The following is a 144,179-nucleotide window of genomic DNA, read 5'->3' on the forward strand; positions in this document are numbered from 1 at the left end:
TTATTTTTTTTACAGATAAGAAAGCTGAGGCTAGGGTCATACGGTAAAGGGAGTCAACTCTGGAAATGTGGGCCAGAGCCCTGACTCTGAACCACTGCACTGCTCTGCACTACTTCTAACATTGGCTACTCAGTACAAGGTAAATAAATGTACAGCTGCACACCTAGATCATGATATAAGGCAGCATGTGATAAGTACTTTGCAGCCCCCAAAGGTAAAGGTTATTTCTGGTTTGTAGGAGTTTAGCGGAATTTGAGAAAGATTTTAACAATGAGATGATATTTGAGCTAGGCGCTGAGAATTGGGAGGAATAATTATATAATATTTTATAGTTCTTTTTAAATATGTTAGAATCCCTATTCTAATTTGTTTTTTTAAAAATGTTTATTTATTTATTTATTTATTTATTTTTGAGAGAGAGAGAGCTTGTGAGCAGGGGAGGGGTAAGAGAGAGAGAGGGACAGGAGACAGAGAATCCCAAGCAGTCTCTGGCTGTCAGTGCAGAGCCTGGTGCGAGCTGGAAATCACGAGCCATGAGATCATGACCTGAACCGAAATCAAGAGTCAGATGTTTAACCTACTAAGCCATCCAGGTGCCCCTTAGTTCATTTTTGCAGCATTTCCAGGGATAGATGAATGGATTTCTCCTGGAGCGAATGGCTTGAAGATGAGAAGTTTTAGGTCATGGTTTGATAAACTTTCAATATCTAAACAAAGTCATGTTACAGAATTTCACTTCTAAAAGGATAAAATTTAAAAAAATATGTTTTTTAACCTATGAATACTTAGTCTTAGAATTAGTTTGATCACATTCCCAAAATCCCAACCAATTGAAGATGAAGATGAGGTCAATTTTGTTTGATTAATGCATTGTTGATTCTTTTACACCATTCTGGCACTAGAAAGTATTGAATAAATATTTGTTGAATGAGTGAATGAACCTGATTCAATTCAGAGAGATGTTGGAAGATTTCTTGGTAATAACAGTTGGCAGGTGGAGGCTACTCACAGTTTCCCTTCTCAGATGAAAACACTGTTAGAGAATCCCAGCATCTTTTATGACTTGTACATATTCAGATTCTGTGGAGTCTCTAAAAAGGAGTAACAGAGAAGTTCTAGAGAGTCTTTACCCTTTTGCTCTTCCCACAGCTTTCCCAACTAGAAGCCTAACTCTCTGAATTTGTAAAAATTCATTCTCAGGATGTTCTAGCAATATGTTCTATTAATAACTTTTCTAAAAGGTAAGAGGTAGGTCTTAGAATATAAAGGTTATTTATTTGAAATGAACTCTACTAATTATTTTAAATGATAACTAGTAGCCTTACTTTGTATAAATTAACTGTGTTCACAATGTGATTCACAAGTGATTCATGATTGGTTTATAAAGTACACTTTTAAAGAAAGTGCATTCTGGTTCAGAGGAGAATGTGATAGGAATGTCATATACTTGATCTTTAGAGGTTTTGGGAAAATAAACAAAATTTCCAAATTTGGAAATGGTAATTTGATCAATGACAGGTAGGATTGAAAATATGCCCTTTGGAATTATGACCCCTCCCCTCTGCCATCCCTTCCCCAACTAAAGGGATATGTTTAAAAAAGAACAACTAGCCAACTGAAAGTAGTCTTGGCTGATTAAATCTAATGGGGCACGAACCGGAAAACTGCCCTCTAGTGGAGTTTATTGAAATTTAGGCCTAGAGGTTCTAATAGAGATTTGTCTTACAGTCAAGGGTTCGATAAAATTCCGTATCTTTTCTCAGATTTCTCTAAAGCAGTGATGGAAATGGCAGAAAGAATAGGGGTGCCTAGGTGGCTCACTTTGTTGAGTGTCCAACTTCAGCTCAGATCATGACCTAGAGCTGTGAGTTTGAGCTGTGAGTTCAAGCGCCCATCAGGCTTGTAGCTGTCAGTGCAGAGCCTGCTTCAGATCATCTGTCCCCCTCTCCACTCTGTCCCTCCTCTGCTCTCTCTCTCTCTCAAAAATAAATAAACTTAAAGAAAAAGTGGAAAGAGTAAAGGTCAAATGTGACCCATAGAATATGCATTTAACATTTTATTATCCTTTCTTTTTTGTTATCAGCTCATGTTGGTTAAGACCTATGTTATACAAGTGGTTATAAATGTGTAAAAAAGATGTTATAACTCAAAATAAAATTAATAAAATAGAAAAAGATGTAGGTAATTAATCTTATGAAGAATAGAGGTATGGTCATTTACTATGTGGTGACTGGTTTTGATGTTTGATTTTGTCTGTAGTTGTCTAGACTACTTTGGACAGAATCTCAGGGTGGGGAGATGAATAAACCATAGTGATTCTTTTACCCAGTGAAGTTCTAGAATCTCTGAAATGATACAATGAGAGCCCTCTGAGAACAAAACCCTTTAGAATACAGGATAGGCACCTGAGGAGGACAAAAGAATATTCCGTGATGAAGGAGAGCAGAGATTGGGTAAATGGGAGATATCAAGCTGAACTTCAGGCTTTTCATGATTCTCCCCAAGGTCAGTCCCTAGAAGAGTTAGTGTTATTATGGTTAATGACTCTATGACTAGTTTCCCTCATCAAGAAAATGAGAGACATGAAAACCTTTTGGAAACGGCAGTACTAGCCCATTAGAATGCATTGAAAAACAAAGAATTCTCAGAGATAAACTCTCTTAACTGAGCCCATAGGGGTTTCATTTGTGCTCGCTCTAGTGACATGTGGTGTAGATCCAGATATGTCCTGTGCCTTGTGATTGCAGTCTTTCTTTTGAAAACAGTTGCTGACAATCTGTCACTCCTTTGTTAGGGCTCAGTCCGTTTGAAAATGCTGGGTATCAGCTGCTGTTGCTGTAGGTCCATTTCTGTTTTCCAGCAGGTGGGTGTGTCTGTTTCTTTCCTTTCATCTCCATCCAGGCTTTCTTCTTTCAGACACTTTCCGGTTTGTCAAGCCAAGTATGCCTGTCATGTTGGAACCCAGCCCTGGGACACTCACCAACTTCTCTTTGTGTTAGTATCTCTCTTGACTATGTTTCCACTCTTCCTTATCTTCCTAAAGCCTACCAGTCCATTCATGTGGTCACCTACATGTCCTATTCTCCTTAATGTGGGTGCTCAAAAACTGCCAGTTACCCTTGTAACCTCACCTCCTCTGTGTTTTCACTTCATTTAGACTTGCCTTGTGCTTTTCCACTGGGTCACTTTGGCCATTCCCTTTCTTTTCTTCTTCCTATTGTTTTCTGCATCAAGTCATACCAAGCCCTTCAACAGCTTCTCTGAACTGAAACTTTAGAGTTCAGTAGAAGACAGTAGGTTTCAGGCAGGCTGGGATTGGAATCTTACTTATTAGTAGCCCTGAAAATACTCATTCTGTCATAGAGTTGTAAAAAAATGGATTAGATAATATGGAAATATGCCAAGCACAACCCCCATAACCATAGATGTTCAATACAGAGTAGCTATTATTATTTATATTATTTTTGCATGAAAATGTTCCATGATACTATAGCCCACAATGCTTTTCTGCCTTTGTATTTGTGTGGATTTTCTTGGATTTAGGGTTCCAAGAGAGGTGGGAGATTAAGATACAGCCCTTACTCATGTGACCCTAGAATAAGGGGACCATGAGCAAGAAGAGGAGCTGTGATCTATAAATATGCTATCCACTGCCTACTCAGGAGGGGGTTTCTCTCAGGATCAGGCCCCTAGTGATCTTTACCTGAGTGTTGAAGTGGTTCCCTCTTTGAGCCCAAACCATCCCCAGAGACATTTTCTTGCTGGAAGGCACATGGTTCCTTCAGTTCCACTTTGTTGGTTTAAAGCTTTGAAGTCTCAATTGGACCAGCTCAGAATGTCCTACCTGGTGGGACCATGGAGCTTCTACCATATTATGGGTTTTTGCTATGTCTTGGACCTGATGCCAACATAATTCTCCAGCTTTCTGATATGCTATTCCATTGCTGCTAATTTCTGCTGTTCTGCACAAGAATTCTCTAGATTGAGGAGTCTGTTGATAATTATGCTCCTGGTTTGTTAATTTCTTTTTTTTTCTTTTTCTTTTCTTTTTTTTTTTTTTTAACATTTATTTATTTTTGAGACAGAGAGCATGAACAGGGGAGGGTCTGAGAAAGAGGGAGACACAGAATCTGAAACAGGCTCCAGGCTCTGAGCTGTCAGCACAGAGCCCGATGCGGGGCTCGAACCCGCGGACCACGAGATCATGACCTGAGCCGAAGTCAGACGCTTAACCGACTGAGCCACCCAGGCGCCCCTGTTAATTTCTGAGATCCCCCAGGAATGAACTTCTGGTATAGTCTACTCTTCCCTTTTCAACTTTCAAACTATAACATGAGCATAAATACTTACACCTAGGAATCTCTGATTGGTGTCACTCTACAAGCCACAGCCTCTCACATATGTTGTAATCCAGGGGTTCTCAAAGTGTTACCATACAGGGGAGCTTTTTCCATGAAATTCTTCTATATCCTACCTTTCACACTCTCTCTGTTAAAGGTTACTATTGGGAACCCCAATAGACTTTAAGAATGTTGAGAAGGAACACAGATTGATTAGAACTCTTTGATAGAGTGAGAAAAAAGTTTCTTATTTTTCCAGTTTTGTTGAAATATAATTGACATATAATGTTGTATAAACTTAAGGTGTACAAAATGATGATTTGATACTTGTAAATATTATGAAATGATTGTCAGAGTAAGGTTAGTTAACACCTACATCACCTCACATAAATACCTTTGTGTGTGTGTGTATGTTGTGAGAACATTTAAAATTTAGTCTCTTAGCAACTTTTAGATATATAATACAGTATTATTATTATAGTTATATATTAACTGTAGTCACCATGCTATACATTAGATCCACAGAACTTATTAATCTTATACCTGGAAGTTTTTACCCTTTGATGAACATCTCCCTATCTCCCCAACTCCCATCTCCTGATAACCACCATTCTAGTCTCTGTTTCTATGACTTTGGCTTTTTAAATATTTCACATATAAGTGATATATGCCATTTGACATTCTCTGTCTGACTTATTTCACTTAGCATAATGCCCTCAAGTTTTATCCATGTTGTTAGAAATGGCAAAATATCCTTTTTTCTCCTCATGGCTCAATAATATTCTATTGTATGTATATATTCCACATTTTCTATATCCATTCATCTGTAGATAGACACTTAAATTGTTTCTATGTCTTGGTTTGTTCTAAATAATGCTGCAGTGAACATGAGAGTGCAGATACCTCTTCAAGATCCTGATTTCATTTCCTTTGGTTATGTACTCAGAGGTGTTATTACTGGATCATATGGTCATTCTATTTTCAATTTTTTGAGGAACCTTCATACTGTTTTCCATAGTGGCTGCACCAATTTACATTCCCACAAACAGTGCACAAAAGTCCCTTTGCCTTCACATCTCTTCGGTATTGTTATCTATCGTTTTAGTAATAGCCATTCTAACCGTTGTGAAGTGACATATCCTTATGGTTTTGATTTGCACTTCTCTCATGATTAATGGTGTTGAGCATCTTTTCATGTATTTTTTGGCCATTTGTATGTTTTCATTGGAAAAATGTCTATTCAGATCCTCTGCTCATTTTTTAATTGGACTGTTTGTTTTTTTGCTGTTGAGTTGTATGAGTTCCTTATGTATTTTGGATATTAACTCCTTGTTAGATAGAATGGTTTGCAACTATTTTCTCTCATTTCATAGATTACCTTTTCATTTTGTTGATTGTTTCTTTTCCTATTCAGAAGCTTTTTAGTTTGATGTAGTCCCATTTGTTGAAATAAATCCATGCATACCCTGGACATATTGCAGGTTTGGTTACAGACTATCCCAATAAAGTGAATATTGCAGTAAAGTGAGTCAAATGAATTTTTTGGCTTCTCAGTGCCTATAAAAGTTATGTTTACACTATGCTATAGTCTATTAAATGTGATAGCATTATGTTTAAAGAATGTATACTTCTTAGTTAAAAATACTTTATTGCTAAAGAATGCTAACCATCATCTGAGCTTTCAGGGAGTCTTAATCTTTTTGTTGGTAGAGGGTGTTGTCTCAGTGTGGATGGCTGCTAACTGATCAGGGTGCTGGCTGCTGAAGGTTGGGGGTGGCCATGGCAATTGCTTAAAATAAGACAACAATGGAGTTTAACTCATTGACTCTTCCTTTCATGAATGATTTCTTTGTAGCATGTGATGCTGTTTGATAGCATTTCACTCATAGAACTTCTTTCAAAATTGGAGTCAATCCTCTCAAACTCTGCCATTGATTTATCAACTAAGTTTATGTTCTAAATCCTTTGTTGTCATTTCAACAATCTTTATAGCATCTTCCAGGAGTAGATTCCATCTCAAGAAACGACTTTTTTTGCTCATCCATGAGAAGCAATTCCTCATCTCTAAAAGTTTTATTATGAGATGGCAGTCACATCCTCAGGCTCCATTTCTAATTCTAATTCTCTTGCTATTTCCACCACACCTGCACTTACTTTCTTCTCTGAAGTCTTGAATTTCTCAAAATCATCCACGAGGGTTGGGATCAACTTCTTTTAAACTCCTGTTATTTTGATCTCTTTCTATGAATCACGACTGTTCTGAGTGGCATCTAGAATGGTGGTCAATCCTTTCTAGAAGGTTTTCACTTTACTCTGCCCAGATTTATTAGAGGAATCACTATCTATGGCAACTATAGCCTTACAAAGCGTATTTATTTATTTTTTTAATTTTTTAAATGTTTATTTATTTTTAATGTTTATTTTTGAGAGAGAGAGAGAGAGAGAGAGCACAAGTTGGGGAGGGGCAGAGAGAGAGGGAGACACAGAATCTGAAGCAGGCTCCAGGCTCTGAGCCATCAGCACAGAGCGTGATGTGGGGCTCAAACCGACAAACCCTGAGATCATGACCTGAGCTGAAGTCAGTCACTCAACCGACTGGGCCACCCAGGCACCCCTCTTTTTTTTCATGTTTATTTATTTGAGAGAGAGAGAGAGAGAGAGAGAGAGAGAGAGAACAAGCAGGGGAGGGGCAGAGACAGAGGGAGTCACAGAATCCAAAGCAACCTCCAGGTTCTGAACTGTCAGCACAGAGACCACTGTGGGGCTTGAACTCTTGAACCATGAGATCATGACCTGAGTTGGAGTCGGACACTTAACCAACTGAGCCACCCAGGCACCCCCAAAGTGTATTTTTTAACTAAGAAGACTTGAGAGACAAAATTACTCCTTCATCCATGGGCTGTAAAATGGATGTTGTGTTAGCAGGTATGAAAGCAACATTAATCTTACTGTACGTCTCCATCAGAGCTCTTGGATGACTAGGTGCATTGTCAGTGAATAGTAATATTTTGAAAGGAATCATTTTATTTGAGCAGTACGTCTCAACAGGGGACTTAAAACATTCAGTAAACTTTGCTGTAAACAGATGTGCTGTCATCCAGGCTTTGTTGTTCTGTTTATAGAGCACAGGCAGTAAATTTACCATAATTCTTAAGGGCTCTAGGAGTTTTGGAATGGTAAATGAACATTGGCTTCAATGTAAACTCATCAGTTGCATTAGCCCCTAACAAGAGAGTCAGCCTGTCATTTGAAGCTGTGAAGCCAGGCATTGACTTCTCCCCTCTCGTTAGATGAGTCCTAGATGGCATCTTCTTCCATTAAAGTCTGTTTTGTCTGTGTTGGAAATCTGTTGTTCATTGTATTCACCTTCATTAATGATCTTAGCTAGATTCTCTGGATAACTTGCTACAGCTCATACATCAGCACTTGCTGCTTTACCTTGCACTTCTATGTGATGGAGGTGGCTTTTCCCTTTAACCCTCATGAAACAACCTCTGCTAGCTTCAGACTTTTCTTCTGCAGGTTTTTCCCTCTGTCAACCTTCATAGAATTGAAGAGAGTTAGGGCTTTGTTCTGTATTAGGCTTTGGTTTAAGGAAGTGTGTGGCTGGTTTGATCTTCTATCCAGACCGCTAAAACTTTCTCCATATCAGCAATAAGGCTGTTTTACTTTCTTATTTGTGTGTTCACTGGCATAGCACTTTTATCTTTTATTACTATTTTAAAAGTTTATTTATTCATTTTGAGGGAGAGAGTGTGTGAGCAGGGGAGGGGCACAGAGAAGGGAGAGAGCGAATTCCCTGCAGGCTCTGTGCTGTCAGCGCCTGGAGCCTGATGTGGGGTTCCATCTCATGAACCGACCTGTGAGATCATGACCTGAGCCAAGATCAAGAGTCAGATGCTTAGCTGATTGAGCCACCCAGGGGCCCCATGGAGTAGCACTTTTAATTCTGTTTAAGAACTTTTGCTTTGCAGATCAACTGTTATAAGAGCCTATGTTTTGGCCTATATGAGCTTTCAACATGCTTTCTTCACTAAGCTTAATCATTTCTAGCTTTTGATTTAAACTAAGAGCCACCTAGGTGGTTCAGTTGGTTGAACATCCAAATCTTGATTTTGGCTCAGGTCATGATCTCACAGTTCGTGGGACCAAGCCTTGTGTTGGGCTCTGTGCTGACAGCGTAAAGCTTGCTTGGGAATCTGTCTCCTCCTCTCTCAGCCCCTTCCCCTGTCTTTCTCTTTCTCTCAAAAAAAAAAAAAAAAAAAAAAAAGAAAAGAAAGTAAGAGGCATGTGGCATGTGACTGTTTTACTTGAACATGTAGAGGCCATTGTAGGGTTATTAACTGACCTAATTTCAATATTGTTATGTCTTAGGAAATAGGAGTGCCTGAAGAGAGAGAGAGAGAGAGAGAGAGAGAGAGAGAGAGAGAGAGAGGAATGGGGAGCAGCTGGTTGGTGGCGCAATCAGAACACACACGTTTATTGATTAAGTCTGCTGTCTTTTCTGGGCATGATTTGTGGCGTCCCCAAATAATTACAATATTTACATCAAAGCTTACTGCAAGAATCACCAAAACATGACATGGAGACAAGAAATGAGAAAATGCTGTTGGAAAAATGGTGCCAATAGGTGCTTGACACAGAGTTGCCACAGACCTTCAATTTGTAAAAAAACACAGTATCTGTGAAGTGCAGTAAAGTGGAACACAATAAAATGAGGCGCCTGTACAGTTGACCAATATATGACTAGGGAGCCAGCAATACTCAGGGGGTAGGGATAGTCTCTTCAATAAATGGTGTTGGGAAAACTAGATAATTACATGCAGAAGAATGATATTGGATTCCTATCTTCTACCACTCACAAAAATTAACTTGAAATGGATTAAAGACTTAAAGCATAAGATCTGAAACCATAAAAGTCCTAAAAAAATAGGGGGAAAAGCTCCTTGACATTGGTCTTGGCAATGATAATTTGGATGTGACACCAAAAGCACAGGCAAAAAGAGCAAAAATAAGAAAAATATTTCTTTTTTTAATGGTTATTTATTTCTTTTGAGAGAGACAGTGAGTGAGCAGGAGAGTTGCAGAGAGAGGGGGAGAGAGAGAGAATTCTAAGCAGGCTCTACACTGTCAGTGCAGAGCCCAATGTGGGGCTTGAACCCATGAACTGTGAGATCATGACCTGAACTGAAATCAAGAGGAGGATGCTCAAACGACTGAGCCACCCAGGTGCCCTGAGAAAAAAAATTTCTTAAACACTAAGTTATCTGTCAGAGTAGACAATATAGGCCTTTTCTTTCTGCTTCTTACTCCTCTCCCAACATTACAGTTATATAGATAAAATATATCTGAAAAACGATCAACCAACCAACTAACCAAAAAAAAAAAAAAAAAAAAAAAACCAAAAAAAACCCTCTCCCCCAAATCTCTGAATCTTTCCAAAAGCCAGTTTCCCCCCACCCCTTTCCTGTCCTTCCAGATTCTGTTCACCGATTTTGGACTATGTTTACCTTCAACTTCCTTTTTATGTCACCTTTCCCATCACTGACAGCTCTGTCCCTGTTTCTGGCCACTTCCCAAACTTCAATCTCCTCAGGATCCTCAAGCAGTTACTGTTTGTGCTTCATTTGATGCTGCTTAGTAGGTGTGTGTGTGTGTGTGTGTGTGTGTGTGTGTGTTTAATTAGTAAGACTGTTTGCTTCTTGACGGTACTATAGGTTATACCCTCTAGAGAAGCTAGAATAATGACTTCCAAAGAGCATCTGCTCAATAAAAACATATTGTCTGGTTATTGATTTTTGCCTTAGTTATGCTTCACAATTTTCCTGCTTCCCCAGTCCTGCTTCTGGCCAATGTGGGATTATGTATGGCACCTGGAGACAAAGATGGCTTGGAGAACTAAAACCTAGAGATAATCCTATAAGCTCATTTAGAACAAAGGTTTAATTATCCCCCTATCAACTGAGCCTTTTATGTGAGCTGAGTTGCAATAAGCAACAAATTGGTGAGTTTCATTTGCTCTGCTTACTTTGGCTACTGTGAATAGCGCAAGGAACACAAGTCAGAGTGAAGGAGAAGCAAAGAACCTGCACAGGACAGGTAGCTTTTGTTTAGTCATGTTGGCCAAAGAGCAACACATGTGAGGTGTATCATTGAATACGTATTTGACCTTTCTGTGTGGGGAAACAAGCATCGAACAATTTGTTTCAGGATAGGCTAGAACTAGCCTGGGAACGTTACTTTCTTTCTTTCTTCTTCTTCTTTTAAATGTTTATTACTTTTGAGAGAGAGAGAGAGAGAGAGAGAGAGAGAGAGAGAGAGAGAGAGAACGTAGGGGAGGGGCAGAAAGAAAGGGAGACAGAGGAGTTGAAGCAGGCTCTGCACTGACAGCAGTGAGCCTGATGTGGGGCTTCAACTCAGGAACCATGAGATCATGACCTGAGCCGAAGTCAGATGCTTAACCAACCAACCGAGCCACCCAGGTGCCCTGGGGAAATGTTACTTTCTAACACCTAATTTTCCTCATGTATAAACCAAAGGCTAAGTGTTGCTATCCCTGGCAATGGAGATGGCCAAGTGCCAGTGTGGGGAATAGAAATAAGAAAGAGTGTGACTGTTTACTGCTGCCATATGGGTGTGCTCTTTCTTCTTTCTCCTGTGTCCTTACTACTTTCCAACCCCTGATGGTCAATAGCCAGAGGAAGCTGGTGACCAGTGGTAAAACCTGTTGGCATGCTGAATGGGTATCAGCTCTACTAGGAACTTCTTCAATCCATCTACCTCTTTTCATCTTTACCACTACCTCCTTAGCAGTGGATTTATATTCAAAATATTTAATAGGTGGCACAAGGCACTGACCTATCAGAATGGAAGCTGGTTTTAAGCAATCAAAATAGTTATACTGTCAGTTCTTTAATTTGGAATCTAAGGTCCAATTGCCTCTGGCCTGGACCCTGTAAGGGCCTCCTAACACTGCAGTGCACCCTAATTCATTGCACAATAGCCAGAGTAGTCTTTTCAAGTGCAAATCTTATCTGGGCATCTCTCTCCTCTCACTTCCTAAAACTCTTCCATGGCCCTCCATAGCTCTTAGGATAAAGATAACCTCCTTAATATGGTCTTTAAAGCCTCACATGATTTGTCACCTGTCTGCCTGTAATATAATTGATAGCTTATTTTCCACACAAAACTGTAAACTCTATGAGAGTAGGAACCATATTTGCTTTTTCCTCACAAGTGTTGCCCCAGCTACTACATAGTACAGTACCTTGCACAAAGCAGGAGCTCATTAAATATTCCTTGAATGAATAAATAAATCATGAAACAATCCAACTTTTCCAACATGTATCTTCATATCTAGTCCAGGATTTTTTGTACGTATGTGTGAATGTGTGTGTGTGTGTGTGTGTATGTGTGTGTGTGTGTGTGTGTGTTTAAATGTCTATTTATTTTTGAGGGGGCGGGGAGAGAGTGCAAGGGGGGAGGGAGACAGGATCCAAAGCAGGCTTTGTGGCTCAACCTCACAAACTGGGAAATCATGACCTGAACTGAGTCAGATGCTTAACTCACAGAGCCACCCAGGTGCCCCTGAATATGTTTTTAATAAATAGTATTATAGAGGATTCTTGTCCATATTTCTTATATTGTTGAACTGCAATAGTATTTTCCTAGTGATGGATGTTGGACATGTGAGAGCTATTCTAGTCTGCCTTCTTCTGCCACACCCCCAACTAAATAGTCCTGTGGCACTATAGTTCTATTTCCCAAAGATTCTCCCAATATTCCCCTTCTCTTCAGCCCTTTGCTATTCTCTGGTCCAGGTCTCATCATTTCTTACAGTTACTTTCAACCTGATCTCCCTACTTTCTTTCTTATTCCCCTTTAGTGACTAGATGTCTAAAATCCAAATCTAGTCATGTAATTCTCTTGCCTTAAAATTCTTCAAGGTACCCTACAGAGGATCAAGTTATAGCACAACATATAAAATCCTTTGTAATTTGGGACTTCTCTATGCTTTGAGATATTGTTCATTTAATAAATAGTTATTGAACACCTACTATATGACGGGATCTTTTGGAAACATAGTGAATAAGGTTGTACTTTCTTTGCCCTTATTGATAATACTCTCTACTGGTAGGTTCACCCTTTGAAACAACCATATATAGCTAATATTTGTAGTTTCTCAGTTTGTGGTTTCTGCTACATCCTCATATTTCTTTTTTTTAATATCATTTATTGTCAAATTGGTTTCCATATAACACCCAGTCCTCATCCCAACAGGTGCCTTCCTCAATGCCCATTACCCACTTTCCCCTCTCCCCCACCACCCATCAACCCTCAGTTTGTTCTCAGTGTTTAAGAGTCTCTTATGATTTGCCTCCTTCCCCCTCTGTAACTCCCCCCCCCCACTTCCTCTCTCCCCTGATCCTCTGTTAAGTTTCTCAGGATCCACATAAGAGTGAAAACATATGGCATCTGTCTTTCTCTGCCTGACTTATTTCACTTAGCATAATACTCACTAGTTCCATCCATGTTGCTACAAATGGCCAGATTTCATTCATTCTCATTGCCAAGTGGTATTCCATTGTATATATAAACCACATCTTCTTTATCCATTTGTCAGTTGATGGACAGTTAGGCTCTTTCCATAATTTGGCTATTGTTGAAAGTGCTGCTATAATCATTGGGGTACAAGTGTCCCTATGCATCAGTACTCCTGTATCCCTTGGGTAAATTCCTAGCAGTGCTATTGCTGGGTCATAGGGTAGATCTATTTTTAATTTTTTGAGGAATCTCCACACTGTTTTCCAGAGCGGCTGCACCAGTTTGGATTCCCACCAACAGTGCAAGAGAGTTCCCTTTTCTCCACATCCTCGCCAGCATCTATAGTCTCCTGATTTGTTCATTTTAGTCATTCTGACTGGCATGAGGTGGTATCTCAGTGTGGTTTTGATTTGTATCTCCCTTTTGAGGAGTGATGTTGAGCATCTTTTCATGTGCCTTTTGGCCATCTGGAACATCCTCATATTTCTTTATCATGGCTTGGGTGCCCCTTCTGTTCCTCACCTTTACTCACATCTACCTGAAAAATTCCTATTTATTTTTCAGGGCTTAATTTAAGAACGATTTTTCTTGTGACACTTTGTCTGATTTCTTTTTGTCCCCCAGGTTTTACTGTTCTTTCCATACTCTATCAGAGTATTGGTTACATTGTATTTCTTTAGCTTTCTCCACACTAGTCTATAAATGCCACATCACATGATATTTTGTTTTAGTCATCATCATCTCTCCAGAGAATAGAAGGGTACCTGTTAAGTGGAAGTTAATAGTTTGTTGACTGAGAAAATGTCTCCTTGGAATGTGGGACCCAAGAAGATATGGTATATATTATGGGTCCTTCTGTGCCAAACAGATTCAAGTTACTAAGAAATCATAATTTATTGGTATATTTTAAAACTTAGTGTATTTTAAAATATAAGGCTCCATTTTATTCAGTATTCTTTGTTTAAATGGAATCCAATTATAAACTGACCTCTTATAAAGCTTATTATAAACTATGATAATTAACTTGCATAACTTGGATGATACACACAAAACTCTGACAAATCTCATTAGTAAAAATTTTTGTTTGACCCTTTCCTACTTTGGTTTATGATTGATTTACTGGTAAATGTTGATATTACCCCTTATTCAATTTGTCAGATTTTATTCCTACTGATGGGGATAGAAATTTTAGTAAGTCATTTTTAAGCTAGTTCTGTCAGTCATCTCTTTTTCCCTGGACACATATTTTTATTTCCGTCTCTTGGTTATCCTTCAGCATAAAGTCAACGTTAACTACTTTCTGTGACAACAGACCCTGGTTAGAGCTCTCTGGGGTCCGGGGATTCTAGTGGAAGGTTTTCTGAGATGGGACTACTAGGGATTAATCTTGTCAATGAACAATTATTTATTAAGCATGTGCTCTGTGCCCATCTCTCTAGTAAGGTACAATTATTTCTGTTCTATTCTCCACCGTATTTCCAATATCTAGTAAATGCTTGATGAATATTTTTTTAATGAATAACATTTGGAAAATACGGATTCTGTTTATGGAGGGGTTGGGAAGAAGGGAGGGAGAGGATTATCCATTATGCTCCTGTGAGATGCCAGGCCCTGTGTTCACACTTGCCACACATTATGAGTTTTACAAGAACTCTTCGACATGGATGTGCTTATTTTATTTTTCATTTATCCCTTGTTTTCCCAGTTACAGAGCTAAGGGGTAAAATATGAATCATATAAACAGTATCATTGTATTCTTAGTTCTGTACTTAAACTGCCTCTCTTGACAGACTTTAGTTCTTCCAACCCCCCCGCCCCGCCCCGGTTTTATGGAAAATGGGGGTATCCCCTAGTACTCATGAAAATCATCTTGCATTTGCCACTGCCCTTCCATTTGCCACATTGTGTCTACCATTTTCTCCTCCCTCCCCCGCAACCAGCCTACTGCTGTGGATGTTTACACCTCCCCATGTCTCTAGGGGTTGGGCTTGCAATACTCCATGGCACTGAGGCTATTCCATTGTCACATCATGACCTGGTTTGTCCACAGATGCAACAGTGCCATTGATCTTTGAGAAAAACAACTGGGTGTCTAGATTATCTCTCTCCAGCAGAGGATAAAGCATCTGGAGGGAAGGGCTGATTTAGAGCACGGCACTCATCTGATGTGCTCTTACATGTGGTTTGGAAATCAGAGGCATGGAAATTACTGCTGTGCTGCTAGTAGAGGGAGTGTAGCTGGAGCTTCGGGAGAGAGTTCACTGTCTGGCTCAGTGTTTTCTGTTAAGATAAGTCTTCCAACTCTTCAGGAGTAGGAGAGAGGTAAGAGAGATTTGGGATCTGATGGAAAATGCCCCTGGGGGAACATGCAGTATGTTCTTATTTGTAAATAACCACCGAGGTAGAAAGTATGGCAGGAACAAAAAAATTTACCTGCTAGATACTGTTAGCCTTTTCCTCTTTTCTCTGCCTTTGAAGGGAAAAGAGTTTTTGTTTGTTTCTTTGTTTGTTTGTTTTTGCTTCAATTGTCCCAGGAACTGGGGTTTTGTTCTGATTAATGTCTGGGGTGTACTATTTGAAGGAGCCCCAAAGTCTAAATTGATATCCAAGACACAGGGCAGAGAGCTATTCAGGAAGAAGAAGGGACCCTGAGAGAAATAAAGCAGGAGTACAGGCTAGAGTTGTAAGGGTAGAGACGATAAGTGAGAGGAAGAGAGAAGAGTGATTACTGAGCAGCTGTGATGAAGACAAGAGACAATGATGTGAAAAAAGGATCTTAAGGATATTTGCTGTCTCTTTGAAAAATCTCAGTAAAAATTTAAGATATTTTAGAGTATATCTTTGAGTTTTGGACTTCTGTTTCGGTTGGATACAGTACTAAGACTGGTCATGAGAACGGTTCAGCTTTCTTTCACCATCTTACTGGGGAGCCACAATGAAGCCATTAAACCACTGGCAAACAGAACGATGGACTGTGAGGTGCAGACAATATGTATTTCCAGAGACCAGACAAAGCAGGAATTAATATGGACTGTGGTTGTTGGTGAAGGTTTCAAAGAGTTTAATGGAACATAGCTGGGAGTCAGATCTCAAGAAATGGACAGGATTTGCACAGATAGAAGGAAGGCCATTTTTAGCTAGTGGCAGTACACCTAAGTAAAGGCAGAAAGTATGAATGAGCATTGTATCTAAGAGGGGCTGGTCAAAAGTTCAGCCTAAGAGGAAGAGAAACAAGAGCAATGAGTAGTAATTGGGAATTTGAATGTGTCAGTAAAGTGGGGTCAGGTTATGGAGGGTTTTAGAGATTATACCAAGGAGGCTGTATGAAATTTATAAACGATAACATGTATTCTGTAGAGTGATGAAAACAAGTTTTAAAAAGACTCATCTGGAGAAAGTGATTGAAATGGAGGGAGCCTAGAGACTTTTTGTTTTAAATCCATGTGTGTGTTAGGCATTCAGGGTTTAGATTTAGTGGATAGGAAATGTAAAAAGGACAAATCATAGGACTTGCAACTAATTAGATGTTCAGGACAGATGAGAGATCAGATTCAAATATAATTCTAATTTTTTTGGTCTAGAGGTTTTGAATAATTATGGCTTCATTCTTTCATTTATCCACTTATTTTTTTCACTTATTGAACAAATATTTATTGAGTACCTACCATGTTTTTCATACTGGGATACAGTGAACAAAAACATTGAAAACATCTTGACTTTATGGAGCTTACATTCAAGAGAGGGAGACCCATAATAAAAATGTAAAAAGTAAAACTTATAGCATATGAGCTGGTGGTAAGTTCTTTAAAGAAAAATGAAGCAGAGAAGGAGAATGGGTTGCGATTAGGTAAAGAGGTTACAATAATAAGTAATTGAAGTGGGGGGTGTTGGAAAAAGAACTAGTTGTCAGGGAAATATGGGATTTGGACACTACAGTGGCATTATTTTCTGAGAAATGTAGGCAAATAATTCTTATGAGAAATTAGGATTGGGAATGTATATTGGGGAGTCACCAGCATAACTCTAGTAATTGAAGCTTTTATTTAACCCTTAAAGACGTAGGAATTGATGAAAGCCTGAGGTCTTAACCTTGGAGCTGGGTTAAGGAGGAGTTGTCAACACAGAGCATGATGCGGGGCTCAAACTCACAGATTGCGAGATCATGACCTGAGCCAAAGTTGGAAGCTTAACTGACTGAGCCACCCAGGCACCCCTTCTCTGGCAATATCTTAAGACAGTTTCTACAAGTATCTGGAAGCTTGCTGATTGAAAGAGCAAAGAACCAACTTTGTTGCCCAGAAATGAATAACCAAAGTAAAATTTATTTTTCTCACCACACCAAATGAGCCATTAAAATTACAGTGCCCCAAATAATGAGTACCTTATGAGTACCAAAGACTTTGTAGAAGTGTTTATTTCACAACGAATGCATCTACTCACCCTGTGTAAAGCTGTTGTGTCCCTCTATTGCCACAGCCCCTGATCTTGAGGTTTTATACTCTAGCACGAACAAGACCAGTGTGGCAGGACATGAAGGCCCTTTAGACAGGGAAAAACCAGTAAGCAAATATAATACATGAAACGAAAAGTAAACAAATAGATGACTAATACTGTGATCTGGAGGGAATGGCTTATTAATTAGGCAATGGCTCCTCATCATTTTACAAGGCAACGTTACTAATCCCTTCTCATAAAGTCAGGGTTGCTGATGTACCTGATATTTGTTTTTTCCACATTAGAATCCTTTTCTTCTTCATTTAAAAGGGTTACTAAGCTAGACAAATGAAGCAAAGAATGCTCTGAGACTCTGTGGGATTGAACCATGAGTCTTGGTCTATGAATCGTAAAGGCATCCTCTGCTGACACTCTTGTGTGAACTTGCAGGCTGGTATGATAAACAATGGTGAAGCAACAAGAACATAACTCAGGAGACTTGAAGTGATTATGACCCACATCTCACATTACAGAAACTTAAATATCAACGATCTCTTGTAACTCAGTATGTATTCGTCTGCAATGGAAATTTAATAAGAAAGACATGAATACCATTCAATATTGGCCAAAAGCCTCTAAGACACTAGCTTAAAAAGTTAATTTCTTACCTCTTTGTTCTATTTATTAACCTGTAGGGAAATGATGGCAATGACTGCAACAAAAATGTCTCCTCTTATAATAATGCCCTGTGAAATCCTTAGAGGCTAAACATATTTGTTTCTATTCTTAAGTTACACAGACCATCTTTCAGTAATGGAAAGAAATAAATGATCATCTTTAGTTTTGATGTTTGTGAATTATGAGTCATCCCCATTTTGGGAACCTATAATTGTTAAATAGTGTTATCCTTGACTTATAAGCTCAGGTTTTGCTATCAGAAGCAAGTGCTTCCATTCCCACATTCCTCTCTGCTCTTTTCTTTATACAGTTCAGGACTAAAAGGAGTAAACATTTTAAACTTGAACATTTTTAATTTTTGCTTTTCTGTGGATAGTAAGCATAATATTACCATTCTTGATGTAATAATGACAGATGTTTGAAGACAACATGACGTCGTTGATTTTAGTTGCCTGGTTTTTTTTTTTTTTTTTTTGGTCAGACTAGATATTTCTGTTTAACTAAAGTTGATTCGCTTTTGTATTTTTTTGTCGTTTCCTTGGTTGTGAAAAAGGAATACTTACTTTTATAAAGCATTTAAAAATATTAAAAAATTAACATATATCAACTCAATACCAGTCTTAGTATAAGATTTAAAATAGCTTAAATATTGTTTTAGATACAGAGTTCTGTAAAGTCAAGGAAACAGTAGTTAAATTGATTTTCATAATCCTTCTTCCATCAGATCATCTGGAATATATTAAACACATCTTCCCTTTACCTTACCGTAAAATCTAAGGGGAAATAAATATTTTTACAGAAGCGAATCATTCATATTTGAAGTTAGTGAAATTGAGGGCACATTCAGATTTCTTTCTTTGTTAAAGTAACTCCAAAGATACTTTAAAGCATGGTTTAGTCTGGCCAAATAAAAAGAGAAATTGGGACCAAGATTCAAGAAAAGTATGTGTAGTGTACAATATCTGTGTTGGGATATGCTTTGAAAGACTGAAAAAAACTTTACATACATTTTAACATATCACATATCTTTACATATTATTAACATCTTAAAAAGCTGGACATAAAATGAAATGTGTAAAAGCCAACATTATGTCATGAAGAGCAGAAAAGAGAAGAAGCAGACATTACAAACTTTCTTGTATGCTTTATACCAAAATTCTTAAAAAAAAAAAAACACAACTAGATGTGGCTTGCAGCCATAGGTGTAAAATAGATTATAAATTAATTTGGAAGCAGGTGTTTCCATGGTTGTGAGAAAAACAATGCCAACTGAACATTTCCATAGCATTAAAAGAGCAGACTGTGGCTATGCTTACAACAGGCAAGAAAGAGAAATAAGATCATAATGCTGGAACATATTCCTCACTTTCTGAAACAAAACCTGGAGCCATAAATGCTGCAGCTGGAAGAGTTTTGTAGGAGTTTTGATCTTGGTGGGCGAATTCGGCATTAACATCTTTAACTCAGATGCATAGCGTGCAGTAAAATCCATATCCATAAGGTATTTTCTATTCCCAACTGTGAAGTTTCTGTTCTTTCTTTTTCTTTTAAAAGGAAATAAACAAAGACCAAAAATTATTGTATTTGTTAAACTTCAACTTATCATTTCTTGGAGCAAGTAAAGTTGCAAAACAGAAATTCTCAAGCTAGCCATATACATAGTTATGGTATTATTATACTTTATACTCACTGGCACAGAATCCTCTTCCATTAGTGGGCTGCGTTGAAGAATAGCGATGTCTGTGCTTCCATGGGCAATATTTTCCTCTGATAAGAGTTGTGTTTCTATTTGGATATAGATTCAATATACTAGTTTTCCTACACCCAATTCTAGCAATTCCCCTCCCCCATCTTATTTTCATTTTAGAGCAAGGAAAAAATCCAACATAGGACTCATCTGTCATTTTATTCCCTGGCCTTTGCTGAATGACAACTGTGACGTCTTTTCTACTCTACTCTCCATAGAACTTGGACATGTTATTATATACAAATTAAAATGAAAAAACTACCTGGTCCTCCAAGTGGCTACTTGCTTGACTGTTAATGAGATTGTAATATAGTACACTTGGCTTCATAATTTAAAATTTAATATAAATTATATAATATAAACTTATAGTACATTTAATACATAATATATGTAATATAAAATATAATTTAATATATACTTTATATAATTTACATATAATTATAAATATAATTTAATATATATTTGATAAATACTAAGGATGTAAACAAATAAATACAAACGGTTGGTCTTGTTATGGTTTAGTGGTAACTTCAATCTCTGCTTGTATTTTTATTAACTTAAAACTGCTAGGCAAAAAAATAAATGAATCACATATCAAACAATTATTTCCCACCATCCTCCTCAAATTGAGTAATCATCTACTGAATTGCCTGGTTATTTAGGTTGGGTTGAATCATATGGCATTGTTATTTCCACAGGACAAAAACAATTGAATGTTAGCAATGTCATATGGTTCAGCTTAATAGATTCAGTTTCAGTCACCAATCACTATTCAGTATTTCCTTTTGCTGGTTCTAAAAATATTTATATCAGAAATCTTTCCCCTTTGCACTTCCATTGGAGGGATTTAGCTTTGTCCCACTAATTTACTATGTGCCCTTGTTTTCTCTTCAAGGGGCACATTTTCTCTGCCTTCATATTCTTTTCCTTCTATTGTTTCTGGGGAGAGAGTAGGAGAGAGAGCAAGAGAGGGAGGGAGAATAGAGAAGGAGAACAGTGGCACATGATCCTGCCCCACGAAACTGTTCCCAAATTCTCACAAAGGTGTTAGGAGTAGGTTTTGGTAGAAACCAGTAAATAGACTGGGCTTCCTGCCTAGTCTAGTGTGGGAGTATAGAAGCAGAAGCCCAAGGAAACCAGTCTGAAGCACTCACAAGAATCACAAGGAGGACTCTGCTTTTCACAGTCCTATAGAATTTGGCTTTCTCCAAGTTTAAATACATCTCTAAGTTCCCTATTTGACATCTGTTTCATTTTGGAGTCCTGTCCAGTATCATTGAATTAGGGGCAGACCTGAACCAAGAGTACAGCCTTAAATTGACGTCTAAACTGTAGGGTGCATTGTATAGGGAGATTAGGGGTTTGTTGGGTTGGCTAAAATTTTGATGATTTTGGAGATTCCATTTAAATTTAGAGCAAAGTTGTGGAAACCATTCTGAGATAAGCAATATAGCCTTCAGGGAAAGTACACTGTTTAATATTGGCTATTTCGGAAAGAAGCCAGGTATATGCTGAATTACAAACAAGATGGGTGGTAACTTCTGTCAGTATAAGAGACATAAGAACATACATAGGACTTCCTGGTATGCAGTGTGGGTTTGTTAATGGAGAAAAGAGACATTTTGTGGCAAACTTCTACCAGCAGGAAAAACCATTGCTGTTCCAGGAATCAAGTTCAGGAAATATGAAAGAAGCCAGAGAGGTCGACTACTCCAGCACCATGAACAGAGGTGCTCATATGAACACTTAACATTTTTTGTATGTTGATGAGGCCCTAGAAGGAAAAGCTGCAGAGAGTGGGGTGCCCATTTAACAATATCCCTTACAGGGTGGTCTCTGACTCTGAGGGTGAAGAAAATGTGGCATACGGTTTAGATTGGGAATTTTACCACCTTCCTGGGGCTCCCTTAAGCGTGGCGCTGTTGACTGTATTAACAATAGTGCTGCATTCATAGACTTCTTTCACCTTTGCTACCAGAAGGGGCCTTGTGTGATTGGGCTGAGTGGGAGAGACCCCTCAAGTTAATGAAGAGGTGAAGCCAGAAAAGGATTCCAACAGGATCTTAAGAGACTGGAAACTGGACTTTCTCCTCTAAGGCCAGAGGAGAAGAATGGAGGATGCTGAGGCTTGGAGCGAAGAAGGTCTGTGCTACTGAGGGAAACTGTGAGCCAGGTAATCAACATGCTTTGTCTTCTCCTCACCTTTTCCTCTGGGGGAGAACTTGGTAAAGTCATAAAGGCTGCTAATATTCCCCTTCTCACCTTCACTTAGGGGAAACTTTAATAAGATGGAGAAAAGTACATTCACTAGAATTCATTTAGATGGGTAAACGTCCCATTTAGGGAAAGTGCTTGGGGTGTATAGAAGGAGATTCCAGGGATATGGATGGAACTCTTTTGAGCTAGACAAGCAAAGAACTTGCTCACTTCTTAGAGGGGAGGAAAGGAGAGACTGGTACTGATGGACTCCCTGCCAATGACAGAGGGTCACATGTTGTATAATGCAGTTTCTTCATGACTTTAAAGTTGTAATCAAGGTAATAAATTCGAGAAATGCTTGAGCATGAACAGATTTTTGGTGGAAGCCAATGAAGAGGTTCCGTGTGGAATCAGTGGGAATATATATGGATGAAGCCAGAGAGGAGAGAAACTTGGACATTACCCAGAATTCTGCACTTTCATAGTCTGTATAATTGACAGCCAGGTTTAACCAGATCTGTGATAGATATGTGTGTGTGTGTGTGTGTGTGTGTGTGTGTGTGTGTGGTCACCTAGCTGAGTAAAAGGAGTCATGTCTTCCTGGGAATCTTTCTGCTCCAGGACTGTATGTTTCCACGGCAGAACTTTATGTACAATATTATAATTACAATCCTTTCAACTTTTTTTTCCCCAGACACAGATATCTCTAATCCACCAAGCGATCACTGTTCCCCCCATTCAAAGGCTCCCTTCTCTTTCTGTTTCCATAGGAAGTTCATGTAGATGAGGCAAAATTCTTTCAAATAATTTTAACCTTGTCCCCATCAGATGGTTCTAATAAGACCAGAAAAAAAAGGGAGCAGGGAATCCCCTTGTAAGTTCCATGTGACTGCCATACTCATTTCTGCCTTACATTTTTATCTTTGCCTGCCTAAATGCCTTTCTTCCATTCAAATCTTATCTATCCTTCAAGGCCTACCTAAAGGCACACCTCTGCCTGAACTTTTTTCTTCCAGTTCTTGCTGATCTGCTTCTCAGCATTTTTCCTGCCTCTAACTCCACTGCACTCTTCTTTGAGGATGAAGCATGTTTCATACTTCTGGAACCTCCACTGTACCTAGCACAATGTTGAGTGCAAAGTAAGCATTTCATTTAAACATGTATTGCTAGCTATGTGCAAATGTAAGCCCCTAGAGGGCGGGGCCTAGCGCTTGCAGGTGTTTTTTTGTGTTTATTTTTTTGTTTGTTGTTGTTTTTCACAGAGCTTTATATATTTTGGTCTATTTGACTATATTGAACAATGAGGACCGTGAAAGTACTGGAAACCTCATCAAAACTCTCCATGGGACGCATGCTTGCTCTGATAATTTATGATGGATATGAAATAGCAATGAACTGTTTTGTAGCTGTACTCTCAGTGGCCAAGCATGCCAGGAGAACAATTATTACAATTATTACCTACTGAGATTTTAACTGATTTTCCTTTGTGCAAATATTTTTGTAAGGCTTCTTAAAGGACCCAATATTTTGACTTTGCATTCATCTGCACTGAATAATGAATTATTATTACTAGAAAAGAGACAAGAGCAAAGCATAAGTGGAAAATTAGCAACCATTGGTCCATAGTAAGACTGGAAAATGGAATTAAGCCAGAGTCTCTTTCCTCACTTAAAGAGCTCATACCTTCCTTAAAGCCTTGTGTTATTAATAATAATAATAAAAAACGTTGTCAGCTACTTGGATCCAGAGAGCATTCCAAGACTAACAGAAATGGTTTCAGGGAGCCAAGTGTTCAGGGTTTGCATAATTGCTAAACACTATACTTCTCAACTTTCATAAGATAAACCCATCTTCAAAATTTATTTATGAGATGAATAATTGAGCCTGAAGATTTGATTCTGACATTTCCTGTCCTTATTATAGACCTCTGAAGAGTTGTCTTAATCATGTTTTCAGTGGTGTCCAAGAATGACATTCTTCTGATGATTTTTAAGCAGAAACCACATACATTTTTTCAGCATTAAGTGATAGACTCAATTTTGGTGACCATTTCCTTTGGGGCATGCAGTTGTGCCTCTTTCACTTGTGGAGTAGGTCCTACTGGAATGGAGGGGTCACACCCTTCCCCCAGTTTTCCTCCATGCCATCAATTCTGTAGAAGATTTGACTTCATGAAAAGCCTTTCTGTGTCATAGACAAAGGATATTCTTTTTCATCCCTGGAAAAGTTCTCTTTCCCAGGGAGTCACATAGAGAAAGGTTGGGTGAGGCAGGAATGAACTGACTCATTGATATATCTCCCATGAACTCTTTGGATTGCTTTAGAGGGATGAAGTTGAGCAGTGGAACCACTGTCTAAATTCCAAGGCAGGGAACTGGCTTAAGAACAACAAACACAATTTGGGCCTGCATAAAATAGAGGGCTTTCTAGGGGATCAGAAAAAACCTGTTTTGCACAGGTGCTACTCTAATTGTGATCCAGAGTTATGGAGAATTTCACAGTGAGCTGCAGTTCCTGCATTGTGACCACAGCTGTTATAATTCAAGCCCCTCCCCACCCCGTGTGGTGGTCTTGCATTGTTGCATAGGTCCATAATAGGATGCACATAGAGACATAAAACAAGATATCAAGGCTGTGTCTGGTTCCAGTGAGCGGGGGTGGCTTTGCTCCCACAGTTAGCTGTTGTTTAATAGGGCTTTGGAGAGGCAAATGTACAAATTGAAAATTTCTTCCAGTATATAGAACCACTTGTTTTAGTGGTTACCAAGTAAAGATTCCACATGCTTTTATTTTAAGTTAAAGTGGAAGGCAAAATTAAAGAAAAAGAACTCTAGTGTTCCAGAGACTAACACCCAGGTCAACAGGTTGTAAGTTTCTGTTACCAGTGTTTTTTGGTATTATTGCCCTTAAAAGGTGGTTAGGTCCTGGTTGTTAGTAAGTCTTTTGTATGCAAAATGTTATCCACTGTATTTGATTCTGGGGGTAAGAATAGAAAGTGTCCATTTGTTTTCATTAATGGGTTCACTTGATTGAGCACTGGTCATTTAGTGGTCTGCGTTTAAACTGGTGAGTATGGGTTTCCTTGGGGGTTGTTATTCTGTACAGCGTTGGCACAATATTTTGAAACATGGGGCTCAACGGACTAGGCCAGTTTTTAAGATTGTATGTTTGGTTTGCTGCACTTCTGGGGTGAGGAAATAAAGTACTTCATTTCTGTGAAATTAATCAAAAAAATAACAACAAATCCCTTTTCCTTGTTATTTGGAACTCCTTTTTGAACTATCAGTGTGATTGCTTTTTAATTTTGAAAGTTTTGTCACCTTATTCTAGGTGACATATCTCCAGTCTTAAACGATCTTGGGTGTTCCTACCTCCCCAACTTTCTACTTTTCTTGTGTCACTCGACGCAATATAAATTGCTTTGCTGTCACTTTCTCATATAGCCATATTTCAGTGCTTTTTTCTTCCTGCTCCCATAACACCGTATATATTTTGTTGGTAAAGGGATTCTAAATTATTCAAAGGTTAAGGACTGTGGCATACTTATCTTTGTATCTCTGTTAATCTGAGTGCATTTATTAACTCAAGATTATTCCCCATCTCTTACTTCTTTCACAAACCTTTGTTTCTTTTCTTAATATGCTCTTTTGTCATCCCATTGAGAGATATACTTTGTTAATAACTTTAGTGCAGTGGTCCTCAAGCTTAGGATCACATGGAGAGCTTTATAAAAGCACTGATACCTGGGTCCCTTAGGAATTTTGATTTGATTGGTCTGTAGTGTGGCCCTGGGTTTTGCGGTTTTATAAAAGCTCCCTAGGTGATTCTAATATCCAGTCAAGGTTAAGGGGCACTGCTCTAGTGCCCTATCAATTTCAGACATGAGTTTATTTGGCTTTGTACTCTCCGCAAATATGTAACTCTTTAATTTTGATGATGATGATGTTGGTGGTGGTGGTGATGACCATAACAACCACTGAAAGTTATTGAGTGCTTCTTATATGCTAGGCACTGAACACTTTACAATTTATTTTACTTTCACAAAAATAATAAGAGGGAAGAAATGGTATTACTCCCATTTTACAGAAGAAGAAATCTAGGCATAGGGAGGTTAAGTAAATCATATGAAGTTACATAGCTGGTAAATGACAGAGCTGAGATTCACACCCAGGCAGGCTAACTTCAGAGCCCACATTCCAAACCACAACATTTTGCTGTTGTCTGTCACACCTTCTTCTTGGGACAGTGACCTCTGATTAATGGGGATTTCCGATTATCAGAAAAAAAATTGCTAGTCAGTCACATAGCATTTCCCCTGGTGCCTTCATCTGTACAGCTCTGTACTGAGTGGTATGATGAGGAAGAAATGTCTTCTAAAGAGAGAAAAGATCAAAATATACAATAAAGCATGCCATAGAGCCATGGAAAAATCGAATCCGTTGTTCTTGACCATGGCACTTTTGACCAGTAGCAACCCCTTTTCCAGATGTGACAATAAAAAATATTTCCAGACATTGCCAAATGTCCCCTCATTGAGAATCACTAATCAAACAGCCTTCAAGCTAGTAATAGTAATTAAACTTAAAGTAATAAGATGTTTTGATTGATAGTGACACTTTTTTCAAAACAAACATATCATAATTTATTTATTCAAATGAATGTTTCTATCCAAGTAATCAATCGACTTGGAACTCTGATTTATTCCAACAATATATTTAGAGCCATGTCTGGTGAGCAAGGTGTGTTGATAAACTGTAGATTTTAACGACATGGTCTTTTCTTGTATGACTCCTAAACTGTCTTTAACAACCATTCAACAAGAAGGGTTCAAACTAATGTCTGATTAGTGATGTCCTTTGCAGAAGCCCTTACAGAATTTCTCTTCTGAAGTACAGTAATATATAACAATACTTTATAATGCTTATTTTTGGTCAAAAGTAAACTTCCATTTTCTAAGAACCACATATCATGGATGTACGAAGAGTTTTCATGGGTGAGCAGGCCCTACTACTAGAGAAGCCTTCTGAAGGAAGTTAGATTTTTCGTTTTAAAAGAATTTTATTTATTAGTAACTTCTGCACCCAACATGGGGCTTGAACTCACAACCCTGGGATCAGGAGTTGTGTGCTCTTCTGACTGAGCCAACTAGACATTCCCTGAGGGAGTTAGTTTTGAAAGAGGGAAAAACCAAGGACTGGCTGAGAAAAGGTGGGAAGCAGTGCAGGTGCTAATAATAATAATAACAATAATTTGTGTAAAGCTTGGAGGTGGGAGGGAGTTACTCATGAATTAGGGATGGTGAGCAGGTGCACTTAACTAGATTGGAGAGTCTGAGTCTAGGACTATAGGTCTCAATCCTCACCATTTGGCAGCCTCATCTGAGAAGTTTAAAAAAACCATAGTTGCTTCAGTCCTATGTAAGTCTCTCTGGGGGTGGTGCCTGGAGCCTCTGTTTTGTTTTGCAAATCTTCTCAAGACACCTTAATGCATAGAGATGTTTGCGAATCAATTAAATAAGACGTAAACTTGGTTGAGTAAAGGTAGCCTGCAATCCATGTTTTCCATGACTCACACAGCCAATAGTAGGCCAGGTTGGGCTTCTGAGCAGGGGAACAATAACCTCCTGCGGTTTTGTAGGTACCAAGATGATAATACTGATCTAATATTAGAGAATCCAAAAAAGGTTAAATAACTTCTTAGTTCATCTGGTCAGTAAGTGCAAAGCTAAGGAATAATTCCCAAGTCTTTGATTTCAGGTCAGTGTTTATGCACTGGGGCAGACTGGAGAAAGAAGTAAGAAATTTGTTGGACAGCTGGAGTGGGAGAGAAGTTAGAATAATATGGAAGGTGTCTGTATGTTGAGAGGGCCTTAGCAGGAGGGAAAGAAACTGAAAACTGAACACCTGCCATGCACCAGGCTGTATCTCATTTAATCTTAGCAATCTCCTGACAGGGTAGTAGTGGCACATACGGGGGGCTGAGGCCCAGAATGGTCACTAACTTGCCCTATGTCACATAGACAGAAAGTGAGATATGGACTTACACCTATATCTCCTGGCTCCAGAGCTCATGCTCTTTTTACTACCTCATTTGGTCTTTTATCTGAGAGCAGCGGTTCTTTACTGAGCACATTTTCCCCTGCAGGGACATCTGGCAATGTCTGGAGATGTTTTGGGTTGTCACAATTTCAAGATAGGTTGGGACTGCTACTGCTGTCTAGTGGGGTGAGGCCAGCAACGCTGCTCAACAATGCACAGAACAGCCATAAAGAATTATCCACCTCAAAATGGTGCTAGTGTTGAGGTTGAGAAAACTTGACCTAGAAGCATGGTAGTAGCTTAGGAATTTGGAAATGAAGGACAACTTTATGGGTGAGGTGATGAAGTAAGTGGCTCCAAACATTCATGTATTAGTCAGGTGTCCAGTTAAGTCTATGTTTCATCTCCTTCCACCTGAGAGTTATTTGAGGCTGACATGTTGCTGACTACCTTGTAATGTGGTAACTGACCTCATGCCTTAACTGTGCTTCTCTACACAAGCCTTTCTTCAATACCCCAGATGGATTTACCGTAAGGATAGCTTTTTGCCAGTTTCGAATCACCTGTTAGGATGAGTAGGCTTTTTATCCCCATTCTTTCTTTTTTCTCTTGACTATATATTATTATTATTGTTGTTGTTGTTGTTGTTGTTATTTATGGCCCATTGAATTCTTGGCAGATCTGTTAGACATTTGCTTCTAGTTTCTAATTTTGGGCCTTTTGTTTGAGGGAGGTGGATCCTTGTTTACTAGGACCTGAGTGGAGACGCCTAAGCCCAGGGGCCACAATGAGGTAGCCATTTTTAGTTACTTTCCACCTGGGCTGAATATGAGCCAGAAGATAAGAGGCAAAACATATCCCATTATCAGGCCCCTAAGCCATTGACTGCCCTGATTTCTCTCACGGATATTCTTGTTTCAATGCCAGTAAGCCCACATACTCTGTTTGTGGTGGCTTGGAGCCAAAATCCAGGTGTGATACTCCAAAGCATTCTTGTAGAGGAGTTTTCAGCTGGTATTTTGTTTGCCTGCATTTTTGGCCAGTCTCAATCCTTTGGGAGCCAAAAGCTTACAGAACTGTAACATTTCTAGCTCTTACCATACCTGTCTATAAAATATGCATGAATACAGACTTTACACAATGTGTCTGTAGCCTTCGGTGACCCCTTCCTTGCCTTTCTCTTTCTTCAGGAAATTCCAAGAGGCTGTAGAAACACCTCCTATCTAGCTAGTATTCATTGGAAATCTGGTACCCTCACAAAGTGCCCTGAGAACCCTGGCATGAAAAAAAGGCACTTTTTAAAATCAAGTGTGTTATTCCTAGTTTTTAGAGGAAGACCATTCTCAAATATTCATCCTAAGACAGCCCTGGAGGAAAATCATAATAAATATACTAGCCATAAATAAATGTTACCACTCTATTCATTGTAGGAAAAGACATAAAAATAATCTAGATTTGGATTTTGGTGGGTTTGGCTTTGGGAATCATAGTCATTCCCTAAACCTCCCCCGCTTTGGCTTCTTTGGGGCCGTTGTGTTGTTCCTCTCATTTGGGGGCTCACATGTGTGTGTTCTGGCTGGCTCTGTGATTTCCTCCTGTGCTCACCTCTGCCTCTGCTCTAGGCCTTATTATCTCTGGTGTCTGTCTTGGCCTCTGTTTGCAGGGCAGTGGGGCACGTGGAGGGAGACGAGTCAGTAGACAGAGACTTATGGTGGAGGGTCTGCAGACGAGTTAGGTTCCATTACTTTTATTGTTGACATGTAGACTCTTCCAATCTTATTTCTGTTATCTGTAAAATGGGAAAAATGCTCTGTTATTTCTTCACCCTACACATGAATTGAGAGGACTTTGCCTTGTTCACTAAATCTAGGACAATTCCTGGTGCCTAGTAGCCACACAATAAATATGTGTTGAATGAATAGATAAACATCATGTAAAAGTCTCCAATTCTAAATGAATTTAAGGTACAGCCTTTTGGGAGAGGATGTTGCACTTTAAATTAGTCTGTTTTTAGTACACAGAAGATAAAATAAAAAATTTTGACATTATTTCTGCCCTGACTTGCTTCTGGCCCTGGGCCATGCAACTATCGGAAGAGCACAAGGAATGAGATTATCATAGATCTTTTGATATCAGTACTGAGGGGCCTTTCAGAGCGTCAGTATGATTTTAGTGGAAAAATGCTTTTTACTGTTTATTGTGTACTTTTTAAAGGAGAATGATTGTGTAGAATCTTCATCTAGATTTTTTGCACCTCAGTTTTTAAGATTCACATGAAGAAGAAAACTAGATATAGGATATGGGATCTAAGTCCACTGCATTGTATATTTCCTGGAGACTTTGAAGCAGGGAGTACCCTGACCTCGCCCTGCAGCTCAGGGAGAGTGAAGGCATCTACAGTCTGTGCCTGAGTCTTGATTCATAAGCATGATATACACACCTTTGGGCTTGCGCATGTGTGTGTGTGCGTGCGCACATGCACGCACACACACATACACACACACATAATTAGGACAGGGGCAGCTCATTCAATGACTAAACTTGATGCTGACAAGTGCAACTTTAGCTAAGATTCTTTGTTGCACTACTGAACTTTAGAGAGCTAGAGCTTGCATATGTTTTTGTTTACTCAGTGGTAATTTTTCTTTTTTGAACATCCTTGTGATCAGAAATTGAAATGTTAGGATATCTTCTGCCATTGGTAATCTGCCTGATCTTTTAGCTAAAAACCTCAGGGCTACTTGAAACTTAGGATTTTTAGATTTATGTTTTAGAGATTCTAGATTTTATACTGTAGATTTTTTTTTTAAATAAAGGCAATAAGGTACATTTACTGTTATGTGACACCCTCATCAGGGTCTGGACTATTATCCACAGTCAATCAAGTTTGTGTAATAAAATGCATATTTATACGGAGAGAGACAAATGAAGACTGTGAATAGCCTCATGGAAAGTCAAGTCAGATTTGGCCAACAAATGAGTTTAGGTGAAGTCAGGTTTTGCACTTGAATTTAGGAAAAATGCCTTTTGATTTTTAGAAAATTTTAGATATTTGGACTATGAAAAAAGTATTGTAGACTATTATTAAATAGCTTTATTTTTTAGAGTTCCATTAAGAGAGAAACTTTATCTTATCCAGAGCCTTGTGGAGGAAGGTAGGTGGTTTGCCTTGAAGTCTATTCTCCTCCATAGAAAGTCTGCAGTGTTTCTGCTCACAGTCATTTGAAAATAAGCTCAATGTATTTCCTGGTGCGGGCTGTTAAAATGGCTTGGATTCCACTAGAGGGCAGTTGGTCCTTATCTCAGTGGACTTTATGGTCACCAGATTGTCATCGCCTAATTAGGTAGTTTTTGCCACTGACCACCACTCATTTTTGTTTCTGTTCTGCACCTCTCTGTCTTACTTGGCACCACCCACACATCTATATGTCCGTGATGTCCCTGCTTACATTTCCAGCCTATACTGCTTTTCTGAGCTCCTGCTTAGTATCTCTAGTTGGTTGTTTTAAAGAACGTTGATTTAATCTGGACATATCGAAGATCAACCTCAAGAACTCTATTGACTGTTCTCTACCCCCAATTCTCTTTTTCTTGTGCTCCTTGGTTCAGGGAAAACCACCACTATCTATTTGCTTATGCAAGCCTTGGAACCTAGGCTTCATCCTTGACACTCCCTTTTCTTATATAGTTCCAAATCCTTTCTGTTTTATTTTCCAAATACTTCTCATTGTCTGCCTACTTTTCTATGTCTCCTAGCTATCACATTCTTTTGCTTTGTTACTAGCCACCTAACTCTAGCATGCCTCTAGCATGCCTCTCTGCCTTATACCAAATTTCTCTCATGCCTCTGCTTCTCTTACTACCAACTCTAGACCTTTCAATCACTCTCAGCTTCTATGCTCACACCTGTAAATCTCTATCCACCATGAAGTACTGTTTTTTAAGCATGTGAATGCCCAATGAACTACGGAAGATGGTAGTAAGACCCAAGGTCTTCATAATGTGGTGGACTATCATTCATTTACCATTCTTCTATTAGTGGATATTAAGAGACATATAACGGTTTCTACATTTTATTTCAATTATAAACCATGCTTTATTGAACCGCCTACTTTGGTGCACATACTGAGTTTTTCTCTGTATGGAGTCCTGAAAGTGAAATTGCTAGATCAAAGAATTTGCACATTTTACATTTTGATAGATATTGTCAAATTGAGTCAATATATACTGTTTGAGAATGCTTGTTTCTACTTGTCAAGGCCTAGTATTTAAATAATTATTTAAATTAAATGTCACCTGATGGATGAAAATATTTCATTATTGTTTTGGTTTGTAATTTTCTGAATAAAACATGGAGGGGAATCTGTGTGTTTAGTGGAGATCTATCTATCTCTTATCTTTAGCCCTTTTTTAAAAACTTTTTTTTTTAATTTAGAAAAGCTCTTCATAGTCATTTGTTTAATCAACAAGCACTAATAACCACTGACATTGTGTAGGCATAATGCTAGGTATTGGGATTTCAGAGAACACAATACAATATACAATATATAGTACCTGCCCTGTTAAGAGTGGTCTGATTGGTGGGAATGAAGACTTGTAGAGAAAATAAATGCCATAAGATGTTACAGCTGTTAGATGAATTACCTCCTTAATACAGGGTTGTGTGGCACTTGCTTATCAGTCAGTCACCTGAGAGGGAGAAAAATTGAAAATGGCATAACATTTCATCTCTCTAGTAATTTATTGCTCTATCCTTAAATGTAACTGTTTACATATTTAAGTCAGTAATTATTGCTTATGCTACTATTTCCTAAGGTTATAGAACTAATAATGAAGACTCTTTGAGGTAATTTAGCATTTTAATATAGAATGGTTTTTTACTCTATCTTTAATTGTAGTGATGTTCTCACTCAACTAGATCAGAGACCTTTGACAGCTTCCATGACCTTCCACTGCACACATTTAAGCGGGCATATTCAGACACACACAGATAGAATTACACAGACACAGCTGAGCCAACTGGTATTATGAGAAAGGACTAGACCGAATGCTAGTGACTAGGTTGTTATTTGGGTGAAGAGGATCCTCCAGCTGTGGAGACCCACATACATGAGAACTCTATTTGCCAGTTAAAACAAAGCTGATTTAATACATCAGTGAGGCAGTTTATTAAGCACTATAGAAATCTGAGTGAGTTAGTAGGATAGTAGGTGACTTACTTATGTCTAGAAAGAGGGTTGATTATAAAATAGAAAATTTAAAAACTCATTTTATTTGTCTATACACCAATGATGAAGCAGCAGAAAGAGAAATTAAGAAAACTCATTTATAATTGCATCAAAAATAATAAAATACCTAAGCATTTTTAAAAATTTATTTCGAGAGGGAGAGAGGGGGAGTGTACATGCATGAGTAGAAGAGCAGAGAGAGAAAGGGAGAGAGAGAATTCCAAGCAGGTTCTGTGCTGTCAGCCCCTGATGTGGGGCTCAAACTCACGAACCGTGAGATCATGACCTGAGCTGAAATCAAGAGTTGGATGCTTAACCGACTGAGCCACCCAGGAGCCCCCTTAGGAATAAACTTAACCAAACAGATGAAAGATGTAAATTCTGAAAACTATAAAACTTTCTTGGTGAAAGAAATTGAAGATGACACAAACAAATGGAAAGACATTCCATACTCATGGATTGGAAGAACAAATATTGGTAAAATGCCTATACTACCCAAAGCAATTTACAGATTTAATGCAATCCCTATCAAAATCCCAACAGCATTTTTCATAGAACTAGAACAAACAATCCTAAAATTTTTGTGGAATCCCAAAAGACCCTGAATAACCAAAGCAATCTTGAAAAAGAAAAACAAAACTGGAGGTATCACAATTCCAGACTTCAAGTTATATTACAAAGCTGTAGTAGTCAAAACAGTAAAATCGTATGGTGCTCACACAAAAATAGACACATACATCAGTGGAACAGAACAGAAAGCCCAGAAATAAACCACAATTATATGGTCAAATCAATCTTTGGCAAAGGAGACAAGAATATGCAATGGGAAAAGACAGTCTCTACAACGAATGGTGTTGGGAAAACTGGACCACTTTCTTACACCATACACAAAAATGAACTCAAAATGGATTAAAGACCTACATGTAAAATCTGAAACCATACAAAACCTGGAAGAGAGCATAGGCAGTAATGTCTCTGATTGACCATAACAATATCTTTCTAGATATGTCTCCTAAGGCAATGGAAACAAAAGTAAAAATAAAATGTTGGGACACCATAAAAATAAAAAGCTTCTGTACAGCAAAAGAAACCACCAACAAAACTAAAAGATAACCTATTGAATGGGAGAAGATATTTACAAGTGACATATCTAATAAAGGGTTAATATCCAAAATATATAAAGAACTTGTATAACTCAACACCCCAAAAAAAATAATAATCTAATTAAAAATGAGCAGAGGATATGAACAGACATTTCTCCAAAGAAGACATAGAGATGACCAACAGACACATGAAAAGATGTTCAGCATCGCTTATCATCAGGGAAATGCAAATCAAAACCACAATGAGAGGGGTGCCCGGGTGGCTCAGTCGGTTAAGTGTCCGACTCTTGATCTCAGCTCAGGTCATGATCTCATAGTTTGTGAGATCAAGTCCTGCATCAGGCTCTGTGCTGACATTGTGGGGCCTGCTTGGGATTCTGTCTCTCACTTTCTCTCCCTCTCCCTCACTCGTGCTTGTGCTCTCTCTCTCTGTCTTTCTCAAAATAAATAAATAAATGAAAAACATAATGAGATATCACCTTGCACCTGTCAGAATGGTTAAAATAAAAAACTCAGGAAAAAGTGTTGGTGAAGATGTGGAGAAAAAGGAACCTCTTACATTGTTGGTAGGAATGCAAACTGGTGTAGCAACTGTGGAAGATTGTATGAAGGTTCTGCAAAAAATTAAAAGTAGAACTATGCTATGATCCAGTAATTGCATTACTGGGTTTTTACCCAAAGAATTCAAAAACACTAATTAAAAGGGATATATGCACCCCTATGTTATTGCAGCATTATTTACAATAGCTAAATTATGGAAGCAGCCAAGTGTTCATAGATAGATGAATGGATAAAGAAGGATATGGATAAATGAATGTGATATATGTACACAATGGAATATTATTCAGCCATAAAAACGAATGAAATCTTGCCATTTTCAACAACATGGGTAGAGCTAGAGACTATAATGCAAAATGAAATAAATCAGGCAGAGAAAGACAAATACCATATGATTTCACTCATGTGGAATTTAAGAAAAAAAATGAGCAAAGAAAAAAAAAAAGAGAGTCAAACCAAGAGACAGACTCTTAACTGTAGAGAACAAACAGATGGTTACCAGAGGGGGGTTGGGTGGGGCAATGGGTGAAATAGATGGAGATTAAGAATTACACTTGTCTTGATGAGCACTGAGTAATATATGAAACTGTTGAATCACTGTATTGTACACAAGAAACAAAACTAATACTGTATGTTAACTATACTGAAGTTAAAAAAAAAACAAAACTCCTCTTATTGGTACAAAAGTCGCTGACAATTATTCTCTTCTTAAAGCAGAAGGCAAAAGGGGTGGTTCAGATTTGCTGAGAATGAGCTCACTGTGAATTTAGGTTGGCAGAAGAGTAGGTAGTCTTATTTCTTTGTAAGCATAATCCCAGTGTAACAGACTAGAAAGGAGGGATGGAGTGGGCAGGATTATTGGTCAGGTCATTACAATGAAGTGCATGATGCCCTCCTCCAGGCTCTATAACTGTGGTAAGAACCCTCAAAAATGGTGAGGATAGGGAGGAGGGAGTCAGAAGGATGATAAAACTGTGAAATGTGATAGTACATGCAATAGCTTGTAAACTGTGAGGTTTATAGGTATAATTTTCTGTAAAAATATAAATCCCCGCCACCAGCATAGAATGTCACTTATAGAATGGGTTTATAAGCAGCAATCTGGTTGGAAAAGAACACAGTTCAAAGTTGTGTTTGCATAGCAAACACCTTGTTTTTGTTTAGATTGTGTGTGGGTTGGTAGGAAAGGTAGGAGTGTAGATTATGGGTCACTACAACACCACATGCATCCCCAAGAGATCCTATGGCACCACCACTGGACCTCACAAATATTTTGTCAAGATAGACACTGAAAACAGAGATAAACTCTGACCGCCATCTTGTGGAGGGATCTACCATTACCAAGTCAGATTGAGTGTGAGGTGTTAGCGGGGGATGGGCTGAGAGGGAGATGAAAGCCCCAGGCATATGTTTTTTCTCCCTTGAGGATTCTGGTAGGGACTGTAGGTGAGATAAAACCACTCAGATAACAAAATTTGCCACCTGGCAGGAGAGCTGTATTACCTGAGCCTGTAGAGGAGTCTTTCCTTAAACTGATTTAGAGTTTCTATAGCATGGAGGATGTGGAATAGCTTCAAGGGAGTATTTGTCATTCTTTATGTCCTTGTTTCCAGATCCCTAGCTTGGAAAGGTATTTTTCTCACATTCTTCAGGGTTCAAAGAGCTTACTGAACAACAGACACTCAATATTTATTCTTCAGTATTATTCTATTATATGCCACACCAGAGCACATTTGTTTTCACAACATTTAATTAGATTTCCCGGAAATGGAAAAGCCATTTGCTTTTTTATGGATTTACTATCAGTCTGAAACCTAAGAACCTTTCCAATATTTTAATACAAACCAGTCATACTGACTTAAATTAAAGGAATGTGTTCAAAGTAGGAATAACACTGATAAAAGAGGCTTTTGATATGTCCCGGATAGCACCCAGCCTGACAGGATGACATTTTGGTGAAAGTGAGTAAGACATGGTATCAAAGGGAGACTTTTCTTTCTTGAAATATTTAAAACATAGTTTGTTTTTCACTTGGCACAACAACAACAACAACAACAAAAGAAACCACGTGGCCATTTTTCACTTTGCAAAGCATTCTTTACAGATGCCTGTCTAGTTGTTCTTGGATGGCTTCAGGGCACTGACACCGCATTCATCTTTTGAAAGTTCTCTACCAGGTCCAAGTGGATGTTGTTGATCCCAGGAACGGGTGAGGCACATCATGCCTTTCAAAGGTTTAGCATTTTATTTGTCTGTAATGTAGCATGCTAACGAACATATCTGGCTGAAGATTGTGTCCTTCACTGTATCTAGAACCTCATAGGAAAAGAGCATTCTATGTTTCTAATGTAGATTTGGCAGCAGTACCTGGTGCAATGTTTACTTAGCACATAATAGGTGCTGAATGAATGCTCCAAGACAGAAGGGTCTAGCTATTATCTGCAAGCCTAGAAATCTACTAACATTCTTTTTTTTTTTTTAAATAAAAGATGTATTTATTTTGAGAAAGAAAGAGAGAGTATATATGCACATTAGCAGGGGAGGAGCAGAGAGAGAGGGAGAATGTCCCAAGCAGGCTCCATGCTCAGCACAGAGTCCAACACAGGGCTTAATCTCACCACCATGAGATCATGACCTGAGCCCAAATTGAGAGTCAGACGCTTAACTGACTGAGCCACCCCGGTGCCCCATGAAATTCTTGAATAGATGTCTACAACAAACCCCTCTCCTAAAAAATGGCCCCAACTGCTCTTTGCCATTTGGGACTGGATAATTCTTTGTTGTGGGGGGCTGTCTTGTGCATTGTAGATTTAGCAGTATCCCTGGCCTCTACCCACTAGATGCCAGTAGCATCCCTCAGTTTTGGAAACCAAAAATGCTTTCAGACATTGACAAATGTCCCTTGGGGTGCAAAAGTCACTCCCAGTTGCTAATCACTGCCCTAAACTAAGTGTGATTGTGTGGAGCAGATCTAGCTCTAGGCATGAGTTGAGTCAGCAGTAGTAAATAATGAAATATGATAGGAGCACCCTGGCAATGCCTTTTTCACCAATAATACCTTTTCTGCCCTCAGCATCCTCTAGGAAAGCTGATCATAAACATCGTAGCTGGGATAGTTACAGAATGTTAAGAGCAAATGACTGAACAATCAGCTAGGGAAATGGTTCATTTTTGATTTAAAGAAAAAGACAGTCATTCAGGAGTCATGCAGTCACTTTTAGAAAGCTGGTGTCCAAGAGGTGATGTGGTGTAATGGGAACAAAAATGGAAAGGAAGTCAGGAGGCTTGCATTTTAATCTTGGCTCAGCTACTGACCAGCTGTGTCTTGTAGGGGACTTCTCTTCAGTTTGGCTGATAACAAGGGGGATGAACTAAGTGACCCATAAGGGTCTTCCTAACATTGGTGTGTGAAGAAATTACAGATTTGTTTATCTAATGAATAGCCTTTTATTACCTATTTTTACAGAGGAGGAGCAAGGCTTTGAAGGAATGCAGTGCAGGAATCAGAAAGGTGATTAGAAGTATGGGAAGATAAGTAACCGGGTTTAGGGAATGACAAAGTCTAAGATAAGGGAAATGGAATTTGTGCTAAAGAGAAATCAGAATGTACAAGGAAAACACAAAAAGTATTCGGTTTTGCTGTTTTGTGTATAAGTGTGTGTGTGTGCAAGTGTGCACATGTGCACATGTGCATGCAGGTTGGTGGTGGGGGTGCTGAATCAGCCACAGCTAGCAAGCTAGTTAGCTTCCCTTATGGCTCCTTAGGGAAGAGGGTTTACTCAGGAGAACAGTCTCTCTTGCCAAATATGAAAACCACCATCATAGGTTACTGAAAGCAATGGGCACTATTGCATGTGTATGGAAGCTCTCACTGGAGCATTCAATGGATTCAACTGCATTACCTTATTTTGCAGATGCACATGTCAAAACAGTCCATAAATATTATGTTTAATGGAAACCAATGTCATGATTCATTGACTAAAAGAAGTAAAATTGCCTGAAAGATTCCAATATTCAATAACACAGAAACCAGGGTACGACAAACCTGGCTGGAATTTGGATGTTTGAAGAGTTTTTCAGCCATTTTGGGTTTGATAAAAGAGCAAGCTCATTTTATGAAGCAGTCTTAACCTTACTTTCTAAATATGATGTGTATTTGAAGGGAAATTCAACCCATATGTTTTTGATTAATTTTACTTAAATCATCAAAATATTATTTCTTAAGGGTTGTTTGATGTCTAAGAAGTATTTAAGCCCTTTGAATAATTTTTAAAAAAAATATATATATTTTCTCTTTAAAGCAGGAAATCACTTTTTAAAGAGTTTAGGTGGGTTTGGACACAAATGAGATTCAGACTTGAAATCCTGACCCTGTAAGATTAGGGAAAGTTTGAAACTTGCCAAAATAGACTCTCCCATTCCTCCCTAAAAATCAGTACCTTCTGATACTGTATTGTCAGCAGAAATATTTGGGTATTGTCCAACAAAGTAAAATATTTTGTTATAGCTTTCTCCCAGTCTATAGGGTTCATAACCTCAGTAAACTTTGATTCCCCTCTCTCTCCTTTACATTGGTTTTCGTATCAGGTAAGTTACTAAGTTCTGTAGCTCTTTCAATCTGTCTCTTCCTCTTGCTTTTCATTGTCTTAACCCTTTTCAGGCTTTTATCGCATCAGGCCTAGATCACAGCATTTACCATCTGGCTCGTGCCTTTCCCTTTCTAGTCTCTCTGAGCTTCAATCAAATGTGTATGTTGTTGGGGTGCCAGGGTGGCCCAGTTGGTTAAATGTCCAACTCTTGATTTGGGCTCAGGTCATGATCTCAAGGTTGTGAGATTGGGCTCTGCACTGGGCATAGAGCCTGTTTAAGGTTCTCTCTCTTCCTGTTCCTCTGCCCCTCCTTGCCCTCTCTCTCTCTCTCAAAAAAAAAAAAAAAAAGTGTATGTTGTTGCCTTTTAATCCTTACCCACATCCTCCTCACTAAACTCATCATATTTTTTCAAAATGTTTTATTTATTTTTGAGAGACAGAGAGAGAGAGAGAGAGAGAGAACAAGTAGGGGAGGGGCAGAGAGAGAGGGGGACAGAGGATCTAAAGTGGGCTCTGCACTGAATCTGATGTGGGGCTCGAACTCACAAGCTGTGAGATCATGACCTGAGCCACAGTCAGACGCTTAACCGACTGAGCCACCCAGGTACCCCAGTCATCATCACTCTTCTATTAAATAACCTTCAGTGGTTCCTAAAGCCCATGAATCCTTTAGCTTGCATTCACTGGTTCTCAGCATTCTTTGGCCCTTGCATACCTTTTTAAATGTATCAGCCTTTGCTGACCAGTGGAAAATCTCTTCTCAGAGTGGCTTGGTTGCTTTGCCAGGAACAATACGTGTTCTTAGGTCTGAGATGCCCTTCTTCCTTTTTCTCCTACTCATTCAGTGTGAGGGCTAACCTCAGTCTCACTTCCTTTCTGATGGTTAGTACCCATGCTATCACTCTCTCCTTAGAGTTCTTGCATCACTCTCTCACCTTGTCTCTCTGAGTTTGTGCCTGATCTTATGCTGCTGTAGAGAATCCCTTTACTTCACAGATGTCTATGTCTTGCCCCCATATCTGGACTGGAGACTTAGTTCTGTAGCATTGGTTCTTCAAGTGTAGTCCCTGGACCATACAATCAGCAACATCTGAGAATTTGTCAGAACTATAATTTTTTAGGTCTCGACCCAAAGTTGCTGAATCAGAAATTTCAAGTGTGGGGCCCAGCACTCTGTATGTTAACAAGCCTTCTATATGATTTGGATGCATGTTCACATTTGAGAACCACTGTTGTAAAGAAAAAGACAAATCTTATGTTTCTTTGTATCTTCCACAATGCCAGGGAAAAGCTGAAACAAAGTTATTAAAATTCTAGATAACTTGAATTTTAAGACAATCTCTCAAAGACATGCAAAGAAGAGAATGAAAACGCTTTCAAAAGTTTGTTATGAAATTTTAAGAAATAAAAAGCTACTATTTCTTACTGATTGCTATGAGGATTAGAGGGATTGCTAGTTTATTAATAATTCTCTTAAGGAGAGTTTCTTAATTTTCCCCCTTTCTTAAGGATTTGAGTGTTGTTCAGCAGTGAGTAATCAGATGATAGAATTCAGCACATTATGTTTTTCTAACATTCTTGAAACTCTAAATCTGTAGGTTATAGGTGATATTTTTCTTTGGAGGTTGTGTGCTTGGTGGTCGTTTGTGAGTCTGGAGAATAATTTCCTTCTATTTCCTATTAAAATCCTTTATGATAGCTTAGAATTCTCATGCAGTGATGAATGTTGGCTACAGAATAAAAAAAATAATGATATACAGAGAAATCAACCCTTTGAATATATCTATACGCAATAGAGAAAAGTAAATTTAACTTATTATTTTTTAAGAAATATAAATATTGCATTCTTCTCTACTCTCTCCAATCAAATTGTACACCACAGTTTACAGGCTTCAGTGCTGAGATTAGCTTTGACCCTGTCATATCTTTTCTGTACTTTCCAGGAAAGCTTATAGTCAGTGATGAACCGTGTAAAGTCCCTGGGTCTGGCAGGTTTGCTTACTGGGCAGGCTTACAGTTGCCCTAAGCCAATTGACAATACCTGTACATTTGAGCCCAGGAAGATGACAGAGGATCCATGGGTCTTCCTTAAATTCCATTGGTAACAACCTGTGAACCCGGTTTTTGATTAGAGGCAACAACAAGTTAGTCACCATAGAATTAAAGGTAAAGTTTGTGCTTTGGTATCAGACAAACCTGGATTTAAAGTTCAGCCCTATCTCTAATTAGCCATTTGCCTCTTGTTTTTTCTTTTGGAATGAGGTTTCTAATATCTATTCTGCAGGGTTGTTGAAAGAGGGTGGCTAATGCATGCAAAGTGCATGTCCAAGTTGGATGCTGATAATTACTGTTTGTAATTCTTTTATTTTTAATCTCAAAGACATAACTTGAATGAAGTCATCCCCTGTCCAGCTTTTTTAATTTCAGAGAGCTTTGCTTCTAATTGTTCTCTTTTAATGGTAACTGTGTTGCATTGATTTAAAGTGTGTTGAACAGTTTTTCTTTTGTTTTCCTTCTGCTCTTCTTTATTGAAGCTGTACCTCTTGAATTTCTGGAAAGCAGGTGGGTAACTACATCAGTGCTATCATTTTTTGAGAAATCAAGTCTGTCTGGATCTTCCTTCTTTCGTTGAATTAGTATTTATTGGATGCTTACTCTCTGCCAGACTCGGAGCATACACAAGTGTGCACAGGGATCAGAGCATTGTCTGCTTAGTTTCAGCCAAAAGTCAGAGAGCTGAAGTACAAGTTTGTGACTAGAATTATCCTATTATCCCTACAAACTTGGATTTAGGAGTTGTGGAAGCAGGTATATGCTTATGTGGTGAGATTTTCCAGGACTTAATACAAGGACATTTCCCCATCTGTTTGTAGCATACCTGATGTTTCATCCACTAGAGTTAGTGCTTAGTTAAGGCCTTGGCTCTTTTATTCTCTAATCAGAGGGAAAATGTGAGTTAGAAGTAATAAATACTTTTTTCCCTGCAGCATTCTCTGAACATATTAACAAAATTATCTTATCTGATCAGCAGAGCTACCCTTAGTAAAGAATAGGGAACTAGGAGGATAACTGTGCTAAAGATTTGCTTTGGAGGCCCATCAGGACGAGTATAGGCAGGCCATTGTGGAAGGCCTTGCACAGTTAGGGTCTGTGGTAACTTCCAAAATGGCCCCAGTGATTCTTACTTCCTGTTAGTCACACTCTTGTGTTGTCTGTACCACTTTGAATGAGGGTTTCCTTTGTAACCAATAGGACATTGTGGAAATGACTCCCAACGCTAGGTCACAAGAGACATTGAAGCTACTGCATTACTTGCTAAATCAGTCATTCTATGGAATGCCATCTATCATGTTGTGAGGTCTCTCAAGCAGCCCTGTGGAGACTTTCTTATGGTGAGGAACTGAGGCCTTCTGCCAACAATTGGCACAAATTTGCCAGGTATTTGAATGAGCCACATTGAAAGTGGATTTTCCAGCCTTACTGAAGCCTTCAGAACACTGTAACCCCAGCTGACATCTTCACTTCAACATCATGAGAGACCTGAAGGTAGAACTACTCAGCTAAACCACATCCAAATTCCTGGCCACAGAAATGATGTGAGATGATAAATACCTTTTTAAGCCACTAAGTTTTAGGGTAATTTGTTTAACAGCAATAGATAACTAATACAGGGCCCAGCATATGGTGCTAGATTCCTGGAGAAAAGAGCAAAGTTAAGGAAGCAGATATTCAAAGGGAAGATTAGAGACGTCAAAGACAGATGCTGTTCTTACACATCATGAAGGGAATATAGAGATGGGGCTGGGAATGGTGGTGGGGGAGAGGGAGAAAATTTAATATGTAATTATCAGAGTATGTGGAAGGAAGAAAAAAAGGCAAAAGGATGGATGTTAGTTTAGGAAGTACTCCTGAATGAAAAACTTGGAAATGGATCTATGTTTCAACACTATGGGAAGTTTTGAAAATTGAATTTTACTTGAGCAATCTTTGGATTTCATCAAACAGTAGGGTCGTAGTAATATAGGTAAAAGAAGTCTCCAGAGATTCACCCCCTGTACCCCCCACCCCAAGACTCTAGTTAAAGTACCAAAGACTATCTAACCTTTAAAAGTCAACATGCCAATGAAAGCAGCAGTTTCTAAGGCTTGGCAAAAGGCTTCATATTCATTTAAACAAAAGAGACTTTCTAAAATTATCTCCAGCTATATGAAACTATGAATCACTTTTGTACCTCCAGGAAAGACTTAAGTGACATATGAGCATTTAGGTAAGAAGGCATTGTATTACAGATTAACATTTTTTTTTAAACAAATTACTTTCTTTCTACATGGTTTTTGTAACATGTCAACGTTTTATATGGTTTTAGTTGGGGAGAAGGATGAGTTTCTTTGGAAAGGGGCAAGGCAGGAAATCAGTAATGATTCATACACTTTTTCACATGCTTCTCTGACGAGTTTTAATCACAAATCTGGGTCCACTTGTATAACAAAAACATTAAAAGAGGGTGTTTTAAACTGCTTCTTTTTATTAATCATGTATTTGGTCTTGTAAATAATACACGCAAGGACATCCTTGTTACGTCAGTTGGAAAAGTGATTAACTAGCTGTTTAACTAGGAGACAAGAATATCTTGCAGCTTTATATGTACTTCTTAAATAGCTATGTGTTTGCTCTTGTGCTATTTGATTTAGGAAAATGCTTTAAATTTTAGAATTTCTTTAATTGATTCCTTTAAAATTTATTTATTTTGAGAGAGGTAGTATGTATGCACTCAGAGAGGGAGAGAGGGAATCCCAAGCAGGCTCTGCACTGTTGGTGCAGAGCCAGATGTGGAACTTGATCCCACGAATATGAGATCGTAACCTGAGCTGAAATCAAGAGTCGAATGCTTAACTGACTGAGCCACCCAGATTCCCGTCTTTAATTGATTTTTAATGTTAATGACCCCTTCTATCTTACTCTACATTTCATGACAATTTTTAGGACTCTAAAGATAGTTTTCTATGCCACAATAATCTTTTTTTTTTAATTTTTTTTTTAACGTTTATTTATTTTTGAGACAGAGAGAGACAGAGCATGAACAGGGGAGGGGCAGAGAGAGAGGGAGACACAGATCGGAAACAGGCTCCAGGCTCTGAGCCATCAGCCCAGAGCCCGACGCGGGGCTTGAACTCACGGACCGCGAGATCGTGACCTCAGCCGAAGTCGGACACTCAACCGACTGAGCCACCCAGGCGCCCCCACAATAATCTTTTAAAAGAGGGGCATATTTATATGAAGGGAATGCACTGTTATTTCTTTTTTAAAAATATTTATTTACTTTTGAGAGAGATAGAAAGAATACAAGTGTGGGAGAGGCAAAGAGAGGAGGACAGAGTATCAAGACCAGCTCTGTGCTGACAGCAGCAAGCCTGATGTGGGGTTCAAACTCCTAATGGTGAGATCATGACCTGAGCCAAAGTTGGATGCTCAATCGACTGAGCCACCCAGGTGCCCCAAAACTTTGTTATTTCTAAGTCCCCTTGATATGGTTTTTACTTTAGTTTTCCCTTAAGTCTAACTCTTTTTCCCCTTTGTTTCTATTGGAATGAGGTAATCCTGGATTTGTAGAATCTTTTGTGTTGGAAATGACTATAACTACACAGACACAGCATAGCATTTACTAAGAATAAGAGAAATGGAAATATCGGTAGTGCTGCTCACCAACTATGTGAAAATACTTAAGTGCTCTATTTCCAGAGAGAAAAATGCCACTTAACATGTTTATTATTAATTTGGGTGACTGAAACATAGGTGCACATAAATTGTGAACCAAAATTGAGGAATGGAATTTAAAAATTATGATAAGTGGGAGAAATGGTTAAGGAGGCCAGATGCATTAACAATGCAGTAATATAATATAAGACATTTATGAATAAGGAAGTTACTTGGAGGTTGACAGCTCAACAGGTAAGTAGGGTAGTATGTGAATGTAGTACATACTTCAGTAGTAGCCTAGAAGTTCAAGCAGGAGTTAGAGACTCCAAACATCATTTGTTTTAAAATCACCTTAACTTTTAACAATAGCCAAATTATGGAAAGAGCCTAAATGTCCATCAACTGATGAATGGGTAAAGAAATTGTGGTTTATATACACAATGGAATACTATGTTGCAATGAGAAAGAATGAAATATGGCCTTTTGTAGCAAAGTGGATGGAACTGGAGAGTGTTATGCTAAGTGAAATAAGTCATACAGAGAAAGACAGATACCATATGTTTTCATTCCTATGTGGATCCTGAGAAACTTAACAGAAGACCATGGGGGAGGGGAAGGAGAAAAAAAGGTTAGAGATGATGTTAGATTCATTTATTAAGTCAAAATTGTAAAGAAGTTAAATATCCAACAGCAGGAGAATAGGTAAATATGTCATACTACATATGTGACAAAATTATACATATATTTTATTAAAAATGTTTAATGTTCATTTATTTTTAATGTTTATTTTTAATGCTTATTAAATATTATTTAATATTTATTTATTTAATGTTTATAATTTATTTAATGTTTATTTATTTATTTATTTTTAATGTTTATTTATTTATTTTCACACAGAGTGTGAACAGGGGAGGGGCAGAGAGAAGGGGAGACAGAGAATCTGAAGCAGGCTCCAGGCTCTGAGCTGTCAGCACAGAATTCACAAACTGTGAGATCATGACCTGAGCTGAAGTCAGCCGCTTAACTGACTGAGCCACCCAGGTGCTCTGTGACAAAATAATATATTGTCTTTTAAAACTATTTCTTTTTTTTAATGTTTATGTATTTATTTTATTAATATAATTTATTGTCAAATTGGCTCCCATACAACACCCAGTGCTCATCCCACCACGTGCCCTCCTCAATGCCCGTCACCCACTTTCCCCTCTTAAAACTATTTCTTGAAAGCAATTTTATAACAGACAAATGCTTAATATGATTTTAAGTGAATATAGGAGAATACAATATGATCCTGATTTTTGAAATTTTAATTCCAGTATAGTTAACATACAATGTTATATTAGTTTCAGGTGTACAATATAGTGATTCAACAATTCTATACATTACCCAGTGCTCATAACAAGTGCGTTCCATAATCCCTATCACCTAGTTCACCCATTTTCTTACCCACATCCCCTCTGGTAACCATCAGTTTGTTCCTATAGTTAAGAGTCTGGTTTATTTCTCTCTCGCTCTCTCTTTTTTTTTTCCTTTGCTCATTTGCTTTATTTCTTAAATGCCGCATATAAGTGTAATCATATGATTTTTGTCTTTCTCTGACTGACTTATTTCACTTAGCATTGTCTAGCTCCATCCTCGTTGAAAATGGCAAGATTTCATTCTTTTTAATGGCTGAGTAATATTCCATTGTGTATATATATACCACATCTTCTTCTGCATTCATCTATCTATTATGGACATTTGGACTGCTTCCGTAATTTGACTACTGTAACTAATGCTGCAGTAAACATAGGGGTGCATATATCCTTTTGAATTAGTGTTTTGGTATTCTTTGGGTAAATAGTAGTGTGACTACTGGATCATAGCGTGCTTCTATTTTTTTTAAGTTTATTTATTTTGAGATAGAGAAAGGGGGGGCAGAGAGAGAGGGAGAGAGAATTCCAAGTAGGTTCTGTGTTGTCAGCGCAGAGCCTGATGCGGGGCTTGATCCCACAACCCTGGGGTCATGACCTGAGCTGAAATCAAGAGTTGGATGCTTACCTGACTAAGCCACCCAGGTGCCCTGCATACTTCTATTTTCAATTTTTTATGTAACCTCCATCCTGTCTTCCAGAGTGGCTGCACTACTTTGCATTCCCACCAACAGTATAAGAGGGTTCTTTTTTCTCCATGTGCTTGCCAACACTTGTTTCTTGTATGATTCTGATTTTTGTTGAAAAAACATAGTAAAAAGTGTAGAAGAAAATATACTGAAGAGAAGAATGCTAACTATTTACCAGAATCCCTTTGTCTCTTCTTCTGGTATACGGCCATGCTACATTTCCCAGCCTCCCTTGTAGTTGTGTGTGACAATGTGAATAAGTTCTATCCAGTGAAATGTGAACATCAATGATGTATTCTACTTTTAGGCTTGACTCCTAAAACTCTCCCACACATTTCTCCTGCCCCTTTTTTTTTTTTTTTCAAACTGTTCAGTTGACTGGGATGTCAATACTTAGGACAACCTTGGAAGTCACATGTTGAAAAAGGCAAAGTAGACATCAACTTAGGTTCATGAGTGACCAAGAAGAAGTGAGTTACCCTGCTAATCTGAGTACTCATCTAGAACTGTCAGTTGAGGGAAGAAATGCATGTCTATGGTGTTCAGCTGCCATCGTGGTTCCTGCTAGAAAAACAGATGTGTTTAAGTCCATGTGAAACACCTACTAGGTATTGCCAGAAACATTTAGTTGGGAGTAGACATGGTGTGTTTTATAGGAACCCAAAGACTTTCAGGGCACGTGGGTGTCTCAGTCAGTTAAGCATCCGACTTTGGCTCAGGTCATGATCTCATGGTTTATGAGTTCGAGCCCCACATCGGGCTCTGTGCTGACAGCTCAGAGACTAGAGCCTGCTTCGGATTCTGTGTCTCCCTCTCTTTCTGCCTCTGCCCCACTTGCACTTTGTCTGTTTCTCAAAATGAATAAATGTTAAAAAAAATTAAAAAAAGACTTTGATAAATAAATAGGAATATAAACTAATGTTTATTAAATTAATATTTTAGTTATTCAAGTTTCCCCATTTGTATGCACGTGTTGAGGTCTGAGGAAGCCTGGGCTTACATATATTAAAAAAATTTTATACTTTAGCATATATTGCATTTCTTAATTGGGAGAGGTAGTGAAAAATACAAACATAACTGTGAAAAATGGGAAAATATAAGTAAATTAAAAAACAAGGGTCAAGGAAATCATAAATTAGTGTAGAAGGTAAAGACCTAGTGAATATACAATGCACATGAGCCACTCTGTCCTATGCAGTTCCTGAAAAATGAGTGTAAATTAACTCTGATTTTATTATCAACCAAGTGATTAGTTAAATGATTAATACATCAATTTTTTATATGTGTAAATGGCTCCATTGGCAATTAGTTCTGAAAGAAATTTCTCAATGGATTTTCATATAGGAAACGATGTCCTCAGCAGTATCCCTAAGAAAATATCAGAAAGTCTGAGCCAAGACTACACTGAATGTTAACTAACTTTAGAATTAAAAAAAAAGAGAGAAAATACTAGAATGGGATTCACGGTGCTGCCTCTAGATTAACCAAAAGGACAGTGAGTCAAAACAAACCTCAGGTAAAGAAAATCAAGAAGGAGAGTGGGAGGTATAGCTTGACAATAGAACATGACAGATGATGGCCCCATTGGATCAAGGACTGAAACCTGTGTCTAGAGAAATAGTTGGAATTTATATTCTTTGAATAGTATTCATTAATATCCTTGTTCTACAGAAGGCTTTTTACATGTTGGACAGTAGGTGATTTTCAGGAAACTGCTGTAAACTCTGTTTTTTCCATATCTGTCTGCAATAACCACAGCTCTGCGTTTTCAGTCGTGTGGGAGTGCCTCTCACTGACAGAGTTGAACCCAGAACTGTAGTTCACAGGGATCCTGGGAAATTCATTTCTGGACTTCTCCCTTGTGATAATAAGAAGATGGAGAAAGAAGCTATGATGTGGAATGGATAATGGACCGTCTAGAACACTGCAGAATATTAGTGACAGATCTCCAATAGCAAGTCAACATATAAAAAACAAACCAAATTGCCAACAATAGGTAGTTACAACATCATTTGTTTTTTAAAAAATTTTTTTATTAAATTTTTTAACTGTTTATTTATATTTGAGAGAGAGAGAGAGAGAGTGAGTGGGGGAGGGGCAGAGAGAGAGGGAGACACAGAATCTGAAGGAGGCTCTAGGCTCTGAGCTGGCAGCACAGAGCCTGATGCAGGGCTTGAATTCATAAACTATGAGATCATGGCCTGAACCAAAGTCAGACGCTTAACTGACTGAGTCACCCATGAGCCCCAAACATTATTTGTTTTAAAATCACCTTAGCTTTCAACAATAGCCAAATTATGGAAAGAGCCTAAATGTCCATCAACTGATGAATGGGTAAAGAAATTGTGGTTTATATACACAATGGAATACTACGTGGATATGAGAAAGAATGAAATATGGCCTTTTGTAGCAATGTGGATGGAACTGGAGAGTGTTATGCTAAGTGAAATAAGTCATACAGAGAAAGACAGATACCATATGTTTTCATTCCTATGTGGATCCTGAGAAACTTAACAGAAGACCATGGGGGAGGGGAAGGAAAAAAAAAAGGTTAGAGAGGGAGGGAGCCAAAACATAAGAGACTCTTAAACACTGAAAACAAACTGAGGGTTGATGGGGGTGGGAGGGAGGGATGGGTGGGTGAGGGGTATTGAGGAGGGCACCTGTTGGGATGAGCACTGGGTGTTGTATGGAAACCAATTTGACAATAAATTTCATATTAAAAAAATAAAATCACCTTAAAAACAAAATTATATATAGAAATACCTATATATAAATACAAAGGAAAAAAGATACACACCAATTTAAAAATAAATGTATGTCTGGGGGTGGGAGTAGGATTTTGTAGGAACAAGAGAACTTGTATATTATGTTATCTGAAATCCACACATATATGGTCAATTATTTTACAACATAGGAGCCAAGAATATACAACGAGGAAAGGACAGTCTGTTCAGTAAATGGTGTTGGAAAAATTGGACAGTCACAAGCAAAAGAATAAAACTAGACCATTGTCTTACACCAAACACAAAAATTAACTCAAAATGTATAAAGACTTGAAAGTAAGACATGAAACCATAAAACTTCCAGAAGAAAATGCAGACAGTAAGCTCCTGGAGTTAGATTTTAGTGACAATTTTTGAATCTGATATCAAAAGCAAAAGCAACAAAAGCAAGAATAAACAAGTGGGACTACATCAAAGTAAAAAGCTTCTGCACAGCGAAGGAAACCATAAACAAAATGAAAAGGCGACCTATTGAAAGGGAGAAAATATTTGCAAATCATGTATCTTGATAAGGGGCTAATGTTCAAAATATATAAAGAATTCATGCAACTCAATAGCAAAAATTCAAACAATCCTATTAAAAAAATGGGCAGAGGATCTGGATAGACTGAAGAAGACATACAGATGGCCATCAGGTACATGAAAATAAGCTCTACATCATCAATCATCAGGGAAAAGAAAATCAAAACCACAATGAGATATCACCTCACACCTGTTAGAATGGCTCATATCAAAAAAGACTAGAAATAATGTGGGTGTGGAGAAAAGGGAACCCTTGTACACTGTTTGTGAGAATGTAAACTGATGCAGCCACTATGAAAACAGTACAGAGATTCCTCAAAAAATTAAAAACAGAACTACCATATGATTCAGAAATTCCACTTCTAGGTATTTATTTAAAGAAAACAACTCAAAAAGATATATGCATTCCATGTTCATTGTAGCATTATTTACAATATCCAAGATACAGAAATGACCTGTGTCTATTGATGGATTAATGAATAAAAAATGTGGTTTATATTTTATACATATACATACATACAATGGAATAGTATTCAGCCATAAAAAATAATGAAATCTTGCCTTCTGCCACAGCATGGATGGACCTTGAGGGCATTAGGCTGAGTGTAATAATTAAGAGTAAGAAAAATACCATATAATCGCTCTTATATGTAGAATCCAACAACAACAACAACAACAAAATCGAACTCATAGAGAACAGACTGGGGATTGCCAGGGGGACTGGGAAAAATGGGAGAAGTTTTTGTTTTTTAGTTTATTTTTTGAAGTTTATCTTTATTTTTTTAGCAATTTCTATACCCAATGTGGGGCTTGAGTTCACACCCCAAGACCAAGAGTTGCATGCTCTTCTGACTGAGCCAGCCAAGCACCCCTGTTTTTTAGTTTAAATAAATTGAGTAACAATTTTTAGAAAGCAGATGAATTTCTGATTCTACATATCTCACCATACAATAAACATTGAACTCATGGCTCACAAGCTTTTAAAATGTCAGATGCTGGCACGTCATGATCTCATGGTTTGTGGGTTTGAGCCCCAGGTCGGGCTCTGTGCTGACAGCTCAGAGCCTAGAGCCTGCTTCGGATTCTGTGTCTCCCTCTCTCTCTGCCTCTCCTCTGCTCATGCTCTCTGTCGCTTAAAAATGAATAAATGTTAAAACAATATTAAACAAAACAAAATGTCAGATGCCAAACAGGACATCTATGATTAAGAATCTGAGTCTGGAGTTGTCTACTCGAAATTGGAGTTGGAACCGATAACAGTAGATATCCAAAAGAAACAAAATTGAGTGAACAACTAAAGATAATAACTAATGCCAGGGACTTTGGCCTCAGGATCTTGGGACAAGTAATAAATCTGGCTCAGAATAATTTATACAGAGGAATTTTCTAGCTATCATATGCCATTCTTATCATTTCACTTGCTGTCCCATGTCTTTGGGAGATGGGTAACATTCAGTCAATTGATTTAAATTTATTTAGTGCTCTTTATGCTGGTTGTGATTATCCTGTTATATTTATTGAATCTTGAGAGAGGGTCATACATATTTGTGCATGTTAAAATAGCTACATGTGGAACCCCAGATCCATTAGAGCAGTTAAGTAATTTATCTCTTTCAATATATTTCATTTTAAATTGTAATGTCTGGAGCATTCTTTAAAAATATTTTTTAAATATAAATTTTTGTGTATTCTATAATTAAAAAGAAAAAATAAATGGAATTATCCTGGGATAATTAGTACCTTAACATAATAATAGCTTAAACTACTAATTTCTGTAGTGGGATATTCTGTGACCACGTTGAAGGCAGTGAATGGCGGAAAACTTGAGTTCTAGTCCAATTTCTGCATTAGCATTATGTGGTATGACTTAGGATAAGTAATTTGATTTTCTTAGGCCCCTCTTTTCCCAGTTGTGAAATAAGAGTTTGGATTAGGTGATTTCTAAGATCCCTTTCAGCATGGACAGCCTATAATTCTAGGATTTGTTGGAGAGAAGTATTAGAAGTATGGAACAGTTCTAGGTGTGGTGGCGAGGAAAAGGCACTATGTTACTTTGTCTTTGGGAAGCAGGAGGAACTGACCAAAAGTACTAAGGATTCAGAAAATCAAAGTGCGGGCAATTGAAGGCAACTTTTGCATACATTAAAGTTTCACTGAAGTTCAGCTTTCTTCCTGTGAGACACTTGAAATTACATAGAGATATTTGTTTTTATGTCTATGAACAGGGATTATATTCAGTTGGTTTGTAACAAAATTGCTCTGTGGGTTATTTTTGGAGGGCATCTTTCCTAATTGTTTGGGTCTATTCTGTATGAATTGTTGAATATTAATCCTAGACATACATCATCCTCCTACATCTAAAGAGGTATAGTCCTTTCTTTTTTTTTTTTTTAATTTTTGATGTTTATTTATTTTTGAGACGATGCAAGAGACAGAGTGCAAGCGACGGAGGGGCAGACAGAGGGAGACACAGAATCTGAAGCAGGCTCCAGGCCCTGAGCTGTCAGCATAGAGCTCAACGCGGGGCTCGAACTCATGAACCGTGAGATCATGACCTGAGCCGAAGTCGGACGCTTCACCGACTGAGCCACCCAGGTGCCCCATAAAGAGTTATAGTCCTTTCTTGTTTCCATTAGGAAGAACCTAGATGTGAAGATAGATTTTCTGCTATTCAAGGATCTAATTTTGCACACAGGTTATGTCAGAGCTGAAAATCTATCCTCTCAGGGACTGAAAGACTGAAAGTGAAGGTGAATATCCTTCCAGTAAAAGTGAAACTAGACTTCTTATTTACACAATCCAAGGAGAGTAAATACATGAGGACCAAACATACCAGTTGAAGGAAGTCTATTAGTAAAAAAGCATATTAGCAAAATTAGATGTAATGATCTAAGTTTTCTATTATTTGTTGTAATAATGATGTACTTTTGTACCATTTCTTGGGCAGTATTATTAACTTTTGACATTAAATATCATATATGTCCTCAATGTTTCATGCTATATAACAGAGCCTTTTAGAGATAGTGTTCTAAAAAATTCCAAGAAACATATTTACAAAGATTGATAATCCATGCATAGGGACCAAAAAGGAAATTTGTATGTTCATGGTAGGATTAGTCAATATTATGAAGGTGTCAGTTTTTCCTGAATTGATTTAGAAAGTCAACTCAAACCTAGTCAGAATATCAGCAGGCTTTCTTTTCTCTTCTTTCCTTTCCTTTCCTTTCCTTTCCTTTCCTTTCCTTTCCTTTCCTTTCCTTTTTTCTTTTCTCTTTTCTCTTCTTTTCTCTTTTCTCTTCTCTCTCTTCCTTCTCTTCTCTTCTTTTCTCTTTGATAAACTGATTCTAAACCTTATGTGGAAATGCAAAGGATCTAGAAAAACAAAAAAAATTGAAAACAAAATTGGAAGACTTACATTATCTAATTTCATAACTTATGATAAAGCTCTAGTAACCAAGAGTGTGGCATTGGTATAAAGACAAATCAATGGAACAGAATAGAAAGCTCATAAACAAACCCATGCATATATGTTTAATTGATTTGCAGAAAAGGTATTAGAGCAATCCAATGAGAAAAGAATGATCTTTTAAACAAATGGTGCTGGAGCAATTAGATAGCAGTATATAGAGACATGAACTTTTACCTTTACTTTACATTATATATAAAAATTAACTCAAGATGCATCATAGACCTAAATATAAGAGCGAAAACTATAAAATTGCTAAACAAAAACATGTGAGGAAATCTTACAAAATAATACAGATGGTGAGCTTTTTGAGGCTCGTGACCCATTCCGTCATTCACCATTTATCTCTTTTTCCTCAGTACCTAGCACAGTGTCTGGCTCAGAGCCTGGAGCCTGGTTCAGATTCTGTATCCAAGGTATCCAAGGAATGCCGGAACTCAGACCTAGATTTGTTCTCTGTATTTCACATCCCTGGTACATGCTCTCAGGGTTGGCTTTCACGCCTTTCATGCTGCACAGGTGGAGAATGTGGAACTCCATAAGCCTCAGCCCCCTAGGGGATTTGCCCACAGTACTTCTGAACTGGAAGAATGGGGCACCCAGTCTTGGCCCATACTTTGGTATCTCCTCAGTTCCTAATTGATCCTACTCTAGATTGGATCTGGTGATGTGAGCTCCTTGGCCACCCAGGCTGAGACTCTGAGAAAATACAGTGAGAGGGAGTGCAGAGGTTTATCAGTGAGAAGGTGGTTCAGCCCAGGGTAAGAGTTGTTCCAAAGGAGTATAGAGAAGGGCACTTAAGTCACCATAAACAAGTAAAATATTTATTTTTAAAGTATTCACAGGAAGGATGTGATGCTATTTTTATAAGAAGGGCAGACTTTGTTCATTTCCTGTTCTCTGAATTAGAGATCTCCAGTTTATTTTGCTCATAACCTAGACAAGCCCTAGAAAGAAATACCATAACTGAGAACTTCTTTGTCTTTCCCCCTTTTTAGTCTCATCATTGTGCTACCTATTTCCTAAGCACTAGTGACATCTTCATTTCAAACTTTAACTGATCTAGGCCATGGTGGAGTTAGCACTAGATCTGAGTCCTGGGAAACTGTTGTCATTTAGCAACAGAAGTCCTGGTCTCAACGGGAATATATGGTTTTAGTCTGTTAGAAGCACATGATTGGAGATTGAGGAGGGTCACCTTGGTCAGAAAAGCATACAGAACACATCTTGTGTATCTATGAACTTCAGATCCATGCCCTCTTAGTAGTATCCCAAGCTTCACATCTTTTTTCTGGATAGATATTAATTCCCTTTCCTTGTGGTTTATGTATTATTTTGTCTTATGGAAGCAGATGCTTTACTTCCAGGCATATCTTTCCTTCCGTCATGGAGCACAAATGAGTACTGCTAAATAAATTTGCTAAATAGATTACCTTTAATTCAGGTGAAGGTTACTCTTAAAATGGGGCACCTGGGTGACTCATTTGGTTGAGCATTGACTTTGGCTTAGGTCATGATCTTGCGGTTCATGAGTTTGAGCCCCACATCGGACTCTCTGCTGTCAGCTCAGAGCCTGATTTAGATTCTCTGTCTATGTCTCTCTCTCTGCCCCTCCCCACTTGTGCGTCTCTATCAAAAATAAATAAACATTAAAAGAAAAACAGATTACTCTTAAAACTAGAGGACTTCATCCAGAAGAAGGCCTGCTTCAGGATCTGCAGTTACTATGAACAGTCTCTTACCATACCTTGGTATTTGGCCAATCCCACTCCATATGCCCTAATGGTTATATATGGCAATCATATGAACAAGATTTGTGATAATCATTAGATTGTTATATTTGAAGAATCCCTGGTAACCAAGTAATTTACTCCTTTCTCCAAATGACTGCGTCTATCTGCTTGGACATTGTGTAAAAACTTGTGTGTATAACTTCTTTCCAGAGACTTTGTAAAAGACCCACTCTTTTTACCTCCCCTCACTACCTGCTACTCTAGATGATTTGAGAATAGCTAGCCTATGACTGAGGGGATGGTCACTGAGACAACAGTGGAAAGAACTTCTGGTTCATACTCTGGGAGTTTATGGTTTTCTACACATTTTAGAGTAGCTGCAAGAAGAGCTAGCTTTTTATTCCAGGCACAATAATGTCAATATATTTTGTAACATCTTATTTTTACCAAGAATTTTAAACTGCTTTTAACCAAAGTAGGCTTTCTGACAGGGGAGTTGACATTTATTTCCCTTTATCCTCTGTGTGACATGTATAAAGTAGGAAAATGAACAAAAAAGTCAAGTAGAAAGGACTAGAACATCTCCAATGACCAAAAGTTGATGGATATTTCTTCTGTAGATTTCAAAGAACTAAGATTTTATACTGCCACCATGTTCTTTGCTACTCCTATAACACTGAGGCTTTCATGTATGTTACTGTTCAAAATTCACTGTTTAATTTTTTTTAATTTTTATTTATTTTTGAAAGAGAGACAGAGTGCAAGCAGGGGAGGGGCAGAGAGAGAGGGAGACACAGAATTCAAAGCAGGCTCTAGGCTCTGAGCTGTCAGTACAGAGCCCAAAGCAGGGCTCGAACCCATGAACCCTGAGATCATGACCTGAGCCGAAGTTGGACACTCAACCAACTGAGCCACCCAGGCACCCCAAAAATCACTGCTTATAGGGGTGCCTGGGTGGCTCAGTCGGTTGAGTGTCTGACCATCTCAGGTCATGATCTCATGGTTGGTGGATTCATGCCCCACATCAGGCTTTGGGTTGATAACGTGGAGCCTGATTCAGATTCTCTGTCTCCCTCTTTCTCTCTGCCTCTCCCCCGCTCATGCTTTCTCTCTCTCTCAAAAATAAACATTAATTTTTTTTTAAAAAAGGAAAAATGTCACTTCTTAGAAAGCAATGTGTGCTGATAGGGTCTACTGTGAGCTACGGAAATTGCATCTGAAGGTAGCGGTGGCTTCTCTGAGCCTGACTTGTCTTCAGTATTGGAGTTTCACCTTGACTTAGTCTGCTTAGGCTACTGTAACAAAATACCATAGACTTGGCAACTTAAACAATAGACATTTATTTCAGCACAGTTCTGGAGGCTGGAAGTTCAAGATCAAGGTGCTGGCAGATTGGTCTCTGATGAGAGTCCTCTTCCTGGTTTACAGATGTCATCTTCTAGCTGTATCTTCATATGGTAGAGAGAGAGGGCTCTGGCCTTTTCCTCTTATAAGGGTACAAATCCCATTATGGGGACTCCATTCTCATAACTTCATCTAACCCTAATTACAAAAGCAAAAACAAAAACAAAAACCACAAAACCTAATTATGTCTCCAAGGCTTCAGCTCCAAATACTATCATATTGGGGATTAGGATTTCAACATATGAATTTCGGGGTGACACAAACATTCAATCCATTGTACACCTTTTGCCCTCAGTTTTGTGTGGGGTCTTTCTATGACCTCACTGGATGTAAAGTATAAGAACCTGAGTAAGATTTCATTTGTACTTTTTATTACTGGTCCCCAGGAACAGAGAGTCTTATGAATTTCAATTCTTATGAATTTGCCCTCAAGGGAAAGTTATGCAATTATGATTAAAATGTAACATTCAGAGAGATTTGTGTTAAGCATTTCTCAGATTTATTGGGGTACCCTGAGTAGCACATTAGCAGGAGGATATTTTTTTAATTGTGTCAGGTTGGAAGGATTTTACCATTTACTTTTTGATATAAACAGATTCTATCCAGCAGTCACCAACAACTTGACCTACATTTTGTAGTACAACAAAAAATCTCAGTGAAAAATAGAAACGAGGAGTTCTGGACTTAAACCTAGAAATATTTAAGAGAGAGGTACAACAAAAAATCTCAGTGAAAAATAGAAACGAGGAGTTCTGGACTTAAACCTAGAAATATTTAAGAGAGAGGTGTTTATAGGTACTTCTTTCTGTTTACCACCTTAAAATAGATGCACTACCAATGAAAGTTCTAGGATTTTATTTCAGCCCACATTTAAAATATTCTGGATAAATGCATGTGGTTTACTTTTGCAATGTTTACAAAGCACAAACAGCATTCAATATCTAGGCTTAACCTTAGAATATTATCTGTTTTATCGAAGTAGAGTGTTGTATCCTAAGCAGGGCTGGACAGTAGGTGCGTTAATTCTATGATACTTTGTTTGAAGCCAATGCCATTAACTTTACTGAAACCCCAGTCCTTATTCAATGATAATTACTTAACGGTAAGTGGTATTTATTATTCTCTTAAGTTTCTACTTTGGGTGAGGACAGATATTGTTGAATACTTTGAAAGGCTTTCAGGAAAATAAGGAAGGAGACTTCTTTTCCTTCTAATAATGCAACATTTTCAGGAATGTAGGCTATATTCCTTAGGCCAATGATCAGGTATGCCTAGTTGTAGACAGTGATAACTTTGTTGGGCCAATTGTCTGTTGCTTATCTCAAGGCCTAGGGAAATATGCCCAGGGTGGAGGGCTGCAGGGAGTGTTTCTCCAACCTTTCCTCAGAGTAGGAAGCAATTGTGTGTTGTCTGGTACTAGCTGTAAGGCTGAGGAGACCTTGCTTTTTTAGAGAGATATGTAGCCTTTCTTCATAGGATTCAGTCTATAATAATACTCTGTAGTCAGAAATCACAGAAAACCTTGAGGCACCTGGCTGGCTCAGTGGGAAGAGCATGTGACCTTTGATCTTGGGGTTGTGAGTTTGGGCCCCATGTTGAGTGTAGAGATTACTTAAAAATAAAATCTTTAAAAAAATCATAGGAAACCTCCTCTTGTGTAAGCCCTTTCTTGTTGATTACGCACAGTTTCTCCTCTTCCTCTATTCCTTTTAACATTGAGCTTCCTTTGACATAAATAGAGACTCTGTTTTGACTTTAAACTAGAAGGAAGTGGAGATAGAGTAACAGAAGAACAAATTTCTAAATAACAGAAGAAACTTCCTTTTATAAAGCTGAATTTAAAACACTCTCCTGGGTTTTTGGCTAGGATATTTTTGGGCTGCCTAAACACATTTACCAGTACACTTGCTATGAACAAAATCACCAGTATGCATTTATGGGTGGATCCGTTTCCTTTCTAGCTGTATTATCCTCAGGCCATGAGAACTCTTTTAGCTTAGTTACTTAAAATGAATGCACAAAAACAAATTCTCATAAAATCTACTAGAAAAAACTTAGACAACCCATATGGATTAAACATCTTATTAGCCTAACCTAAAAGAATTAAATGTATGTAATTATACATGTTAATTTATATAAGGAGTAGTGTTTATGGCATTAGATAAATATTGACCCACTCACAGCCGATTAGTCTTATAACAAACTAAGTCTTTCTTGGAGATGTTTTCAGGTGTACCTCAGAATCCTCTGCCTGGATTTTTTTTTTTACTCAAAATATTACATAATTTTTACTCAAATGTATGTGTGATGGGTATTTTGTACGTCAGCCTGACTGGGCAAAAGGATGCCCAGAGAGCTGGTAAAACATTATTTTGGATGTGTCTGTGAGGGCATTTTTTAAGAAGAGATTAGCATTTCAATTGGTAGGTTGAGGAAAGAAGATTGCACCAATGTGAGTGTGCTTCCATTTAAGGTCTGAGTAGAACAAAATGACAGAGGAAGGGCGAATGTGCTCTCTGCTTAAGCTGGGTTATCCATCTTCTTCCACCTTCAGACATTGGCACTTCTGGTTATCAGGCTTTCAGACTTGCACTCAATTGCATCACTGGCTTTCCTGGTTCTTCAGTTTGTAGATGGCAGATTGTGGGTCTTCTCAGCTTACATTATTGTATGAGCCAGTTTCTATAATAAATTTCTGTCTCTATCTATCTTATTGGTTCTATTTTTTTTCAGAGAACTCTAATACAGCACATAAGATATAAATAAAATTACTGAGTCTTAAACCCTCATCTTAGTGATGTCTCCTGGTTTATTCTCATTCTTCTTTTGAAAAGGTAAAGTATGGGAACAGTGAAGTAAGATACACTCTGATTGTGGTTTTAAAAATTCTTTATACATTAATTGGAAGTATATCCAATTGAAATAACCTAGAAGTTCAACACTAAGGCATTGGTTAAATAAATTAAGATAACCAATATAATATTAAATTGTTTAATAAATATTAAAAGTAGTGTTACCAGTAAATATTTACTGATACAGAAATATTTTCATAATATGTTGTTTTTTTAGAAATTAAAAAAAATGTTTATTTTATTATTTTTGAGAGCGAGATAGTACAAATGGGTGAGGGGCAGAGAGAGAGGGGTACTGAGGATCTAAAGCAGGCTCCACTCTGACAGCAGCCAGCCTGATGTTAGACTTGAGCTCATGAACTGTGAGATCATGACCTGAGCCAAAGTCAGATGCTCAACTGACTGAGCCACCCAGGTGCCCCTATTCATAATATATTGTTAAAGAGTCCACTTAAAAAATCATATATGTTGTAGCACTCATAAAGAGCTAAATGTATATACATAAGAAAAATTCTAGAACAGCATTATTTTATATAAATATGATACAAGTCACAAACGTAAGCCACAAATGTCATTTAAAATTATCTACCGGCTACATTAAAACAGGTAGAAAGATGGGCACTTGGGTGACTCGGTCATTTAGGCATTTGACTCTTGATTTTGGCTCAGGTCATGATCTCAACAGTTTGTGAGCTTGAGCCCTACCTCAGCCTCTGCTCTGACAGCATGGAGCCTGCTTGGGATTCTTTCTCTACCTCCCCTACTCTCTCTCTCAAAATAAATAAATAAACTTAAAAAAAATAAGTAGAAATAAATAATTGAAATTAATTTTAGTAATATATATTTAAGTCATTATAGCCAAAATATTATTAAATATTAAATATTAACTAACAAAACTATTGAGATATTTTATGTATTTTTGTACATGAGATATTTTACACATTTTTGAAATCCAGTGAGTATTTTACCTTAGAGCACATTTTATTTTGGACTAGATATATTTCACCTACTCAGTAGTGTCATGTGACTAGGCTGCCATCCTGAATAATGCAAACCTAGAAGGATGTGCATCAAAATATTAATAATGGCTATCTATAGATGGTAGAATTATGAATTTATATTTTGCTTACTTGTATTTTCTAGTTTGTACAATAAGCATCTAATACTTTTATAATAAGTTAAAAAATCTATGTTTACTTTAAAGTGTTTCATGAATCATATTAAAAAAAAAAGTGTTTCATGAAGTGTGGTGAAACTCCCATTTGCTTATACCCCCAAGAAGTCTTCTAGTGGAGGAAGAGGTATTCTGTGTTTTCAAGACAGCAGAAGTTTACAAATGGAGGCTCAGATCAGTACTATTGGTAGTCAGGGGCCTGTGCATGTGTGTGCCTATATGTGTGTATGTGTGTGTGTGCATGTGTGTGAACGGAGATGGTTTGTGAAGAGCTTTTTGTGGATACTGGCAATTCCCGCGGTCATGGAAGCATGGTGGCCCTGAGGCATGAGTAATGTAGCCTTATACTGAGGATCATTAACCTGAAGTGATAGTCCTTGGTACCAGTCAATTCCATTTTTCTTCACTGGAGTATCCTTATATTTGTTAGCCCAGGATGACCTACTGTACTAAGCATGAAAGCTGGGCTAGATAGTTCTTGGGTTGAGTTGTCGAGGTTAAACATGAACATTTCAGAGCAGTTGGGGCCAGATTCCCATCAAAAGTAACCCCTTGGGAATTTGGAGTACTCAAGTATTAGCCAAGTTAGGGTCTAGTTCAATATTCTTCTGAAATGACACACTGGAATTATTCTGTCAGAGGGAGCTATGGAATGTACCCTGTCATGTGATCAGAAAGCCCTGAACTGTAAACAATGGAACTGTTAGAATGCCAGATGGAGTCATATGGAGATCACTGACACTTCACATGCTATCATCTTAGTGGCCTCATAACAAACACTGTATTCATTAAAACTGCACTTGGGGTACCTTGACCTATGTCAATGATGGTCTAAAATACTGGACTAAATCACTTCTAATTCATTTGGCTTTTATTATAGTAAAGTTAATCATGAAAAACTCATATGGTATTAATGCCAATGTCATAAGTTCTTTATCAAATTTCTACCCACAATTCATTATTAATTTTTCAGGAGATTGCCATATGTTCCTGGCATGGAGTTACAGCAAACATGAACTGGTTCCCCAAGGTTATGATTAGAGCAGTTTGAGCCAATCTGACAAAGCCTCATGTGCCTTTACGTATAAAGCACCTGCCAAACCACATGTACACCAGACCACTGGAATTCTTTGGCATTGTTTTTCTGAGCAGGAGGTTTGGGTAGTGGGGCACTCACCAAAGCACTCAATATTTCTTTCTTTTTGTTTTAAAAATAGAACATTCATACAAAATAAGCCTCATCTCTGGTTTCCAAACCATAAAATTTTGAAGGAGGGTCTTTCAGGAAACCACTGTATTTCTGAATGAAACTTCATGAAGTCCCATCATCCTTTTCAACTATTGCACTCTTTGCAGAGCACCCTGATGGTCTATTAATAAAACCATTTCACCTAGTGAAGATACTGATGTAGAATCAAGGAGAAAAGATACAACACCTTTATCTGGGTTACAGGAATGAATTGGTATTTTCCAGGAATCCTCCCCTTTTTGACTTAATGGCACAGTAGCTATGACACACAACTGCTCTGTTCCCTGTTTTAGAGAACAGACCAAGTGAGGAAAAATACACTTAATAACATTACATGGAATGGAAAAATTAGTCTCTCCTCTATACAAGTATAGTCTCACAGAAAACTTATAACCTATCGAGCTTATGACTTGCAAAAGATAATTCAGTGTTCCTTGTTTATAAAGATTCTGAAACTACTTCATATCAATTAGGGTAGGCCAGTTGCTTTAACAAATAGACGCCCGGGGCACCTGGGTGGCTCAGTCAGTTAAGCATCCAACTCTTGATTTCAGCTCAGGTCATGATCTCACGGTTTGAGATCATGGCTTTACCTCGGGCTCTGTGCTGATGGCATGGAGCCTGCTTGGGATTCTGTCTCCCTCTCTCTCTGCCCCTCCCCTCCCTACTCTCTTATCTCTTACATTGCTCTCAAAATAAATAAAAATAAATTAAAAAAATTTTTTAAAAGTTAAAAAAATAAAAACATGTTGGGATGAGCACTGGGTGTTTTATGTAAGCCAATTTGACAATAAATTATATGAAAAAAAAAATCAAATAGATCCCAAGGTATATAATGGCTTGAATACAATACAAGTTCATTTCTTGCTCATACAAGTATCGGACAGGGGAATAGGTTGGCAATATCCCTCGTCTACAAAGTCATTCAGAAATCCAGGATAACGGAGGCCTTGCCAATTTTAGCATTTGGATGCCCCGGGGTACCCCCTAAGGGAAAAGAGCGGAGAGGAAATGCATAGGAGAATTTTATGCACCAGAAGTGGACATGGAATGTAACATTTCCACTCACTTTTCATAGGTTAGGATTCATTTATATGTTCTCACCTAACTGCAAGGGAGACTGGGAAATGTGGTTCCTGGCGGGGAATCAATTTTCAAATAATCTTTACATTATGGATGGGGAGCCATGAATTTTTGGTGGACAGTTAGCTACCACTGTTATATGCTCTGTCCTTTTCTTTTTGAGAAAATTTAGTCAGATGAAAAATTAAAGCCAGTGTTAAAAATGGTAAAAAATAACAAGAGAACAGATCATTTCTCCCAGGAATAGTCTTAATGATGGTACCTTCATTTCTATGTACACTGTCTCCATGAAACTTGTATAGAGGTGATTGAAGAAGAAACGAAATGGGAGCAAAGAAGGAGAGAAACACTGAGGAGGAGAAGGAGGAGAGGAAAAGAGAAGGGGAAAAGATGGAGAAGATAGTAAAAAATATGCTGAGGTGATAAAAATAAAATTGTACTACCCTGGATATGCTTAGGTATTAAAAAAGAGTTTCCAGCTTCTTACCTCTTTCGTTTCCCTCTCATGCCATAAAACAACTTTATGCAAGCTGGGCCCCAGGTCCCCTTCACTGCAGATATGTTCTAACAGTAGTTTAGTTGTTTTTATCATTATGCTATTGAAAAGATAGTGCATATGCAAAGGCTTTGTAAACTACATAGAATTATCTCATTGTAATTATTATAGGTTTTAGCATTAGATCTAATGCACATTTTTTAAAGGTTATATTGGTGGGCTAAATAAAGTAAGAATCACAATTTACTGATTGCAATTTTGTTTTACTAAATAGTATTATATATTGATATATAAAAATACAAATAGGTAAAGACATAAATTCTCAGTGTGCAGCTGGATGGATTTTCACAAAACGAACATCGAGAAACATAACATTAGAAGCATCCAGAAAATCCTCTCGTGCCTGTTCCTAATCATTATATAATCCTTCTTCCTCAGAGATAACTTAAACTTTATATAAGTGGAATTATACAGCATGGATTTTTTTCTGTGACACTAATTTATATTGTTGCATGTGGCAGTAACTTGTTCATTTTTATTACAGTATGAGATTGAATTTATGAATATATGACCATATGTATATCTGTTTTACTCTTCAAGAGCATTTTGATTGTTTCCAGTTTTCAGATATTGTGAATAACACTGCCATGAACATTTTTGTACATGTCCTGTTGTTTGCAAATGTACACCTTTCTTTTTTTTTTTAATTTTTTAAATGTTTATTTATTTTTGAGAGAGACAGAGACAGAGCTTGAGTGGGGGAGGGGCAGAGAGAGAGGGAGACACAGAATCTGAAGCAGGCTCCAGGCTCTGAGCTGTCAGCACAGAGCCCGACGCGGGGCTCGAACCCACGGACCGTGAGATCATGACCTGAGCCAAAGTTGGACGCCCAACCGACTGAGCCACCCAGGCGCCCCTTAAATGTACACATTTCTATTCAGTATTTACCTAAGAATGAGATTTTTGTGTCAATGAGTAGGCATATTCTCTCTTCCCATAGATACAGCTAAGCAGTTTTTCAGAGTGGCTGTAACGGTTCTCCTTCCCAGGAGCAGTGTGTTCAAGTTCTAGTTTCTCCACATCCTAGCCAGCACTTATTACTGTTAGTCTCATTTTTGGTCACTCTGATGAATATAGAGTGATTTCAAATTTTCCTGATGATTAATGAACTTGAGAGCCCTATCATATGTTTATTAGTCATTTGGGTATCCTCCTTTGTGAAGTGCCTGCTCATGTCTTTTGTCAATTAAAAAAGGCTAATAGTCTTTTTCTTATTGCTTTGTAGGGCTATGTCATCTATTCTGGATATGAGACCTTGTATAGATAGTATACTTTTTTCCTAGGACTTTTATTGTGCCACCTTTCATGTGTAAATGTGAAAATATGTAAGTATATTATCCAAGTGGAATTGATATTTAATATGGTATGAGGAAGATTTGAGATTAATATATTTTCCGTCAACTGGATAGCCAATTGACCTAGGACTGTATATTGAAAAGACCCTTCTTTTAACACTTGTAGTAGGGCAGTGGTGTCTTGCTCAGATTCCCGTTTACCAAGCCAGTGCACCCATATCCTCAGTTGCTGTGCCAACTATTAACAGTTCATGGCTGCTCCTCAGGCAGTTGGGCCTCTTTTAATGGAAACCATCTACCCTTGGCAGTTACATTTCCATTGGGGATGTTCCTCAACCAGTGAATGACTAATGTAGGGGCACAAAAGGCTGGCTTTTTTCTGCCTCAGGAAGGATTAACTTGTGGTGGGTGTATGCTTCTGAGTGTCCTCCTGTGAATTAAGCCATAGCTAGCTTTCACCCAAGACTGCATCTTTGCCTGGCTTCTTCTCCTTTCCTATTCTGCCTAATTCCCTCTCTGTAGAATTTTTTCCTAAAGAGCATTCTCTCAATAAGTTACGTATATTACAAACCCTATTTCAGTCTCTGTTTCTAGGGAACTCAACCTAATACATTTGTTTCTAGAAGTGCTCCTAGGAAGTAGACTCTAAGAATGGGATCCCAAGTTGAATCACTTTCTATCAGTATAAAAGAATACCTCATCATTAGTTATGATAACCCATTATATGCAGTAGAATTACAGTTGTTGAGACTCTGATCTGTGGTGATGGGGATGTGTATAGTGGAAGAATTTGCACTGGTTTGTTTAATATCTCTGGCATTTGGAAGGTAGCAGAGAAAGAATACAAGAACTGTGAAGTTGAGTGGCTATTGTTGATTGCCACTGAAAAGAGAAAAGGCTTAGGACAATCTCTAATTTTAAGCAAACTGTGAAGGTTTGGGGACAGCTTAGATAGTCTTCAAATGACATCATTTTCTACTAGTGAAAGACAGAAATGAAGATCAGGCACAGGACCTCATTTTTAAGAGTGGCAGAGCTTTGGAAAAGGCTGAATTCTCAGCCTAGCCAAATCTATGCTAAAGATAAGTCCCTGATAAAGAAAGAGTGAGATGTAAGACTTGATATGAGGTTATCTTGGTAGATGAACTTGAACACACAGATTCTTTTGTGCTCTCTTTGTTTGCAGAAGTAGCACCAACTCTCCATTGTAGGCAAAGAGTCTCCTTTCTTGAAAATTATGAGGCAGGCATCAATATTATGTTGGTTCACCTCAAGGTCTGCCCTTAATTCACCTTCCAACTATTCAACCAATACTAGGATTAAATTTTATCATGAACTATCTGGGAAAACTATGGAGAGAGTGATTATTATATTATTCAATATTTACTGAAAGTTCTAGTTAATGCAGCAGGACAACAAATAGATGATATATACACAAACAAATGAATAAATGGTTTACAGATCAGAAAGGAAAAAGTAAAACTGCCTTTGTTCACAGATGATATGACAGCCCATGCAGGAAATCCCAAAGGATTGGTAACAAATACTCTGGGAACTAATAAGTAATTAAATCAAAGTCATAGGAAAAAAGTTTATTTATTTCTTTGTTGATTTTTACAGAGTGATTTTTACAGTTTGGAGGGGATGTCAGATGGTCCAACTTTCCTTATTTATTTATTTATTTATTTATTTATTTATGGAAGACAGAAGGCATGAATGAGTGAGAATCCCATGCAGGGGGCTCAAGCTCACCCACAGCAGGGCTAGAGTTCATAGAGTTCACAGAGTTCACTCAATGTGGGGTTCGAACTCACGAACTGTGAGATAGTGACCTGAACTGAGGTGGGATGCTTAACCGATTGAGCTATCCAGGTGTCCCAAGAAACAAGTTTAATATCCAAGAATCAATTGCTTTCCTATATATCAGCAATGAACATTTGAAATTTGAAATTAAAACACAACACTATATTATAACAAAAAATGAATATTTAGGTATCAATCTGACAAAGTATATTCAAGGTTGAGGAAATCTACAAAACTCTGATGAAGTAAACCAAAGAAGTTCTAAATAAATGTAGAGATTTTATGTTCATTGATAGGAAGACACAATATTGTTAAGAAGTCAGTTCTTCTAAATTTGATCTGTAGAGTCAATGCAATTCCAATCAAGATTCCAGCAAATTATTTGTGGATCTTGAAAAACTGGTTACAAAATTTATGTGGAAGGGCAAAAGACCCAGAATAACCAACACAATATTGAAGAAGAACAAAGTCTGAAGACTGACACTACTTGATTTACAACTTACAGTAAAGGCACAGTAATTAAGATATCCACAAAAGAATGGGCAAATAGATCAATGGAACAGAATAGAGAGCCCAGAAAAAGACTCACACAAATACAGTTAACTGGTCTTTGATGAAGGATTAAAGGCAATTCAAAGGAGAAAGGATAGTTTTTTCAATAAATGGTGTTGAAACAACTGGACATTCATATGTGAAATAAGTCTAGGCACAGACCTTACACCTTTTACAAAAATGAACTCAAAATGGATCATAGACCGAAATGTAAAATGCAAAACTATTAAACTTCTAGAGGATAACAGAGAATCTGGGTGACCTTGGATTTGTGTGATGACTTTTTAGATAAATAACCCAAAGTATGACACATAAAAAAAATTGATAAGTTGGACTACACTGAAACTAAAAACTTCTCTATGAAAGATACGGTTAAGAGAATGAGAAGACAAGCCACAGACAGAGAAAATATTTTCAGAACACATATCCGTAAAAAGACTCGAATCCAACATATACAAAGAACTCTTCAAACTCTACAAGAAGAAAACAACTCAACTTAAAAATGGACCTAATGTCTGAAAGACCCCTCACCAAAGAAAATAATACAGACAGCAGTAAGTATATGAAAAGATACTTAACATCATATCATTAGGGAATTGAAAATTAAAACTGCAATGAGATACCACCATACTACTAGATATCTAGTAAAATGGTGAGCTAAACAGTCTTGCCATATGATCCAGCTTTAGACTCTTAGATATTTACCCAAGTGAACTGAAAACTTATGTACATAGAAAAACCTGCACATGAATGTTTATAGCAATTTTATTCATAATTGCCCCAAACTGAAGCCACCAAAATGTCCTTCAGTAGGTGAATAGATGAATAAAACATAGTATAACATTTTATTCAGTGATAAAGAGGAATGAACTATTAAGCTATGAAAAGACATGGATGCCTCTTAAATGCATATGGCTAAGTGAAAGAAGCCAGTCCGAGAAGGCTGCACACTCTATGGTTTGAATTATATGACTTGTGGAAAAGGTAAAACTATATAGATGATATAGTAGTTTCCCGGAGTTTAGGGGTGAGGTCGAATAGATGAAGTATAAGGGCATTTTGTAGGGTCAATGAACTATTTTCTGTGATGCTCAGATGGTGGAAACATGACATTACATATTTGTCAAAACCCATAGAAGTTTATAGCACAAAGAGCAAAGCTTTAGCTTTGAATTTTTAATTATGAAATTAAAAAAAAAATCATTTAAAAAGTGGAAGATCTCAGATGTAATACAGAATGTAACAAACCAATCTAATTGCTTTACAAATGTATGAAACAATTTTACTACAGGTGTGTGTGTGTGTGTAGGGGGGTAACAGTGCTGACCTGAGTAACTTTGGAAATAAGTGGAGTCTGCAAGTACTGAGGCACTTTACTCTAGTTGATAAAATTGTTTCTCATAGGGGTACGGGTTAACAATTCTGGAACTACTACATATGCATACTGGAATTGAACAAATAAGCAAATAGATGGCAGATGGTGGGAGCAAGGTGTATCACTGTTGAAGGTTACAGATAAACAAGAAGAGGCTGGAATGATTTGTAGGGTAATGATCAAGAGTTGGAAACATTACTGTGACCTCATGTTTAGCCTAATATAGACACAGATGGCTACATATAGAAATATTTATAGATATGTGTATCTAAACACAGGTTAGTATACACATGTATATTTTCTTGCTTTCTCAGTTGAGAGGTCCTAGAAGCAATAATGTCTCAGTAGCAACGAGCGCATCTATCACCCAGATGTTGGTTTCTAGTATCATTCTCCAGTAAAAGGAACCAGGGTGCCTTGCAGAAATGGTTGGCTTAGGACTGGAGCAAAGAATGTACAAGATAAATCTGAAGTATCTTGTAGTGCTAGAAAGTAAGGAAGTTCTCAAATATAAGAATCCCCCACAATAATAAGGGTATGTGATGTCAAAAGGATATAAGAACAAACTGAAAGAGCTCTCAGTGACAGAAGCTGGAACAATTTGGGTAAAAAAATGAAGTAGTAATGGATTATAACAAAAAGCATAACATAAATATATATGAGTCCATACTGATATAGACAAATTATTGAATAAATAAATAAATAAATGGGAGAAGAGACAAATCTCTCATGTAGAAAAATTCAAATAATTTATGTATATACTTTACTATCAAGGAGGTAGAAGATAACTTTTCAGTCCTTATGGTGGGCTGTACGTAATGACTTCCTTCCCAAAGTAAAATATACAAAAGGGGAAAATAGAGTCTTTAGTTGAGAATACTGGCAAGCACTACCTTAGGCAAGTGATCAGGGTTAACATCAACAGTGAAAGTCATGTTGATAGTGCATACTATCAGTATGATATAATGAGAATGGCACTTTGCCTCTGTGGTTTTTTTCTCCCAAACCTATAATGCCCGTCTGATCAGAAGAGAACATCAGACAAATCTCTGTTGACAAACATTCTACAAAATACCTTACCAGTACTCCTCAAAACTGTTAAGGTAACCAAAACCAAAAGTCTCAGAAACCATTACAGCTGAGAGGAGTCTTGGGAGACCTGATGTTTAAATATAATGTGGTATCTTAGAACGGAAAAATGGTATTTCACCATTAGGTGAAAACTAAGGAAATCTGAGTGGTTTGGACTTTAGTTGATACGTTGTTTTGTGTTGGTCTCAGCTTATTGTTAAAAAGAAGACTATAGGCCTAAGGTGGACTCCCTTGCCCCCAGAACTGTAAACCAGGACTGAATTGCAGTTCCAGCTTCTCCAGAAGTGGAATTTTAAGCCAATCAATCTGGATATTTCTGGTCAACAGTAATTAAGTAATCTGGCACACTGGCCCCTCTGTTATCTCCCAAAGGAAGATGGGGTAAAATCTGCATGATAGGACACCCTGCCTTTCCTGTTGAGAGATAATGACCTGGCCTGAAACAGTCCTTTCTTTTCTTTTGCTAATAACGTCTTGCCCTACCCTCCTTCCTATAAAAATCTTCCACTTTGTACAACTCTGTTCTACTTGCTAGCTGGGATGCTGCCTGATTAATGAATTGCTTAATAAAGCCAATTAGATCTTCAAATTTACTAGGTTGAATTCTTGTTATTTAACAAAAACCAATGTTGTGGTTGGACCAGCCCTTAATGGTTCTTATTATGATTGCAAGATGCCCTTAAACAACAATCATCAGGAAACTTTGAAAAAAAAAAAAAAAAAAAGAGATTGATTACTTACAAGACCTGGAAATCACATAGCACACCTGGACCACACATTGAGGTTGTAGGTATAAAGAGAGTGCATGGGCTGGGGGTTCTGTTTTTATTGGGGTTGAGGGTGGGAGCCTAGGGTTTCCATAGCAGTCACTCTTGATTGATAAATTTAAAACATAACAGTGGGAATTTAAAGCATGGTGGGAAGAACGGCAAGTGACACAATTGTTCAGTTACTGAAATCTACCAGGGTCTCTCAAATAAAGGAGACTGGGATGGTGGGGGGAGAGGGATAGGTAGTCTGGCTCCTTCCCTAATCCTGTGGCTGGCAGTGTGTTTATTCAAGACAGACTGTTTCAAATGGATGCCTGAGCAATCAAAACTTAGGTCAGGCAATACATTACAAAAAAGAAAAACAACCATCAGGGCTTACACTATGTAATAATATATTAATATGATTCAATAATTATTACAACTGTAGCATGAAGTTGTAGGTGTTAATAATAGGAAACCCTGGGTGTGGCAAATATGAGAGCTTGCTGAACTATCTTCATAATTTTTCTTGAAATCTAAAATTCCTAAAAATAAAAGTTTTTAAAAATAAGAACCTGAAATCCCCTTGGTGAGAATTTCTTTAGTGAGATTTTAATATTGAATAAATCAAAACCTTAGTCTCCAAATGAAAATGTTAACGGACTAAACACTCCAATTAAATGGCGGATTACCAGAATGAGTTTAAAAAGCAAGCTCTATGTTCTAGAGACTCATGCACTTAAATATAAATACTAAGTAAATTGGGAAAGTAAGTGGATACAAAAAGATGTGCCATGCAAACAGTGAAAAGGTTTGAGTGACTATATTATTATCAAACAAAATAAACTGTGAAACAAGGAATATAACTAGCGTAACTGGTATAATTAGCTAATACTTTCAGTATAGTGTTAAATGGGTTTGCAGAAAGAGGACATCCTTAACTTGTTCCTGATTTTAAGAAGAAAACATCCAGTTTCTCACAAATAAGTATAAGCTTTAGTTGTTTTTTGTTTGTTTTTGGTAGGTGTTCATTATCAAATTGAGGCAGTTCCTCCTCTATTTGTGGTTTTCTGAGGGTTTTTAATTTATTTTTAATTAATTTATTTTTATTTGAGAGTGAGAGTGTGTGTGAGAGTGTGTGAGGGGGACAGGCAGAGGGAGAGAAAGAGAAAATCTTTTTTTTTTAATTTTTTTTATTATTTTTTTAAATTTTATTTTTATTTTTTAAAATTTACATCCAAATTAGTTAGCATATAGTGCAACAATGATTTCAGGAGTAGATTCCTTAGTGCCCCTTACCCATTTAGCCCATCCCCCCTCCCACAACCCCTCCAGTAACCTTCAGTTTGTTCTCCATATTTAGGAGTCTCTTGTTTTGTCCCCCTCCCTGTTTTTATATTATTTTTGTTTCCCTTCCCTTATGTTCATCTGTTTTGTCTCTTAAAGCCCTCGTATGAGTGAAGTTATATGATTTTTGTCTTTCTCTGACTAATTTCACTTAGCATAATACCCTCCAGTTCCATCCATGTAGTTGCAAATGGCAAGATTTCATTCTTTTTGATTGCCAAGTAATACTCCATTGTGTGTGTGTGTGTGTGTGTATGTATATATATATATATATATATAAACACCACATCTTCTTTATCCATTCATCCATCGATGGACATTTGGGCTCTTTCCATACTTTGGCTATTGTTGATAGTGCTGCTATAAACATGGGGGTGCATGTGTCCCTTCGAAACAGCACACCTGTATCCCATGGATAAATGCCTAGTAGTACAATTGCTGGGTGGTAGGGTAGTTCTATTTTTAGTTTTTTGAGGAACCTCCATACTGTTTTCCAGAGTGGCTGCACCAGCTTGCATTCCCAAGAAAGAGAAAATCTTAAGCAGACTCCAAGCTCAGCCTGAAGCCCGACTTGGGGCTTGATCTCATGACCCTGAGATGATGACCTGAGCTGAAATCAGGAGTCAGACACTCAACCAACTGAGGCATGCATGCACCCCTCTGAGGGTTTTTATTATGAATTTTGTCAAATCCTTTTTTTGTGGCAATTGATAGGATCATTTGTTTTTTAAATTTAGCCTATTGATGTGGCAATACATTTTTTTTTTTTGAGTGTTAAATCAGTCTTGCATACTTGAAATAAATTGCACTTGATTGTGTCATATAATTCTTTTTATGTATTGTTAGATTTAATTTGGTAATATGTTTTTAAGGATTTTTATATCTATGTTCATTAAGGATATTGATCTATAGCTTTCCTTTTTTTTAATGTGTTTATTTAGTTTTGATACTAGGATAATACTGGCATTAAAGAATGAGTTAGGGAGCATTCCCTCTGCTTCTGCTTTTTGAAAGTACTTGTGAAGGATGGGTATTTCTTTCTTAAATGTTTGATAGGATTCACCAGTAAAACAACATTAGCCTGGGGTGTTTTGTTTTGTTTTGTTTTTTGAAGTTTCTTAATTATTGATTTCAGTTTAATAGATACAGGAATATTCAAGTTATCTATTTACCCTTGTGTGAGGTTTGGTGGTTTGCATCTTTACAAAATTGGGTAATTTCATCTATGTTATCAAATTTGTGGGCATAAAGTTATTTGTGGTATTCTTTCATTACCCTTTTAATATGCATGGAATTAGTAACGTGACCCTACTGTTATCTGTGTCTTTACGTTTTTGTTAGCCTGGCTGTCGATTTGCCAATTGTATTGATCTTTTCAAAGAATCAGCTTTTGGTTTCACTAATTTTCTCTACTATTTCCTTGTTTTAAATTTCATTGACTTGGGGTGCCTGGGTGGCTCAGTTGGTTAAGCGGCTGACTTCAGCTTAGGTCATGATCTTGTCGTTCGTGAGATTGAGCCCCCAGGTCCAGCTCTGTGCTAACAGTTCGGAGCCTAGAGCCTGCTTTGGATTCTATGTCTCCATCTCACTCTTTGCCCCACCCCTGCTCGTGCTCGCGCTCGCTCTCTCTCAAAAGTAAATAAACATTAAAAAATTAAAAACAAATTTCATTGACTTATGTTCCAATTTTTATAACTTCTTTTCTTTTGCTAGAGTTACGCTTAAATAGTTCTTCTTTTCTAGTTTCTTAAGGTGATGCTTAACTTACTGATTTTAGATCTTTTTCTTTTTATAGCATTTAATGCTCTAGAGTTCCCTCTAAACACTGCTGTTATTATAGCCCACAAATTTTGAAAAGTTGTATTTTTGTTTCCATTTAGTTTGATATTTTAAATATTTCTTGAGATTTCTTCTTTAAGCCATGTGTTATTTAGGAGCATGTTGCCCAGTTTCCAAATATTTGGGCATGTTCCAGCCATCTTTCTGTTGTTGATTTTTACTGCATCCATTGTAGTCTGAGAACATACTTTGTATGATTTTTATTCTTTTTAATATGTTAAGGTGTATTTAATAGCTGAGAATATGATCTATCTTGGTAAACGTTGCATGCAAGTTTGAAAAGAATGTGTTTGGTTCTTGTTGGATGGAGTAGTCTATAAATGTCAATTAGATCCAGCTGATTGATGATGTTGTTGCATTCAACTATGTCCTTACTGATTTTCTGCATGCTTGGTTGATCAATTACTGACAGGAGTATTAAAGTCTCCAGCTATAATAGTGGATTTGTTGGCTTTTCCTTGTTGCTTTATCAGTTTTTGCTGCATATTTTTTGACACTGTTGTTAGGTGTATACATGTTTAGGATTGTTACGTCTTTGTGTGTGTGTGTGTGTGTGTAATTGCTGGGTCATATGGCAATTCTATGTTTAACTTTTTGGAGAATCACCAAACTATTGTCCACAGTAGCTGTATGTCTTCTTGGAGAATTGACCCTTGTTATGTAATACCCACCTTTATGCCTAATAATTTTCCTTGTTCTGCATTCAACTTTATTTGAAGCTCTTTTAGCTATTCCAGCTTGCTTTGATTAGTGTTAGTACATATAGTTTTCTCCATCCCTTTATTTTTCACTTATCTGAGTCTATATTTGTTATAGGTTTTGTGTGACAAAATATAGTTGGATCTTGTTTTTTTGTTAAAAAATTTTTTTATGTTTATTTTTGAGAGAGAGAGAGAGAAAGAGCATGAGCAGGGGAGGGGCAGGGAGAGAAGGAGACACAAATTTGGAAGCAGGCTCCAGGCTCTGAGTGGTCAGCATAGAGCCTGATGTGGGGCCGGAACCCACGAACTGGTGAGATCATGACCTGAGCTGAAGTCCGACGCCCAACCTACTGAGCCACCCCGGCGCCCCTAGAATTTTTTTTAAATGTTTATTTATTTTTGAGAGAGAGAGAGAGAGAGAGAGAGAGAGAGAGAGAGAGAGACAGAATCGGAAGCAGTCTCCAGGATCTGAGCTGTCAGCACAGAGCCCTTCGTGACGCTCAAACTAATGAACCATGAGATCATGACCTGAGCCGAAGTCCAACGCTTAACAGATTGAGCCACCCAGGTGTCCCTTGTTTTTTTGTTTTAAATCTACTTTGACAATTGCAATCTTTTGATTGGTGTATTAGTATCTTTTTTTATAAATTTTTAAAAAAACATTTATTCATTTTTGAGACACAGAGACAGAGTGTGAGTGGGGGAGGGACAGAAAGAAAGGGAGGCACAGAATCTGAAGCAGGCTCCAGGCTCTGAGCTTGAATTTATGAAACATGGACCACAAGATCATGACCTGAGCTGAAGTTGGAGTCTTAACCAATTGAGCCACCCAGGCACCCCGGTATATCAGTACCGTTGTGTTTAAAGTGACTATTGATATGGGTGAATTAATATCTATTATGTTGGTGACTGTTTTCTATTTCTTGCAGTTGTTCTTAAATTTAAACCAATTTCTGCTCTGATTTAAATTGGTCATCTTATATGATTTTCTTTTATCTCCTCTTTTAGCAAATCTATTATGCTTCTTTAAAAAAAATTTAGAGAAATTCCAAGGGTTTTAGGATCTCTGTGTCAGAAACAAGGATGAAGACCAACTACATATGTCTTCTTAAATATTTCAATATCAGGGAGGAGGGGCCAACATGGCAGAGAAGTAGGGGGATCGGAAGTTCCCTCGTCTCTCAAACAAAGCAGTATTGAGGCCAAAGGACTTTGAACTCTAAGCTTCCGGGCAGCAAAGAGACAGAGTTGCTTCCAGGGCTTCCAGGGGCCCACTGAGACAACCTGACAGGCCATAGGTGCATGATTGCGAACTGGGAGAGAGAAAACAATTTAGTTGTTGCCTTAGACTTTGTAATATATATATTTAACCTAAGTCTACCTTCAAAGAACTTGTGTAATGTAACTTATGACTGTGTTGCCAATTCTCTCTAGTTCCTTGTAACATTGTGATCATTCATTTTACTTATCAATATGCTATAATCACCCAATAGATTATTACTATTATTTAGACAGTTACATTTCAGATTAACTAAGAATAAAAGTAACAGATTTATTTTACTTTCACTTATTCCTTCACTGATGCTCTGCTCTTCCTTATGTAATCCAACTTTCTGACCTATAAAATTCTGCCTGAAGAACTGCTTTAACATTTCTTTTAGAGAGGTGTGTTGTCAATGGATTCCCTCAGTTTTTGTTTTTTGGAAAAAGTATTTCTCTTTTACTTTTTGTACATTAAAATTAAAATTTTTTTTTTATATTTTAAAGTTTTTATTTTAATTCCAGTTAACATACAGTGTTATATTAGTTTCAGGTATCTCCTTCACTTTTGAGGGATAACTTTGCTGGATATAGAATTCTACATTGGTGGTTATTTTTCTCAACACTTTAACGATTTTCCTCCACTCTCTTGTTAGCATAATTTATAATGAAAGAAAGAGTTCCACTCTTGTAGCTTCAGCTGCAGCTTGCTTTGAATCTGCTATGCACATATATAGTTCAGGGGTTAGCTAAAGACCTGGGCAGAGTTTATACACAAAATTTGGGGTGTCCCTTTTCTCAGTCTCTTCTTTCCAGGATTCAGCCTTCATTTTCCACTGGCTTTGTTTGTTTTGGCTTTATCTCCTAGCTTTTTAGACACGAAAGATAGAGGATTTTCTAAAAAAGTTTTAGCCACCCTGTAATATGCCATGACAATATGCTCTTAGAATAAAGCTACAAAAATAGAAGACTTACCCTGCTATGTTCTCTTCCAAATTTCCACACCCCTCCAGTATTTACCTGGTCTTATTAACTCTGTAGAGCCTTGAGGTAGTTGTTTTTTGTATTTGTCCAGAATTTATATTTGTTATTTTCAGATAGTTTTTTTCTGTTAGGAATGTATTCCACCAAAGTGGAAACAGAACACTCTCAGCTTCTGGCTTCTACTGCCAGAGTCTTTAGCTTGTACCATAGCCCAATGGCTTCTAATGAAAACAAAGCTGAGTTGCTGAAATTCCATTGCTTCACAAATAAAATGGAGGCTTAAATGAATTGAGACATGTAAAATTAGGCAGTAAATGTTGATTTTATTTTTCCTGTATCTCCTTCTGTTCTTTCACGGAGAGGTTCGATCCCTAATCCTGGATTGTCCATGTTCAAAGGCCAGCCTGAAACTGTTATTTCTGGCAGCATTTCTATAGAGTAGAGGTTTTATCTTTTTTGATTTTGCTCTATTTAAATGAGACCTACCCCAACACCCTCAGGTGGTAAGAATAGGAGAGGAGGAAGTTATCTTAATCTTAGTAAAGCCAATAGCTTAATAATGAATAATAAGCATTTTTTTCTTATAAGTGCTTTGGCTGACCCCAGTACTCTGCCAGTATCAGGCAATTTTGATAAGTTGTCCCTTCCACCAGGACTCTTCTGTGTTATGCTCCCTTTCCTTCAATTTTTCTTGAGATAATTCACTAACCTTCCAAAAGCATTATTCATTTCATATGCAGAGGAGTTTAATTATAATCTTGTCTCATTCCCAAATACTCCAAATGCTGTCTCCCTCAACCAAATAAAATGGCCATCAAGTATTGAATTAATTGAATACAGCTCTCCCCCAGTGAAGAATGTTGTGACCAACTCTTAAATGAGGATTTTTGTTGCTGCTGCTGCTGTTGTTTTTAATTTTCATCGCATTCACTTTACTAGGGAATGAAAATGATGCATATAGCTTCTCAAGATCTTTTTACAATTCTGAATCCAAAAAGCTCTGAACACTGGAAATTTTTCTGCAAGTTTGTTGCAGATTTATTTGGCTGCAAAACCTAACTGCAACTAATGTGAAGCTTTTCATAGCCTTTCGTTATCAATTTAGTGTAAGCATTCATATGTGTCACTGCAGAAATATTGATGTCCTTGATTATGGGGTGCTGCTCCAGATTCCAGCATTGGTGTTTCATAATATATGGAATTACAAACTGCATTACCTATTTAAAATGTGAAAAAATCTGAATTCTAAAACACATCTTGTCCTAAAAGTGTTATTTTTAAAAATTTTTTTGAATATGAAATTTATTGTCAAATTGATTTCCATACAACACCCAGTGCTCACCCCAACAGGTGCCCTCCTGAATACCCATCACCCACCCTCCCCTCCTTCCCACACCCCATCAACCCTCAGTTTGTTCTCAGTTTTTAAGAGTCTCTTACGTTTTGGCTCCCTCCCTCTCTAATCTTTTTTTTTTTTCTTCCCCTCCCCCATGGTCTTCTATAAAGTTTCTCAGGATCCACATAAGAGTGAAAACATGTATCTGTCTTTCTCTGCCTCACTTATTTCACTTAGCATAATACTCACCAGTTCCATCCATGTTGCTACAAATGGCCAGATTTCATTCTTTCTCATTACCAAGTAGTATTCCATTGTATATACATCTTCTTTATCCATTTGTCAGTTGATGGACATTTAGGCTCTTTCCATAATTTGGCTATTGTTGAGAGTGCTGCTATAAACATTGGGGTACAAGTGCCCCTATGCATCAGCACTCCTGTATCCCTTGGGTAAATTCCTAGCAGTGCTATTGCTGGGTCATAGGGTAGATCTATTTTTAATTTTTTGAGGAATCTCCACACTGTTTTCCAGAGCGGCTGCACCAATTTGCATTCCCACCGACAGTGCAAGAGGGTTCCCATTTCTCCACATCCTCGCCAGCATCTATAGTCTCCTGATTTGTTCATTTTAGCCACTCTGACTGGTGTGAGGTGGTATCTCAGTGTGGTTTTAATTTGTATTTCCCTGATGAGGAGTGACCTTGAGCATCTTTTCATGTGCCTATTGGCCATCTGGATGTCTTCCTTAGAGAAATGTCTATTCATGTTTTCTGCCCATTTCTTCACTGGATTATTTGTTTTTTGGGTGTGGAGTTTGGTGAGTTCTTTATAGATTTTTGATACTAGCCCTTTGTCCGAGATGTCATTTGCAAATATCTTTTCCCATCCTGTCGGTTGCCTTTTGGTTTTGTTGATTGTTTCCTTTGCTGTGCAGAAGCTTTTTATCTTCATGAGGTCCCAGTAGTTCATTTTTGCTTTTAATTCCCTTGCCTTTGGAGATGTGTCAAGTAAGAAATTGCTGTGGCTGAGGTCAGAGAGGTTTTTTCCTGCTTTCTCCTCTAGGGTTTTGATGGTTTCCTGTCTCACATTCAGGTCCTTTATCCATTTTGAGTTTATTTTTGCGAATGGTGTAAGAAAGTGGTCTAGTTTCATTCTTCTGCATGTTGCTGTCCAGCTCTCCCAGCACCATTTGTTAAAGAGAGTGTCTTTTTTCCATTGGATATTGTTTCCTGCTTTGTCAAAGGTTAGTTGGCCATACTTTTGTGGGTCCAATTCTGGAGTCTCTATTCTATTCCATTGGTCTATGTGTCTGTTTTTGTGCCAATACCATGCTGTCTTGATGATTACAGCTTTGTAGTGGAGGCTAAAGTCTGGGATTGTGATGCCTCCCGCTTTGGTCTTCTTCTTCAATATTACTTTGGTTATTTGGGGTCTTTTGTGGTTCCATACAAATTTTAGGATTGCTTGTTCTAGCTTTGAGAAGAATGCTGGTGCAATTTTTATTGGAATTGCATTGAATGTGTAGACAGCTTTGGGTAGTATTGACATTTTAACAATATTTACTCTTGCAGTCTATGAGCATGCAATGTTTTTCCATTTCTTTATATCTTCTTCAATTTCCTTCATAAGCTTTCTATAGTTTTCAGCATACAGATCTTTTACATCTTTGGTTAGGTTTATTCCTAGGTATTTTATGCTTTTTGGTGCAATTGTGAATGGGATCAGTTTCTTTGTTTGTCTTTCTGTTGCTTTATTATTAGTGTATAAGAATGCAACTGATTTCTGTACATTGATTTTGTATCCTGCAACTTTGCTGAATTCATGTATCAGTTCTAGCAGACTTTTGGTGGAGTCTATTGGGTTTTCCATGTATAATATCATGTCATTTGCAAAAAGTGAAAGCTTGACTTCATCTTTGCCAGTTATGATGCCTTTGATTTCCTTTTGTTGTCTGATTGCTGATGCTAGAACTTCCAACACTATGTTAAACAACAGTGGTGAGAGTGGACATCCCTGTCGTGTTCCTGATCTCAGGGAGAAAGCAGTCAGTTTTTCTCCATTGAGGATGATATTAGCTATGGGCTTTTCATAAATGGCTTTTATGATGTTTAAGTATGTTGCTTCTATCCTGACTTTCTCGAGGGTTTTTATTAAGAAAGGATGCTGAATTTTGTCAAATGCTTTTTCTGCATCGATTGACAGGATCATATGGTTCTTATCTTTTCTTTTATTAATGTGATGTATCACATTGATTGATTTGCGAATGTTGAACCAGCCCTGCATCCCAGGAATGAATCCCACTTGATCATGGTGAATGATCCTTTTTATATGCTGTTGAATTCGATTTGCTAGTATCTTGTTGAGAATTTTTGCATCCATATTCATCAGGGATATTGGCCTCTAGTTCTCTTTTTTTTTTTTTTTGCTGGGTCTCTGTCTGGTTTGGGAATCAAAGTAATGCTGGCTTCATAGAATGAATCTGGAAGTTTTCTTTCCCTTTCTATTTTTTGGAAAAGCTTGAGAAGGATAGGTACTGTCTCTGCTTTAAACGTCTGGTAGAATTCCCCAGGGAAGCCATCTGGTCCTGGACTCTTATTTGTTGGGAGATTTTTGATAACTGATTCAGTTTCTTCACTGGTTATGGGTCTGTTCAAGCATTCTATTTCTTTCTGTTTGAGTTTTGGAAGTGTGTGGGTGCTTAGGAATTTGTCCATTTCCTCCAGATTGTCCAGTTTGTTGGCATATAATTTTTCATAGTATTCCCTGATAATTGCTTGTATTTCTGAGGGATTGGTTGTAATAATTCCATTTTCATTCATGATTTTATCTATTTGGGTCATCTCCCTTTTCTTTTTGAGAAGCCTGGCTAGAGGTTTATCAGTTTTGTTTATTTTTTCAAAAAACCAACTCTTGGTTTCATTGATCTGCCCTACAAGTTTTTTTTTTTAGGTTCTATGTTGTTTATTTCTGCTCTGATCTTTATTATTTCTCTTCTTCTGCTGGGTTTGGGGTGTCTTTGCTGCTCTGATTCTATTTCCTTTAGGTGTGCTGTTAGATTTTGTATTTGGGATTTTTCTTGTTTCTTGAGATAGGTCTGGATTGCAATGTATTTTCCTCTCAGGACTGCCTTCGCTGCATCCCAAAGCGTTTGGATTGTTGTATTTTCATTTTCATTTGTTTCCATATGTTTTTTAATTTCTTCTCTAATTGCCTGGTTGGCCCATTCATTCTTTACTACACTGTTCTTTAACCTCCATGCTTTGGAGGTTTTCCAGACTTTTTCCTGTGGTTGATTTCAAGCTTCATAGCACTGTGGTCTGAAAGTGTGCATGGTATGATCTCAATTCTTTTATACTTATGAAAGGCTGTTTTGTGACCCAGTATGTGATCTATTTTGGAGAATGTTCCATGTGCACTCGAGAAGAAAGTATATTCTGTTGCTTTGGGATGCAGAGTTCTAAATATATCTGTCAAGTCCATCTGATCCAATGTGTCATTCAGGGCCCTTGTTTCTTTATTGATCCTGTGTCTAGATGATCTATCCATTGTTGTAAGTGGAGTGTTAAAGTTCCCTGCAATTACCACATTCTTATCAATGAGGTTGCTTATGTTTGTGATTGTTTTATATAATTGGGGGCTCCCATATTCAGTGCATAGACATTTATAATTGTTAGCTATTCCTGATGGATAGACCCTGTAATTATTATATAATGCCCTTCTTCATCTCTTGTTATAGTCTTTAATTTAAAGTCTAGTTTGTCTGATATAAGTATGGCTACTGCAGATTTATTTTGACCTACAGTAGCATGGTATATAGTTCTCCATCCCCTCACTTTCAATCTGAAGGTGTCCTACATCTAAAATGAGTCTCTTGTAGACAGCAGATAGATGGGTCTTGTTTTTTTATCCATTCTGATACCCTATGTCTTTTGGTTGGCGCATTTAGTCCATTTACATTCAGTGTTATTACTGAAAGATATGAGTTTAGAGTCATTGTGATGTCCGTAGGTTTCATGCTTGTAGTGATGTCTCTGGTACTTTGTGGTCCTTGCAACATTTCACTCACAGAATCCCCCTTAGGATCTCTTGTAGGGCTGGTTTAGTGGTGATGAATTCCTTTAGCTTTTGTTTGTTTGGGAACACTCTTATTTCTCCTTCTAGTCTGAATGACAGACTTGTTGGATAAAGGATTCTCGGGTGCATATTTTTTCTGTTCATCACATTGAAGATTTCCTTCCATTCCTTTCTGGCCTGCCGAGTTTCAGTAGATAGGTCTTCCACTAGTCTTATGGGTCTCCCTTTATATGTTAGAGTGTGTTTATCCCTAGCTGCTTTCAGAAGTTTCTCTTTATCCTTGTATTTTGCCAGTTTCACTATGATATGTCATGCAGAAGATCGTTTCAAATTACGTCTGAAGGGAGTTCTCTGTGCCTCTTGGATTTCAATGCCTTTTTCCTTCCCCAGATCAGGGAAGTTCTCAGCTATGATTTGTTCAAATACACCTTCAGCCCCTTTCTCTCTCTCTTCCTCTTCTGGAATTCCTATTATACGGACATTGTTCTGTTTGATTGCATCACTTAGTTCTCTAATTCTCCCCTCATACTCCTGGATGTTTTTATCTCTCTTTTTCTCAGCTTGCTCTTTTTCCGTAATTTTATCTTCTAGTTCACCTATTCTCTCCTCTGCCTCTCCAATCCGAGCTGTGGTCGCCTCCATTTTATTTGCACCTCATTTATAGCATTTTTTAGCTCCTCCTATTTCTTAGTCCCTTGATCTCTGTAGCAATAGATTCTCTGCTGTCCTCTATACTTTTTTCAAGCCCAGCGATTAATTTTCTGACTATTATTCTAAATTCTTGTTCCGTTATATTGCTTAAATCGTTTTTGATCAATTCGTTAGCTGTTGCTGCTTCCTGGGGTTTTTTTTGAGGATAATTCTTCCATTTTGTCATTTTGGATAGTCCCTGGGGTGGCGCAGAACTGCAGGGCACTTCCCCTGTGCTGTCTGGAGTAACATGTGTTGGTGGGCAGGGTCTCAGTCAGACCTGCTGTCTGTCCTCAGCCCACCACTGGGGTCACAGTCAGACTGGTGTGTACCTTATCTTCCCCTCTCCCAGGGGCAGGATCACTGTGGAGTGGTGTGGCCCCTGTCTGGGCTACTTGTACACTTCCAGGCTTGTGGTGCTGCTTTGATGGGATCTGGCGTATTAGCCGGGGTAGATCTGCAAGGTGCACAGGGTTGGGAGGGGCAGGCTTAGCTCGCTTTGCTGTCGGTGGTCCTCTGCAGGAGGTGCCCTGCAGCACCAGGAGGGAGGCAGGCAGACCCTCTTCTGTAGGCCTCTTGTCTATTTTTGGCTTGGGAGAGTCCATTATGCTAGATATTTTTGGCTCCTGAGAGTCCATTATGCTGGATATGCTAGATATCTTTTGGCAGTTTTCTGGGTTAGTTAGGCAGATATGGGTGGAATCTATGTGATCAGCAGGACAAGGTGAGCCCAGTATCATCCTATGCCGCCATCTTCCGAACCAAATCCCTAAAAATTTTAGATGAGGGACTGCAGACTATATTCTGAAAAAATTTCTTTAGAACACATTCATGTCTTATACTTTATATTGGAAAATTATATTCCATAAAAGCAGTTATTTAGAGACATATTTACTGTTGAGTCAACTGAACAACTCACAGCAAATTAAAGTCAACACGAGGATAGGAAACTAATGTTAATTCATATTTCAATAGAAAGAAAGGCAGCAATTGAAAAACTGCATCCTACTCATCAGTAACCTTTGCTCATTACCCGAACTGCAGGAATTCTTTTGCATATCTGCATGCACAGTACAAAACTTACAACATTTCAAAAAATTGAACAATAGACTTTGTAGAAAAAAGGTCCTCAGAAAGCCATAAGCATGAGCTAATGTTAAGTATGAACATAAAACGTTAATGCTCTTTAATTAGTCATTTTACTAGTTATAATGCAATACCCCTTTTTCTTAAGGTATGTAAAAATGGAAGGCAAAAGAATTTATCTTCTTACTTAAAAACCTCTTTTTAAAATGTTTATTTATGAGAGAGAGAGCATGCGCAAGTGAGTGGGAGAGGGGCAGAGAGAGGGAGACACAGAAATCTGATGCAGGCTCCAGGCCCCAAGCTGTTATCACAGAACCTGAGGTGGGGCTCGAATAATGAACCATGAGATCATGACCTGAGCTGAAGTCGGATGCTTAACCGACTGAGTCACCCAGGAACCCCTGTCTTCTCACTTTCAATTCAGGATTTTTATTTTTAGGGTTAATTCTTGACTCATTAGTATTATCAGATAGGCCAGGAACCATACTATAAAAGTCTTTGATCTAGAATCGTGGTTATCATGTTCAAGGGGTGTGGCATTTGGTGGTGGGATTGAGGAAGGATGGTAAAAATAAATTTTTCAACATAATGCAGTCATTATAAACATCAAAGCAAGTATAATCAATGAAATGTCTATTTCGTGGACCTTCAGGGAATTAAACTTAACAAATGTCAGGGAAATGCTTGATATGGTTCTTGATATGGTTCACAAAACTCACACAACCACCTTAGTTTCCCAGTATTTTGTCACAATTACAGATGGACATTTTATGATGGCATGAGAAGGTAAGGTACATTGTAGCAGCAGAGACAGGTTAGAACTCTTGAGTTGCTTTGGGTAAATAGATCTATGGTTAGAACTTTGTGATCTTATACTATAAAATATGCCTGATAGGCCTTTTATTTTGAGGATTAAGGAGGGGAGAATTTTACCTAAATGAAAATTTCAGTGAAATTTGACCATTACCATTTAAATCATTTGACATTGAAATTGTATTGATACATCTTTGGAGCCCTGACTTAAATCACCATTTCTCTAGGTAGATGTATATATTTTCATTTTTCTTGGTTTTCTTTCTTTCTTTCTTTTCTTTCTTTCTTTCTTTCTTCTCTTTCTGTCTTTTTGTATTATTTTTTTTCATTTTTATTTATTTATTTTGAGAGAGAGAGAGAGAGAGAGTACAAGCAGGGGAGGGCCAGACAGAGAGGGAGAGCGAGGGAAAATCCCAAGCAGGCTTTGCACTGTCAGCACAGAGCCCGATGAGAGGCTTGAACTTGAAAACTGTGAGATCATGACCTGAGCCGAAACCAAGAGTTGGATGATTAACTGACTGAGCCACTGAGACATCCCTCTTTCTTTCTTTCTTTCTTTCTTTTTTTTTTAACTTAAATTTTAGTTAACATACAGTACAATATTGGTTTCAGCTTGCTTTCTTTTTCTTTCTTTCTTTCTTTCTTTCTTTCTTTCTTTCTTTCTTTCTTTCTTTCTTTCTTTCTTAATAACTGTATAAGGCTTGGTCTTTCATTATTTTCCTGGTTACTCTGTAGAGTTTCTTTCCTCAGATATTTATGTGGCTGGTTCCTTTTTATTCAGACCTTAATTTAAATATCACCATTACTTTCCTTCTCCTGATTCTGCCCTTGTTTTATTTTCATACCAGGACATTTCTTCATAACACTTATAAATATGTTAAATGTTTATTTCCAGTCTCTCCTCATACCACCCCCCCCCCGATGTGACACCAAGTAGCAACCTTGTGTTACTCTCTACTGAACTCTACTACAGAACAGTGCCTAACACAGAACAGGTGCTTAATAAATATTTGTTGAAATGAATTAATATGTGAATGAGCAGAACAGAGTCAAAGTGCAAGAAAATTACAAGTAGTTGCAATGGGAGAAAATACCAGATCTACTGTTAGTTAATTATACCTTGGATTTTTCACATACCTAATATGCATTTATAATGGGAAGTGTTTAGGTTTTAGTTTAAAGACTTTAAAATCAGGGGTGAAATGTACTGTTCTCCAGCAATATCTCAAAAATTGCTATGAATCTTTAAAATGCTGACCTCTAAATAAGACATGCCTAAAAATGGGAGTCAGTGAATTAGCATGGCATTCAGAGACATGAAGCCTAGTTGTTCCCAAGGCTCTCAGTCTTTATTCCTTCCCTCCCTTTTCTGACTCCTTACCACAGAAGGATAAAGTTGAACTGTGTTCATGGTGAGTCCAGCCAGGGCTGGGCTGATGTCTTGTGGGTTAGGACAAGTCATGCCAAAAGCAAAAAGTAAAATATTTTTGAGTTTAAAGGATAAATTTAAACTTCAAAGAATAAAAATGGTAGTATATCGAGTAAACAATAGAACTGAGAAGGAAATAAAACCAAGTCCAGGAATAGAGTAAGGTGCTCCAAGAAGATTGTTACAAGAGTCTGTAATTTGTTGTTTTTGCCCACTAAATTATATGATGTATGGGGAGATTGACCTGGTATGAAGTATGAAGGAACAGATTTGAATAAGGCATATAGATAGATATGTTGGAGAGAACGCTAAACTTGTCTTCTAACTCTTAAGATACACAACCTGAGAAGATGATCTAACTTCTTTGAATATCAGTTATCACATCTATAAATGCAAATATATGCTTCATTGTGTGTGTAAGAGAGAGAGAAAATTAAGTAAGATAATGGGCTACATTGTCTGGTATCTAGATTTGTTAAATTTATTGAAATGTCTTCACATGAATGCTAAAGCAGTATTTGAAGTATACTTACCTTTTGAAAAGCCATAAATTTGGGACATAGATGGGGTTATTGAGATAGCAATAATCTTAGGCTTCATCATTGCTTAAACTTGTATTGAACACCAATTTTTATGAAGTACCATACTAAGTGCTCATGATTCAAAGATAAAAGAAATATAATCTAATAGAGAAATTAACATGTATATAATGTTGCTATTAAAAATATGTCTTCCAGCTATAACATTGTAAATAGCTACAATTTAAAGTAGGGAGTTATTAGTATAAGAAGAGACTGTAAAAGTACCATTTATGCGTTAGAAAACAAAGAACATTCATCTGAGGCTGTGTGGAGACACTGGGAAGGCAAAATGAAGAATGGAATGTAGGTGACATTTCCTTTCCAAATCAATTTGGCACAGGTATATTCTAAATGATAGTTTTACGTGCATATTTTTTCTGTTGCTTTATTGTAACATTTCAAAATTTCAATTTTCCTATAGTTATATAATGAATATTAAAAAAACATTTATTGCCATTTGCACAGTCTATAGTGTACCTATTAAACCTGCAATGACTAGTAAGGAGAACTGGGTGAGCCCAGAATTGTTCTAACAATAGATGAAATTTTGAGTGGCTTCAGTTCTTCTGATAGAAATTGTGAGACTGTCACACTTGAGAACTAGTTTCTCAGCAACATAAACAGTTGGCTTCGGGAACGTCTTGTTCTGAAGCAAATGCTCAAAGTATCTTGATTTAACCGAATTTATTTAGAAAGTGAGTGGGGTTGAATCTTATGCAACTGTTTGATTAAGTTTGACATTCTTGTGAGAGGGATACTTACTAAAAGATAAGGCTGCAAATCACAGAGAAGTTCCAGAGGAGGGATTGAAAAAGATGTATAGAACATGGAAACCATTTGAAAGTAAAAGTTTGTGAACTCATGGAAACTGTTAACCTTTGGAAGACAATTCTGAGCTCTCTATTCAGGAAGGTCATGTACAACTCAACTACCTCTCTGGGATTTGAATCTCAGCTTCTATTAGTTTCTTTAAGCTCCCCACAAATATTGTTTACTATCCAAAAATCTTCTTGGACTGAAAAAATATCAGAGTCCTAGATCTGACTCCCTATGACTACACTCTGTACCCTCATTTACGTGAAAAAATTATATTGTACAAAAATTGCATTACTTAGAGCAGGGGAGGTATGAATTACTGAAAAGTTCAAATGTTAGATTTAAAGAAAAGCATCATTATTTTCAAAGACGTGGAATACTTTGAATCACCTGCAAGTAAAGCTTTGGCAAGGCGAGAGAAGGCCTTGTCTGTTTTGGTGACTAGATAAGATGGCACTTGAGATAACATATTAATTGTTTATATACAAATGGATGCTGTTATATAGCACTGGAAAACAGTTTGTTCTCTTAAGTAGGTCAAGCATTCTCCCCTGAAAGCTTGTTTACGTCAGAGAGATTTAACTAACATTGGTTCCTTTCTTTACAAATACTGTAAAGGAAACCCAAGTTAGATATCACAAAGTACAAATTAATGGAATTCAAACTGATGAAAGGGTGTTGACTTTTACTTCTGTATTAAAGTTCATAATATTTTATTGCTCCTAATCAGTTGATAATCTGAATGCATCTACTGGTTGAAAATAATTTTATTGACTATTTGAGATGCTTTACTGAAAAAACTTCAGATGATATAATGTGGATGCAAGATTCTGGATTACCCCTTACCCCCACATCAACGTTTAGTTTAATTCTCCCATTTTATAAAGGCATGAACACTCAGCTGTGAAAGGTATCGGGCAGAAGTGTTGTAATAATCAAGTCACCACCATGTTCTCTTTTGGACGTCCCTGTACCACCTGTATGTCTGAGCTTATACAAATGACCAAAAATGGGAGAAACAAGCCAACATTGAAATTCCTTTATAAATAGTCTTTTATCCTAACTTCATCTCTGTGAATGACCTTAAAAATGACCCTAGGTAATGGCAGTTATGCTCTTGGCAATCTCTTTCCCTGAGGGCACCTGTCACAAAACAGGTCTGTAGTGCATGCTGTCTCCCTTGGAAATTTTCCCTTGAGTTTTTTTCTATCCTTTTCCCATCCCTCCCTGAATTCTGATGGGACAAATCCTTACTGCCAGCATCAGCAGAAACTGTAATCTCCCTTCTAGTGCAACATATGTAATAACATATTATAGCTTTGGGCCAGAACTTGAACCTTCTTGATTCATTAAAAGAAAAAAAAAGTTGACTTAAAGATGAACTAGAACTTTATTTTCAGACCAAAGAGTAAAATGAAATCAATCTCCTTGGTTTTTCTTTTTGTTACTTCTTTTTTTTTTCTTTTTTGGGTGTTTTCATTATTAAATAAAACCACTTTATTAAGTGAAACAAAACCCATATACAAACGACTGAAATAAATGGACCAAGATTTATCTTCTTTCTTCCCATTTTCACCCAATGAATTGTTTTTGAGAAATCTGAAGACTTAAACAGGACTCCCTAAAATAACCAACTAGCAGTTCTGCAAAAAAGGAAACCAAAATAAATACATCTTCTTAGAAGTCAGTTATAATTTCTCCTCTGACTTTTTTTCCTCCTTTGCTTACATGCTCCTTAACCCCTATTCTTCTCTGTCCCCATTCCACCTCTTTTGGGGAAGAGCCAGGATTCAGAAAACAAGGGTTGCATGGTAAGGCTTCTGGCCTCCTCCTTCTGTGGCAGTGAACATTGCCACTTGAAATACTTCTTATGCAGATAACTTAAGGAGACCAGTGAATTAATGTTTTTAGATGACACTGATCCATAAAGATCTCTAAATAATTGCCACTAATAGGTCCAGTTTTGTGGTGGATTAAATATATTCTTAGAAATAAATTGTACCTGAATCAGAAGAGAACAAGGCTAACCTGATTTCCTTTGGTTTCTTTTCAAAGGAATGAGTAGTTGTTTTCCAAGAAAGTTTACATTTTCTTTCCTGTGTATATATAACAAAATAATATGTAGAATACATAATATTATATATAATTTATAATAATATATATAATTTATAATAATATATAATATATATTTTTTTTTTTGAGAGAGAGAGAGAGAGAGAGAAGAGAGAGAGAGAGAGAGGCAGGGGCAGAGGGAGAGAGAAAATCCTAAGCAGGCTCCACACTTAGCAAAGAGCCAGATTCAAGCTCAACATGGGACTTGATCTCATGACAGTGAGATGACCCAAGACGAAATCAACAGTCGGACACCTAACAGCCACCCAGGTGCCCTGAAAGTTTCCATTTTTCTTACATTAATGTACTTTTAGCTTATACTTGTTATAGCCATGAGGCTGTCTCTTGTGCTATGACCTCATGGCCATGTGGACAAATGAATTATCCTCTAATTGTAAATTTAGAGGGACTGATGTTTTGATAATAGAATGATCTTACTTTCTGATTTCAGATCACAGTGGATTTGGGTCTAGTGAGGCCTTTGCCTGAGACTTATAATCTTGATGAGTTTTCTATTACTCTGCCTATCTATTTCTTTCCTTGTTTCGAGACCAGGGATGTCTGATCAGGTTTCAAGTCTTGCATCTAACACCAACTTCTGACTTCAAATTAATTTTCTGCATAAATTGAATAACACACTATACCTTACTGAAGGTAGAAAAAAATGAGAAGAAATTTGCTTCTGGTCAAACCCATGTTGCTTCTCTTTCAGAGGACCTTTACAAGTAGGCTTATTTATGAGTTCAGATTTTAGATAATTAGCCTCACTAAGAGATCAATCTTTTTGTTTGTTTTTGGATGCAAAAACAAAATTTCAGAATTAAACACTTTATTCTTTCTCCTGAATCTCTTCAGTTTTCCCCTGTAACCTGCTGCTTGAAGTCTGAATCATAGTTGAGGAGGGCATTTTAAAAATAAACTTCTGATTTTAAAATAATTTCATATTTATAGAAGGGTTGCAGAAGTATTACAGAGAGTTCCCCTGTACCTAGCACCCATTTTCCCCTATTGTTAACATTACTGTGATATAATAATTACAGCTAATGAACCAATATTGGGAACATTATTATTAACTGATGTCTATACTTTATCTGGGTTTCTTTATGTTTTTCCTAATGTACATTTTTTTTTGTTCTAAGATCCCATCCAGGGTACCAGATTACACTTATCCTTCACATCTCCTTAGGCTGCTCTATATTGTGACAGTTTCTCAGACTTTTCCTGTTTTGGATGATCTTGGCAGTTTTGAGGAATATTGGTCAGATACTTTGTAGAGTGCCCCTCAATTTGTGTTTGTCTGATGTTTCTCTTGGCTTGGTTGGAGTTATATTTTGTGTTTTTTTTGGTCATGTTTATTTATTTATTTTGAAACAGATAAAGAGTGAGCAGGGGTGGGGCAGAGAGAGAGGGAGACAGAGAATTCCAAGTAGGCTGCATACTGTCAGTTTGGAGCCCGATGTGGGGCTCAAACCCATGAACTGTGGAGATCATGACCTGAGCCAAAACCAAGAGTCAGATGCTTAACCAAACTGGGCTACCCAGGTGCCCCTGGAGTTATGGGTTTTTAAAAGTTTTATTAAGTTTTTCAGTTTAATTCCAGTATAGTTAACATAGAGTGTTATATTAGTTTCAGGTGTACAATATAGTGATTCAACAATCCCATGCATCACCCCGTGCTCATAACATCAGGTGCACTCCTTAATCCCTATTTTACCCATTTTCTCACCCACATCCCCTCTGGTAACGGTCAGTTTGTTCTCTATTGTTAAGAGTCTGTTTATTGGTTTGTCTTTTCTTTCTTTTTCATTTGTTCATTTGTTTTGTTTCTTAAATTCCACATGCATAGAATCATATGGTATTTGTCTTTCTCTGACTGACTTATTTCACTTAGCATAATACCCTGTAGCCCCATCCATGTCATTGCAAATGGCAAGATTTTATTATTTTTTAATGGATGAGTGATATTCCATTATATATATATATATATATATATATATATATATATATATATATATATATGCCACATCCCCTTACCCATTCATCCATCAGTGGACACTTAACATTGCTTCCATAATTCGGCTGTTGTAAATAATGATGCTGTAAACATAAGGTTGCATAGATCCTTTTGATTTAGAGTTTTTGTATTCTTCAGGTAAATACTCAGTATTATGATTCCTGGATTGTAGGACAGTTCTATTTTTAGTTTTTTTTAGGAACTGGGGTTATGGGTTTTCAGGAGGAAAACCAGAGAGATAAAGTAATATTTTCAATGTATCGTATCAAGGGCACATTCTATTAAGATCACTGATCACTGATGATGTGAACTCCCATTCCCTGACTGAGGTAGTGTTTGTCAAGTTTCTCTACTGTAAAATGACTCTTTATTCCCCCCTTCAATACTGTACTGTTTTGGAGGTCGCTTCATACATCCTATACTTAAGGAGTGGGGAGTTTGCTCTACTTCCTTGAGAGTGGAATATTTATTTGAATTATTTGGAATCTTCTGCAGGGGAGATTTATCTATTCTTATTTATTTAATATTGCTGTGGACTCATGAATATTTCTTTTATACTTTCAATTTTAATCCAATATTATTGTATTTTCTTACTCAAATTGTTCCATTTTTGGACATTTAGGTACTCTTTTTTAAATAATTTTTAAGAGAGAGAGAGAGAGAGAGAGAGAGAGAGAGAGAGAGAGAGAATCCTAAGCAGGCTCTCTGCTGTTGGCACAGAGCCCCATTAGGGACTCAGTCTCATGAACTGCAAGATCAAGATCGGTAGCTCAACTCGCTAAGCCATCCAGGCACCCCTGGCCATTAGGTCCTGTTTTACTTGGCTCCTATATCTCTCTGACATAGCCCCATCACTATGAGTTTTTGTTTTTGTTTTTGAGTACTTCATTACTTTCTGATGCTACAAGATGCTTCAGGCTTATTTTGTGTATTCCAACCCTATTATTAACCTTTTCTCCAAAGAGCCAATTCTTATTATGAATAATGGTATTAGAAACTATGATCTGGGTGCTAAAGTCTAGGGTGCACTTTTGACATTTTATTTCAGAAGCTGGCCCAGAAGGACTCTGGTGAGGTGGTATTGAACTACACCAGTTATTATAATTTTTATTCCCGAATAATTTGAATCCAATGTCTATTTTGGAATCTTCTGGAATTAAATTTGAAAACTCACTATCTAGGGAGGAAAGCGTCCCCATTCAAAAATTCACAACAGGTGGTGTAGCTTTTGCAAACATATAAATAGGAATTTTCAAAATATTTTAATAAGACATGTCAGTCTAAAAAATAAGCACAGAAAGTAATGAAATGGACTTCAAATCTGTCCCAATCCAGCTTAAGAAATAAGACCTTTTGGATATGATTACCTTCTTGACAAAAGTTGCCATGATTTTGAATGTTTTTGCATGTTTTTATATTTTACTAACTTTGCATGCATTCTTAAACAGTATGTAGTATTGTTTTGCATATTTTTAACTTTATGTAAATGGTCACATATCCTTTTTTCCTACTTAACTATATATTTTTGATATTTTTTTCTATGTTGCATTAGCTTATTCATTTTCATTGCTGTGATTCAATTGTGTAAGAATAGTATAATTTTTTCATTCATTCTCTTGATGGTGTTCATTAATGTTATTTATAATTTTTAAAATTAATACAACAACTGGTGTAGTGAAGACAAATAAGTTATTCTGATTAGTTTGGTTGGACGTTTTTGATTTGTAGGAATAGCTCTGCTCACTTCCTCCTCCCCACCACCTCTGTAGATATAGCTCTGACCTTCATCTACCCATGGTTGTTGTGTTCCCTAGAACAACCTTGGGGAAAAGTTCTTATTTTGAATTAATTAGCATGACAAAATATTTCTTCATTGTTGTTTTCATAAACATATGTGCAATGTTGATGCATTGCTGATTTCATGATCTCTACATTATTCTGATGTTAAGTAGCCTTGTTTAATGAGACCCTCAGTATTGATAATTTTCTTTTCAGTCATTCAGATATAGAGGTGAAATCATGGTCAAATCACAGTGCTGATATTCAAATTGCTTGTTTTATTATAGAGTTTTTCTAGAAATGTTTCAAAGCTACTGATCTGTGATAGTTTTGGATGATAGAATTTAAATTTAAGTTTCCTAGGATTAAAGCTTGTGTATATCAGTGAAACTAATATAAAGGTCAACTAATTTGACATGTGTAAATTATTTAACAAAAAATATACATTGCAAACTTATTATTAAATAATAATAATAAATTATTAAGTCTATCAACAGTCCTCAATTGGGCTAAATTTCTTTAGGATCTTTAGCAACTCAGGCAAGTACATCTTAAAACTTCTAAATTTCTAAGGTGTCAGGGTTACCTCAGGATTTCACTACAGGTCTGTTCTGCTTCAAGTCAAAGGAACATACAATTCTCCTGGGAGGGGAAGCTAGGAAGATTCTTTCCACTTGATTTCTTGTGCATGAGAACAACTCTGGGGAAGACACAATCAAGGAAAAGAGAATGGGAAGATTATATGAGCTCCATAGAGAACAGTCTACTTGATTTTGATAATTGGTAATGCACTAGGAAGGTTGTTAGTGAGTGTTTGGAGCATATCAAATGTTATTCATTTCAACACTTGGAATGACTAAAACTTAAATTATGCAAACATTCTTTGGATCTCATCATCAAATCTCATGTTCCCTTATTATATCCTCTTTAATATCCAAATACTAATTCCATTAAAAGAGGTTTTTTTTTGTAAACCACTATAATAGAAGGTCTAATGTCTTTAGATTGCCTTAATAAAGACTGAAAAATAATCTCTAAAACATGGAAACAAGCATGATTTGAAATTTGTATTTGATCAGTTGCATCCTCTTGCATCATCTAGACTTGCTTTATTCATAGTGTGTTCCAGCCCAGCAGTAAAGCAATGCCAAAATATTAACAATGCCAGCTTTTGAAGGCTTGTTTCATTGTATTATATTGTATCATCTTTGGCTTCATCTTTGAAGTTCAGTTTTTATGTTTCTCCTTAGGTAGAAAATTTTTTCCCTGAAGGGATGTCATTCACATTGGCTCACACTGGCCTATTCACTAATAGGTGCTAAGAGGTGCAGTAGACTCTCTTTAAATTATATTAGCCAGTTTTATTTCCCTTTCTGATGGAATTCCTGCACCTAGTGTTCTAGTGTTGATTGGTCCCTAATGGGCTTTGGCTCTTGTCTCCACTGCAATGGAGTAGTTAATCCTTTTTCATGCTGTTTTTACATTAGATTGTAGTCCACACAATCCTTGCAGGCTGGTAAAAACCAACTGAGCTTCTCTTAAAACCAATTTCCTCACTGGAAGTTTCCAAGTGATTTTCATAGACCTACACATGGGTCCCCCAAGTTCTTTGGGGAGGTAAAACTTTCTAAGTCAGTGGCCCTTATTAAAGGTTGTACATTTCAGACAGTTGCCTCTCATTCTAAAGAGAGTAAAGTGGCTAGAGTGAAGAATGATTTTGAAATTCCCATTAACTCTTCCTGTCTGGCTGCCTTGCTTACCAGATGGCTTAAATGTGTTGCTGTGTCACTCTTGAACAGTGACTCAGCTAGACTGTGACCTTAGATTTACCTCAAAACCTTTAAGCCAAAGGAAATAGTTAAGTAGGAGCTAGAGCAAACAAATAGGCCCACATGCCTTATATGTTTACTATAATCACCTGCTCAAATGGAGACACTGTTACTGCAACTAGGAATTCTTTCTGCCTTAATAAAAAAGATATTTCTGGTGGTATCTAATAGTAAAAGTAATTTTGATTAGGAACAGTGGTTGCTTCAGGCAGACAAACTAAGTGGCTAGGGTAAAGGGGAGGGAGGAATAAGGGAGATTTGTATTTCACTGAACACTCTTTTGGATTTTGTACACTATGCATGTATTGTTTATTCCAAAATAGAAAATATAAGAAAAGTAAATGTAAACAAAGACAGAGAAGGGAAAGGACATAAGTAATTTTGCCCAGTTACTTTGATTAAAAAGGAAGTGTAGGCATACTGGTTTTTGGAGAGCTTTTTTTGTTGTTATTGTGGTTTGGCTTCTGACGTGTTTGCAGCTTTTCACAACCTAAGGTAAAGCTCTGGGGGAATACTTGGATGAACTTTTCTGCAGATGCAATTTAAGGCAAGAACTCTGCTTTTGCTCACATGCAGTACAAGGCATGTGCCGTTTTGGCTTTTAGGTTTCATTTGGATAGAATCAAAGTAAGAAGAGATGCTAAAGACCATCATTTAGAATTAATATATGTCTTTCTTACCCTTTTTCCAAATGAAAAAGCTGAATTGAGGGGCCACTATAAGAAACATTCAAGGTTACACAAGCCTACAAGAACTGGATATGATGCAAAGTTGGGGGCTCCTCCCCCAGTACAGTCATATCTGGTGACTTACTTAAATAGAGGAAAATCTGCATGATTTAATTGGTGAATGCAGCCATATAGAAAGGCAGAATTTGGTGTCAGGGTCAGGAAAGCTTGGATTCTTTGTGATAACATATTTTAAATAAATATAAAAGTCATAATGGAGATAATTGCATCAAGAGAGGGACAATGTAAAAATACGGTCCAACTTCATTTTCTCACTGGAGTGGAAATTTGTATGGGAAAGGGCAGATTTTAAACATCCTTAAAGTCTTGCACCTCATGTGAGAATGCTAGTTATGCTTTCTTTGTCCATGTGTGTTTGCTTTTGTGCCCCTAGAAAAGTGGGAATAGAAACAGCAAGATCTTTCCAGGAGTGTAGGCTAGATGGTCTGCTCTTCTGAGACCTCCAAGTAGCAGGCTATTAGGGAAATCTTATATTAGAATGGTATTTTAGGTGATTAAAATCCAAACGATCTTGTGAAGATAGCTCAAGAAGCATGTGAGAGAAGGAAATTGTGTTGTTCTGATGTAGATGCCAGTTAAGAAATAGGAATCCTAACAGCAAGGGGAATATGTTATTCTAAGATGGGGGTTCTTACCATTGGGGCCGTATTAGATTGTGCCCAAGCATAGGGCTGTGGTCTGGACCAGAAGTGACTCGACTGGTCAGTTTTTACTTGTATTTTGCAGGAGCCTCTGAAGTAATTTTCCTGACACTGTGCTCATGTCACTGCAACCCATCTGCATGTGGTTGACAGAATATGCTTTAGAAAATGCTCTCTGCTCTGGTTAATAGTAAATACTTTAACAGCTCCTCATTGTCTTTCGTATAAAGTTAAAATTCCTTAATAAGGCTTGAAAAACCCTTCACAAGTCAATGCATATCAACTTCTCAGCCCCATTATCCTCCATTCATCAACAAGCCTGTAAACCCCAGCTGCTGTGAACTGTTTGCAATGCTTTGAGCATTCTATGGTCTATCATATCTCTGAAACCTGGTGACCTGAAGCTGTAAGATGCTTCCCCCTCCTTTTTAAAAATCATTTCCTGGTTATGTTTTGATGTTTCAGTTCAAGCACCATTTCGTTTATTATTTATTCATCAAACATTGTGAATGGGGATTTAAAGATGAGTAAAACGTGGTCCCTGCTCTGGAGGAACTTTCAGTCTATGGGAGATAGATATATGCAAACAGTTAAGTGAGGTATATACACACCCAGGTTTCATTATGGAAGAGGGACAAACATTCTTTGACGTCTCCAGGCTGTCACAGGCTCCAGTCCAGTGCTCTCATGGTCACTGAGCCACTAAATCTGCCACATACACATACCATTTGAATCTTTTTAAAAATTTTTTTAAATGTTTTTTTTTTTTTTATTTTTCAGAGAGAGAGAGAGGGAGAGAGAGAGAGAGAGAGAGGGAGAGAGAGAGAGAAACAGAGCGTGAGCGGGAGAGGAGCAGAGAGAGGGAGAGAAACAGAATCTGAATCAGGCTCGGTTCTGAGCTGTCAGCACAGAGTCCCAACTCACGAACTGCAAGATCATGACCTGAGCTGAAGTCTGACACTTAACCGACTGAGCCACTCAGATGCCCCTCATTTGAATCTGTTGTTTTGTTTTTAAAAATTTTTAATGTTTGTTCATTTCTGAGAGGGGAGGGGGAGGGGCAGAGAGCACGGGAGACACAGAATCTGAAGCAGGCTCCAGGCTCTGAGCTGTCAGCACAGAGCCTGACCTGGGGCTCGAACCCATGAGCTGTGAGATCATGACCTGAGCCGCAGTTGGACGCCCAGCTGACTGAGCCACCCAGGCGCCCCATTGAATCTTAATCATTGGCTTTCTTTCTCCCGGAGTCAGAACTACTTCAATAATTTCTAAGTCTTCAACCCCTACTGCTTTACTGGCCTGTGGTAAGTATCCCAAGAATGTTTTCTTTTTAAGTGAATAAATGTAGGAGTGATTACACCCAAGAAGTATTGGAACCTTGTGTAATCCAGCTTATGGCAGGGAGCTAGACCAAAAAGGTCATGAATAATCAGACCCAGAATCTGTGGCCTAGTGGGCCAAACTAGGCCCACAAGCTCCATAAGCTCAAATAATGAAGGACAAAAATTCAAGAGTCCTGCAGTGGAGACGATTTTGCAGAGAGGATAATGGAACAGATGCCAGAAAGAAGTAGAAACAAACCCTAGGGGTGGGAAAGAAGGGGAGAGAGAGAGGTGCTGGTTCAGTCTCTGGTTCAGGAGAGCCAGTCCCATCTAACTCAGCTGAACTGCATCTCTGAGAAAGCTCTGTGCACCTAGCAAGATGTTCTGTTTCCCCTCCCTCACACCTCCACTCTCTTATTTGTTTAATTTTTAGTGGGCTCAGTGAGGTTTTTGTTTCAGGCAACCCCAAGACACCTGACTACATGTTGTTAATGTACTCAGACTTTTAGAACGAGACAGGGGAAACTAATCAGCATAGAACTCATGAATTTGTCAGAATGCTTTTCCCTCTTGACTATATTTTAATCAACTGTCACATGGTTACATTTCAAAATATTTGTGGATAAATTAAATAGTTGTGAAGAGTTTATTAGTCTTATTATCTCAAAATGAAAATGACCTGGGCTATTATAGTCCAGAGAAGAGATTAAATGAATCAGTTATTTACATCATTTAACTAGTTGTCATTGTTGGTTGTTTATTTTTTGTTGTTGTTTTTTGTTTTTTGTTTTGGTTTAAATGACCTAAAAGAGTGTTCCAAAGTATTTCCTGGGAAACCTAAGCAGTCCTGAACATACAGGAGTAGGAACATCCAGATCTCTGTAATTATCTAGCCATAGTAGTAAATGGAAACATGACCCAAGAATAGTTGGTAAAGCTTTGTGTGCAAGCTATACACATAAAGCGTCCGATTATAATAACAAAGTCAGATGTATAGGGATATTAATAAAATCAAGAAATTCCCGGTATTCTTGAAAAGGAATGAGTTTTGACTGATTATCTTGGAATTTAGATTTAGAATAGAAAAACATAAATTCATCAATTATGCCAAACTTTTCTAATTATTCAAAGCTAAAAAAAATATTTGGAAGTATAAATTTCTATACATATATATAAGAAAAAGAAATCTTTCTTGGTTTTAGTGAAACACAGACCTGCATCCTATGTTTCACTGCAGAAACTTCCTATCTTATGTTCTAGTACATCCATCTCATTCTGAATTATATTCTTTTGTTCTGATGTTGGTGATTTATTATAGATGTGTCATTTGTCTTAAGCCAAACTTAAATCCTTTTAAGAAGGAATCAGAGGCTTAAATAGGGAATCAGAGAGGACATTTCCCACTCTGTGGCTGCATTGACAAACCTCTTGCAATTTGTATTTGATTGAATCAGAATCAAACTCCCTACCAGAGCCGAATTTCCCTACATATCTGGAAATCTCCATGTATGCTCAGACACTAGGCTGTTCCCAGAAGGCAGCAGACTTTTGTTGTTCCTTCTAGGTCCAAGACCTGACTTGAATTTTCCAAATTATGCGCAACCTAAAATTTTGGGCAACAAAAATGTGTGTGACTTAATTTATTATATGTAGGATATTGCTGATTACAAACATTTGTTAATAATATATGCTTTCATGTTAGTAATCTCAAGGAAGTAGTTTATATATCCCTACTTACAGAGGAGGAAAGCCAAGGCCACAAAAGAATCTTAGAACTGGGTATGTATATGTGTGTGTGTGTGTGTGTGTGTGTATTAAATATTGCTAAAAATTACATGCTCAATGTAAACATTCAAATAATACAGAGTAGGGAAGGAGAATTTCTTCATATGCTGAAAACCTCAGTCTTTGACTTTAAGGCTTTCAATTGACTGGATGAGGCCTACCCACATTATGGAGGGTTATCAACTTTATTTAAAGTCAACAGATTTCATTGTTAACCACATCTACAAATATCTTCGCAACAACATCTAGACTGGTGTTTGACCAAACAACTGGACACCATGACTTAGCCAATGGGGAATATAGATCTAGCCATCATACTGTAGATGCAAATGTCCAAAAGAAAGCATTAAGCAACGGAACCTAATTGTTGATCAACAAGAAAGAACCTATTATGATTAAATTGGGTTTATGACAGGAAATGCCAGAATGGCTTCATATCGGAGATGGGCTTTTATTTATTTATTATTATTATTATTATTATTATTATTATTTTTAATTTACATCCAAGTTAGTTAACATATAGTGTAATAATGATTTCAGGAATAGAATTTAGTGATTCATCACTTACTTACAACACCCAGTGCTCATCCCAACAAGTGTCTTCCTTAATGCCCCTTGCCCGTTTAGCTCATCCCACCACCCAGAATCCCTCCTGCAACCCTCAGTTCTCTGTATTTAAGAGTCTTTCATGGTTTGTCTGCCTCCCTGTTTTTATATTATTTTTGCTTCCTTTCCTTTTTGTTCATCTGTTTTGTATCTTAAATTCCATACTTGAATGAAGTCATATGATATTTGTCTTTCTCTGACTTATTTTGCTTAGCATAATACATTCTAGTTCCATCCACATTGTTGCAAATAGCAAGATTTCATTCTTTCTGGTCACTGAGTAATATTCTATTACACACACACACACACACACACACACACACACACACACGGCACATCTTCTTTATCCATTCATCAGTTTATGAACATTTGGGTTCTTTCCATACTTTGGCTGTTGTCAATAGCGCTGCTATAAACATTGGGGTGCATGTGCCGCTTCACAACAGCACAGCTGTATCCTTTGGATAAATACCTCGTAGTATATTGCTAGGTCATAGGGTAGTTCTATTTTTAATTTTTTTGAGGAACCTCCATACTGTTTTCCAGAGTGGCTGCACCAGTTTGCATTCCCACCAGCAGTGCAAAAGGGTTCTCCTTCATCTGCATCCTCGCCAATATCTGCTGTTGCCTGAGTTGTTAATTTTAGCCATTCTGACATGTGTTAGGTGGTATCTCATTGTGGTTTTGATTTGTATTTCCCTTATGATGAGTGATGTTGAGCAGTTTTTCATGTGTCGGTTGGCCATCTGGATGTTGTCTTTGGAGAAGTGTCTATTGATGTCTTTTACCCATTTCTTCACTGGATTATTTCTTTTTTGAGTGTTGAGTCTGATAAGTTCTTTATAGATTTTGGATACTAACCCTTTATCTGATATGTCATTTGCAAATATCTTCTCCCATTCTGTCGGTTGCCTTTAAGGTTTGCTGATTGTTTCTTTTGCTGTGCAGAAGCTTTTTATCTTGATGAGGTCCCGGTAGTTCATTTTTGCTTTTGTTTCCTTTGCTTCTGGGGACATGTCAAGTAAGAAGTTGCTGTGGCCAAAGTCAAAGAAGTTGTTTATTTTCTTCTCTAGGATTTTGATGGCTTTCTGTCTTATGTTTAGGTGTTTCATCCATTTTGAGTTTATTTTTGTGTATGGTGTAAGAAGGTAGTCCACGTTCATTCTTCTGCATGTCCCTGTCCAATGTTCCCAACACCATTTGCTGAAGAGACTTTTTTTCATTGGATATTCTTTCCTGCTTTGTCAAAGATTAGTTGGCCATACATTTGTGGGTCCATTTTTGGGTTCTCTATTCTGTTCCATTGATCTATGTGTTTGTTTTTGTGCCAGTACCATACTGTCTTGATGATCACAGCTTTGTAATATGTCTTGAAGTTTGGGATTGAAACCTCCAGCTTTGGCTTTCTTTTTCAGAATTGCTTTGGCTATTTGGGGCCTTTTCTGGTTGTATACAAATTTTAGGATTATGCTAGCTCTGTGAAGAATGCTGGTGTCATTTTGATAGGGATTGCAGAGCTGGGCTTTTAAATGTTATTCTTTGGATTTCAGTTAGCCTATTGATAATCTAATCAATGCTTCCAAACTGATGTGCTTAAAATCAACTTCAAATTATAACACTTTGGTTGAAATTTACTTTGGAAACTGTGGTATGCTTCTGGATGGGATTTGAAGAAGAAAGGTGGCAGTGGTATGGGAGATCTGGGAAGAGAGCATGTGATTGACCAGCACCTCTTCTTTCTTTGGTCCTCCACACACTTTTGGTGACATGTCTGCATTCTCAAACATCTATTGGTTTGGCTTGAAGATTCTGTTTTCTGCAAAGCTCGTTGGATTCTTCTTGGTCGGTTTTAGAAGAAGATGTGCACTGCTTTTGTATGTTTTCTTCCCCCAGAAGAGACCAATACATATAGTTGTGTAAGCCCTCAACCAAGAATTACATCATTTCACATGGAGGGATGCTACCTATTCACACTGAGCTTTCTTCTGTGATCCAGGTCATATTCTGTCCATGCTGATTTACATATAAGTGCTCAAGTTGAGGAAAGAAAAAAGGCTAAAAATGTCCTATGACTTGTACAAAAATGACTCAAAAAGAGACAATTAGACATTTTGAACATGAGCGGCTATTTGATATTATAGAGTTATTAATTGTTTTAGTCGGTATAATGAGTTTTTGGCAATTTTTAAAGCATAATTATTATATAGAAATATATGCTGAAATATTTGTAGATGAAATAATATGATATCTGAGGTTTGCTTTGAAATAATGTGGAAGTGGGAGTAGATGGGGATATGGGTCAACTAAGATTGACTGTGAGTTGCTCATTGTTGAAGCTGTGTTCTAGGTATATGGTAGTTCATTATTAATTCTGTCTACTTCTGTTAACATTTAAAACCTTATGAAATAAAAAGCTGAAAAATGAATCAGAGTTTTAAAATGCTCTGTAGATAATATATATTCTTCTCCCTGCTGTCAGGTCAGGTCTTGGACCTAGTAACTGGAGGGTTGAATGGAGAGAGGAACAAGACCAGGGACAAAGCTGATTATTGCAGGGTGTGATTGTGTGTATTTGTGTGGGGTTTTTTAGATTGGTGTATTGAATTAGTGCTTATCCCTTTTATTAGTTGTGTGTAACTATATAATAGCAATTGAGGTGTGGAAAAATCTTTAGTTCTCATATTTATTAACTGTTCCATCAGCAAATTTCCAGGTAAATGTTACTATTTTTGCTTAATCACTGAAAAAAGTTTTGAAGATTGAATCACTTTCCTAACATTCATTGAGTTAGTAGCATAGGCAGAAAGTAAGACCCTGTTAGTGATATTTTTAGCTCTCAGTTTACCAATCTTCATGTCATCCTAACATTCCCATGAGTTTTAGCCACAGTTTTTGTTTTTTACTATAACAAAGTCAAATACTTTAAAACTTAGGCATCATGGAACAAGTTCAGATAATGAAGTGCCAACTGGATTTTGGCACCATTCCTTTCATATTTGTCATCAAGAGTCAAAAGTAATAGGAAAGAAATTAGGCAGATAAAAGCAGTTTGGTTTCGCAGGAACGGAATTGACGTTGTACAGTCAGTGCTGTGGAATTCTGAATTCTGCCACTACAACTACCACTACCATCCTCTCTAATCAGTTTCAGCAGATGTTGGGTTGAATGAAAATCCGGAAATCCTCTACTACAATGAAACTAAGCATTTCTGCCTAAGTCTACAATATTTAGTCATAGCTCATGTTTATTCCTTTTACGTTCTGAAACTATTATACATGGCTTGTCATTGAATTACTTTCAATTAGTATTCCCTTGTTGAGTTTTGCCAGGAAGGCTACCCGATCTTTTGACCGACTAATATGGTATTAGGAGGCATTGGAGAGAGTACTATACTTCTTTTTATGACAATGTTCCCAAAGTCAAAGTTTTAACCAGATTCTCTTTGTCTGCCTTTCTGATTTCAAGGACTTTGGTAGAAGTTGATTCTTGTTTTTTTTTTTTTTTTAATATTTACTTATTTTGAGAGAGAAAGAAAGTGTGAGCAGGGGAGGGGCAGAGAGAGAGAGGGGACAGAGAGAGAATCCTAAGCAGGCAGCACAGAGCCCACTCTGAGGCTTAAACTCATGAACCATGAGATCACAGCCTGAGCCAAAGTCAGACATTTAACCGAGCCACCTGGACACCCCAAAAGTTGATTCTATTTTAAAGTAATCTCTTCGTTATGTCTAACCACCAAGTATACCATTTTTCTTAGATTTTAGTTGGAGTAATTCTCTGTTACCCCAATTTCCTAGACATGATTAAGCAGAGCACATTTTGTAGCTATTTATGTGGACTTGGAAGGAGTTTACCATTTATATTAAGGAAGAGTTGCTACTTTGTCTAGAAAAGATGAAGTGTGTGTATTGCACTTGAGATCTCCATAGGCTAGAATGAAGAGTACCCAAATGGGTGGAAGTGTCAATAGTCATTCTCTTTCCAGGTATAGTTTATTCCTTCTATTTCTGCCTAGTTCACCCTTTCAGTGCCAAGGTGATAGAAGATTCCATGGGAATAGTTTCTGTACCTTGGTAACCAATGCAGTTGCTCTGGAAGCCAGTTTTCTGGTAACAGCATTGTGAAAGTCATGAACAAATAGCATTTTGCCTTTACCTGAATCCATATAATTGGTTTTAAAATTGGGGAGCTTCTGCCATCTTCAAGAATAAGCCTAAAGAAAAAGGAAAGTATTATATTAATGGTGTACTATGGTCACGTTGTTCCAATCTAGCCACTGAAGAGTACATTATAATAGTGGGGGTATTAATTCCTTTTGTCACATGGCGAAACAAAGATATAGTAATGAGGAGGATTCTGAATGGAAAATTCCATTTGAGTAAGTAAATTACTCTGCAAGCACTAACCCTTGAAGAAGCACCGAAAGTGTTAAACCAAGAACAGAGAAAATTTAAAAATGTTTCTATGGTCATGTAGACAATTGCTTCAGAGTTTAATTATCCTCGCATTTGCCCTTTAACAGAGTGGGCCCCTCATTCAGGTGTCAGTTGGAACAACCAAGTAACAATTCCTCTGAAGCGTGGATTCAGATGACAGAGTGACCCATATCCTAGTAGTGATGTTGCTATTATAGGTCAGATCCAACCACAAAAATATAACCCAGTAGGGTATCCACAGGAAAATAAATCTAATAACTGTCCTCTTCTGTTCCAACGTTGTTCTCCTAGAAATAGTTGGATCTTTTTGACTTGGAAGGATCAATATTTTTTAGAAAATGCTCAACTTCCTATTGAGTAATTAATTTGCTGAATGGTTGGTTCAGAAAAATCTGGGGTTGCCATCTATATAGTTTTCACCTGAATGATGAGGAATAAACCAGAATAATTTTTGCCCTAGGTCCCAAACATGGAAAATAAAAAACAAAACCCAAAGACCACTGTTTGCACAATTCTTGACCAAGCATTGGAAAGTATGATATGAAATACTTATTAAACACCTTACAGATGCTTATTAACATTCTAATTAAAATTAACCTGATCTTCGTTCAATAAACTTGTGCCACCAAGAAATATGACATCTGTGGAATGTTTAAGCTCAGTAATTGGGTCGCAAAAATACTAAACAGAGACCTAAACTCACTTGGAAATGTTTACTTTTATTTAAAAACAGAATTCTCAAGTGCCTCTCTGCTTTGTGATTTCATCCAGGACAAGAACGAAAATACTGAAATGTGGCAGTATTTCTAACAGAATGAAAGCCAAGAAACACTGAAAACACAGTCTTGAGATTTCCGGTTTAATTTCCAGGACAAAGAGATTCATTGTCGGTTTGTATCATCTCTGCTACATGGATACCTGGATCAACAAAAGCTGGTGACCTCTGTGGGGTCACCCAGTGCCCCATTTTGACTCTGATTTTGTACTACTCTTCACAGTCGTGAAGTGCTGGGATGAGGCCAGCCTTTCTTTACCACACTGGCTCCTAATCATTCCCAAAGGAAGAACTGGAAAATATTTGGGATTTTTCTTCTATACTTTCACATTAGTTTATTCTCAGAGCACTTATCATTTGTGTTTTGAGCCACATGTTGAGTAAAGATGGAAGAAGCATTTAACCACTTTTGTTCCCTAAAGAGCAATATCATATTTTTGTTAGTATAGTGCTTTGTTTTGTTTTGTTTTGCTTTGACACACAGCTTCTGTAAAAATTAAAGTCTTTCTCTTTGGACTTGGTACTCAATTCAAGGGAATAAAAACAAACACCAACTCATGACTTTTTCTTGTTACAAATTTAATTGCTTTTCATGATCAATCTTTTTAGGATATAATTCAACTCATTGTCTTACACCTATTACATGTAGCAAAAATGTATCAATTTTGTAGATTTTGTGACCAAATTCATTAGTACTTTGAGTTTCACTTAGCACTATTTTTCACAAGTGCCATTTCCTTTCCTTGTAATCTTATTTTGTTAACATGTTCAAATGTGGGAATAAGATGAGAAAGCAGGATTTTGGGGTACCTGGGTGCCTTAGTCGGTTGAAGGTCTGACTTTGGCTCAGGTCGTGATCTTATGGTTCATGGGTTCAAGCCCTGCATTGGCTTCGGGTCTCTGATGTCAGGGGGGCGCCTGCTTAGGAAACTGTCCTCCCCTCTCTTTGCCCCTCCCCAACTTGCACGCACGTGTGCTTTCTCTCTTTCTCAAAAATAAATAAACATAAAATAAGGGCAAGATTGTTAGCACCCAATTCTTTCACATCACCGTGTCGTATACAATTTCATGAAATAAGACAAAGAAGTAGACAAAGAACTAAAGGGAAACAGAGGTTATTAAATTTGATTAAAGGATGAAATTTGGTTCTCAGCTGTCCTGATTTGTTTTGGGCCAGAGTGCATTAAGCGGATGTTATTATTTATTTATTGCTGAATTTTGTGTATGGCTTTGTTCAGCCATATCAGTGTATCTTATGCTACTTTACTGTATCTTTCATATCCATTTCTTTTTTTACCTTCCCATAGCCACCACTCTATGGCAACTTTTAATACCTTACACTTTAGAAATCAGCCATAGCTTCCTGGCTGGAAAGGGCAAACTCAGGTGACTATCCACAAGAACAGTAGGATTAAGTTGGGAATAAATTGACCTGAGAGAGACTGGACTGAGCAGATAAAACTTTTGGAGTCAACTTACTGTTCATTAGGCTTCCATCTTGAACCACCACTGCTGAGTCACTCTATACCCATTGTCTTTTTACTACCTGCACTACTAGATTCCTCCAGTGACTCAGCTCCTGGTTTTATTCCAGTTTTATGTGTAGAACTGTTCTTTCATGTTCCACCATGACCTCTATCCCTGGTTTTTGCCCTCCATATATACTTCCCAGTCTCCTTCTGCTCTGCATCTACTTCAGACAACCAGCACTTTATAACATGGGACTTCAGGTTTCCCTAACAGTAAACAGTGAAAATTATGGAACAATTATGGCTTATCTTGATACTCAAGTATCAGTCACCAAGGGAATTGTTTTAGTGATTTGTCTTCTATGTACAATATTTGTTCTCTTTTTGGAGACACTCACCAATTACATTTTTATAAATGCAAATTGTTCTCTATTGGAAGGGAAGATGAATGGTATTAAAGAATGCTTTTTTAAAAAGTCTGGTGAATTATCAGAATGGATGAGAGGGTTTCTAGATAGATTAGAAGAATCTGTGAGGTTACATGATATGTTTTAGTGCAGTGGCTTTTTATGTTATGGTACAATTCATTTTAAAGAAGTAAAGTCAGCTCATAGCATGTCAATATTGCCATCCATTCTATGACCTTGCCTCCTTTATTTTTGTGTCTTCTGATTGATCACTGAAGGAAGCATGTTGTACGGTTTGTGGCATCTTGATCTTTGGGTCTTCGTCTTAATCTTTGGATCTTCCCTTTTCTGTGCTGGGTGTTCTACTCTGCTCTTAGTTTTATACTAATCTTTGCTCTTTTCTTCTGGTATCTTTTGATACCAAATAAACCACAGACATGTCAACTCTTTAGGCAAAAAATTGCCAGTTACCTTCCTTTGACTTTGTCCTTATTTATTTGGTCTGTAGTCCTCAACTTATCTCCCAATTTTGACCCATCTGCTGTTTTTAGACATGTCTGCTAATCTTGCTTTCCCCAGCACTGGTAACCTTTGTGGTTGAAACTGATTCCTCTGGCTCTTTTTATTTTATTATTATTATTTTTAAGAAATGTTTCTTTCTTTATTTTTGAGAGACAAAGAGCACAAGCAGGGGAGGGGCAGAGATAGAGAGGGAGACACAGAATCAGAAATAAGCTCCAGGCTCTGAGCCGTCAGCACAGGGCCTGACACGGGGCTCGAACTCATAAGCTGTGAGATCATGACCTGAGCTGTAGTTGGATGCTTACCCGACTGAGCCACCCAGGCACCCCGCTCTGGCTCTTTTTAATCTCAGTCACATGGGATAGGATTTCCTTTTGCCCTGTCCACAGCTTCTGAGATCCTAAAACTTGATAAGGTTTACTTTTCTGACCTGGAGAATCTTGATCTACTAATAAATGCCTTCTGACATGAAATGCTGATTACTCATCATTTCCGTCTCCAAATTCATCTTTACCCTTTTCTTCCCAGCTTTGTTTCTTGAAAGCCTGACCTCTTTATGGACCGTACCACCCAAGCTCTCTTGTCTTCCGGTTTCCATGTGGGTTCAGCAATGATGGAAATTAGAGATATGAGTTAGTGGAGTTTTATTCTCTCTGCTTCTCCTCACCTTGTTTGGGCAATGCCATCTTCCTTTACCTGTGGTTCCAGCTATTTTAATTAGGAGGCCCTGCTCTTACGGCTCCAGCCCTCACTGGCTAACATGATCTTCTTTTTATCTCATCTAGTATGGAGTAGGTAAAAGCCTTCCACTGAAGCTGGCCCTCGGATGTTTTACCATTCTTCACTGGTAGTCCTAATCTGGCCCACGCTTTTGTAAATAGTTACATCATTAAACGTTCTTCGATTAGTCCTTTGTACCATCTATTTCTTGCAGGATTTCTGCCTGATGGGTTTGAGAATAAGACACAAAGCATGTGCAATTGATGTTTATAGGTCTTTATACATGTGACTTCCCTTTGGGGGATGGTGATGTGAAGGTCACAATATGTCTTAGAGTTGTGTGTACACACATCTTAGGCAGATTGAAAAACAGGTATTGTGAAGAGAGGATTGCTTGAGGAACATGGACAGTTGGGATTTTCTCTTTGAGGGGATGACATATTAGGATGGGTACCCTTGGATAGCCTTCTACTCTTCTGCTAAGTTAGTACTTTATAGAATAGGCACAGTAACAGGCAATAGAATAGGCATAGAGAAGGTTAGAGTAGAAGTTGAAGCATATGTGCATGAATCAGCCAGTCCACCCAGAGTGACGTTGGATTGCTTTTCTCCTTTGGGGGTAATTAATGTCTGCCATACTAAGTCAACTCATGAATTAAGTGTAAAACTGCATACCTGTGAGAATTGGCTTTCCCCTCTATTGAAGCAGAAAAAGACAAGTGGGCAAAGCTTGATTAGAATCTCAGATGGGGAATAGGTAAGAGGATTTTAGCTGAATAGAACTTTGAGTGTACAACAGCATCATTTCTGGTGGTGATTAGATTTTAGTGGCACTTACTTCATAAGCTGAGCAGGAAAAAGTACCTGTGGGCATGCATTTTGTGAAGAGTAATGACAAAGGATTCTGATACTTTCTGCAAGAACTGTGAGGCTATCAGAGCAACAGGAGAAGTGGAACCAGTAAGAAGCTAATCATTCTGATGTGCACTCACTTTATGGGGGGCCTTCCTAGAAACATGGCAGTGTTGCCACATTCAAAGTTCAATTGAGGGTTACCAAATTATTGTCTTAATCCACTGGTCTATGGCCCTAACATGTCTCTGTACTTTTAAGGCCCATCAGACTGCAGGAAGTTTGGGGTGTTTAATCACAGTGTAGAGACTCCACTATTTTTTCAAAAACGTTGAACTACACAGCCAAATTTAGCAGAGAGTTTGGGAATTATCTGGTAAATTACTTTATGCCAACAGCTAAATGGATTCATTCTGAACCCAAGATGATTTTTTTTTTTTGGCTTATTCAGTCAATCCAAATTGGCTTTGTCTATGGTAGACAAAGTTAACAGATGATGGACTGTTAGACAAAGGACTATTACTAGCAGAATGAAGTGGAATCATATTTAGGGAAATCATGAAAATCTTGTTTCAGTTGGGATTAGAAAAGAAGAGTGAAGAACTACATATGTGTAACTTTTGGGGGGAGCACTAAGTGGTGAAATACTGACTGAAAGTTAGTGTTAAAAACAGTAGTTACATGTTCTAAAATTTTAGGTCACAGAAAAAATTAATAGCAATAAATATTCATCTTTTGACCTGTGTCAATTGACATGAGTGATGAAATGGACCCAATTCACCAGATTTCTGTTCCATATTAATTGGACAGGAGTGATTTAAGACAAGTCCCTCAGTCTTTGCCCTGAATTAAATCTCTACCCTTTATGTTTCTCCAGTTCTATCCTACTCAGTAAAGAACCACACAACCCACACTCATAGTGAACAAAGCTATTATTTAATGGAATCTTTCCACTGTGAAACCAAATTATTTTAATTGGCTTAAAATATTACTAAATACTGAAAGCCAAGTACGTGACCTCCGGCCCTGCTAGTGTTTAAGATATCATACTCTTCATTCTTTCTGGTGAAAGTCCCAGGCCCATTTCTGAAGAAGGGCCAAATGTAAATAAATTCATAGTGTTTAGATCAGGGTTTTGCCAATGTATATTATGTCTCATATGAGCCTTTATTATATAACTTTCTTCTTTGGGTTTTACAGAGTTCTTGTTTGTTGACATTCAGGGTGTGTCTAGAAAGTATATTTTTGATTTATCCTACTCACCTAGGCAGAGTGCCCTGGACATTAGAAGATCTGGTTTATACTTCATGGTTTATTTTTTGTGGTTGTATATTTCCTACATTTTGTTCATGTGCCCTTGGACTTAGGAAAAGCTTGACAGCTCATTTTTATAAATCAATAAATAAGTAAGTAATACATCATGGATCAAAGGCCACAGCAGCAGCACCGTAGAGAGAATTATATTGTCCTAGGCACTTATGTACTTATAATGATGATATCCTTGGACCCAAGGCCTAATACATTTTTCGTTAGAACTATTAGATTCCATACAAGATCAACAATTACAAACACTCTAGTGGAGATAATTAAAATTCAACAGGCTTCTTTTACAGGCTTCAGAGTTTAGTATTCTCACATCCTCCTCTTTGGCCTGACTTCTTTCTGTATTTCAGAATTCCCTTGTTTGATTTCCAAAAACTACTCTGTTAATACCTCTTAAACCCAGAGGCATAATTGAAGAAGAATGAAACTTGGAATTCTCAAATCTTTAATGAGCCTCCTAGGGGCAGGTCTAGCTTAGGAATTCCATCTAAGAGCAAGCATGCCTATCAGTCTTCATGCTCCAGGTCAAACTTTAGAACCTCTAGTCTGAGAAGGGATTTTATCTTTTGTAATATCCACCAGGTTTCCTTTGGGAAGAAAAGAGCAAGCTTGAGAGGGGTAATCCTCAGAAGCTGTAATCTAGAATGTACCCTATGCATATGGGGATATTCATCTGCCTTATTGAGCACTGTCTCCCAGCTCTCAATAAAGTGCCTGGCATAGAGGAGGACTCAAACATTCTTTGTTGAGTCCATGAATGAATAAATATAATTTTTGAAGGCAGGTAGAGAAACCAACAATTTAGTAGGTAGTCTTAAATCTTTAACTGATACCTATATTTCTAAACAAAACAAAGGATAGTTTATGAATAAAAGAAAATAAAATATGGGGAGATAGAAAACAAAGGAGAGACAATGTGGAAGGAAGGGAAGAAACAAAATTATAGCACTTTGTCCTGATAATATGATTGCATATTTGGGTATGATAGTATGCTTAGTTTTCTGTTAAATTGCCTTATATTGGCTTTTTCTTTCTGTTTTGTTGTCAATAGCACTGGGAGGACTTAAGCAAAATCATGGTCATTGAAATTTTCCCTAAAAGCATCTTCATCCTTTTCATCATTTTATTCCCAAGAATTAGAATAGTAATGTCAACATCAATAAAAATAGCTCACATGCTTAGAAACCTTACTCTGTGCCAGACATGAGCCTAAGGGTGCTATGTGCATAATTGCACTAAATCCTTATGACTACCTTATAAAGTAAATGCCATGATTTCTTGAATTCTACAGATGAGGAGACTGAGATGAGGAGATTTAAAGGAGTTAAGTTCCTTTGCCCAAGGTCACACAGCATGTATGTAGTAGATTTGGACCTAGGTAGCCTTTCTCCACGCCTTATCTGGGTGTCCAGGGTCCTTAATGCATCCTCCTGGTACCTGCAACCCCATTACAGTGTTCACTCCAGCTATGAGGCCTCAGGGGGCCTACAGTGTATCTGCATGGGCTTTCCTAATCTTACACCCTTTAAAACTTATTTGTCTTAGGTGCTTCAGAGCCCTGCACTGAGAAATAAATCCTCGCTAATGGATTAAGAGCTGATAATGAGTTAATTTGTTGCCATTCCAAGGAGATTTATTTATATATTTAACAGATGCTCCTTGAAGATTGTGCTTTGCCCAAAGGAGTGACTTCAATACTGAGAAGTTCAGACAGTTGGTAGATCTTTGGGAGAGGGACACTAATTTGGTCTAGGCTGACTTTTCAGTGCCCTTCATATCACACTAAAAAAGCAGACGTCCTTTTAGCATATGCTCTAGGAAGATGTGATGAGAGAGTAAGTGTTGCATGTTCCTTCATTATTTATAAGTAATTCTAGTCAGACTCATTCATATGTATGTACTAATTTCCCCTTTTGGCTGTGAGAGCACCCAGGGAAGTTTTTTCCTGTATCCTTTGGGGTGTCTTGGGAGATAGGGCAGTTTGACACTGGAGAAGAGAGAGTGCATTGCTTTTTTTTGATTGGTATTTGTGCTGATGCAGCAAGCAAACAAACTTCTCTGTGGGTGTGTGCGTTCTGAATCAATTCAGAATTCCTATTTTAGTGGTATTGTTTGGTTGTGGTATATGTGTGTGGATGGAAAAAAGGAGAGAGAAGATGGAGAGGGAAGAGAGAGAGAGAAGAGACAGAAAAACGCTGGATTTAATTAGAATTGAGTTTACATCTGTGCCTTTCTCTGAGAACCCTCCTATATCCTAGCTGTGAGAACTTGGGTAAGCTAACTTACCTCTCTGGTACTCAATTAGGAGATCTTCTCAGTTTGGACATACTATAATTCTGTGATTCAATGATTCGAATATTTGCCATTTGTAAACCTTTATTTCAAGGACCTCACCAATTGTCTTAGGTTGAGTTCCCAAGAAGCTGACCTTAAGACAAATATTCCTATGCAAGTGATTTTTTAAGGAATTGTTGCAGGGAAGAACAGTAAATGGATGGGAAGGAAGACAGGAAAAGTAGGAAGCCAAGCAAAGATCCATCTTGGGCAGAGTCCTGCAGAATGTCTATCAGCCTTATCCACAAGGGAACTCTGTAGTGTTAGTTGTGCTTTGGGGTTGTCATGGCATGAGCAAGGGAGCTGGGTTTTCTACCCCTGTCCCTTGTTAAGAGCCACCTTGTCTCCCCTGATCACCTTCTCCCCAGATCCCTGAACTTCTCATTTCTCCCAGGCATGCATGCAGTCAAAGGGACTCCAGCAGCCCAAGGACAGTTCTTTTAAAAAAGAGTGGGTGCTAGCTGTTAGAAGTGAAAGCATATTCAAGAGGGAATGGTGCACAAAAATGGTGGAAGAAGATCTGAGAAGAGCTGGATGGAGCACTGTTCATCTCCATTCTACCACACATTGTGAAAATGGGTAAGTTTGTGACATAGCTGTTACTGTCAACATTCAGTTTACATAGAGCGAAAGATGGTAAGTGAGACTTAGAAATTAACCACTCTCTTTTCAGGAGTCACCAGTGAGGCCAAAAGCCATTGTCAAACAAATCAATTCTTTTTTTCTTTTTCTTTTTTTTTTAATTGATAATGCATTTTCTTTCTTTTTTAATGTTTATTTATTTTAGAGAGAGAGGCAGAGAGAGAGAGAGAGAGAGAGAGAGAGAGAGAGAGAAGCAGGGAGTGGGGGACAGAGGATGTAAAGCAGGCTCCATGCTGACTGCAGTGAGCCCAAAGTGAGACTCAAACTCACAAATTGTGAGATCATGACCTGAGCCAAAGTTGGACGCTCAACCAACTGAGCCACCCAGGTGCCCCCAAATCAAACCAATTCTTATCCTTAGATATGATTGCTAGCAAAGTTTCAGGAGACATGGGAAAGGCACCAACTACATCTGCTGCAGTGGAGAACTTTGATTCCCTCCTAGGTTAGTATAACGTTTTTCACATAAGGCAGAGATAGCCTTAGGGCAAAAGGTGTCTGCTTTTTGTGCATGATGTCCTGAAGCTTATAAATGAGAATACTCTAAAAAGTAATCATGTGAAAGGTATAAACTAAAAGGTAACTAGGGGAATCTATGCATATTCAAATATTCTTAAAAGCCAAGCTATTTATGTTCAATTTTCAGGCAATGGTTTTATTCTCTTCTCAGACATACTTATTTTTTTTAATGAGTTACTCATTTCTTTCAAAACATCTACATACTTAAAATGTTTTCCTTATGAATCAATTTTTTATTTGACAGAAGCGAAGATACTTGTGCCCATAAAAAATGCCATGTGTTTTTGAAGTGTTAGAAAAAACAGCGCTTTGGCACTAAACAAAGCTGAGGCAGGAACGTAGGAGAGCAGCTGCAGAATGACAGAAAAAATGGAAGATAACGAGACATGTGAGAGAATGTATAATTTAATGTGGGGCTCGAAGCAAATGGCGGGAGGAGGAACATAAATGAGAAAACAGTTAAAAATAGTGACTAAAATGACTTTAAATCCAATAAAACATAAAATGAATCAATTAGTGCTTAAACGTTGGAGGAGGCATGATGCTGTGAAAGAATCTGGAAAAGGCTGACAGATTTTTAGTCTATGAATTTAAATTCATAGGACCAACAATTTCTCTGCCTAGAGAGATGTATCTGCTGTTTTTTCTTCTTATACTAGTTGACAAAATGACTTCCTTTCTTTTCCACTTTCTGAGATGTGAATCAATCTGTTATAAAAGCCTCGGTTTTTAGTTTTCTGAAAACATTCCACAAGATGTATGGAAAAATGTGTTCAAGTTTTAGGAAATTCTTGGAACTCCTGCAAAACTGTGGATCACCCTGCATATGGATATTAGAGGTACTTCTTAGCTGTTGACCAGAGTTGGCTTATTGTGCTAGGTTGATGGAATTCTGGGGAATGATGGCAAGGAGCATGTGGCCCCTATGATGCCTGTTGACTTCTTAAATTCTTTTTTTAAAAAAAAGTTTATTTATTTATTTTGAGAGAGAGAGAGAGAGAATGAGAGAGAACGGGAGAGGGCAGAAAGAGAGAATCCCAAGCAGGCTCTGCATTGACAGCATAGAGTCTGATGTGGGGCTTGATTTCATAAACTGTGAGATCAGGACCTAAGTCGAAATCAAGAGTTGCACACTTAACTCACTGAGCCTTCCAAGCGCCTTTCTTCCTGATTTTTAATGATAATGTCCATGAGCCGATGTGTTAGATCCTGTGACAGTAATATCCAGAGTCTGTGCAGTAAGTGTGTATTCCATGGGAAATTATGGAAAGCTTTTAAGAACCTGAAAGCTTTTAAGAACATGCTGGCTATCTGTCTTCCTGGAATACTTTACCTGAGGCTTGTATACATGGAAATAAAGGCCTGGATGATTTCTGGAAACCCTGTTTCTAGGAAAATTGTGTGTTCTTCATAGTAAGTACTCAGTGCTGGTTGGATACATGAAGGAATAAAATAATAGGAAAATGAGGTTCACAGCTTATGCCAACAAAATTACAAATTTTCACCTTAGAATTTGAGGACAATAAGAAATCTTTTATATTTAACTAAAGTCCAGGATAACAAACATCTGTGTCATACTTCGTTTTTTACATTTTCAAAATTCTAACTATTGATTCTTCTTATAATAGATGTGTACTTCTAATGGGTTAGTTTTCTAGTTTTTCTCCAGTTTTCCTCCAAATCAATAGTATGTGTAACAGTCAACTTAGCACTGAGGAAGCATGGAAGATAACATGTTTCTTTCTAAGAGCTTTGAAAATTTCCCCATTATCTTATTCATTATAAGAATATACTTTGTGGAGAAATCTGTATCAGAATTTTGTGACCCACTATGGTCTTCTACTCCTGTCCCTTTACATTAAGGTCATATTTCTTTTTTTTTAAAGTTTATTTATTTATACATTCTGAGACAGAGAGAGAGAGAGAGAGAGAGAGAGAGAGAGAGGGAATTAGCAGGGGAGGGGCAGAGAGAGAGAGAATCCCAAGAATACCCCAGGTTTGCAGTGGAGAGCCTGATGCAGGGCTCCCTCTCATGATCCTGAGATCATAGCCTGAGCTGAAATTAAGTGTCAGACACTTAACCGACCGAGCCACCCAGGCGTCCCTTAAGGTAGTATTTCTATAAATAAATACAAGTAAGTAAGTAAGTAAGTAAATAAATAAATAAATGGTCTATGAACCCACTGCCTCAGAATCATCTTGAATACTTGTAAAAATCCAGATTCCTGGATTCTAAACAAACCAATGAAATAGAATTCTAGGGCTTGGTATAAGAAATCTGCATTTTTCCAAGATCTCAAAGTGATTTTTGTGAAAAGTTGAGACTCACTGACTTAAAGCATAGAGGGTATCCCAAGCGAAACTGTGCAGGAGGCTTTGTCTTCAGAGATGTTGGCTACTCTTCCATATTCCTTCCCTGCCATCAGCACCTCTGGTTTTATGTTATTCCCCTAGATATATTTTACAATGAATTTATACTAATGTGTGTATGACTTGATTTGTTATTACCCATTCTAGATTATGTATTTAAAAAATAAGACTGCTGAATAGACACTTCTCTAAAGAAGACATCCGGATGGCCAACAGGCACATGAAAAGATGCTCAACGTCGCTCCTTATCAGGGAAATACAAATCAAAACCACACTCAGATATCACCTCACTCCAGTCAGAGTGGCCAAAACGAACAAATCAGGAGACTATAGATGCTGGAGAGGATGTGGAGAAACGGGAACCCTCTTGCACTGTTGGTGGGAATGCAAATTGGTGCAGCCACTCTGGAAAGCAGTGTGGAGGTTCCTCAGAAAATTAAAAATAGACCTACCCTATGACCCAGCAGTAGCACTGCTAGGAATTTACCCAAGGGATACAGGAGTCCTGATGCATAGGGGCACTTGTACCCCAATGTTTATAGCAGCACTCTCAACAATAGCCAAATTATGGAAAGAGCCTAAATGTCCATCAACTGATGAATGGATAAAGAAATTGTGGTTTATATACACAATGGAGTACTACGTGGCAATGAGAAAGAATGAAATATGGCCCTTTGTAGCAACGTGGATGGAACTGGAGAGTGTGATGCTAAGTGAAATAAGCCATACAGAGAAAGACAGATACCATATGTTTTCACTCTTATGTGGATCCTGAGAAACTTAACAGAAACCCATGGAGGAGGGGAAGAAAAAAAAAAAGAGGTTAGAGTGGGAGAGAGCTAAAGCATAAGAGACTGTTAAAAACTGAGAACAAACTGAGGGTTGATGGGGGGTGGGAGGGAGGGGAGGTGGGTGATGGGTATTGAGGAGGGCACCTTTTGGGATGAGCACTGGGTGTTGTATGGAAACCAATTTGACAATAAATTTCATATATTGAAAAAAAAAAAGACAATGTTCTCAAAGCCTACCCAGCAAAATAAATAAATAAATAAATAAAAAATAAGACTGCTGAGGATAGTAACCTAGTCCTAAAAATGACTGGCTCTCTATTGGTGGGTTTTTAGCCACTGTACCAAAGGAGTTATTTGGGGGGGATGGTAAACCTCCCCAGCAACCATCACATCACTAAGGCAACCTTTAACCATTCACCTACTCACCAGATGGCCCTTCTAAAGTCACTTAGTACCTGGGCGCAGGAGTCTGAATAGGGATGAGGCAAAGCCAACAGCAATCTTTTGTTTTTCACTGTTCCTTTAAAAGTATTTAATTAGGGAAAATTCTTTCCCTTTCCCAGATGAAAACTTGTGCAGTTGCAGGACATTCTGGTCCTTTAAAGTAAAAAAATGCAGTCTCAATGGAGTCATTCAGTGTCTAGTTTCATGTAATAATCAAAACTTTGAACTTGATTTAAAACTAAATCTTCCCTTTTCCCCAGCCAGGCTTTGCCTTGGGCTGTCTGCTCACAATGGCCTTTCTCCTTTTTTTCCATGTGGCATTTATTTTCCTCTCTTAGCTTGATAACTACTATTTCTTATCCTGCCAGGATTGAATTAAGGGGACACCGGATGGGTAGGAGGGACAGGAATGTTCTTATTGGATTGGTACTATCTCAGGATGGTTTCACATTCTGAACTACAGAACACTTCAGTCAGTTCAGAAACTGTCACTGGGCATCTCTGATTGAATGTCTTATGAAATGGATGATACATTTTTCTCAAGTTGTTCTCTCCTTAGCCGATGATATTCTTCCCTCTCTTCTTCTTTCCGTCCTGCTTTTTTTCCTCCTTCTATCTTCTCTTTTTCTGTTTTCTTTGTTGGATCACTCCACACAGATGTGCTTACCCCAAAGGGATCCTCTCAAGCAGTATTTTAAATGACTTCAAATAAAATCAAATGCTTTTTCCCTTTTGCATCAATACATGTGGCTCTTTTTCCTCAGCATGGCTCTTTCCTAATTTTCCAGGCAGATTACAGTATAGCTGCAGCCTCTCTTTTGTGTTGTACTAGCTAGCCAGCTATTTCAGATAGTTTGTTTGCTGCATAACAAACAACTGGCTTAAAATAACAATGATTTATTATTTCTAATGGTTTTTTTAAGTTGACTAGTTACTGGTTTCTTTGCCTGTTTTGGCTGGGCTTACTCATGAGCTGCATTCAGCAAGAGGATTGGCTGGGCTGGAACACCCAAGGTGGCCTCCTTCATATGTCTAACAGTTGGGGATGGTTTTACCTGGGATGTTACTTCTCATCCCCCCAACCAGGGTCTTTCAGCAGGTGAGATTGACTTTCTAAGTGGTAGTCTTGGTATTGTGTCCCAAGAGAGAACAGTAGAAGTTGCAAAGCCTTTTAAGGCTTAGGCTTCCAAATTACATTTTGTTGGTCAAAGTAAGTCTAAACGCCAGTCCAGATTCAAGGAGTAAGGAAGTAGATGCCATGTTTTGCTGGAGGAAGTGACAAAATTACAATGCAGAAGAGCTTAAGTATTGTGATGAGAGGAATTTGTGGTCATATTTTGCAATTACCACACTGACTTTTTAGTTTTTCAGATTTCTGTCAAATACTAGTTCACTGTGTCTCTATAACTTGCAGAAGCTATATATCGAGCTCTCTGAGTGGTTCCATTGAAGATACTCTCTAATCCTGGGCTTGAGGGCAGGCAAAGCAAGGGACAGAAGGACATATAAAATAGCTGATTCCAAAAAAATCCTCGTTGTAATCAGCTCTCTAATTTGTGATACCCCCATATTTTTTTCTTTCAAATTTTTATTTAAATTGTGGTTAACATACAGTACAATATTGGTTTTAGGAATAGAATTCAGTGATTCATCACTTACACACAACACCCTGTGCTCATCATAACAAGTGCCTCCTTAGTACCCATCACCCATCTAGTCCATCTCCCATCCACCTGCCTCCATTCTGACCCTGTTCTCTCTCTTTTAGAGTTTCTTATGATTTGTTTCCCTCTCTTTTTTCTTTTTTTCCCCACTCCCATATCCTCATCTGTTTCATTTTTTAAATCCACATATGAGTGAAGTCATATGATACTTGTCTTTCTCTCACTGACTTATTTCGCTTAGCATAATACATTCTAGCTCCTTTCCACATCATTGAAAATGGCAAGATTTAATTCTTTTAGGTGGTTGAGTAATATTCCAATTGTATATATACACCATATCTTCTTTATCCATTCATCAATTGATGGACGTTTGGGCTGTCTCCATAGTTTGACTATTGGTGCTATAAACATCGAGGTGCATGTACCCCTTCAAATCTGTATTATTGTATCCTTTGGGTACATACGCACTAGTGCAATTGCTGGATCATGGGATAGTTTTATTTTTAACTTTTTGAGGGACCTCCATACTATTATCCAGAGTGGCTACACCAGTTTGCATCCCCACCAACAGTTCAAGAGGGTTCCCCTTTCTCTGTATCCTCATCAACCATGTTGTTTCTTGTGTTGTTAATTTTAGCCATTCTGACAGGTGTGAGATGGTATCTCGTGTTTTGATTTGTATTTCCCTGATGATGAGTGATGTTGAGCATCTTATCACGTGTCTCTTAGCCATCTGGATATCTTCTTTGGAAAGGTGTCTATTCATGTCTTCTGCCTGTTTTTAAGTGGATTATTTGTTTTTTGGGTGTTGAGTTTGATAAGTTCTTTATAGATTTTGGATACTAATCCTTTATCAGGTACGTCATTTGCAAATATCTTCTCCCATTCCATCTGTTGTCTTTTAGTTTTGCTGATTGTTTCCTTCACTGTGCAGAAGCTTTCTATCTTGATGAAGTCCCAATAGTTCTTTTTTGCTTTTATTTCCCTTGCCTCTGGTAATGTGTCTAGTAAGAAGTTGCTCTGGCCGAGGACAAAGAGGTTGCTGCCCGTGTTCTTCTCTAGGATTTTGATGGTTTCCTGTCTCACATTTAGGTCTTTCATCCATTTTGAATTTATTTTTGTGTTTGGTCTAAAAAAGTGGTCCAGTTTCATTCATCTTCACTCTTCTGCTGACCAGTTTTCCCAACACTATTTGTTGAAGAGACTGCCTTTTTTCCATTGGATATTCTTTCCTACTTTGTCAAAGATTAGCTTACCATATAGTTGTGGGTGCATTTCTGGGTTTTCTATTCTGTTCCATTGATCTATGTGTCTGTTCTTGTTACCAGTACCATACTGTCTTGGTGACTACAGCTTTATAATATAGCTTGAAATCCTAACTCATGATGCCTCCAGTTTTATTTTTCTTTCTCAGGATTGCTTAGCTATTTGGGGTCTTTTGTGGTTCCATACAAATTTTAGGATTGTTTTTTTCTAGCTCTGAAAAATGCTGGTGGTATTTTGATAGGGATTGCATTAAATGTGTAGATTGTTTGGGTAGTATAGACATTTTAGCAATGTTTGTTCTTCTAATCCATAAGCTTGGAATGCTTTTCCACTTCTTTGTGTCCTCTTCAGTTTCTTTTGTAAGTGTTTTATAGTTTTTGGAGTACAAATCTTTTACCTCTTTGGTTAGGTTTATTCCTAGGTACTTAATTGTTTTTGGTGCAGTTGCAAATGGGATCAATTCCTTGATTTCTTTTTCTGCTACTTTGTTATTGGTGTATAGAAATGCAACAGATTTCTGTATGTTGATTTTATATCCTGTGACTTTGCCAAATTCCTGTATTAGTTCTAGCAATTTTTTGGTGGAGTCTTTTAGGTTTTCTGAAAAGTATCATGTTGTTTGCAAATAGTGAAAATTTGACTTCTTCCTTGCCAATTTGGATGCCTTTTATTTCTTTTTGTTATCTGATTGTTGAGGCTAAGACTTCCAGTACTATGTTAAAGTAATGGTGAGAGTGGACATCCTTGTCTTGTTCCTGATCACAGGAGTAAGGATCTGTTTTCCTCATTGACAATGATATTAGTTGTAGGGTTTTTTTTGTATATGGCCTTTATGATGTTGAGGTATGTTCCATCTATCCCTACTTTGTTGAGGGTTTTTATCAAGAATGGATGCTTTGTTTTGTCAAATGTTTTTTTCTGTATCTATTGGGAGGATCCTATGATTCTTATCCTTTCTTTTATTAATGTGTATGACATTGACTGATTTGCAAATTTTGAACCAGCCTTGCAGCCCGGAAATAAGTCTCACTTGATTGTGGTGAATAATTCTTTTAATGTACTTTTGAATTTGATTTGCTAGTATCTTGTTGAGAATTTTTGCATCTATGTTCATCAGGGATATTTGCCTATAATTTTCCTTTTTGGTGGGGTCTTTGACTGATTTTGGAATCAAGGTAATGCTGGTATTGTAGAATGAGATTGGAAGTTTCCTCCCATTTCTATTTTTTGAAACAGTTTGGGAAGAATAGATATTAACTGTTCTTTAAATTTCTGGTAGAATTCCCCTAGGAAGCCATCTGGCCCTGGACTTTTGTTTTTTGGGAGATTTTTGATTACTGTTTCAATTTATCTGCTGGTTATGAGTCTGTTCAAATTTTTTATTTCTTCCTGTTTCAGTTTTGGTAGTGTGCATGTTTTTAGGAATTTATCCATTTCTTCCAGATTGCCCAGTTTTTGGCTTATATTTTTCATAGTGTTCTCTTATAATTGTATTTCCATGGTGTTGGTTGTGATCTCTCCCTTTTCACTGTGACTTTATTTATTTGGGTCGTTTCTCTTTTCTTTTTGATAAGTCTGGCTAGGGCGTTATTAATTTTATTAATTCTTTCAAAGAACCAACTCTTAATGTTATTGATCTGTTCTACTGTTTTTGTTGTTTTATATCAATTATTTCTGCTTTAGTCTTTATTATTTTCCTTCTTTTGCTGGTTTTAGGCTTTATTTGCTGTTCCTTTTATAGCTCCTTTAGGTATAAAGTTAGGTTAAGGTTGTGTATTTGAGACTTTTCTTGCTTCTTGATGTGGGCCGTATTGCAATATACTTCCCTCTTAGGACCATCTTCGCTGCATCCCAAAAGTTTTGGACTGTTGTGTTTTCATTTTATTTTGCTTCTGTATACTTTTTAATTTTGTCTTTAATTTCCTGGTTAGCCCATTCATTCTTTAGGAGGGTGTTCTTTAGCCTCCATGTATTTGTGGCCTTTCCAAATTTTTTCTTATGGTTGACATTAAGTTTCATACCATTGTGGTTTGAAAATATGTATGGTATTATCTCAATCTTTTTGTTCTTATCGAGGGCTGATTTGTGACAGAGTGTGTGATCTATTCTGGAGAATGTTCCATGTGCACTCGAAAAGAATGTGTATTCTGCTGTTTTAGGATGAAATGTTTTGAATATATCTGTTAAGTCCATCTGGTCCAGGGTGTGATTCAAAGCCATTGTTTCCTTGTTGATTTTCTGCTTAGATGATCTGTCCATTGGTGTAAGCGGGGTGGTAAAGTCCTCTACCATTATCGTATTACTATCAATCAGTTTCTTTATGTTTGTTACTAATTGATTTATATATTTGGGTGCTTTCAAGTTGGGGCATAAATATTTATAATTGTTAGATCTTCTTTATTGATAGATACTTTTATTATGATATAATGCCCTTCTTCATCTCTTGTTATGGTCTTTGGTTTAAAATCTAATTTGTCTGATAGAAGTATGGCTGCTCCTGCTTTCTTTTGGCCCCCATTAGGATGATAGATGATTCTCCATTCCCTCACTTTTAATCTGCCAATGTCTTTAGGTCTAAAATGAGTCACCTGTAGGCAACATATAGATGGGTCTTGTTTTTTTAATTCCATTTGATACTTTGTGTCTTTTGATTGGAGCTTGTAGTCAGTTTACATACAGAGTAATTATTGAAAGATATGAATTTAGTGCCATTGTGTTACCTGTAGAGTTGATGTTTCCGGCTATGTTCTCTGTTCCTTTCTAGTCTTTGTTGCTTTTGTTTTTTTCCCACACTCTAGGAATCCCCCTTAATATTTCTTGCAGGGCTGGGTAAGTGGTCACAAATTCCTATAATTTTTGTTTGTCTGGGAAAGTCTTTATCTTTCCTTCTATTCTGAATGACAGCCTTGCTTGATACCCCCATCTTTGTATTTCATTTTTGTGGCTAGGAGTCAAGTAACCTGTTTGTAGATGACTACTTTATAAATTTTTATGTGGCATAAAATGCAATACCTCTTTTCAAATGCAATATTTTTTGCATTTTGGTGGCTTTACCCAAACTTTATCTTAACATTTTCTTATATTTATTTGAAAGATTTCCATAGCAAGCCTCTCTAACTTCTGAGAAAATGATAACTACTAGTGTAGCTTTGGGGTCATATGGGCTATGGTTTGACTCCTAGATTTGCCACTTATTTCTTTGCCTGAACCTTACACAATCATCTCTGCAGTGAGACTAATGACATACCTCATGTGAAGCTTAAGTGAATTTTGATAATCTCATTCCTCTTTGCCAGAGATTTGTCTATAGTGCCATTTGGCCCAGTCTGGCTAATTACATGTGAGATGAAGTCTGCTTGGGTTTTCCAAGAGGGCTCTAAAAGACAAAGCTTCTTCCCTCCTTTTTTAGTCTGGATGCTATTATCCAAGGAAATGATATCTGGAGCTAGGGTAGTCATATTATGACCATTCATCTCATGACAATAGTGGAAATGTGAGACTGGAAGAAGGTCCTGGTTGAGATAATGAACTAATCAGAAGTGCCACTTCTAGAATCTTATTATGTGAGAGAAATTTTTAAAATTATTTTGTTACTGATTGCTGAGTATTTTGCTTGCAGCCCAAAACAGCCTAATTGATATAGTGGCTACTATTGTATGTAGGGAAGGGGTGAGTACCCAACTCTTTCAGATAGATTTTAAAAAAGAATAAGTAAAATAAGGCTGAGTGAGTTAAATAAATTGACTAAGCCGTGTTGTTAATCATTAGCGGTTAGGAGACTAGAGACTCTGACTTCTAACTTCCAGGATACATTTCCAGTTAGCAAATATTTTACTGAACAACTACTAAATACAAGTCCTTAGAAGGTATCTTTCCCATCCCTGGGCTTGCGTATCAGGAGGGAGCATGATGTGGAGAAAACAAGGTGGCAAGGTGAAAAGAACAGGCATTGGATCCGTAGATAGCCCATTTCTGCCACTTAATCAGCATGTGATTTGGGGCAAGTCTCCTTCCTCTGAGCCAAGTTTCCACAGTTGTCACATGCAGTTGTGCTGATTTAGCAAGGTTGAGACAAGGATTACATGCAAAATTAAGTAAGGTAATATCTATGAGTTCTGTCTCAAGATTGTGTCCAATCTTTTTAAACATCTTGGGAGTTGTCCCTCAAAGGCTGGTAAAGCAGGACAGAATTCCTCTGAAAGGCAATTTGGGGTCTTTGGATCAAGAAGACAAGCCAAAGCTAGACTATCTGGGAAATATTTATCTTAAGGGCAAACTCGGGGGCCAGAGGCCAGCTTCAGTTGATGATAAGAGTGGTAGGTGGAACTGGGGCCAGACAAGGGTGTTTGGGAACTAGTGTGAATGAAGTTCTGGGAAGGTGGCTGCAAATATCCTCAGGGTGCCTCTGGCCTGCCTCTTGCTGACCCCTAGACCCTGGATGTGTGGGTGTGTCCACCTGGTATAGTAAGCTGGCAAGGTGGATGGAGTTTTCAAGTGTGTACAAGGTGCTTTGAACAGAGAAGCTCAGCAAGCTTTCTTTTGGAACTGATCCAAATGTCAGAAAATCCTTCCTCCTCCTTCTTCCCATTGTTGGGGTGGTGAACAAGTTACACATATTGCTGGAAGAATCTGTACTGGGAAGTAGGAGTATATTTTGGGAATCAAGGAGTTTGAAATAGGCTTTACCCCCAGGTACAGAAGAGTTGTACTTTGGATGAAAGGTAACTGTGTCAGTCTGAAAAGAACTGACCCAGGAGCCTTGGGTAGGCATTTAGGTGGCAAGGATTAGTGTGAGTTTGTGTAAGATTGGGATCCCTGAAAACAGATTCTAAGTGAGAGATATGCATGTAGAGAATCATTGGGAGTGCTCTCATGAAGACTATCTATAAAGGAGCAAAGAAAGCAGGATTTGTAATAGGGAGGAGATAAATGTCAGTGGGGTGGCAACAAAGGCCTCAGCCAATCCGAGCAGAGCTCTGGAGCTGGGAGCACCCTTGTAGAAAGGGGGCCTTGCCTTATCCAAGTATTGGATGCAGCTGTCTGAAGGGATATAACCTTGGACAAGGCAGTTTCTTTTGGCTGAGCACAATTCTCAGAGAGGGACACAACTCTAAACCATTGGTAGTTAGCATTCTCTATCGCTAGAAGAATGAGTGAGCTGGTCTTGAGTGGGAAATCTGGACGTCTCATCAAGCATCCACTATAAAACCCAATTTTTGCCTCCTGCTAACCAATGTGACACAGTACAAGGGCTTCATATTTACTCTCAGCCCAGTCTGCCTTAAACCATATAAATTCAGGGGCGCCTGGGTGGCTTGGTTGGTTGAGCATCCGACTTCGGCTCAGGTCATGATCTCACGGTCCGTGGGTTCGAGCCCCGCATCAGGCTCTGTGCTGACAGCTCAGAGCCTGGAGCCTGCCTGTTTCAGATTCTGTGTCTCCCTCTCTCTCTGCCCCTCCCCTGTTCATGCTCTGTCTCTCTCTGTCTCAAAAATAAAATAAACGTTAAAAAAAAAAACCATATAAATTCATATGTAGTTGTTGAATAAAAAAATGCTCACAATGTTTTTGTGTGTAAGTTCCTGAGTACTTGGCCTGTCTGTCAGTAATTAACATCTTGTTGTTTCAGGAAAGGATTGTGCTCTAGCCCTGGTCCTGAAGCACCCTACACACCCCCAGCCAGATCCCAGCCAAAGGGAATAGCAAGAAGAATTCTGTGACAAGTAGGCCATGTGCCACACCAAGAGTTGTTTGCATCCCCAGAGCTCTCATTTAGAGGCACATGTCAGGGGCGCCTGGGTGGCTCAGTCGATTAAGCATCTGACTTCAGCTCAGGTCATGATCTCATGGTTCATGAATTTGAGCCCTACATTGGGTTCCATGCTGACGGCTCAGAACCTGGAGCCTGCTTTGGATTCTGTGTCTCCCTCTCTCTGCCCCTCTCCCGCCTCTCAAAAGTAAATTAACATTAAAAAAAATTTAGAGGCACATGTCCATAGATATCAATTAATTATGGAGGGGATATTCAACCTCACGTTACCTATAATTAGAGAAAATTTATCACTACTTCTTAGAAGACCCCTACTCCTTATTAAAGAAACTTGGCCTTTATGAGATCTATTACATTATTTTAAAAAGGCATATATTAAAAGCCTCAGGTCAATTTTTTTTCTTTTATTCCATCATTATAATAGTTAATGTATAATACACTTGGTTTCTAAGGTTGGTATTACCTGTTATTTTGACATTAATCCCTGAGATGAACATTTAATGAGTGGCTACTACATGTCCTTTACTAATACTTTCTATGTATTTTTTCTTTTAGTTCAGGTACAAGCTCTATCAATTAGATATAACTATACCCCCATTTCACATATGATGATACTGAAATGTAGAGGTGAGGTGATTTGCCCAAGTTCATGCAGCTAGTGGCAGAGCCCAGATAGCTGAATGTCAAAGCTTGAGAATTTTCCTTCTACAGCGCATTGATGATCACCCAGCCCTATCCCACAAGAGGCTAATGCACAAGACATGAATAAATACTCTCATCTCTAGAAAATAGAATGCTATTCCACTTAAGAAAATAAAAACTAAGAAATAAACTTAAGATTTCTTATAAAATGGATAGGATTACTATTTGAAGATCATTTATACATCAGCTGCTTTGAATTTCCAGCATAGTTTGATATCATGGATGACTGGTACAGACCTCCATCTGAAACAGACAGACAGTATCCTAACAGCAATAACCTTTAAATCAGGAAAGTTTACTCCAAATGTTCCTAACATAGCCCAAAGCCAGAAAAGTTCACAGCTCTACATTAAAATGTTAGAAAAAGATCACATTGCAGCAGCTGCTTATGTGGATTACCTAGTCTAGCCATTCTGCTAAGACTTAAAAAAACCTGTCTGAGTTGTAGGAAGAAAAAAAGTAAGCCTCTAAAATATCAAGTTGGTGCTTGTTGGTAGAGCTGTGATTTCCCATTTGTTGCCCCAGAAGACTCAGGTGTATCTAAAATAAAGTCAAGATGTTTTTCCAGACTCTAAGGCAGTGGAAGGTTTCATATCTGTACTTAACCCAGTGTGCCCTATGCTGTTTCCAGAACCATAGTTTCCCTTGGAAAAAAAAGTTTTTTTAATCCTTGAAATGTTTCTCAGTAATCCAGAGCACACTAGGAAATCGCAATCCCTTCTTGCAACCATTTTATGCAATGTCTGTTTAATACTTTACAAAGAAATAAGATAAAATGGACTCTTCCCTCTAATGAATGATGTCTTCTATATAAAGGCCAGTGATTCTATTATTGTGCATGTATGTATGTGGGTGCACACACTCATACCTGGCCCTTTTGAGATTTAATGCACCTTATCCCTGATTGAGACTTTTATCTTCAAAACATCAAAGCATGGTCTATAAGACACTGTATGATTTCCATTTTACAGAAGGGGAAACTAAAGTACAGCCATGAAAAAGCTGTCACAATGAAATTAGAAACTGTGGTGGGGCTTTTCAGCTATCAAATTGTGTAACTCTTAACTGAACGCCTTACATTCCCATTTCTCTCCGTAGTGCTCTTTTCGGCAGCTTTGGTTTCTTGCCTTCCTTGTTACTGTGGTTATTGTTGGGGTTAATCACAGTAAGAAAAATGAGGAAAGTAGATCCTACAATAGAATATTTATTTGTTTGGTGATGTTAAAGACCTGACTTCTGACATCAAAAATTTATTTCCAGTGTAACCACCTAGACTTAGAGGTGGAAGTGATATTCTTTTGAGAGTTCAGAGATTTGTTGAGAGGGAAGAGAGTGTTAGAATATAAAGGTTCTTGCCCCATACTACAACCTTTTTGTCACAAGGAACAAAGTAAAAGTTAAGTTGTTGATCTAGTTTGAGGATGTTTATGAAAAGTTATGAATTACCTGTAAAGTATCTATGTGAACCTGAAACAGAGAGATCATGTTTCTCATCTTGCTGCTTTTAATTTTAGGGTATTTAGGCTTCTGTTGTGAAATGTTTTCTCAACTTACAATCCCAGGGTTCCTCATGCATGGAGAAAAGTGGCATAAAAATATACACAACTGATGTCACTTCAAGAAAGGCCAATGAAATTCATCGTGTTGCTCCTGGAAGATAAACAGACTATAAAGAATCCGCATGGTAGATCCCTTGGTTTACCCTTTGCATTGTTTATTGGCTTAGATTTTTTCCAGCTACATGTAACCTATACTTGAACTACAGTGGCTAACCAAACAGGGGTTGAGTTTTTGGAGCGATCAAGGACTATGGAGATAATTATTCTAATGTCAGTGTTTGAGGATGTCAACAAGGAATCAGGATCATTCTTTTTCATTGTTTTTTCTGCCATTCTTAATATATGGCTTTCATTCTCATGGACTTATGTTCCATTTCTAGGTATCACATTCAGATTTCAAGCTCAGGACAAGAAGCAGAAAAAAAAAAACCCAAAAACAAAAACAAAAGAAAACAAACAAAAAAACAACAGCAAAAGGTACAGATGAGCTTTCTATACCCCTTTCAAGTAATAACAATAATTTAAAAAAAGTTTTCCAAGGGCACCTGGATAGCTCAGTTGATTAAGCGTCCAACTCTTGATGTTGGCTCAGGTCATGATGTTGGAGTCATGGGATCAAGCTCTGCATCAGGCTCTGTGCTGGGTGTGGAGATTACTTGGGATTCTCTTTCTCCCTCTTCTTTGCCCCTCCTCCACTTGCTCTCATATGCATGTTCTTTTCTCTCTCTCTCTCTCAAAATAAATAACAAAAAAAAGTTTTCCAGAATCTGATAGAATAGAGTTGCTTTTATATCTCATTGTCCAGATGCAAGGGAGTTGGAGGGGGTATTTTAAAGTGATAATATAGCCACCTTGAATTTTGATTTTTGTTATTCAGGAAAAAGTAGAGAATAGGTATTGGGTGGGAAGACAGAATTAGGAATAGGATTAATCCCTGTGGGAAGGAAAGGACATACCTTTTCTTTCTCTCAAACATTATACACTTGATGCATTATATAAGTTTAAATGTTCCATTTTCCACAAAGTTTCTCTTCACTCTTCTGCTTTTTCTAGACTCCTGTGGCACTTTGTCTTTTCCTTTAGAGTATTATTGATCCTATTCTATTCAGGTTAGTTGTTTACATGCTTATTTTCCTCATTTAGATAGTGAGCTCTTCCAGGATTAGAGACCTCATCTAATTTACCATGGTAATTTCATCATTTACTATCATGTGTGGCACACTAGGAGGAAACAAAAAGGTTACTTGAATAAACATAAGGACAAGGCAAAGCATGGTAGGTCATGATCCCTAGGAAAGAGACTCTGAGATTCTGGCGTCTATCTACATGTCTCTTCCCTGCTCTTACATTCTTTCTCCTCCTAAGCACTTGACCATTTGTAACCTCATTTCCTCTCCTGTACCTCTTACCCCAAGATTTTGCATAACCCTTACCTTGGGCCGGTTTCTTTCTACACACAATGGATGCCCAGCATTACCTAAAATCCTGTTCTTTGGAAGGGTTACCTCTCACCTTGAGTAGGGTTATAGCACATCCAAGCCCAGTATTGGCTTATACCACACACCAAGTTGATTCATCAGCCAACAAAGCTTATTTGTTTTTCCACAAGGGAGATTCCCACCCCCATTGCAGCCAAAGGTGTAAACTGAGGGAGAGGCTTGGATGCATCAGTTGTGGATGACAGGGGGTTGGCTGTTTGCTCAGGCTGCTTACTTATACTTTCTGGCCCTGCTTGTGCCTGATCTTTAATGTTCTACTTCTGTCTCATGATTTTGGTTTGATTGGTCTGAAAGAACTATGGCCTGCAGGCTGAATCTGGTCTTTTTAAAATAAAGATTTATTATATCAGAGCTGCACCTATTTACTTATCTATTGTCTATGTCTATGACTGGTTTCATGCCACAACAGCAGATGTGAGTAGATGTGATAGCAACTGTATGGCTCACAAAGCCTAAAATATTTACTATCTGGCTTTTTATGGAAAAAGTTGGCTGATCTTTGGTTCAGGGAAACCTGGGAATTCAAGATTTTTGACTGAATCAACTCAGATGTTCTCATTCCAATTTTAAGGGTTCCATTCTTTCCCAATCAGGACTCTGACCTTGGTAGAACAAAAGTGCTGAGACTGAGAGAATTCAGCAATTTGGAGCTATGCTACTACAGTCATGAAGTACTGGGTTTGATGCTTAGTCTTTTCTACTCTTTGGTGGCAGAAGAGGAGATTCTTTTTATTTGACAAAATGTCTTCTGTCTCACATTTCACCTTATATTGGTGAGTAATCACCCTCTGCCTTTCTCCACTGCATCAATGGCTCCCAGTAACAGCCATCCGATTTCATAGTCCTTATGAACCCAGCAAATGCCCGAGATGTTTTATCTGCCAGTGCATTTCCTCTCACAGTATCCTGACTCAGTTCACACTCAGGGCTGGCATCATGGATTTGCAATTTGCAGAATTGCACAGGGTCTTGTGCTTAGAGTAGTCCCAGGTTTGGTTTAGTGCTATGCTATCACCGTCTTGAAATTCTTTTTTTTGTAATTATTAATAATTTTATCTTTGCACTATATTTTGTAAGTGAAGTCTGATGAGGCAATGGAGTATGTGCATAGGCAGTAGAGGTAGGTGCATTATACCTGACCATCATTCTCTGCCATTCTATTAGCACAAAGCATTTGCCATGTTCCATGAACACAGAATTCTCCCAGTGGATGTGGGAGGTCAGGTAAAAGCAAGTAAAAGATAATCATTTTAAATTTGCAACTAAGAGGTGGGGACTGGGATGGTGGAAGGAAAGGGAAAGATAGGGCATAGTTTCTTTTCTTTCCAGTATTACCTTACTCATCTATAAGCCAAATAGTGTTGGTAGAATGTGCATATATCAGAAAGGGAAATGAAAGCAGCCAAGTTATTTTCGTGCGGTGTTTCCACTGTTTTGCTAAGAATGAAATACAGATTCATGTGTGAGTTAGGAAATAAAAATTGTATCGTTTCACTGACTCTGCATATGACTTAAATAATCTTATATTTGCATTTAAAAATGATATTTCACACTATGAATAGTGAGATTCATACTAATGATTAAAAATTTTAGTTGACAACAGCAGACAGCAGATAAAGAATGAGAAGCAGATAGCAGATGAGAAGTCAGAGACTGCAGAAGAAAATGATAAACCCTTACATTTTAGCAGCACTTCCCCCAACCATTTTTTGAACAAGGGTCCCACAAATTTTAATTTTTCACTAGGTCCTGCAAATTACATAGGTGGTCCTTTCACAACTGAAGTTTTTCACAATTGCCTTGCATGCTACGGGCAATCAGTGTACTTCCTACCATTAGTCTTCATTGCCGGCCAGTTGGTGAGAAATTGAGCTCCAAAATCTTATTTCAGGGTGTGGTTCCCAGGACAGCATCTGGGAGCTGGCTTCAGTTTGGTTCCCTAGGGGAAAGGCTCTGAGCTGGAGATTTGTTCATAGGTGCACCTGTGTATGATCTCAGGCCTACCTGTGAGAGGTGAGGGAAGCAAAAAGTCAGAAGGAGAAGTTGCTTTATAATGCAATTGTCACAGGAGCTTCAGTTGATCTTATGGAGAGTTCTAGATCAGGGATGGCCCTTCAGAGTTGTTCCCGTTGAGATAAGGGGCCTGGACTTGATCAGGCATTGGGTACATGCTGTACCTAGGCAGGGGGTCATAATTTTTGGTCAGGCATTCTCTTTCAGCTGAGGGCAATTTCTAGAGAAGCTGCTAACACTCATAGCAGGTGGGGAATGAGGACCGTAGTCCTGAAGGAAATCTGGGCCTCACAGAGTTGCAGTCACTGAACAAGGTCGTGCAACAGCCAAAAACAGGAAGGCATCAACAGATTCCAAAAGAAGCAAAAGGTTTTCTCTCCATCTTCCGTTTTTAAACGTTCAATGTATAGCAAACAAGAAAAGTGATGCTGTTAGATATGCCGTAAGATTATTTCAGTGGATTAACTATGATTGTTTAAATAGGGCCAAGCAATACTAGTTTTAGTACAAGAAGACTAATACTTAATTTTTTTAAAATAATTCCCTTTTACCCTCCCCCCCGTTTTTTGTTGTTGTTCCAATGTTTCAGACTCAAAGCCTATTATATCTAGACATCCAGAGGAATGTGGAAGCTAGCACACTGTCTTTAAAAAGTGTTATTCTTGGGGCGCCTGGGTGGCTCAGTCGGTTAAGCGTCTGACTTCGGCTTGGGTCATGATCTCAAGGTCCATGAGTTCGAGCCCCGCGTGGGGCTCTGTGCTGACAGCTCAGAGCCTGGAGCCCGTTTTGGATTCTGTGTCTCCCTCTCTCTCTGCCCCTCCCCTGTTCATGCGCTGTCTCTCTCTGTCTCAAAAATAAATAAACGTTAAAAAAAAAGTGTTATTCTTGTCGCTCTATTACAATAGTAAACAAGTCAAACATATCAATTGCATAAGACAACTGTTGGGGCACACAATCTAAAGGTTACAAAACCATCTGCAGTATATAATGCAGTTTTAGGATTAAAAATAAAATACTTCCCTTATGATTGATGAGATTACACATAGGATGGGCTGAGGTGGCATGGGAATGTGTGCATGTGTGTGGGTATGTTGGTTCGGGGTAGAGTGGAGGGGACACACCTTACAAATTTGAGCTGGGCAAGCCCAGAGGAATCATGCTTGGCCTAGGTCCCATGGTACAAGTTTGTACTGAACCACGAAAGATGATGCTTGGTCCCGTGTGTGACACCTGGTGTAGAGGCTGAAAGGAAGGCATGACTTGTCAGGGATTTTCCCAGATGCTTTCTGGCTTTCTGCGCCATTATCAGTGGCTCCTTTTAAACATACAAATCATGTGTACCATGCATTGCCAGGACACTGTTCCTTCGGGAGGAACGTGCCAATTGTCTTTCCCATTAGTATAATCTGGGTAAAGGGGAAGATCAGCAAGAAATCAACCTTTCCCCTCCACATAATCAAGAACTCTGTATTACCTGATTTGAAGGGCAAAATTAGACTGTCTGGGCACTGGGCAGAGTATCCAAGGTTATGGTGAGAACCAGGCTGTGTCTCTCTCTGTTGGCCTAACAGTTCTGCCTAAGGAAGTAAGGCCAGAGAAGAGGTCAAATATCTAGGATGATGAAGGAAAGTGCAAAGGCTTGGCTTTGAACGGGAAAGACTGACTGGACTTCTTAGGCCTCTTTTATCTCACTTCTCCCCCTTTAGCTATGAGCAGGGAGCAGGAGGAGGGGTGCAGAATTATATCTAACCATTAATTACAATCTTGATAGAGTATTACTAATTTTAGACCTTGAGGCTGGCTGCTTTCATATAGTTGAGTATACACTGCCATTCAATGAACTTAAAAGGAGTAAAAAACATTTCATGAGATAGGGAGAGGTGCTGGTACATTATTGCTGTATTTTGAAAGACCAAACATAGACTAAAATGTATCATTATGAGCGAGCAGATTATCCATCATGGTATACAGTGGAAGACAGGACTACAGAAGCAGTGTTTACATGCATCTCCATTGCCACAGAAACAAAATTCTGACTCAAGAAATTAACAGAAATTCTCATGAAAGTGGAAAAGATCTCATAAATGCCTCCTGGATAAGGCATTCGGCCACTACACTTTTCCCTCATTGGATACTGTGCCCCCTGTTACCTTCTAGTTTTTCTGGCCCCTAGGAAATAAAATTATCATAGCATTTAAGATAACTTCTCTTCTCATAAAACAATAATCACATTGTAAACCCCCAAGAATGCTGCAGTAGGTGTCTCTCTGGTCCTTTATTAATGCTGCTGGTATTTGTCTAGCCTTAGAAAAGCTTTTGGCTCAATATCCTACTCATATTTTTGGGCTATAGCTTGCTAGAGTTGTCAGGACAAGTAAAACATTTCCCTTTCAACATTCATTACAAGAAAAAAAATCCTATTGTATTTTTTAAAAGTGGCTTATGACTCATCTCCTTTTTTGGGATGGAGTTGTAGCTTAAGATTTGGTCAATGGTATACTTTTTGGTTGTGAAAGTAATGTAAATGTTTAGAAGCTGAGAGATGTTGAAATTGGTATGAATTTTATTCATTTATCTGCCACACCTATAGGATGCTGGGGAACTGTATAGAAATGTTTTAATGAATACACCTTAAGGGTTCTTACTATAACTTTCTAACTTAAGATTGAATTCTAAATTCGAGGTGAAATTCATGTTGGAGGAAAAGAACTAATTGCCACTTTAGTGCAGACTTATTTTGACTAATATTTTTCTCATTTTTATTACTTATTTGTTTTAAATACATGTTTATTTATTTATTTAGAGAGAGCGAGTGAGCATGATCAGGGGAGGGGCAGAGGGAGAGGGAGAGAGAGAATCCCAAGCAGCCTCCATGTTGACAGTGCATGGCCCAACAGTAGGACTTGATCTCAGGAACCTTGAGATTGTGACCTGAGCCAAAATCAAGAGTTGTACGCTTAACCGACTGAGCCACCTGCACGCCCCTCATTTTTTTTTAAAAGGAAAAAATTTTATATTGTTTCTTTATAATATTAGGTAAATGTTTATATGCTTAAATTTTTTAAAAAATTGTATTTACAAGAAGAAAAAACCAGTCATGCATGCTGTCACAAATATTTCAGAAAAGACACTGACATGTAAGGAAGAAAATATAAATGTTTATAATCTCACTATTCACAGACAGTCAGCATTAAGGTAGTAGTTTATAGCCTTATAGTCTATTTTTATATGTATATACATTCAGGTATATTTTCCAGCGTGGAATTGTACATGTTGGTTTGTGGCTTGCTTTTTTATAGTTTATTAACAAATGAGCCATATCATTTCTCATCTTTTTTAATGAACAGATAGATTTGTGAAATCTATCCCTCTTTAGACTGCTTGCTATGACAAAAGTGGAAACATTTCATAGCAAATGAATTGTTCATTATTTGTTAGCAATTTGATGGAAAGCCTGGGTAGGCAGGAGGAAACAACTTAAAAGTTAAATATTTTGCTTTGAACATCTTGCTTAATTACATTAAAGGAAAGTTTCTGGGGACAATGGGTTTTTGACTGTCATAGAACCAAACAAAGTGACCAAGAATTGTCAAAGGCTCTCAGGCTATTATAGTGTTGTGGGTTTCCTGGGGGATTTGCTGGGCCATCTTAGGAAATAAAAGGATGTATTTCTTCACAAACGTTAGTCTGGGCCTTCTCTTTGTTAGAAAGCATATGAAATATATTTGTAATTTTTTTTTTGCCTGCCAAGAGTCTAACTCTAACTCTATAATATTATTTGCTCCCAGATTTTTTTCCTTTCATTTTTATTTTGGGCTGTGTATAGAACCAAGATTGAATTAAGGCCAGGGATGGGGGTGCAGAGGTTATACATATGTTATGTTTGAAACTGCTTGCCTTCTATAGACAAGGTCAAAGTTCTTTTTGGTCAAAATGTAGTTTACTTTTTTCCCTCTTGAATCACGTGTTGTTTATGTAAACAAAAAAAGATTGCACAGTGAAACTAGAATCCAGTAAAAACTTAACCTTTTTGGGGTTTTGTAGAAAACCGCAATTGACCAAACTTGTCAAATACTGCCAAACGTGAGAAATGTAAATTGGTTGAAATTTGGCTGTGTCTCCAGAGCCTGAACTCACTTATTGTGTGAATATCCGGACTGAGTCATGACGGGAATGCTCAAGAGTGTATAGGTGTGACCGCTGAGGTGTAACTGCACATGCCCACATGCCCTTCCAAGTTGATCCAAAAGGAATGCCTCTTTGCTTTATCGTACTCACCTCCATATTTCTGAAACGAAGCTTATAACCCAGAGAGGATAAAACTCCTGGGAAAATAGTTGAAAGACTTTGAAATTACCAGCAGTCTAGGCTTATGCTATCACATGACTCAGAAAGCCTTTTGCTGATAGAATCATAGGGCTGGAAATGTTGGAAGGAGGTCATTTAGTTTATTTTCCTGCCCAAGGAAAAACCAAAAATGCACCACTGGTGGCCTTGCTTCTTGTGAAAATGGTGTTTCTTTAACAAGAAAATACCTTTTTTTTTTTCCAGTAACTACTAACTTATGTTTACTTTGGTGTTAGTCACAGTAACTTTGTCTCTCTGTTGCAGAACAAAAAAGAGATATTGGATACTGAGTGATTAGGTTTTTCATAGAATTAGTTTGTAACACCAATGCAATTAAATGGTCAAAATGATCTAATAGGATCATAACAAGGTAGTTAAACACACACACACACACACACACACACACACACACCCTATGTCATTAGCAATAGCATATTGTCACAGACACATTTTCAAAAAACAGTAATTAGGTTAAAGTTTGGGAACAAGTATATGAAAATCTGGAGTGTTTTACCACATCGAAAGCTTTTGCCCTATATTCAACTGTGAAAACAATCAACTTTCTACATTTTTCTCATTCATAAGAACAACCAACTCTTGAAGAAACAAATGGACGTTATAATATTTTTTGAGGCTTTCCTGAGTTGAATTCATACTGTTAAAAAAAGCCACACACACAACTTTCATGCTTTTCCTCTTCTGTTTCTGCCTCCAAGATGGATTTTGAACAAAAACTCTTGTGCAAATCAATGCCAGATTTTCTCGTCACTTGACATGAACTCTAGACCAAAATAAATTGCATGTAAGCACTACCTACAAGGAGATTACAGTTGGATTTGGGGATTAAGACATAGGTACATAAGAAGTTAAATAGCAAGTTAAAAGATAGCACAAGACTGTTGTAGATACTGCATAATGAATTACCAGATGGGTGGTAAAGACAATTGCTTGAGGTCATAGATGGAAGAAGAAGATCAGTCATATCATCTCTATTATAAAAGAAATTCTGAATAGAGACCCTGCCAGGTAATAATTGAATGATACCCATTCAGTCAGTGTGATGCAGCGTGACTGGACTCACTGAGCTTATACTTCTTTCCTTGGAACTATGGAGAAAAACATAAAGAAAAGGCTCTTCCTTATGGAGTTTATTGTCTATACTGTTTATTGTTTATTGTCCCCCTGGGGAGACAGATGTTTAAAGATATAATACACAGAATTTATCTTGATGGTATGCTTTTATTATCAGCCAACCACAAAGCTCACATTTAGTAAAAATAAGCACAGAATTTTCAACCCCTTTTGGTGGTAGTTCTCTTGGCCCACTTATTTGCTTCTGCATTTGTGCTTCATGCCTTGTTTCATCACTGCTTACTATACCTCCCTTACTCAAACCTTTTGTATTTGTCCTACAGTTCTTGCCATGTGCTTGCCCTTGAACTTAGTAGCAATTTGGGCTTTCCTACTTAAAAAAATGTTTATTTATTTATTTTGAGAGAAAGAGAGAGAGAATCCCAAGTGTAGAGCCTGACCTGGGACGCGATCTCATGGCCGGGAGATCATGACCTGAGCTGAAATCAAGTGTGGGACACTTAATTGATTGAACCACCCTGGGCTTCCTACTTTTAACTATGGGCAGGCTCTGGAGCACGTCTACTACTGGATTTTGGCTCTTCTGGCTGGGAACCTTCTGCTTTTCTTTGATCCTCTCCAGCCTCAGTACCTAGGAGGTCGTGTTTGGACTGTATCTTGAAAGATGAACTGAATCCACATAGTATAAAATAGAAGAGCATTCTAGGCTGCCTGGGTGGCTCAGTCTGTTGAATGTCTGGCTATTTGTTTTTAAATGTTTTTAAATTTATTTTGAGAGAAAGAACATGAGTAGGGGAAGGGCAGAGAGAGAGGGAGAGAGAGAATTGCAAGCAGGCTCCATGCTGTCAGTGCAGAGCCTGACATGGGGCTCGGTCTCACAAACCATGAGATCATGACCTGAGCTGAAATCAGGAATCAGATGCTTAGCCAACTGAGCCACCCAGGTGCCCCTCAAAGGTAAAAAACAGTGGAAGAAGTTGGTATATTCACTATGCTGTGATAGTATATTTAGATATTAAATCATCTTCAGAGGGACTTGTGTGGCTCCATATGCAATTTGATGATTTGAATCTTGGCAGAACCTACAAAATGGGCTGCTACAGTTGCTCTAATGACTAGGTATCCATTGGTCGAGCTTTGGAGATGTTATCTTAGTATCATAAGTCTGTCCTTGTCACCTTTGGCACTCTGAACAAGATTACTCACTTTGAAGCTTGCTGTAAATCACCCATGATTTTTTGACATGTTATCTGGTCCACCTGACACCTTTGCCACATTTCCTCAGAGCAAGGCCTTTAATTTTCACCCTATTTCTAAAAGGCCATCTTGAGAGATCTTCAGGTTTGCATTTGCTGCTTTAACTCTACCCTTCCATGACAATTAATGCCAGATTTTTTGGCCATTTAGAATGACTTGAAAACCCAACTAAACTCACATGCAGACACTGCCCACAAGACTATTACAGTTGTATATGGGAGATTTTCCTTTACTAAAAAATATCTCCCTATATTTGATGCCTGCTTCCAGAACCATTGATCCACCTAGTTTCTTAGAACAAAATTACAGCAAGTTAATCCATGCCAGTTGTTTAAACAATACTTTTCTTGTAGTAATAGTGCACCTCATCCCCTACTTTCATCCCAGTTGCTGAATGATCTCCAAATACCTAATACACTTTAGAGAAACCTTAACAGATCTTTCAAACCACTTTGTGTTCTTTAAAGAAGAGGTGAAAGGCCACAACCAAAATGCAGTGCATGCTAGTAGAAGTTATATGTCTACATCAGAGCAAACGCTTCAAATCCTAGAGCAAGAAATAATTGAAAGCAGTAGAGATATTATGACTGGAGGTAGAAGGAATATGATAATTGTTTTCAAATATCTGAAAGTTGTCATAAGAATGAGGGACTAGACTAATTCTCTACGTTCTCCAGGGATAGAATCAGACCTAGGGATAGAATTAAAGCCATAAGGAAACAGATTTTAGTCAGTGTAAGCAAGAAATGTCTAACAGTGTTGTAGAAACATTGAACAAGCTAAGTTGGGAGCTCCCTGCCAATGAAATTATAGTAAATACTGGATTTAAACTAAGGGGAAGTGAAAAGGGTTAAGGGTGCATCTTTTCTTTAAAAAAATTTTTTTTAATGTTTATTTATTTTTGAGACAGAGAGAGACACAGCATGAGCAGGGAAGGGGCAGAGAGAGAGGGAGACACAGAATGTGAAGTAAGCTCCAGGCTCTGAGCTGTCAGCACAGAGCCCAACGCGGGGCTCGAACTCACGAACTGTGAGATCATGACCTGAGCTGAAGTCGGATGCTTAACCGACTGAGCCACCCAGGTGCCCCAAGGGTGCATCTTTTTTTTCTATGAGAGCATATGATTATAACAATCTGCTACAGATTTTGGGTTACTTTATTCACTCAAAACAAATATTTGAGTGTTTATTCTACTCCTGGAATAGTGTGAAATTTTAGGAATACAGAAGTGCATGAGTCATTGTTCCTGACTTAAATTTCCATCTACTGGGAGAAACACAATAATTGAGATAGACATATAAGCAAATACAAGACAGTGTCATCAAATTGTAACTGATGTTTGATTATCTGTCTCCCCTTCTGGGTGCTAAGCTTATCAAAGCCAGATAGATATACTCTGTGTTTTGCTCACTGTTGTATCTCCAGAACTTAGAGCAGTGCCTGGCACCCAGTAGGCACAGAATAAATCTTTGCTGGCTGAATTTATTGACTAATGCAAATGTCTATTCTGATTGTGATTAATCTAGTGGAATAAGAAGGAGGGAATGTTTAAAGTTATCTGACAAGTTGGAAAGTGTTCAGAGAGGAGGTGATTTTCTTTTGTCTCTAACCTCAGAGCAGGAGTATGGTCTGGCATGAGGAGAGGTTCACAAGAAGACAGGGCATCATAGCTTGTTGAAGGGCAAGGATATGAAACTGTATTGTTCGTGCTGAGGTTATAAGCAATTTCATATTATTGGAGCATATGATTTAGGGCAGTGAGTAGTAGGAGACAAGTCTGAAAAGGCTGTAGGAGATTGAATCATGAGGTACACTTTCATCTATTAAAGACATTTAATGAATAGAGTAGCATGATCAGATTTTCCTTTCAGGAAGAAAATTCTGGCAGCAGTGCAGGCGGGATGGAATGGCAAATTGGGTAAGATCAAAGTGGAGATATGGGAGGCTGTTGAAATAATCCAGGAGAGACAAAGAATGTCTACAAGAGAATAGTGGCAGTGAGGAAAAAGGGATGGAGGTAAACTTGAGAGATATTTAAGGACATAATTTATGGGACCGTGTGACTGATGGGATATGGGTATGGGTGGAGCTGGTAAGGTGGTTATGGTACAAAGTAAGAGAATAGCAACTATGGTAGTGAGTCATGCCAACATAACAAGTATATATGGAAATGTAGGAGGTGGAGGGTTTGGAAGCCTGTGGCTAATGAGCAGAGAGAGCCTAGTACTGATTTTATGGAATAAAGGTCTATGCAGGAAACATGTATTGTAAAGCATCTACACCGAACAGGGTCAAGTGAGTGTGGGTGAGGTCACCAAAGGAGAGTGTGCAAAGTAAAGTTGGAAGAGAAAGGAGGAAAGCATCTGAAGAACATAAATGTTGAGGCAGTTGAAGCTTATCATCAACTAGGATATGGCACCAATATGAGCTTCAGTGGTAAGCAGGTTTATCACTAGAATTTGGCATTGAAACATGAGATAGATAGGATATATTCACAAAACAGATAGTTTTGATTGACAATATTTGTCATTAATAATACCATCAATAAAGGTGAGGCATAATTACAGAGTCATGTCAAGTGGACAGATGGTAACATTTTTAACAGATCCTTCATGGGGAACTTCAAAAAGCGACATTCCTAAATGTGCAAAACGGCAATAAGATCTAAGGTAGGAGTAATGAGATATTCAGGGAAAAGTTCGGATGAAGAATGTGCTAGATCATATTTTGCTACTTTTTCCAAATTCTCACATTCTGAGTTTAGTACATATGTTGGCATATTTTCTTTTCTTAGGCCATCCTTTCTCCAGAAGGTTATGTGTCCTTAAAATTTATATTCTCCCTCTAGGTTGGAGATAATGGCTGTCAGAAAGACCTTTATTAGGAAAGGTCAATTTATTTACTCAGTTTGCACAGGCAAGGAGAGGGGTTAAACTTGGGTGTGCCACTAAACTGGATATCATCCGATAATAAGATGCCTCGCTGCCAAGCTTCATGAGTTTTCAAAGCTCTGTCTAGTCTACAGGGCATTCCTTGGTTGTCTCTAATTCTTGCACAAAAACAAACACACAAACAATATGGAAATACACTCATTTCTTTTTTTCCAATATACATAAGGTTTTTGGTTCTTCATTGGCAGCTAGTTGGTCTCTTAAGACATGGTACTGGACAATATACAGAAACAAGTTCAGTGCCTGATGAGGAACATTGTGAAATCAGTAAGAAATATCCTTGCTAACCCAAATGAGCAAATAGTTTTTTTGGTTGGTGGGTGCTCCAGGCAAAAATATTTAAAGGAACCTGAGAGTTCTACTTCCCAGTTGACTCAGGCTCGGTTAAATTCATTTCTGTTGAGTCTTGGATCATGATTGGCTAGAACTGTTGCTCACTATAAGGCAGCTCACTCATTTCCTTTGACACATGCTCTTGTTTTGCCATGAACACTAAGTGACCTCAACACATTTTTTTCTAAAATCGTAGCAGCAAGGGACTTGAAAAAAAAATCAAACTCATGAGACAGTTATCTCTCTTGGATCCTGAAAAAGCTGCCTCTTAACTGCCCGGAGAAAGATGAAATGATATTTCTGACCCTGTTTCTCAGGAATGATAAATGGATAGCTTCAGCAATAAATGCAAGAATAGATACTGGCTAAGAATGCTCTCAGAGTTTTATTTTTGCCTTATATGTTTATCATGGACTCAACCAATTAAAAGCTGAAACAAATTAAAGCTTAAGATATCATTTTAAAAATATTTCAAGGATTTAAAATATAAATCACTAAAGACCTCATATACACTTTGAACATCTCACCCCTCCCCCAAGTTCCATGTAAACAAAGTATGTTTCTTGCATTATACCATTAACTGTGCCAGATTATCAGTTTTTCTTCTGAACAAAGTTTGGATGCTTTCCTTCCAATTTCCTTGTAATATAATTATGATATTTTGAAGGAAATAAAAAGTTATAAGGAAATATTTTTAAAACATTACTGGCAAAGGTACAAGCTTAATTCTGGAAGGAATCAGGTTTAGAACTTAAGAGACAAAAATGATAGAACTATATGTCTTATGTGGTCATCTAGAGAGAGAAGATGTCTTTATTTTCTGCAAAAGGCAAACAAAATCTTCCATCTCTAAAAAAATCATTAAGTAAAAGTTATGTGGAGTGGTGATGGTAGAAACTTTTCAAGAATTTTTTTTAAATTTATTTATGTGTTGGTTTATACCTCACATTTTTTTCTAAAATTTTCTAAAAATGATTAAAAGCCACTAAGAGAATATGCTTGAAAGATTCAAGTGTGTTACAGAAAAGATCAAAGTATGGTACTTAGCAATTGTGGTTCTAAAGTAGATATGAACTTTTTTAATGGAATAATTTGAAGGACATTTTCCTATATCTAAGTAATTATGTTTCTATGTATCTAATTTATCATCTATCTATCTACCTATCTATCTATCTATCTATCATTTATCTATCTAATCTTTCTATCTACTTTGGTGTTTATTTAACAAGTCAATCAGTGTTTATTGATTCTGTTCTTTGCACAGTTTTAAGCACTGGGGACCAAAGAAAGTATAAGATTGAGACAGGCTTTCGTCCATTGTATGAGGGAGATGAGTTGGGTGGTCTTCATTTTGCTGAGAAATTGGATAAATTATTATTTATG

At 37.7% G+C, this 144,179-nt stretch overlaps 1 long non-coding RNA gene across 1 annotated transcript; it reads left to right on the top strand.

Moving 5' to 3' along the window:
• The first annotated feature begins 15,009 nt into the window (after positions 1 to 15,009).
• Positions 15,010 to 106,918, top strand: LOC122231787. The gene is made up of 3 exons (XR_006209025.1): positions 15,010 to 15,206; positions 21,722 to 21,916; positions 105,947 to 106,918. It is a non-coding gene; the product is annotated as an uncharacterized LOC122231787 (long non-coding RNA).
• The last annotated feature ends 37,261 nt before the right edge of the window (positions 106,919 to 144,179 follow it).

Source organism: Panthera tigris, chromosome A1 (assembly GCF_018350195.1).
Source record: "Panthera tigris isolate Pti1 chromosome A1, P.tigris_Pti1_mat1.1, whole genome shotgun sequence".
Lineage (NCBI taxonomy): Eukaryota > Metazoa > Chordata > Mammalia > Carnivora > Felidae > Panthera > Panthera tigris.